We start from the raw sequence: 122,993 nt of genomic DNA, 5'->3' as shown, positions 1-122,993 counted from the left end.
ACCGGTCTATAGTTGTTCGTGGAGTGACTATCGCCCTTCTTGAAGATAGGACTCACATAAGCCACTTTCCATTCACTGGGGACCATTTGTTCATCCAGGCATTTACAAAACAGGATCTTCAGGGGCTCTGCAAGCTCGTTGCACAGCTCTCTTAGCACTCTAGGATGCACCATGTCAGGTCCGGGACTCTTATGGACCTTTAGCCTGGACAGTTTATTTCTAATACCCTCTTCTGTGAACACAATGTGGGTCAGTGCTGTGTTGAACCGTCTGTCCTCAAACGCAGGAAGGTTAGTTGCATCCTCTCTTGTAACTATCATCTTCAAGCCTCAGGTCTGATACTCCTATTCGCGTTTTCAATTTCGACTTTGCATAGCGGTAAAACGCCTTTGGGTTTGACTTGACCTCGCGTGCAACCAGCCTCTGGAACTCCTTTTCAGCCCTCCTACTCTTTGCTTGGTTTCTGGCTCTTGCATACATCCTCCTGTCTTGCTCATCGTTTGACCCAACCCACGTCTTGAATTTCTGGGTTTTCTTCTTAATTTTGTCGACCGCCGCATGGTTCATGTGTAGTGATCCCCTCGTATTCTTAGAAGCACTGGGTTTAGTCTTGGGTATATATTTATCGATCAAATGGGTCATTTTACTAGTTATGTTATTCAGCGTAGTGTCTGCGTTCTTGTACCATAATAAGTCAGGCCAGTTGATACCCCTCATCGCTTCCCTCATCCCATTGTAATTTCCCTTGTAATATTTGCACCTTGGCCTGGCCTTATCTTGAACTAGGCAACAGTTAAATCTGGATGACAACAGCTGTATGGTGACTGGTGCCAGGTGTTCCAGTTTGGCCACCATACCCTCCTCGTTTGTTATGATGAGGTCAAGTGGTTTGGGTGTTTGCTCCCCTCTGTAATGTGTCGGGTCTCTCACATGTTGGAACAGAAAATTATCTCTCAGAGTTTCTACAAAAAGAGTAGCAGGGTTATTCAAGTCATTCGGGGTGGACTCGTTTCTCCAGTCTATGTCGCCATAGTTAAAGTCCCCCATGATAAGGAGGTGGCTAGGGTTGAGCATCGCCGCATTGTTTATTAAGATTCTTAAGTTCCTTTGATTTAGTGGGCCACAGTTTGGGGATCTGTAGATACACTCAACGATAAGTAAGTCCTCTCCCTTTAATTTAATTTTACACCACTTGGACTCTTCAAAAACATCCTCTCCCTGTACCCTCGCCTGGCTGGCTCTAAGGTCTTGCCTAGCATAGATAACCACACCCCTCCTGCAGGATTCTTGAGTTAGGTTCGTAAGTGAGTCATATCCAGCAATACTGAACTCACATTCCTCTGGGTCGATTCTCCTGTTCTTGTACAACAGTTCTACAACTCCTACAATATCTGGTTGGTGTACTCTTAGTAGAGTCCAGGACATGCAGTTTCCTGTACAGTACTCTTATTTTTATCTTTCAGCACCCTATTTTCTTCCTTTTCATATGTTTTGAGTGAATCATTTAAGCCATAATTAAAATTCCAATAATTACACAAGCACAGAACCTATAAAATAATTAAAAAGTATCGGGTTTACAGAGGCATTTTTCTGGTTAAGGCAATACTGTATTTACGAGTACAGTCAACCCTCACTTTACGCGGTCCTACATTCCACGTTTACGCGGTGCCCTGCCAGAACCCAGGATGCTCACATTCCGCGGTGGGTGTACCCCTTTACACGGGTGAAGTATAATTTTTTTTAATTTAGCTCATAAAATTCATACAAATTATCCGGCCAGAATATAATTTACATTGCTGGAATTCTTACAATTTGATGATCATTTTGAATATAAACATCATAGATTTTGCATTAGACATACAAATTTTAGATATAATGTTTACTCTTGAGTAAATATGTTATCTTTTGTGCAAAATATATGATATTTATATTCAAAATATTCCTGGTCTTACAAGGAATCCAGCAATGTCAATTATATTATCCTAACTTTAGTCTGATTTATTATTTATTACTAAAAAGGTAAACAGTCTGGTATTCCCACACATTTATCTAGTAGGGACGTTGCTAGGGGGTGGGGGGGAGGGAGGGAGGGACCGGCGACCGACCATCTGTTACCGTGTGAAGAATTTTTTTTTTATTAACTGAAGATTTTTATTTTAGCTCATAAAATTCATACAAATTACCCGGCCAGAATATAATTTACATTGCTGGAATTCTTACAATTTGATGATCATTTTGAATATAAACATCATATTTTGCATTAGACATAAAATTTTTAGATATAATGTTTACTCTTGAGTAAATATGTTATCTTTTGTGCAAAATATATGACATTTATATTCAAAATATTCCTGGTCTTACAAGGAATCCAGCAATGTCAATTATATTATCCTAACTTTAATCTGAGGTATTATTTAATACAAAATGTTAAAATTTATTTTTTTCACCCACTCTTTCTCTTGGTGGGAGGTGGGGGGGAGGGTTGGGACTGACCGCGCGGTTGGAAGAGGGGGGGAGGCAAGGTGGGGTACTTTGATTGACAGATAGTGTCGTGAAGAATATTTTTTTTTTATTAACTGAAGATATTTGTTTTAGCTCATAAAATTCATACAAATTACCCGGCCAGAATATAATTTACATTGCTGGAATTCTTACAATTTGGTGATCATTTTGAATATAAACATCATATATTTTGCATTAGACATACAAATTTTAGATGTAATGTTTAATCTGAGTAAATATGTTATCTTTTGTGAAAAATATATGACATTTATATTCAAAATATTCCTGGTCTTACAAGGAATCCAGCAATGTCAATTATATTATCCTAACTTTAGTTTGAGGTATTATTTATTACTATACCTGGTTTTCCCCCCAAAATTTCTCAGAGGGAAGAGCCAGCAGTGTAGTGTGAGAAGAGGGGGAGGGAGTCGTGTCCATTATTTGAATGGACATTAACTTGGCGACTGTATTTCTCTTAAGTCTTAATTGTGTGCATGTACCATCATAAAATTAAGATGTTATTTTTACTACAACATAGTTATGCGTCGTCAAAAAGTGGAGTTTGGGGATCGGCCTGGACTCCATTTCAATTAATCCCATATGTTATGTTATTCACTTTACGCGTTTCTCGCTTTCCGCGGTACCCTCCGGGTTACATTAACCGCGTAAAGTGAGGGTTAACTGTACTGCAACTGGAATTTTCCCTTATTCAAACTGGTAGTTCACCAATACATTAAGAAAGATTTTCTTGTACAATATTTGGTTTTCATGACAGGTTTAATCCTAACCACCAGCAGGTTTAAGAGCAGACAGCCTCAGCCCCACAACCAGAGCAATAAATACTGCAGCAATTTACCTAACAAAGCTAACATCTGAAACTGGCTATGAGAAATATATCTCACCGGAGTAATGGTAAGGAAGACAGTTCATCATCCCCAGAATTTTCCGGGTAACTGGATAATGCTCTTATGTTCCAGAATGATGCATTCATCTCTCAACGCAGGAAAATACCCTCTATCCCCGAAATTTTTCAGGTACTGGGAAATTTTTCTCGTAATTTCCGGAAAAGTCCCGATTTTCATCTCTCAAACCAAGAATATAAATTCCCCATCCCCAGAATTTTCTGGGTACCGGGAAAATTTTCTTGGAATTTTTAAGAAAATGTGCCCCAAGGAAAATTTCATTTCCGGCTATCGGAGAGTTCCGGGTTTGAGGGATTCCGGCTGAGATATTACTACTGCACAATGATAAAAACAACACAGTAGTGTGTGTGTGTGGAAATGTTGATGAGAAGTGATTATGGCAGGTGGTTAAGTAGCGGCAGGTGGTGAAGTAGCAGCAGCTGGCACTGACACTGACAAATGTACAAGAATTTAGCAATTGGCTGAAATAACCAGTAACTCTGGAAATTTTGACTTTCTAATGATTACCGGTTTTCAAATCCTTTGTTTGAATCAGTTTCACAGTAGAACTTGAATAGGGTCCTTCAAATCATTGATACTGTAATGGGTTGTTCAAATTCTACATTCATGCAAAAAAAATTTACAGTCTCACCTGCATCCAGTCACTGCAATAGTTTTATGTTTATTGTTATCAAACCCTTGTTCTTTTCGAGTAGATGATGCTGAAGATGATATGGACAACCAATGATCATTTTTTGGATGCCATAGGTAACAAGGGGACAATTCTAGTCCATAAAAAATGAGTAATGCAATAAAACACTTTACACCAAGCTGGTCTAAAGACAACGGATGATATTTTTGTCCAGTTAAAGTAGCCTAAGTCGGAGATTTCTGAGGTTTGGATACATGGATAATCGATACACTATCTGTGTTTATTTTGTTTCACTTTTACATATCAATGGTGGTAGTTAAATCAACCTCCAGGGGCCAGTAAAGGTAAGACATCCTGTGTATACACATTGGATTTGCAAATTAGATTATGTACTGTACTTACTTTGAATTGATACGTGTTCATTATCTATGGAGCCTTCGGAAAAAAGTATGACAAAATGAAACTATTATTAGAACCTGAGAAACACATAAGACTTGAATATGCCCAATTAATTCATATCTAAATCATCAAATGACAAGAATTATTAAGTATATTGTAAATGAGTTGCTGCAGACTGGATAAAATCAAGGATTGTATTGAAAATACCATTCTGCACCTGCAAAAGAATTTCAAAATACTTATTTAAATAAACTGTCCTGCTTCATATCTGGGGAATAGTAACATTGGATCTGTGAAAGGAAACAAAAGGGTCAGACAATATTATTTGTAGAAGAAATACATTGTGATCCATAGGAAGTGAGCTATGGAGAAGGTTTTGAAGAAAAACCCTGCATAACACAAAAGAAAAAGTTAAAAAACATTGTAAATCAAATCCACATTGTAAGGAGGTGTCCCTATACTGTACTGTACTGTATATCACATTATGCATGTGTATACCTTTGGTAGCCTCTCTTATATTGTACAGTAATCTAAACCTAAGTTTATAACATCGGGCATCAAAACTGTATTGTTGAATTAAAATTTTTATGTTTTAATGTGGGGTTCATTTACAAATTTGGTAGATATTCGTAAAACTGGGAATCCTTCCAACAATAAAAATAAATAAAACAATGACCATACCTTGCAATTTTCTTTTTTTCATGGAGACAAATGAATGCATTATCACCGAAGGTTTCTGAATTATGAGAAATATGAAGATTGACCATAAAATTCCATATACTACATGTATAGGCAAGACCATAGCTTGTGTAATGTGCTCACTATATCATCAGTTTACACCCACAAGACCTGACAAGAATGATTAGGAATGGGATTAGTCTTTCTTTTCCTATTTCAAAATTTTCCCTAAAAAGGAGAGTAGAAATATAAGAATAATGGGTCATTATCTAAATCTGGCTAAAAAAACAAATAAATTGTGATTTTCAGTGAAGAATTGAATGTACCCATAATGATATCTGCTGAGAGATCTCTGAACAGTATATCCATATTACAGTGGTCCCTCGGTTAACGAGCACAATCCGTTCTAGAAGGTTGCTCGTTAACCGAAAAACTCGTTAACCGAAACCATTGTTTCAATGGGTTTTTGGGTAATTGGTTCCAGCTCACCGAAAATTGCCTAAATTCAACAAAAAAGGTAGAAAAGTATACTTACTTTGAGGTGTGTATGTAGAAGGCTCCTGGATGATGATGATGATGATGATGGGAAATAGAATGGGGGTGGAGGAGAAGGGAGAAGAGAAGGCATTGGGGTGGAAGAGAAGTCACCCCATGGCGCCATTTCACCCATAAAATTTTAGTTCTCTTGGTGTAATTCAAGATTATTTTCTTTAAATCAACACTGCACTGCATTATATATTGTCATTATGTAAAATAAATTTCAAAATGACCAATAATTTGCTTGCAAACACAGAAAAAAAGCGTTTAGTTGAAGAGAGTCTCAAGCAAGATGTTACCTCCACTGAAAAGACACAAAGACTGACGCCTGTATGCTGGATGGCGTGCCACAAACTAGTGACCCTACCTTCAATTATGTTCAATAATTGTTAAAATGACTAAAAAATGTAATATTAAACTTTTAAAATAATTGAATAGTATAAACTTCTTGATATTTACTAAAAGGGCAAAGAATTTAAGCCCTAGAACCGATTACTGTATTGGCGGACTAATACTACAGCTGGTGGACCGCCAAATGCAAGCTAAAACATGTGGAGGTTGGCTCGTAAGAAACTCGTTAATCGAGGGATTGCTCGTTAACCGAAGTTAAGAATCTTATAGAAGGTAACTCGTTAACCGAAATCTCATTAACCGAGGCGCTCGTTAACCAAGGGACTACTGTATACTACTTAAATAGAACATAGAACACCTAACATTCTTTGAAAAGAAAATATTTCATGTAAATCAGCTAACTCTTCAAGCAAAAATCTCACTGAGCCCCCCAACCATCACTTGAATAGAAACTCCAGAAAATTTCCACCCTACTCTAGGCCTGATCCATGGTCAGCCAGAAACACTTACCCCTGTGTGTTTCTCATTGTGAAAAAAAAGGTGATACCTTGAACCAGAGCAAGGAGTGCCTACTTACCTTAATTGACTAGCCATTTGAATCTAAACAATATCATAAACAAAACTAAACTAATGCTTGTGACAAAAACATATAGATTAAATCAAAATTGACCTTCTCTTAATTACCTAATGTCCACCCACTAGACTGTGTGGCCAAAACACCTAGTACCAGTAAATGTGGTAAAATAAAGGTATGAAGCACTTATCTGCAGAAATGTAAAGCAAGCAAGGTGACTAATTGTTCAGTCTGAGGATGTGATTGGGAATGATTGGAAGTTGACTCTCAAACATCATTTTGGTTACCCACAATTTCAAGAAGAAGAAAGAGGTGTGCATATGTTCGGCAGCCCACTCCTCTATTAATTTAACAGAGAAAAAAAAATTGTGCTTCTCTTCCTTTCAGGGAGACAGTTGCAGTAATGGAGGAGACTAACTTGAAGAAAATTCTTAGCCAATATTATCAGGTCTTCTGGGCTTACATTGATGAATTATTTATCCCATTATACAACCCATATTGCAAAGGGTAACTAATCACATTCTTGTAATGCCTACTGTAGAAATTAAATGTAATGAATGATGCTTAATAATTCCAGTAGTTGTAACACCTAAAAAAGCAATAGAAGCACGTTATACATAAGGGCAATATAAAATACATCCCTTAAAATATAAAAATTATTATTTCATGAAAATATTGTATTTGAAGATTAATCAAAACATTAATAATAAGCCTGGGCAGGAGTGGTAGGTGGCTATGAAATAAATTCTGCAATGACATAGTATTAAACATAAATTACCCTGATAAACTAGGGAGAAAAAATATGATTGCTTATGTATCAGATATCATATAAAAGTAACTACATATAAAAATATTACAGTACATACTTGCATTCAACCCCTTCCTTACCATACGGACGAGCTGACATATGACAGCAATAGTATAAGTAAAAAAATACAAGTTTAAGTGGTAAAGAAGGAGTTATACACAAAACATGATGCTCCTTTATTCTCAAACTTCACTTGAAAAGACTTAATATACCGCAAGCTACTCTGCTATTACTTTTAATGCAAATTCCTCAACAAAGTATTGTACTGTACCTTCAAAATAACATAAAAAAAATTAGGCATCTGGTCCTGTACTGAATCCAAGAACTGCTGTCATACTAAATAGGAAATCTTTGCATTTCTTGAAAGATTTTCAGACATATTCATTCTTCTGTTTTAACAGTACAGTAAATTAAAAGTACTGTATACATATGAAAACATTAGTTGAATCTACACAATTGAACTAAAGTTGTTTACACAAAAAATAAATAAAAATTGGCACTTCTGTACAAAATGGTTGGAAATTACCTGAGAATCTGATAGGTAGGCTATACTTTCCATAATAAAATTATGATACCATGCTCTTTTGGGATTTTCTTAAGAGCATTTCATTATTTGATTATGAAGAGAGGAGAAGACAATGGTTAAAAACAGGAATCTTCAACATATGTTCTGACATTGTTATTGGATCTCATGAGGAGAGGTACAGTGAATAAGGTACTGTATTGGCTAAGGTTCTGAAAGATCTATCTTTACTTTCTGCACCCAAGGGATTACAGTACAGTACTTAACAAAGACAAACAGGACAGCTCACTATCCACCGAGGTCAAAATAAAGTACACTGGATAGTGTTGTGGGCATCAGTGGAGAAAGTCTCTGCCCTATCCCCTTTTCAGTTTGTAGATATACATACAGTATCCATATTCAAACACTGTACTGTATACTGTACTGGACTAAATTTGTTAGAAATATGAAAATATGGAATGCCTAGTTTATACAACTCTCTCTCTCTCTATATATATATATATATATATATATATATATATATATATATATATATATATATATATATATATATATATATATATATATATATATATATATATATATATATATATATATATACATATTTCATGTAGATCCACAATGAAAACGTGGATAAGATAAATCTTGATAATATCACACGGGAAAAGGGAAACAAGGGAGCACCTTAGCTTTCGTCTTTATTCAAGACATCTTCAGAGGCAACTGGATTACATGGACAGAGAGAGGCTTAAATATACAGGGTGACCTTAAAAACATGAGGTCAGGTCATAATGATGTCATCCACTAATCCCCACACCAACACACATGTAGAGGAGCTTAAGAGAAGGGGGGTGACGTGACTAGTCAGGTCAGGTCAAAAATAAGGGACCCACTAAATAACTATCATACATCTAGATCAAAGGTTTTCAAAGCATTTTTAACCTTGGGCCACTGACAAATAAATTTATGTAACATATTATCAGTTTTGAACTGACCATCACTAAGGTTTATTGATTTTAATTCCTTAATCAAACTAGCTTCAACCAGAAGTCTTTCTGTGACACAAGATGATTTAAATACTTCTAAGCTTTTTTCCAAGCAATGGGGTGATTATTATTCCTAACATGAACGAACAGGGCACTGCTTTCAGATGCTGTTCTGATATTATACTTAAGTTGTTTGATTCTGAGCTGCAGTGTTTTTCCTGTCTGTCCTACATAATTACAATTACATTTGCTACATGGAATACAATAAACACTTCCATTTACATTCAAACTTGGGCTATTTCTTATTAACATATTGGTAATGGTTGAGTCATACTTGAAAACAACATTAATATTTAGTAGCTTGAGGGACCGAACTAACGGGACAAATTCATTACGATAGGGCAGAGTCAAAATATTCTTAAGTGTAGGAATTTGCCTGGTTTGAGAGGAATGAAAGGATTTTTTTAGCCCTTTTAAAACAACGATCAACAAACACAGAAGGGTACCCGAGTTTTTGTGCAATGGAACGAATGTGTTTCAATTCATCGTCAATAAATTCAGAGTCACAAATACGCAGACATCTTAAAAACATAGCAGAAAAAACTGACATTTTGGTAGACTCCAGGTGATTCGATAAAAAGTGTATGAAACTATCTACCTGTGTGGGCTTTCTGTATACCTAAAATTTGTAGTTTTGGCCATTTCTCATGATAAGCATATCAAGGAATGGAAGGGATCCATTTATTTCTCTTTCAATTTTGAATGTGATACTTGGGACAATATCATTAAGCGTGTCTAAAAATTCCAATGGGACTACTTTTCCCGTGTGATTTTATCAAGATTTATCTTATCCACGTTTTCATTGTGGATCTACATGAAATATATATATATATATATATATATATATATATATATATATATATATATATATATATATATATATATATATACAGTCGACCCTCGTTAATTCGGACTAATAGGGGGGGAAGGGTGTCCGTTTTAGCTGAGTGTCCTAATTATCCGATTTCGGGGTTAATATTGCATTATATTTCAAAGTCATTGTTTTCGTCACGATTTTATCCCACTTTCCACTGTAATACGTATGTAATTTCAGCAAAAATATTACATTTCCGTGAATGTATTATATCATGCACAGTATGAATAGAATATCATTGTAATATAACAGCATTTTAACCAAAAACTATTAAAAAAACGAGTAACTTCTCTTGAACATCGGAAGGTTAGGTAAAATCTTTTGTTTTTGTCATGTATTTTATCCTATTTTACATTAAAATACATCACGTTTCAGCAAAACTACTATTTATTTCCGAGAATATATTCATTCAGGCACAGTTAAGGTAAAATGTACATGTGATGTAACAGTTTTTTAACTGAAAACGATTCGAAAAACACGTGTGCCGTCTAGCTGATACTCAACAGCTGGTGGTGCGTCATGCGTCGTTGTAAACAATAGGAGGTTGAAGTAGATTACCGGGTATTATATTAAGTGTGAAATATCAAAAAGGTTTTTATTACCGGTATTTTTTGTAGATCAATGAGAACTGTTATACCGTATATGATATGATAAGTTAGCCTGTGCTAAGAACTTCAACATAGACTACTGAAAACACATTGTAAGGTAATTTAGCCTATTGTAAGTTGGTGAGCTTCATTTGCTGAAGAAATTGCACAACTTTTCATTACTAATTGGTACATATTTTACGTTTCCATTGTTTACTGGCAGTAAATGGTAAATATTTTTCATGTCTGAAGCTAAAAGTTGCATCCCCTCCCCACACTAGTGGTGGAGATGTTACATTTAACCAAAAAGACGCTGGTGTTTTATCCCAGCAGTGGGTGGACCAGCATTTTAGCTTAAGGTCCGCGTAGGTAATATTCCTACAAATCTATATAAAAAAAAAATAAATAAAAAATAAAAGTTCGTTCAGATTTTGTCCGAATTATCCAAAATCCGGATTAAAGGGGTCCGAATTAACTGTATCTGTAAGAGAGAGACATCAGTACTATAATGAAAGGCTCCAATGAGATACGGTATGTAATATAATAGTCAAGTTCCCCCAAAGGCACCTTGGCTGCAAAAGAGAAATTGTGTAAGTGATACACAGAAACAGAAAGAAAACTGAATGTTATTTAAAAATTAAAATTAAAAAATAAATTAATTATACCAGCGATGGATATTTCAAGACATATAATGTTATTGTCGAATTAACTAGACAATAACTGAAGGTGATGCATTTCCAAGCTACAACTCTAGTAAATAAAGCTGGAAAATTATGATTATTGCATTCAATTTAAATAATCTTTATATGAAGCTGCATTCCAAGTTTCAAATCAATCTGCAAGGTTTTCCTCAAATCAATGAACAAATATGCTTTTCATATGGATAGACGGACAGAGGTAACACTACAGTATACATACAGTACAGTACTGTATGCTGCACTATGATGGCTTATACTGATAACACAGATCAACATGCCACATACAGGGTAGCTAAGGAAAATGTACACACACTGCCTTCAAGACTATTAAGGTGATCGTGTGAATGCTTGTACTGTATTACAATAGCAATGTTGTCCTCACTTCTTGATGTGCAAGGTCTCCCACAATTCCTCTAAGAGACCCTGCACTTCAACAAGCATTCACATGATCAACAAAAAAATTTGTAAAGGCAGTGCATAAATTTTTTGGAGACACCTAGTATAAACCAAATTTACCAGAGGGATACTTTATAACTTCTTGTCATAGGAAGCACAAACCTAGTCCCTGTCACAAAAAAAAAATAAAATAATAAATAAATTAACCAAAGACTGTTTACCTGGAATGACAAAGGTTACTTAACAAATTACCGTATATAGTATTAAATGGACTCTTACATTATATATTAAAGTTATACAGTGTGATAAATGCTCCAGAGACCATTCTTGTATGAGGTCGGTGAAATATAATAGAAGAATGTACTGTAAAGTTTTGAAGTTTCACTAATTCAGGCTATATTTTCAAATATCTTCTAAGTCTATCTGAAAATTGGGACTTTGTTATCTTATCACCTCATGAAATATATTTGCAGTATCATTCATATTTGTATATACCTGTAGAAAGTACTGTACTGTACAGTATTATACAACAGTGACTGACAGTACAATACAGTACTGTATATATGAAAATAATAATTCCCAATATACAACACAAGATGCACCTTGCTTATAGTCAACACAAAATAATTGTAGGTCAGGATTTTACTAAATATTTATGATAAAAATCAAACAAATAAAAACATTCCATTCCCAGCACATGAGGAAAGGATTCACCAAACTGCCTTGTAATGACAAGATTAAATTTTGATCTCACCTATTTGATTTAAAAATCATCTGCTATGGATTAAAAAAAATTATTTCATAACGGGAAATATTACCAGAATTTCAAAAGCAGTAAATCACTCCTAAAAGTACAGGGCATTCCAAAACTTTGGCTCCAGAGGGTTTTAACATTAAGACAATAAATGTTTAAGCATTATACAATGCACTGTAATGGTGGACAAATCGATTCTGTCAAACAATATGGGATAACTTTGATGAGCATTAATTTGGGAGATTTGGGTACAATAAAGATGACCTGGTTTTGTAAGTCATGAAATGTTTTACTGAGGCTCAAATTTCCAAGGAAGTGTTCACTTATGTTTATAAAGTAGTGTACCTCATTATGGGGTTGAACCAAAATCTACCAGGGCAGTCATGGAGATGTGGCAATATAAGCCTGAGGTGTTTAAAGCAGTTGACCAAGTTCTGCCTGAGAACCAAAAAAATTGTAAGAATATTATGTCACTGAAGTTTATGCTTGGGATACATTATCATTTGCTCATATTATGACCACAAGTAATCATTTATAATAAAGGCATTATCACAAGCCTTCTCTGCTTTTTTGCAAGAGAAATTATAGTCATTTTTTTTTATCCATCCATCACCATTTTACAATTTTTTTCTTACCATTTAGTAGATCTCATCAAGAAACCAAAGAATATACTTGAATTTAGCAGTGCATTCCAAAAATAAACGCGATACTCGCGATTTATTAGTTGTAAAAATCAAGAATTTTTCTAAGTCACAATTTGATGTTGTGGTGACACGCAGCATCGCTCTTGTTCGTTCGTTAGCGTGTTAGCATGCCTTGATGCATGGGTGGATGGAAAATACATAACTCTGCGCATCCGTTGCTTCTAATTTGAAAACAATGAACCAATTATGGTTGACCTTTCATATCTGCTTCCGGGTTGACCAATCAGAGACGGTTTTCTACACTCTAGGAATTCTCGCACAGTTTGAATTTGAAGTAAGTCACTTGAGCAATGGCAGTGTATGTGTTGGTTGCAGAGAGGCTCATTGGAACTTTATCAAGCGCTTTTACGAGGAAAATTCCAAAGCATTGGCGTTTATCCAAACTCATGGGAGTTTTGCCAACTAATGTCCGTTGCCCCAAGTGCAATTCAGTGTCATTGTCGAGAGGATAGGCATCAGTGGCTATGTACACACAGAATTCATGTTCCTAAGAAAGGAAGGAAAAGCTGGCCAGGTGGATTTTTGGTTACAGATTATTAGGTAATTCTAAAAGTTTATGTTATGGTTAGGTTAGGTTAGAAAACTAGCAAAACGACATGTTTTTCATGTGAAAAAAGGAGATGGGTGGATAACGAAAAATGACCGAGAAATTTAAATTGTCAATGACCATGAATGACTTTTGAAGAGCAAAATACTTTAATTACTCAATAGTATATTTTAGAAGAGGATGTGAAGCACTTTACTAGTATGGGTACCCTCCAAAATTATCTCTCTTGCATTCAATTAAATATATTTCAACAAGTTAAGTTAAATTGAGGGTCAAAGCCACAAGTACCTTCTAGTTACTAATGCCTGCCTCTACAAGGAACTGACCTGGATGTAAACCATGAGTTATAACACACAAGCCAACATTGACATGGATGATGAGGGTAGCAGGATAGCTTCCTCCTTCCACTACACAAGCAAGCAAAGAAATGCACTGTTATATATTGTACTGCATCTAGTGGATATTAAAAAAATAAATAAAATGATATCTTCCATTAGTCAGATACAGAGAGATGTTATTAAATACAAACATGAATGATATATTTGTTGCTATTGATGTACAGTAATAGCTAATGGTTCAGTTCCTTCTCCTCTATTAAGAAAAAATAATCATTCTAATATAAATATCTGAAAATAGGAAGATTATAACTTATGACCAAGACAATGAAAATGGCTTAAAACAGACAAGTTACACATGAAATAGAAGTGAAGTGTCATATGTAATATTTGGTAAGCATATATAACAATATAAATATTTCTAGTCATTGAAAACCACACACAGACATTATTTTATGCAGACAACTACTAGAGCCATGAAGTATATTGTTAGCATATTCACCAAGTTTTTAAGATTCATACTGAAAAGCATGATTTGTTTTGGTGTACGTATTGTACATTTTATATATATTTTTTTCTTTTGCCACTAATCAGCTTACTAGCTGTTTGGGTGGTTGATCTATCCACTGATAGTATAGGGGGAAACTGGGTGCTGGGAAACTGTGAAGTTTGGTAGGTCAACCCTCGAAATATTGGTCCAATACGCACATTACCACTGTACCACCAACACCCCTATTTTAATAACTGGCACACTACTAAAACTGAGGCAATGCTCTATGTAAGTCACTTGATCCACTGAAAAAAAATAATTACATAAACTAAAATGAATACATTGTTCCTATTCAATATAGAACAAAGTACAAGCAGAATCCTCTCCAAATTCAATTGAAAATAATGTTCACAATAAAATTATTTATTTTTGTGTTGCACTCTCACTTTTAACTTGTCTGGGTATAAAGAGATATTCAAGGAGTTATTTTACAAAAGATAAGAGAATAAATTGCTAAAAGTTAATTTTCACATTAAATTGTGAATCAATTGCCATGTTGTTACTCAATAGTGCAAACTTAACAACATTAAACTGAACTGTGGATGCTAGTTTATTTCTTGTGATAAGTTCCCCCTTTGTGGGCCTGACAAGACCCAGACAACTTGAACAAAACTCCAAAATATATGCACAGTACCACATGAATATGTTAAGTTAATCTATAAGCAGCATTGCCCAAACACTGAATACCACTCTTAAAAACATACACTGTACAGTATAACCATGTTGTATATTAGCCCTTTTTTTATATAGTGTACTATACCCAAATAGTACTCACCCAATATTTTAACATGCCTTCTATATATAATTTTTCACAGGGTAATATTAAAGACAAAAAAAAAAGTGGACAGCCACAATACTAAATTTGACATTTTGCATATATTGTACCTTTGTCATGCCCAACGCAATACTGAATGATGAAGTGGATTCAAGTCATACATCATATTTGAATAGATGTCATATGAGCTATCTACTTCAATACTACAGTATTACCATCTTGAGCAGAACATTTTTTTGGCCATATTCATCAGGTGTTCACCAAACTACCCTTTCATCAGTACAGTACAACCCTTTCAAAAATTACTGTGCATACATTCACTCTTCCTCCAAATACCTTACACTAATATTTGGCTCTTATTAGTACATCATCATCAAACTAAAGTTTCTAGGAATGTAACTATCACTGTTAGCTGCACCAGCCAGCGCGAGTGAGAATACAAAATCCTGACTGAATATGAAAACATTTTGCCAGGCCAGCACTGACCAGTCCAACCTAAAGAAGCTCTTGCTCATCCACACTTCTCTTCTATATACAATACTGTATCATCCATAAGGTGTAATCCCTCCATATACACCCATTTTGTTATAACAGTATTTACATTCTATCATTTCTCTTAATTTCATTATTGACTTTCTGAACTTGGGGGCATGTAGCCCCACTATCATATATGACTACACTGAGCACTCTGCTGGCTTCCTAGACACTTTGGAATCTCCCTTCTTTAAAATCATCATGCACTTCCCTTCTCAATTTCACCCTTTGTATACAGTATAGATGTACTTTTAAATCATGGTGTTCATACATGCCATTTACGAATTGCTTAATCTACTTCTCTCAAAGTTTCCCACATTCACACTTCATCTGAAACTTTTATGTACATGTAATAAATTGTATCCAAAACTTTAACAAGGAACACACCTATAAAACTTTATCTAAATACGGATTCATCTGTAAACCTTCTACTTATTTAATTAAAGCCTTGTTTTATATAACTCTCTACCTACCTAGCACTCTAGTGCCAGCATTAAATATAAGCTGTCTGTCTGTTTGACAATGCATGATAAAGTATACCTACAGTATGTACAATAATGACTTCAAGCCATTAAATATAAAGCAATATCATTCTACACCCTCTTTTCAGTTTGTCTGCACAACACTGTCTTCTTAATGCTCACTTGTCTAAACCCATTTCAACCCTTGTTTGGGGCACCTCGGACAGTACAGTAATCTTTTTATTCAAAGTAAGTAATCTCTCTATTCACACTTTTACCCCTACTTTCAAAAACTTCAATATTTTTTATAGGAGTATTTCTTCTTTTGTGATGACAAACCTTTGCTCATAAAAGATAAGATGGAAGGACACAAACGGAAAAGGATGAATCACATATGACAGCCAATATGGATTAATCCAAGAAGGTATGTAAAAGCTGCCCTCTGTGGGTATGAATGTACTGTACTTGAATCACCATGTAATAAGAGGAAATTGTGTATTGGATATACAGGGTTATAATAATTATTACAGTAATCAACTTAAAAATTTTCATGGTGTGTGTGTGTGTATATATATACAGTATATATATATATATATACAGTATATATATATATATATATATATATATATATATATATATATATATATATATATATATATATATATATATATATATATATATATATATATATATATATATATATATATATATATATATATATATATATATATAGCAACCAGCAAACTTTATATATTTACAGTCTAAGGCACTGGAAGGGAAGGCAAGTAATGTCACTTGGGAAAGGTCAAGTAAGAAGGCACGAAGAAAGAAGGTCCTGGATTTCCAGTGTTGAAACCTTGATTGAGAATGGGAGAGAAAGGGAAGGTCAGGATTACCTTAATTTTTGACAGGTCTGTAAAAAATCTCTTAATTTCCATATACTATAGTCATTACACTTCAAATGATACTACGCATGAAATTATTCAGCATTATCATTGACACCTCATTTTGGGCTAACTTTGTATTTGAATGTATTCATATGATACAGTAAACATGATGATGAAAGAACCACCCTATTACATCTTTTTCCAAGAAAATTAAACCTGCAATAACAGAAGTTAAAAATGTATGATTTAGAGGCGGATGGTATAAAAGAGAGGAAAATCAAAGGAGGATAGGGAAGAATGGGGTGAAGGGTGCACTAAAAACATAAGGAAATGTGTGTACTGTAGATATATAAGTAGCTAATAGTGAGGAATAGTAGAACTAGTAGTGAGGAATAGTAGTACTAAGATGAAAGTGAGAAAATATAGAGGAATAGGTACAGTATGGTCAAGTGAAAACAGCATAAAGAGACTGATAGCAAGTGTCTACCTGCATATTAGTTATTTTGTGTTCTTGAGTGATGGCAAAAGAGGAGTGAGAAGGTACAGCCATAGAGGCACTCTGATGGTAGCACAGTGAGAAGAAATACAAGTCTGTGGAAGAGGGTCATGAAGTACACTAATGAAGGTTCCAAAATAACCAATCTACTGTACAACTATAAAGAGCATAAAGTAACTTAAATACATAGCACTTTCAATATGTTCTACATCCTCTGATATAGAAAAAGTTTCTTATATGTTTCAAAATTACTTAACATGAAATAACTCATTTCAACATCGACTCAAAAAATCAAATTTAGACCTTTCAATACGATAGCTCTTTTGTGTCTGAACTTCATAACACTTTGAACTTTAAGTTTTTCATATACTGTCCTGTATTTCTTTAATTGGCAATCTTTTCTATATTTACAGGTGTCTTTACATGCTGCATCTTTAACTCTTATTAGCAATTTTTTTCATTCATATTTTTTTAAGGTTTTTGTCTCATTTACATCATCATCTATTACTTTACCTAATCACATAAAAATAATATAATTCTCATTTCTCTCTCATTTAGGAAACTGTTAGCTCAGCTAGTCTTAATTTGGGTTTCATGTTATTTAGAATAATTTCATATTTCTAACTTCACTTCCACAATAAGCTTTGATTTTTCTTGTTTAACTAGTCATTAGCCTGATTTTGATCTTGTTTACATAATAATTGTTATTATGCAATCTAAATCTCATTAAAACTCCCAAATGTACTATTATATACAGATAACTTAATTTTACAACAAAATTATCTAATTGTCAAGCATAAAACTAAACATACACAAATTAGTTCTTGGGCACAAGTAAGTCATAGTAAAGTATGATACTCATGTCAAGGTAAGCTGCCAAGTCTATATTTAAAAGAGATTGTATCAGCTACATTTTAAGTGCCAATCTTAAGTTTGGAGAAGTTGTGAGATATACTTCCTTAAGTACCAAACCTATATTTAGAACAGCTATTCCTGTATTAGTTTGGTTCTGAGCCTAAATTTGGACAAAGGTTAATTCTACAAAATATAACTTAAGGGCTTAGCTTAAATATGGACAAGCTGTATTACATTATAGTTTCAAACCTAAATTCAGAGAAGCTAGTGGCATCTTTCTAACCACCTCCAGACATGGAGGAAGGGAGGAGCATGTATTTTTCATTATATTTTTTGATTATGTATATTCTGGACTGTGGCTTCTATGCCTGTATTGCCAGAGCTTTAACTGTTTCTAATATGGACTACTGGTATTCCCATGGATACAGAGCTAGTACAGGAAAAAAGGGACTATATCCATGGGTCCAGTGTTAGTACAGAAAGAAACCAGACTACTTGAAGTAAACCTGGAATGTTCAATTGGGTCCCAGGGAAAAAACACTTTTCAGTTATGATCCAAGCTTGAATTGTACCCGTGTTGTGGTGAGAAGTATATTACTGCATACCATCAACATCTTGTATAACTATTATATTTTCCAGATAACAAAACATGCAATGATATGTTTAAGCACCAAGTCAGCCATACGAATTGGCTACTACAAACTTAGAAATAAATAGAAAACAGTTCACCGTCATACTCAAAATTGGAAAATGATGAAAGCAACAAGAGTAATACATAATTATCAATTATGTATTGGTTAATTATCTTTTGTTTGTATGCATAGTGGCATTTAAATGGGTGCACTATGCCCAGACCCCATGGGGAAGAAGAGTGACATTAGAAGTATGCCATATGTATATTTTCTATGTGTTGAACCTAAACTTGGATAAGGTGTGTGATATCTTGTTGAGGTGCCGAGTCTTATATTTGGACAAGCTGTGAGATAGGCTAATTTAGGTGCCCAGCTTAAATGTGAATAAGCAGTATGACATGTCTTGCATGTCAAACAATAATTCGGACCAGTTGCTTAGAATATTTTCAAAGTGCTCAGACTTCATTTAAACAAGCGGCTTGATGTACTTTCCGAAACCTAAATCCAAATGGGAAAAAGTTAAACTAACCTTCTTTCTAACTGTTAATTTAGAATCTGCATTATTTGTTTTGATCAATGGGTTCCTGAATTTCAATATCAACATTCAGATTAGGAGAGATTACCTGAGTAACTATTGATGTGCCTATCATCTTATGCCTGGTGACTGTAGTCTATCCACCCAATACTTCAACACTGGCTCTCAAATCCCAAAGTCTCCCTGATGGTATTTAATATGCAGTATCTCATGAAGGCTCTCCTTGATACACCATTTCAGGGAGCTCCCATCTAATTACTATATGACATTCTGATTATGTTACATAATAAATTTGCCAAGTTAAGCCATTTTCTGTTATCTGTCATCTCCTTTACTTACACTAGATAGTGGGATTAAATGGTCATTGAAATGCCATATATGCATTATTATAATTGAAGAAAGACAAGATTATAATACATATAACTATTCATAAAACTATCACATAGTCTTGTATTCTTAAAATTATAGCATCACTGATATAGTATATGTGATAGATAAAGAGTGCAATTATGGTGGTGGTGTTCTGCACTTCTAATTCCACAACCAAAGTTTACACAGGAGTCCAGAATCTCAGAGGCTTATACATTATATATTTCCCTTTATCAAAGGTTTAAAATGATAGCTAACTGGTTCATTTAAGCTGGTGACCAAAATGTCATTTAATGTACACAGACTACAGTATAGTAATTAGATGCTGAGTATGATTCCCCTATTGTCACACTGAAGAGAAATTGAATGAATGAATCTTTGAGATTTTAGACCCTGGATGCTAGGCAGAAGTGATAAGTATTCATAATCTTGATGTGCTCACAGGTGCTCACATGTACTTGCTCATAACCATGATGCACTCAAAGTTGCTCACATGTACTTGCTCATAACCAGGATGCACTCAAAGTTGCTCACATGTTTGCTCATAACCATGATGCACTCAAAGCTGCCCAAAAGTACTAGCTCTTCTCCCTTGCCAGAGAAGACAGAGCTTTACAAAAAGGAAAGTTCAGAAACCAAAGTTGATTTTCTTTCCATCTGAAAAGTACAGCATATGAATAACAATTCTCTATTCACTCACTATTTCACTCTCCACTCAACTCAATATACGTACTAATAAAAAAAAATATAGTACCCTATAACACAATAATGGACAAATAATATTAAAGCTAAAATGTCTACATTTTATAAAAAATTAAATGCATTTTCAACCTTCATACTCATATAAACTGCTGACACACAGAGGGTTAGGGAATGCCATTCATTGTAGCCATTACACGAATAAGTCCCTTTATCCAACCATAAACAAAAAAGACGTGCTAGCTTAGCTATCTTAAATCATACATTTTGTCTAATTTTTTGTTTACATAAATTTTTTTTCTCCAAATATTCATTAACAGAAGGAAAATCTTGGGGCGATATTTATTGGGGTATATGAATGGAAGTCAGGGCTAAACAAAGGTGATAAAACAAAGGTACTCAAACTATCACACAAGGAGCAAACTCGTAGCAATGGTTTTAAATTAGACAAATTTAGATTTAGGGGCAAGATAGGTAAACATTGGTTTGGAAATAGAGTAGTGGATGAGTGGAACAAGTTACCAAACATCATCATTAACTCGAATACGCTGGATAGCTTCAAACATAGGTTGGATGGACATATAAGCGATAGGGGTTGGGTGTAAACGGGACTGCCCAGTATGGGCCAATAGGCCTGCTGCAGTTTCCTCCATTCTTATGTTCTTCAGGCAACTAGACAGAATATATGATTACCAATGAGAAAAAACTGCATTGCTCCTTATTCTAACCACCTTGAACCATTGCTGAAAAGGGGCTTTCAAGTGAGAAAAAGGCAGATGATAATACAGTGCAAGTAACAATACAAACACAACAATATAGATGGAGGTAAAGTACTGTATTTCAGATGCTATTGAGCATTTTTTATCACTCATTTGTTTGAGATTGATGAATCCTCACAAGCAACACCAAGATAATCCAGCTTGTGTATTTAGTTGATTATAGGAATACATACGTACTGTATTATGCAGAATAAAGTGTTCATACTTCAGTATAGATGAATGAAATACTATAAAACCATTCTATTGTGGTTATTTTAGAGTTACAGTACTCAAAAAATTTGAAATGAAAAAAACATATTCAATAGTTAAAAAGATATCAAATTATTGAAACATGATGAAGATAACTATTCTGTAATTTTTTTAATTTAATTGAAAAGAAGTCTGAGCTAATTTTCAACAATATAACCTAAAATAAGTAAATATGAATGAATACTTTTGAACATATTAAACAATAGAAAAATATTCATTTAGTGCATAAAGGGCTCAAAAGCGGATATATCAGATAATTCTTTTATACTGACACCCCAGCTTGGCACAAAGTTAAATGAATAAGTGAAGTTCTAGTGTGTCCACAGGATATGTCTGTGATCATAATGTGTAACTAATACACACATTCCACAATACGTTAAATCACAGCCATTCAATACAACAATCACTTCCAATTCAACATAACTTGTCAAACTGCCCATACATTCATGCTCTAAGCAACAGACATCTAATGGAATGAACTATGATGGGCCATGTTATTCATGTCAAAAAATTTTAAAGTAACTTCATAAAAAGGCATTGTCACTTTGCATATATTTTAAGTTACTTTTTTTTTCAATAATTAAAAATTAAACTCACTCTGCCTCACCTCTTTGTACACATTACTTCTAAAAACCTTGACTGAACCTCAACTTTTGTCAATGTTAAGTGGGACTAAGTCCCCTTTATTTAACTCACTAGCTATATCGTAGATTAAAATGTTACATGAATAATGCTATTATTTGATATTAACTCATTTATTTTACCCATCACAAATCCTGTAGACCATACACAGATAATGCATTCTTGTCAGATGCGTAACATTAAGGCCAGAAAATTTAAAACTAAATGAAATGAGTTAAAAGAACTGCACACGCATCTATCTCTCATTACAATTTATTCTTGAGAAATTTATCAGTGTAAAAATAAAACATGCATTAAGAGTTAGAAAGGCTTGAGTACATGAGCTGTGTATGACATTAGTATTCCACCATTAGAGAGGATTAAAAGGCTGACCTTCTGTACCTTTCGCCCAACATTAGTGCTCCTTGCCCTTTGATGTAGTTTACCATTCACACAATAACAAATTATGTATCAACCTAAAGACTTGAAAACACCTTACAATGACTATTGTAAAGCCCATATTCTCAAGATGCATTTGAGTGCACTGATACCCTGTAATGCATTCTTGTAAAGTCACAGCACATAGATTTATTTGCCAACTTTTGGCAAGACACACCACACATGCTGTAAGAACTGTCAATATCAAATGAGCAGTATCTTACATAAATTCTCTTTGATATTAATTTGCATCAGTGTATTCAAATCCTTAGAATTACTACCTAAAGATGAGCCTGGTTACATTAATAGAAGCAGCTCAAGGTAAGAATGTATATAATATCTCCGACACAAATTTCTTCCTGTCACCACATAATCTCAATAACAACTTCACTAACAAGATGAAAATACAGTACCATGGTTTGAAATATCCAGACAATTGCTACTGGTCCATCCCTTACATAATTTAACCATCACATGCCAGAGCAAGCGTGTATCCTTTGTCTTGTATCAAACCAAAACACTGCTGGATGGTCCGGTGTCGTGCGATCCACTGTATTTGACACTGACCTGTTGATAAACCTAGGCAACTTGTGATGGTTGACACAACCTCTTCATCAACAATTTCTGAAAAAATTATGATCCATTTTACAAGGAACGTAATACACTACAGAAAAATAATACTGTGCTACACTCTAATACCCCCAAGTTTATATACATATACAGTCAACCCTCACTTTACGCGGTCCCACATTCCGCGTTTCCACGTTTATGCGGTGCCCTGCCAGAACCCAGGATGCTCACATTCCGCGGTGGGTGTACCCCTTTACACGGTGAAGTATAATTTTTTTATTTAGCTCATAAAATTCATACAAATTATCCGGCCAGAATATAATTTACATTGCTGGAATTCTTACAATTTGATGATCATTTTGAATATAAACATCATAGATTTTGCATTAGACATACAAATTTTAGATATAATGTTTACTCTTGAGTAAATATGTTATCTTTTGTGCAAAATATATGATATTTATATTCAAAATATTCCTGGTCTTACAAGGAATCCAGCAATGTCAATTATATTATCCTAACTTTAGTCTGATTTATTATTTATTACTAAAAAGGTAAACAGTCTGGTATTCCCACACATTTATCTAGTAGGGACATTGGTGGGGGGTGGGGGGGAGGGAGGGACCGGCGACCGACCATCTGTTACCGTGTGAAGAATATTTTTTTTTTATTAACTTAAGATTTTTATTTTAGCTCATAAAATTCATACAAATTACCCGGCCAGAATATAATTTACATTGCTGGAATTCTTACAATTTGATGATCATTTTGAATATAAACATCATATATTTTGCATTAGACATAAAATTTTTAGATAAAATGTTCATTCTGAGTAAGTATGTTATCTTTTGTGCAAAATATATGACGTTTATATTCAAAATATTCCTGGTCTTACAAGGAATCCAGCAATGTCAATTATATTATCCTAACTTTAATCTGAGGTATTATTTAATACAAAATGTTAAAATTTATTTTTTTCACCCAACCTTTCTCTTGAAAGGAGGATTGGTGGGGGGTGGGGGGGAGGGTTGGGACTGACCGTGCGGTTGGAAGAGGGGGGGAGGCAAGGTGGGGTACTTTGATTGACAGATAGTGTCGTGAAGAATATTTTTTTTTTATTAACTGAAGATATTTGTTTTAGCTCACAAAATTCATACAAATTACCCGGCCAGAATATAATTTACATTGCTGGAATTCTTACAATTTGGTGATCATTTTGAATATAAACATCATATATTTTGCATTAGACATACAAATTTTAGATAAAATGTTTAATCTGAGTAAATATGTTATCTTTTGTGAAAAATATATGACATTTATATTCAAAATATTCCTGGTCTTACAAGGAATCCAGCAATGTCAATTATATTATCCTAACTTTAGTTTGAGGTATTATTTATTACTATACCTGGTTTTCCCCCCAAAATTTCTCAGAGGGAAGAGCCAGCAGTGTAGTGTGAGAAGAGGGGGAGGGAGTCGTGTCCATTATTTGAATGGACATTAACTTGGCGACTGTATTTCTCTATTTCTCTTAAGTATTAATTGTGTGCATGTACCATCATAAAATTAAGATGTTATTTTTACTAGAACATAGGTATTGTGTTGGAAAAAGTGGAGTTTGGGGGTCAGCTGGTCTCTATTTCATTTAATCCCATATGTTATGTTATTCACTTTACGCGTTTCTCACTTTCCGCGGTACCCTGTGGGTTACATTAACCGCGTAAAGTGAGGGTTGACTGTATATAAAAAAAAATAAAATTGCATCTACAATTATGACAAAACCATCTTTTCGTATATAGTTTTATGACCAAGGAATGCCTCTTTCCCAATATAGCACACCCTTAAAATTCGCGAACTGTTAAAACCGCTAATATCATTTGCTGACTAGGGAGGGAGGGGGGGGTGTTGCTGTTATTTTTTTACCCATGTGCAAAGAAATGTATACTGTACAGTATTCCCTTTATGTGTTTGCCCTTAGGACAATTATTTATTTTTACATGTACCCTGTACTGTGTAGGTGTAGCCACACACACACCCATACAAATAAATAATAAAGGGAAAATCCTCTCACAAATACCTTAATCAGAAACAAGGAAACAAAATGTATAAAAATTTAGAAAAAATGAGTCTACCCTCAAGTCAACTCCATGCTTTGTTATTAAAGTTGGGTTGGTTGGGTTGCCATACAGCTATCTTTTCTTCGTAAAAATTACTGTCTCTAGAATGAATGGCATCTGAGCGCCAGCTGGGGTTGATACGGAGACCAAACTTAAAAAATTTGGTAATTGTGGTGTAATACTGTACTTTTTTCACAATATGTATGTAGGATAGAGTGTGCATATAAATGAGTAAAGATAAATGAAGACAGTTACGTATACAGTATCTACCCGAAAATACGAGTTGAAAAACAACCATAACTCCTCACAGCCAAAGTTTTCTTAAAATAATATATACAGTACCAGGAAATGTGAGGAATTAATAAAAATGATACCAATAAGTAAAAAAAAAAAAAAACCTATTGCCAAACCAGTAAATAAAAGCCAAATGAAAGTTTAACACAGTCACCATTTGCATACACTAACTGCTCCACCATAGTAACAAAGATCAGATCAGCTGGGATGCCAATTCTCTAGCAACACTCCCCACCAGCTCTCCTCCTGTTACATGTTTGCCCTTAGGACAATTATGTCTTTCATCTTTTTTCATAATATGTATTTAGGATGGTGTGTACATGTAACCGAGTAAAAATAAATGAAGAAACTTACGTATATCTACCCAAAAATACGAGTTGAAAAAACCATAACACCTCACAGCTTGACCCAGTAGCCTGGTGGTTACAATGCCATGACTAATCACTATTAAACACTATTCTATCAGTAAACACCAATAATAACAGTAACTCCAGGGAAATATGGCAGTGGGGAGAGTTACAACTGCAAACGACTCACTAACTAGCAGTCACTCACTCTCCTTGCCAGACACAGCCAGGCATACATATGGAAGAAATACAGTACATGACTTTCTTTTCTCTCTTCACTTGTTTGGGAGCCATCACAAGCACAAGGAGCACAGTTGTTAAGAGAGCAGAGTAGCACATGCGCAAAATGAACAAGTGTCTAACCCAGACTGTCACTGTGCCGGAGTGAGTTCACATGGCCCAGCCACCTGGGACAAGAGAGACACTTTGCGGGATGCCATAAAATTTGCAGGCTCCCCGTCCCGGCCGTGAAAATGCCACCAACTTTAAAACTACCTGTAAGGGGATGCTGTACAGTACCTGCAACCTATTCACCACTAATCTTGGTAAGATAATGTATAAAAATAAAACATTTGAAGAGAAGTATAAAAATAAAACATTTGAAGAGAAAATACGAAGTTACACATGCTTTCTAACTATTCTTTTCATACCCCAGGAGGAAGGAGGAAACCAGAGTCATTCACTCTGTCTGTAATAATGTACAGGTATTTTCCTAGTGTGAATTATAATAACAAAAAGCCATGACAGATAGAAAAATTACATGATAATCAACTACTCTGTACAGGTGGACCATAATTTTTGGTGCCCAAGATCAAATCCATTAAGAGGATGCAACTTCATTTTTGCAACCATTTTCAAATGAAGACATTGCCTGGTGAAAACTGTATTCACCACAATGTTGCTACATTTAGAGACAGTGGCACATTGCATAAACAAAACAAAAGGTTATCAGGTTGGAAAAAGACTCTGCATAATGAGAACACTGAACCAATCAGAGAATCAGTCACCCAGAGTCCTAGGAAATATGCTCACCAGCACTCTCAAGAAATGGGTTTTTTGAAGTCTAGTGCAGTGATAATTTTAAAGTAATACCTGAAACTATACCCAGATACAGTAATGTGAAAATCTAACACCAACTTACAGATGCAGAGAAGATGTTTAGTGAAATGATGGAGGCTGACGAGGACTGGATAAACCAAATCTGGTTTTCTGATGTGGCCCACTTCCATTTGAATGGGGTGATAAGCATTCAAAACTATCACTTCTGGGGTAGCAAATTTCTGAATGACCAAGTCACTCAAAAACCACTTCAGTGTTAAATGCAATGCTTTGGTTACTATGAATGCTAATACAGGCATAACAATTTTGTTTTAAACACCCTGTACAGTAACCTGGCAAGAAGAACATAAGAATACCACCACATCTCCATAAATATCCAACTTCCAGAGAAATAAAGGTCATATTCATTTATAACAGAAAAAATGCATAAAAAAGCTATTTTAGTACAGGCTGGACCTCGACAATCCGAGAAGCTTGTGACCAGACAGGTTCCGGATTAACGAAAATTCTGAATCATCGAAGCCGAGGTTAAAAACGGCAAAATAATACATAAAATATACTATTACTGTCTAATTTCTTCAGTATTGACACATTTTCTAAAATATTTTATATCACATGTTTGTTTCACTGCATTACAACCACTTCCACTGCTTACTGGTCTCTTAGGAGGCATATTTAAGGGTAAATTATAAGTATTTAAAGGTAAAATAGTGGCAACAGCCACTAGTGAGCTATGACACCGTTCCGAACCATCGAAGCTGCCAGACTATCGGGTCCCAGATTAGCTGGGTCCAACCTATATTCAATTTCCTGCTATGGCATAAAACGAATCTTTACCACTGGTTGCCCCTAATGGTAAAAGACCGGTGACCATTAAGCTACCTTGATGGGCGTCCATTAAAAAGGTAGGAGATACAACTAATGCCATACACCATATTCTGAGGGAACTGCATAATCTGGTGTATGGTACAGGGAGAGTACAAGAAAACTGGAAAATGGGTACAATAAATAATGCACATGAACTTCAATGCACAAAAGTGACTCTCCCTGGACCACACTCCTGAGTTATGGTTATGGCCTATTGGATACAGCTAGACAGATTGTACAGTCATAGATAATTAAATTTTTCATTTAAGCTTACATAAGGTAGAGTATTTACCTGCAGGGTCATTGTGGGTCAGCACCTGAATATCATGCTGTTGAGCAAAAGTTGATAACTCTTGGGGCACAATGCAGCAAGAAGAAAGATTCACCTGCATTGTCGTGGGTTTAACCTGCAAAAAAATATTGGACTGGTTGTTTTACCTCTGAGACAAAATGAAATTACTGTAGATGTTTTAAATGAAAGATCATACGTATAAGAAAAAAATTTGTCCAGCAGTTTTACCTTAGAGATAAAATAAGACAAGTACTGTAGTTTTATTTATAAGACAAAATAATCCTGGTTGGTTAATCTGTATGACAAAACAGAACTGGTTGTTATACTTGTAAGGCAAATAAACTTGGTTGGTTTAGTATTGGATAATGTCACTATTAAAGTACAGGTACAACTGTATTAAGAAACTATAAGATTTGGTAATACAGTCTATGTCTATACTGCTACCTGTTTATTACTGCATCTTTACTCCTCTACCACTTTATGTGAGGTTGATTATATGGATACAAAACCCTCAAGCAAGAGGAGAACCGTAAAAAGAGTGCTACAAGTATAGCATAGAAAGTGAAAAGAAAAAATTTAAAGAACAATAAAATTACTCTGAAAACAAACCTTATCACAAACCTGTACTTTATACCAATTCACTAAGTTTGTTATACCAAGATGTTAGTGTCATTCATGCTAACACAATCTTGTACAAACTGACTCTACTGTACAGTATACAGTGGTCCCTCGGTTAACGAACACAATTCGTTCCACAGAGTCGTTCGTTAACCAAAAAATTTTGCTAACCGAATCTATTATTTCAATGGGATATTGGGTAATTGGGTCCAACTTACAGGAAAAGTATACATATAAAGTACTGTATACCGGTAATAAAATTAACAAAACATTAAATATAAACTAAACACAGTACTGTACTGTACAATATACTGTATAATAATAAATAAAAAAACAATAGAATACTGTATTTTAATTTACTTTGAGGTGCGTACGTCGTATTCCCGGCAGCTTTGTTTACATATCAAACAGCTGATTGTAGAGGCAGTCAATGATGACATGCCATATTCTTTACGGAGTGCATTGGTTCTAATGCTGTTTTTCTGTTTCATAATAATTTCTGCACTGTATATTTTAATGTAAAAATGCAAAAATATTCAAGAGACCAACAAAATCAATGTTCACTCCACTGTAAACAAAGTTAAATTGAGATGCGTTGTTGGGTGATTCAATCAGCTGATGGGCGCACAAAAACTGTTCCCTGTACTGTATATATTATCAATATGTTAACTAAATTAGAATGACCAATAATTTTAATAAAAAAATGCCAAAATATTCAAGAAACCAACTTTCTTAATATTTACTTCACTGGAAACGAATGTAAACATAGAACCAATTAGTGTATTAGCGGACTAGCCCATCAGCTGATCAGCTGATGCGCACAACAAGACGTGTTTGTCGTAAGGATTTCGTTAATCGAACTGAAAATCTTTATGGGAGCTAATTCATTCACCAAAATTTTGTTAATCGAACCGTTCGTTAACCGAGGGACCACTGTATAATCTACAATCATTTGGTGTAAGTAAAAGTGCATCTCGTAGATCTGAAGGCATATAATGGTCAGCGTGGATATGGCACTCTGAGGACTATGCCTTCAGTAAACAAGGAGACAACATGGCTGGAGTTGCACCCTCCTGCCTTTCACTTCCCAACTATAAAGTAAGCTATGCATTCAGCAGCTCGGTAGACTGGAGGTGCCTCACTCTGTTACCAGCCACAGAACTTGAACCAGTAAGGCAGGTAGAAATGAGGAACAAATTACAGGCTATTTTAAATCTTTTAAGATGATTACCGGGTAGGTACAGTATGTTTAAATTGTTCATATTACACAAAAAGATATCCAAATTGTTTACTTTCAAGATTTTTCCTTCTTTAATATCTACTTCTAGATCCAATATCTCGTGATTTTAATACAGTACATCACGTGTACCCTATGATATTAATTATACATAGTAACAAAAGCTGGTGCGGTAGATTAAAAGTCCCTGGGATATTAGATTCCTCTAATTTCATGTTGCCTGAGCACTTTTTGTACAGAGTAGAACAGATGTTACACCCCATGAGGATTTAGGGAAATACAGTATTACAGTACTGAACTTTTCCTTGTGGGGGGCATTTGAAGTCAGTTGTCTATATTCAACATTCAAGAACCATCACTGAACTGAAAAAGAGTTTTCAAAATCCATGTCAGAGTGTTAAGACAAGTTCAGGCATCTTTATTTAATTGATTTGAAAGGTGCTATGAAGTACATAGCCAATAATTTGAACCTCAATTGGGAGTTGATGCAATTCCTTTTTTCCTTTTTTTTTAGAATATACAGGATAGTAAACACAATATATTTATTTTTCATCATTAATACCATTGTTACAAAATCCTTGTACAATTTCATCATGCACTTTTTCTGCTACCTGCCAAATTCTCGTATACAGTACATGTACTAATATTTTTCTACCATATTTCCATTTGTCATCAATCTTTCCTCAACTTCCTAATAATATAAAGCTTGAGCCCTCACGTTCATGTAGGAGTGCACCAGATATCAGATTTTGCTATCCGGCTGCATGCCAGAAAACCAGAACTTCAAAAAATATTTAGCCATATAGTACCAGATTATTAAAAATGCTTATAATTTCTCCCAACATTTGATCTTCACTACTATACTTGAGGCAGCATTTCTTCATTCTTCTCTGAAAGCATCACAAACTAGTCAGTTACCTACTCGCAAGTACATATCATGTGCAGTACACCTTTTGAAAAAAAAAAAATTGGCAGTCACATTAGGATTGAAAATAAATCAAACTTTTCTTTTCACATCAACCGCTAAGTTAGCTCTTCATTACGAGCTGCAACCTAGTGCTCATGTACAGGTGTGTACAGTAGTTTGATTAAATTACTAAAAGTGCATTACAGTATAACTGACAATACTTTATATGCTAATTAATCATTCTAAAAAACTACCAACTCTATTGATTATAAGATCTAGCTCAGGCAAATATAATAATGGTTTGAAGTTGCAACATTCTTCATATAAATATGAAATTGATCCATAATCAACAGAACACACCAAACCAACACTTGCTAAGCTAACTCATGCATCAAAATTCACCAAATGTTTCTGTATTTAATTTTTTTAAGTAATGTTTTAATTCACTTAAAATATCACATGTACTGTAAGTAGTGGCACCAGTGATTGATCCTCCCTTTAAACTGCAGTTTTTCTGCATGGATAACAGAGAGCAAGGAAGAAGTAGAGAGCAGTCTGAGTAAACAGCTTGAGATGACAAAAGGAATGGGAAAAAATAGCAGTGACAGTGAAAAGCTCTGTACTCTGTATGCCCATCACCAAGTTTAAAAAGCCAGGGAAGAAGGTCTACAGGGCTCGCATCGTGTAAATAGCAGGTGCAGCTACAAACACATCAAGTGAGAGAGGGTAAAGTGGAAGTAAGACATCTATAAAAGTCAGTGTCCTTTGTTGAGCCTGTGAAAGTTAACCACTATGTGAAACTTCCCCTCTTGAAAGACAAGAAATACCCCCTGGAGTACTGGAGTGAAGAAAATAAATTCACAATGCTGAAGCAACTCACTGTGACAATACCATATCTTTAGAGTACCTAACCTAACCTAACCTAACCTACCTGTCACCCACCAAGCTAACATTGCTCTGAGGGTGCCTCAGGCCAATCACAGTGACCTGTGAGTGTGACGTCATGGGCACAAGGGATTGACTGGCCAAAAACTAGCGTCACCTATCCAGCCACAAGTGTGCCTAATTTTCAAACGAGAGTCTGTGTTTGGTGGTTACATATTTTATGGCATACAAGATGCACCCCCCCATTTTAGCAGGGAGTATTTACCAAAAAACTTTTGTGTGTATTTTCCTCCTGTAGCCATAGTTTTCCTAAAATAATATACTGTATACAGTACCAGTATATGTGAGGAATAAATAAAAATAATACCAATAAATAAGGTACAACAAAAAATACTGTACTGTATTGCCAAACCGGTAATTAAAGCCAAATGAAGTTTAACACAATTACCATTTGCATAATTAGTCCCTGGCTCACCATAGCAATGCAGACGCCACCTCTGCCAACTCCCTAGCAACGCGCCGCCCCCCTCCCACGTCCCACCTCCACCCGCTCCCCCACTGAGCTAGCCAGCTAACTCAGGTGTACAGACATGTATATTCCCTTTCCATGTTTCCCCTTAGGACAATTATTTCTTTTACTTTTTCACAATATGTATGTAGGATGGTGTGTGCATGTATAACCGAGTATAAATAAATGAAGAAAGCTAAGTAAATCTATCCGAAAATACAAGATGAAAAACAGCCATAACACCAGTAGCCTGGTGGCTATAGTGCCGAGTCTAACCTGGCTACAATGCTGCCAGCAATGTTAACAGATGCAAATGTGAAGAGAAAGTTATATGTAAATCTTTATTTGTATCAGGTATTTGTAGTTTTAAAAATAAATGTTGCAGGTATGGCATGAGTAGACTGTAATGCTTGTAGGAGTTAAGAAATGGTTACTGCTTAGCTACCTCTGAAGAATTGGGTGTCTGCCATATGGATGTTAATCGTCTCAGGTTATTGTCATCAGTACAGTATTGTACTGTAGTTATAAATCAAGCTTTTATAATGACAATAATTATTTTTTAATTAATTAAAAATAATAATAGTGTTTAAGTAAGCAATAACATATTTTTAATTCTGGAATTGGGTTAGGTAGAATTTGGCCAACTGGAGACAGCAACTGGGGGATTCATTAGCTTACAGGAGACCTCAACTTCACATACAATACGCAGGCTGATTTTTTTAGCTTTTTTCAGACATAAAAGTGCGTATTATATGCTGTAAAATACGGTAAGTGTAGACCAGTATGTGGGTAGGTGGATTCAACATGGCAAAATTTATTTAAGTAAGTGTACCCTGTGATAAACTCCCTTTATGCGAGGTTATATTGTGAAGCTACCTAGGAGTGCAAACTATTGTTTGAAGTGTATTCAACAAACTTAATAGAAAGTGTTCAATAAATACAGTAACTGGTAAGAAGAGTCATAATTCATCCTTCCCTTACTGAGTGAAGTTGTGTTGTGTCTTTGTGTTATACAGTGTAACAGTGAACTATGAGTGACTACACAACTATCACATATTTCCTGTGTGTTTACGGTATGTTATTGTGTTAGCCCTATTCCCCAGTTATCATCCTTTTCCTCCATCTCCCCTCCTCTTGGTTACCAGGCCGACCCTCTGGAGGAGTGACCACAGGCAACTACCCACCTCCCTCTCCTACATTCCTCCCTACCTCCACCACCTCACCCCCTAAGACTATAAAAAAAGAAGGATTATATTAAGAAAAGAGAGGTAAAAAATTATAAGTAAATAATAGAAAATAAAGGCTAAAGACAAATAGAGTAAAAGTAAGTAAATAGAAATAAGAAATAAAATAAAGGAAATAATATCACATTTTATTACATATTTCAATTTACTGTATACAGTCGGCCCTTCATATACGCGGGTTTAGCATTCACGGATTCGCAAATACGCGGATTGCCCCGCCAGAGGAATATTCTGTACATTGAAGTAATTGAAGTACATTCAAATCGCGCGCCATTCAACTCGCGCGCGGCACCGAACAAGGGACACCGCCCGCTCCCGCAACCTCACACACACACGCATAGCTCTCCCTCACTCAGTCAAGTCTCGCTGTAACCACGCTTGTGTTGACATCAGCATTGTAGTTGCAAAAATATTACATTTCCGTGAATGTATTATATCAAGCACAGTATGAATAGAATATCACTAATATAAGAGTATTTTAACCGAAAACTACTAAAAAAACGAGTAACATATCTTGAACATCGGAAGGCTAGGTAAAGTCTTTTGTTTTCATGTAGTTTATCCTAATTTACATTGAAATGCATTACGTTTCAGCAAAACTACTATTTATTTCTGAGAATATGGAAATGTAATATTTTGCTGAAATGACGTACGTATTACAGTGGAAAGTGACGAAAGCAATGACTCGCTTTCTTTCGTTCAAAAGATGTTACCGTAATCGCTTTTCGAATGGTTTTCAGTTAAAAAACTGTTGTATTACAATAATATTCTATCCTAATTCACTTGTGATGCAACAGTTTTTTAACTGAAAACCATTCGAAAAGCGATTACGGTAACATCTTTTGAACGAAAGAAAGCGAAAGTCATTGTTTTCGTCACTTTCCACTGTAATACGTACGTCATTTCAGCAAAAATATTACATTTCCGTGAATGTAGTATATCAAGCACAGTATGAATATAATATCATTGTAATATAACAGTATTTTAACCGAAAACTATTAAAAAAACGAGTAACATCTCTTGAACATTGGAAGGTTAGGTAAAGTCTTTTGTTTTCGTCATGTATTTTATCCTATTTTACATTGAAATACATCACGTTTCAGCAAAACTACTATTTATTTCTGAGAATATATTCATTCAGGCACAGTTTAGGTAAAATATACATGTGCTGTAACATTTTTTTAATTGAAAACGATTCGAAAAACACGTACCCTCTAGCCCTGTTCAAGGAGAAGACTGGGAGGAGCTGTTTGGTGCTTAAGACGATGACAAGGAAAATGATTTTGATGGATTTTAATGAAAATATTCAGAAAGACCCTGGCACTGTCAAGGAAAGTGGCTGCTGAAGGCTTCCGGGACATGGCAGAGGACGAGATTAGGGAGCTAATTGAAGAGCACGACACTGAGCTGACCGAGGAGGATCTACAGGAGTTAGTAGACTCAGGCAAGGAAGAGGAAGCGAAAGGGAAAGAGGATGAGGAAGAGCACCAAGAAATAACGTTGGAGAAGTTGGGGGAGATGACCAGGAATATTGAGGCACTGAAAAACCTGGCCTATAGTATGGGCCCCTCCATGGTGCGTGCCCTGAAATTCATGCGAGGGATGGATGACGTTTTCGCTCCATACAAAAACATCATGGAAGAAATGAAAGAAAGAGACAACAACTCCCCATCACCATGTTCTTTGATCACCGAAGGAGAGATTTAACACCATCAATCACTGGCGACAGTGAGGAAGCAGCTGAATCCACAGTCGCCCCCACTTCACCACCTGTTATGGAATTGAATGACCATGAGCCCGATGATCCCCGCCTTGTCGCCGAGGAGAGGTACGGTACAGTAAAGTTAAATTCTTATCTCTTTTTTTTTAATAGCTTTTCTTGCCATGTTTATTGTTTGTAAAAATGCACAGCACAGTGCAGTTCAGTACAAGTACTGTACATAGGAAGTGGAGGTGCAGTTATTCACAAAGCATTTGTGTTTGTTGTCGGCAGTAGTGACGGTGCGGAGGGAGGGGAGGGAGCGAGTTGGGAGGAGTGGTGAGGTGACCTTGGATGCAGGAGCAGGGACGAGTGGAGATGCCAGCCAGTATATTTCGGGTGTATTAATTGTTTTTATAGCTATTTTTGCATTTTAATATTAAATACTGTACATTACGTTTCAACAAAACTACCATTTATTTCTGAGAACATAGAAATGTAATATTTTTGCTGAAATGATGTACGTATTACAGTGGAAAGTGGGATAAAATTGTGACGCAAGCAATGACTCTCTTTCTTTCGTTCAAAAGATGTTGCCGTAATCGCTTTTCGAATGGTTTTCAGTTGTGGGATTATAAGGCTAATGATAGGATAGAATATTATTGTAATACAGTACGAGTACAGTACAACAGTTTTTTAACTGAAAACCATTCGAAAAGCAATTACGGTAAAATCTATTGAACAACGAAAGAAAGCGAAAGTCATTGTTTTCATAATTTTATCCCACTTTCCACTGTACAGTAATATGTACGTCATTTCAGCCAAAATATTACATTTCCATATTTATTTCTGAGAATATATTCATTCAGTCAGTTAAGGTAAAATATACTTGTGATGTAATATTTTAATGAAAATACGGTATCGTAGTTTTCTTTTGTATCAAATTTAATTAACAAAGATTGATGTTTCAAATGTAATGAACAAAAATTTATGTACAGTACCACACCATGCATTTGGCTACTTTGGGCTAGCTATGATGACGCAAGAGATCTGCCCTGGCGACTATACCAACACTCACAGCTGGTGGTGCGTTGGTGCATCGTTTCCATTGTTTACTGGTAGTTACTGGTAAATATTTTTCAACCTAACGAAACTATTACCCTTATAGAGGTCGACCCCTAATTTTTTGCAAAATAATTTGGTCTTAAAAACTCGAACTACACACAGGTATATGGTAAATAAGGACATGGGGGGCCAGGGGTTTTTTAGGGGGGCAGCAAAAGTACACGGATTTTTAACATTCACGGGTATCTCTGTTACCTAACCCCCGCGTATGTTAAGGGCCAACTGTACTTACTTTTACTCCATTTCTCTTTACCCTTTTGTCACCACCAGCATTATCTGTTTCCTCTGAGAGAATGTATTTTCAGTATGGGAACATGTATGAAGAAAAATGTTCTTGATTGCTGCCTCATCAAAGTGAAATGTTACTCTTCATTCACCATAATGGTTTCAAGTTGGATTTGGTTATTATAATTTTAAGCACCAAGATATTTTCATATTTTACAATGTGTCAGTGTGAAGTAAAAGAATAATTTTCATTTAAAACTAAATATAATTCACTATCCTTTAGTATTGTCAGTTCATAACGGTTACAATATCTATTATGATAATATAGCTTTAAATACCGGGATTTTTTTTTTGTGTGTGAGTACTGTATATCAGCTTGAAGTGGAATATTTTAATTTAAAAATAAAATTAGATAATTTTTTTAACCACCCCCTTCTTTTTTGCTATGGGCACCTCTTTGGATTTTGTTGTAGATAAGGCCAAAAGGAAAACCCCTAGCAACCAAATACCTAACACCTTATTTTCCGGCCAGATACTGAATACCGCATGCAGTATTTGCCTTGATCCAGCAGGATACCTTATCTGGTGAACCATTAATGTTAAGCCACTCATGGGAAATACCTCTGATCTCTTTGATGTAGAAGTGTGTGCTGTATGTTAGGATGCTATAACCAACCTACCTGTGGGAGCTGTTGTCTGTGCCTCCAAAAAATTAAAGTTTCTTATTCCTTCTGATATAATTTTCAATACAGAATAAGAGATTGTATCCAAGTTATTAAAGGTGTTATTTACCCTAAAAAGGTCATAAAATCAACTAAAAAGAAATACTGTACAGTCATCGTACCTTGGCCCATTCATACAGTTCAGTAAAGAGACGAGTGGAGACATCTGCCAAACCAATACCAGTCACAACGCCCCTGTTAACTGCATCTTCTAGAGCCTGCCACATTGGTTCCAAGCTCTCAAGTGTTGCATCATCACTAACATCAGGAGGAGTTACAATAACCGAGTCGATGTGAGGTAAATCCAGGCCTGTAGTTACTGTCCGAAGAAGAGAAGTCAAAGAGAGATATAATGGGTACTGTTCTCACCAAAGCATAAACACTTGTATCAACTGCACAATGTTTTTTTCAAGGATGCAGTAATGGAACATCAGATTAGGTTATATCATTACATTAATGATGAGTGAGGGTATAAACAAAAGAATGACCAAAGATATGAAAGGAAGGATACACTGAGGGTACATAGGTGCAAGTGGAACCTCAAATTTTTGTCGCAAACCTCTAAATTACTACTACTGAACTGTACATTAAACAACAATGAATGTTTAAAAGGGTGATAATTAGATGTAAAAAATCAAACAAAATATACAGTTTACAGATGGTACAATGGGCCATTAAATACAAATTCAGCAATCTAATAGTAAAGAGACCATGATGTGAATCTAAAAGAGAAATGTGAACTCAAGAGATTAAACTAATACCTGTACTATTGTATTTACATATTGTATATGGTAAATACAACAAGCTGTAACAACACTGACATTTCAGTAGACAGTATTTACCAGTTTTGATGGCATCCTCAACCTGCGAGGAATCAGTATTACTGAGGAAAAGCTTCACAGTGGTCTTGGTGCCAGAGTTTTCTTTAGGAGGTACGTTGTTTAAACTTCGCTGGATGGTGAGCACATCACCATTCTGAGCTTCTGCTTTACGCCCTTCCCAATTATTCAAAGTTTTTTTTATACTGCCTCGTAGCTGAAAGTTCAAATTTCTGATTAATACAGTGGATGAGCAACACTTTCACATCTGGAAGAAAAACGAGGGACTGATCCTGAACTCCCATATTAGAATAAAGAATGGTCATAAGATTCATTAAAACTTCCCTAAGGAAAATTCCTTAGTCTAGGTGAGAAAGCCTCCTAACCTAACATGTATGTGCCAGAATACTGCTAGAAAATTAACTAATCAACCAAAATATTAACATCCGAGAGCTTAAATTCTACTAACCTCAAAGCTAAAGAAAAGATCAGATCTTATCTAGCCATGGGGAAGCCATACCATAACTTGGAGCTCTCCAATCATTAGGGATAAAACAGGCTGAAATGCATCATCTACAGACTGTCACCTATGATACCTGTAATTGGTGTTGTGGATCTAACCTGGTTGCATTCAGGATGAATGCAAATGCAGCCTGCCTATCTGAAAACAATTACTAAATTCCTTGATACAGCTCATAATCAACAATGTGTTCAACGCAATAAAATTAACTTCATTATATTACATATTCAAATGATGAAAGAAATAATAAAAAAAAAATGTAAGCAAACAATTCATTGTAATTCAAAAGGACAAATGAAAAGTAATGGGGCATACCACTAAAATCTCTCCTAAGGGATCTTGATATTGGGCCTTGGAATTAGTACAACTCACATCTCAAAATTTCTTAAACTGCAAATGTTGAATAACTTAGTTCCTATTGGCTGATGTCCACATCCTATGAGAGAATCCAATATGTTCAATATATCCTCTGAACAAAAAGGAGCATGTAATATATACAAAAGAGCATACGGTATTACAAGCAGATCTTTTTTACTTTTATCCTCTTCACCACGGATCGGCCCATTAGCCGCTTGGGCGATCGGTCACATCTCTGTTACTTTTCCTTTTCTTTTATCCTCTTCACCAAATGATCGGCTCGTTAGCCATTTGGGCAATCGGTCACGTCTCTGTTGCGTACTGTTGGCAAGTACTGGGCATGCACCGGCACCTGAATGTACCTGAACCTGCTCCAGTGTTGGTCAAGTCTGGTCTTGAAAGAGCTCACACACGGTGCCGTCACAACACTTTCTGGTAGATTGTTCCACGAGTTCGCAGCTCACTCCGAAAAAGTTTTCCTTCACAGTTTTCTGGACTTGCGACTTCTTCAATCTTGAGCTGTGACCCCTTGTGGGGTGAGCGTCCGCAAGCTCCAAGTAAGGACAGATCTGATAACCCCTGAGTTGGGATACCCAGCATAAGTACAGTACAGTACAGGTACTTATATCTGTCAATGACCTTAACCATGATATGATATGATAAATTCTATGAATAATTCTTTTTTTATAATGGCTAACTTTGAATGTCATTCCAAATATCATTGAACTTCTTTTGTGGCTAACAGAATGAGATTGACTGTTTGTGCTTCTTGAAGAGTAATTTCATGAACAACTTTTCATGTGTGCGTGACTGTGGCTTGTGTGCACAAATGATTTTATACTATTATTTTTTTCACAGGTCATTCAAGTGTTCGCTTTAGGTTTTTGTTGAATGTGGCTTCCAAATGGCATTAAATATAGAATTCTTATTTTTTATAATAGCTAACTTTGAATGCCATTCCAAATGTCTGAGAGTTTCTTTTATGGCTAACGGAATAAGATTAATTAAAATTTTGCTTGTTTAATCATATTATGTACCTATTTTTACACCAGTATGCAAGTTAATAAAGAGAACTTTGCTTCAATGTAATATAATTTATCAAATCAATTGCCTATCAAATAATCTACAGATACTACACTAATGAAGTATGTAGGGTTAGCATATAGCATTAGTTAGTACAAATATCACCTGATGTGGGAAATCCCGGGATCCCAGGAAATATCCTGGTTTGTCCCAGAATCCCGGGATGCTAAGAAATCCCCAAAACAGGAAACCCTATCTCACATCCACAAAAAATGTAATATTACACCATGACACTTTAACAAAGTGCTTTCATTGGTATAAGACATCGAAATAAGTACTTTCTGTTTAATATGGCAGGAAGTACGGGGGGGGGGCAGAGCCTCCCGGATAAGAAGATAGGTAAGGTTAGATAGGATTCTTTGGTTTGTTAGGTCAGGTTCTATTAGGATCTAGTATATGTCTCCTCTTTTAAAATACTCACTATAATGATGAACACATTTGTGGAAAAAACGTTCAAACTTGAATAACTCCTGGTGGTACAGTAGTGGTTTTCAGACATTACCCTTATAATTTGTAATTCATTGTTGATGACCTAATAATCAACATATTAGTTCACTGTCTATGTCACATGTGCATCATATCAAAATAAAGTATCAAAGAACGAGTTGATATAGACCTAACCTGTAAAAACTACCCAAATACCAACTTCAATGCCACCAGTGTATCTAACTCGGCCTCTACTGAGCTGATATAGATTTTTACCATCGTGACATTCCTCACTTGTAAAAAAGGAACCCACTTGAAACTATAATACTGTACCTGGATGTACAGTTTTACAAGTATTTCTTGCCCTTGAATTGAAAGTCAATGCATTTACATGTAAATCATTGGTTTTATTATATTTCCAAGGAACTGTGGGTTAAGATTCGTTTTATGCCAACTTTGACCTATTTTCAGCCATTTTAAATTGGATGAAAGGGATACACCACCTTTATCATCCAGTAACAATGTACCCAAGTGAAGCTCCTCTATAACATCTTACAACTTCTAAGTAAAATAAAGATAAAATCGCACTTCCTCTGTCTTCTTTGAATAACTGGCATAAATAAAACAAAAATACTGCTAAATTTTAAGTGAAAACTTAATACTATACAATACATCACCATATTCTGTAATACAGTGATTACCTCCAAATTATAAAGACACTGTTATATTTTATTGCTATTAATCTATTGTCATGGTACAAAATCACCAAAAATACTTAATTTAATATTTTGAGTAGAAAACAGGACAAGAATTTAAATATATCATGGCTAAGACTAGTAAAAGGGTATTGATCGAGTAATACCTCTTCATTAGTGGTCTGTCCAGCTTTACGTATCAAGTCTTCCATCTCGAGGATATTGCCTGTGCTCAGGATAACTTTCCGGACCCGTGGCTGGGCAGACATGGTGACACTGACACACGCACGCCCTGGCTGTTACTGGCCCTCACTAATGCTGCCGCTAGTACCGCTCCTGCCAGCACCCAACACTACACTCACCTACTCCTCTTGGCACAGGCGCACTGGCCAGTCCGTGACCCCCATCACAGGCTCACAGCTGGTCGCCTTGTTCACCTACCCTATGGTATTGTGAATTTCGGTAGCTTATTGAGTGTTTCTTCTTATATATATGGGTTAAGGCCATATTTTTATAATGAAGGTATCACATGGAAATTATAGAGGCTGTATTCTGTAGCTGACACCTCAATATGGATTGATATTTCTGAATAAAATATCTGAATACCTCTACTCAGCGTGACTCAGCGTCACCGACCACCATGACAATAGGGCAGATTATTCTCGGCTAAAGCCTTTACCCTTATACATGCCCAACTTACATCATAGGGAACATTACAGCATTAGTTGCTATTAATACTTCTTATTCAATAATGTTGCCAAGCTTAGTGACCAATTTGGTTCAACATCGGAGAATATCTAGAATCTGAAATGATTACTCGTTTTTCTTTAACTCTGATGTATTGAAATTTTGTAAAATTTGTCTTTTTATAGATATAATAAAATTGCGAAAAAATTGCGTTTTGTAAACTACATTTTCTCATTTCTATCGCCATAATTTATCCCGATTGACTATGGAAAGAAAATGGGAAAGTCTCAACGAGTTCATTTGTTTACATCATCCCAGCATGTTCGGTTTACTTTACCGGGTTCATTGCTTTTAGTATTTATCTTCCCCTCTTAACTTTTTCAATACTTTACAATTTATATAATTTTGTCAGTTCAATGAAGTGAAAATAAAGAAACTATTACTTTACGATAGACGCATTTATTTCACTAAAGAAATAATCAGTTTATTCCCAAGTCACTGCCATTACATCCGGACTCCAGACACCAAGACAAATGCAGCCTCCTTGAGTTGTTTATTGTTGTGTAAGGTTTTCCTATTTCACGCTAACTTAAGCTACTTGATAAAATGGGATTCACAAATGGGATTTATTATGCAAACAAAATTTTATTTGCATATAAATATAATGCTTTATTATAAGGTTATTGTGGTTTAGTGTCGAGAGGAAAATTAACTGAAGGTGTTGCACTTACTTTTGCGTCCAGTATTCTTTGTTTTGTTGTTTCTTAATGAAAATACATCGGTGCAGTGAAATTTGTGAGCGCTACATCATTCTTTGTAGGTTTAGAGATGAAATTTTACATTAAGGTTCATTACCATGTTCTACATCTTTATATGTGGGACACATTTCCAGTTCCTCCGGGGTAAAGGCCAAAGGGCGTGATTTGGCAATGCAGCCCAAGTCTTGAGACAAGATGACCCATAATTAAAAGTAAAATGGTAGAATATTTGTTTAAATGCACGTTCAGTGGAAAAGGCAGGAATAAACTAGGGTAATATATGCAAATTTGAACATCATAGATGGGTAAATATTTAGAAGCTGTCATGCACGGATATTACTATGGAAAATAGGATTTTATAGTTATTTCATCTTGTTTCATACGAATTTTACCTGTATTTCCATTGGAAATGAGTAGTCCCCCCATTAGCTACCAACAATATAGGTTGTACAAAGTGAGAAGGCTTTGAAGTAGAGGGAAATTGTGGGGTAAAAAAAATGATGAATATGAAGCTTATAAAATCTCCTAATCAGGAAAACCAGAAGAACCTGACCTAACCTAGCTAGGGGTGCCGTTCCCCTGGACCTCCCATTGTGTAAAGAACTTAATTAACAAATACAGGAGGATAAAGTGATGCCACTTGATTAAGGAAGTGGATCAGTGTGGTGTTCAGACACCTTAAACCAACAATTACATGATCTCTTCATCTTGGGGAGTGTGTTTCTTACTGCATTACCAAGTGTGCCGATCTTCACAATACTGACTCTGAATTACACCGTGGATACTTGAAAGGAGAACACCAGGAACTCTGAAGATGTCAACAGCTATGGCTTTGTTCTCAAAAACTCACTGAATTGCATGCCAATCAGCCAAGAAGCAACCTTCATAGAGTGATGCCATCTTGCAATTATGCAATTCAATTTTCAGATCTTGCCCACAAGTCTCCCTCTGATTGGCTCACAAGAATCAAGTGACATCCAAACTCCCAGTGATTGGCTGAGTAATAAGTAAACAATGGATTCCCCAGTTTTTTTTTACTATAAGTGAAATATTAAAGTCATAAAAACTCAAAAACTTAATTTTTGGCTGAAATGCTATAAAGTATTCTTAATTATTTTTGCTCTATCTTCCTATATAAGAAGAGGCTTCCATTCATGGCAGCTTCTAAATATTAATGCACAGATGATGTAGACTATCAAAACCTAACCTAACCTAACCAAATCTGTAAGTTGTATGTTCTAAAACCAGTTCTTTGGGGGAATGTTGTAATATGAATTGCAGACTTTATGATTATGATTGTAGACAGTGTAAATTGATTACTGTAATGGCATAAAATCATTGTGTACCAGTGACAAATGGTGTGCCACAAGGTAGTATGCCTGTACTGATGTTACTCAATTATTTCATAAATTACATGCCAATTGCTGTTCAATCCCCCATATAAATTTTTGAAGGTGATGCCATGTTATTTAGAGAAATTAAAAATCTAATTGACTGTGAAGCATCACAAGATGATCAATACAGTACCCTTTACTGTTATTGGCTTCAGGCTTGGTCAGAGGAATGGCTGTTGAGATTCATCATTGCAAAATGCACAGGGTGTACTGTACTTTGCTCAAACCAATAGTAAGGAGATGTATCACATGTAAGAAAGATCTGGGTGTTTTATATTGATAACAGATGGAAATTCTCGGATCATCATTAAAAAAATGAATCTTGCTACCTAATAAACTGGTGGGACTATTATAAAGAACCTACACATAAATTACTGTACTATACTTAGATGATCCATCTTTCATAAGACTTCTCAAAGTGTAGTTCTACCTCACTTAAAGTACTGTACAGAATTGTAATTCTGTTTGGTCTCCAAGATACACTAAAGAATGCCAACTGATTGAGAATGTTTAAAGCAAGGCCGCTAAAGTGGTGCTGGCACTCAAACACCACACTAAGAGAGATTAGGGTAATCATGTATCTAATCCCTGGGTTTCGGGCTATGGTTGGCATATTCAGAAACATTTAAAAAAACAAATAAAGTGCAATTCTGGTCTTACAAACTGGTCATGCATAATATAAACAGGATATAAATACTTGTATACGTATATGTCCTTACCACAGGTTGGCAACATGGACTAGGAAGAGTCAAGAATGTTCGTAAAGTGGCCTGTGTATGACGCAATAGTATGAGGTAATTAACCCTAATTTGTAGGCAGTTTGAAGTATAGGACACTTGTTTTACTGTGTTATTACTACTTACACTATGAACAATCATTATTACTGCTCCAGTAATTGATCACAATACTAGACCTGTGCTTGGGGGTTGGGGGTGTAGAAACACATGGTAAAGTGAATCAAGACCAAGGATGCAATTCCTACATCACAAAAGCAGAGAAGAGACTGGCAAGTTTCCATATACGAGTGAAAGATAAATACCTACTTGGCAACATAATCTAGCCAGGCCCACCCTTTTTATTCAAATAGGCATGGGAAAGATCAAAATGCCATGTGACATGACCCGAAGCTCTACAGACACACACATCACAGGACGTGACCCGAACCCTAGGGGTTAATGGGTTTAGAATCATGAGTGCCCTAGTTTACATTCAGCAAGTTTAGGATTTTCCCAAAGTACCAGATACCACTACATTATATAATTAATTTATAAAATGAAACAAACAAACCTATCTAACTTAGGCTAACTTAACCTAAAATCTATGACAACTACCTCATGCCTTGTGAACTTATGATACATGAAAGTCTCTCCAGAAGATAGTGAACTGGAAAGTCATAATGTGCTGACATGCAATATTTCAGGACAACAATTCCAACAATGGTGTAGTGTCCCTAAACTTATATGCCTGTAACTTAGGTGATTATTAAAAATACTGTATGAACATTTGTAAAGTGTAATATTTTTCTTTTTGAAATCTATATGCTGTACAGTATATGGTTAAGTGTTTTGGGCTCTAGTACTGTAACAAGGGATAATTCTGCATGAAAACTTGAGATTATCCCCGACACGGTCATTTTTGTTCTTGTGTTAGTAACCGACAGATACTTTAGATATGCTGTACAATGTGGAAATGTTATTATCTCTTTATTAATATATTTCCTTTTTTGGCAGGGAGGGTATATTAAATTACGCCAAAATAAGTCGTCGGAGCAAACGGGTTGTGAGTGTGCGATTCTCCCACACTCGAAGATGGTGGTGTGGACTATTGCTTGGAGTGGTCCTGGGGTGTGCAGTGGCAGCCACCATATTAACCAGGCTCGATGGTAGGTACCAGTACTCTGCGATGTTGAGATGTGGTTGTAATTATATTAACTTGATGGTAGGTACCAATACTGTGTGGCTCTAAGGTGTACTGTACTGATAGCCAGTGGTTATATAGTATGGTGAATGATATTTGATGTAAAGTAAATTATTGTAATTTTCAAATTCACATGGAATGTAACACCATGGATATGAACACCTTCCTCCCTCTTTGTCTTTTTTTCTTCGTACAGTTGCGTCAATGTGTTCCTACACTCCCTGTGGTAACCAGTGTCTCCAAATGGCACCGTCGCAGAAGTAGTATCCCTATTTATGAATGAATGGTTATTGGTCATGTAACGATGGATGTGATTGGTGGACAGGTTTGCTGAAGGTTGGCTGTTTGGAGACACGGGTCACAACGGGGTGTAGAAACACATTTCCGCAACTGTACCTAACACACATAGCTTTTCATCCATGTATCACTGCAGATACCTCCTCATATCATCATACATACTGTATATTCTAAGTAAATTTCTTAATTTTTCCTCCTTGTTGATTTCTTTTACTTCCAGTTTCCAAATTTATTTCAGCCTTTTGTCAATCTCTTTTTTCAGTCTTAATATACCACATTTCCATTGTATCAAAATTCTTGCATGCATGGAGGAGAAATGTTTAAACCAACATTTCTTGCATATTTTTTTTTTTATTAATTGCACACAAATCAAACATTTGTTAAAGAATAAACCACCAACGCACCAGATATAGCTGCCGTAAGTGTCACATGACCAAGAGCCTTTCACATCTGGCTTTCTAAAGGACACCTTCCCTGTCTTAGCCTGTCTAGACTCTAGACAGAAAATCCTCTAAGTCTCAAAATCCCCCCCAAAAATTGCCTTTCAAAATTGAACTAAATTTCTTATCGGGGAAATCTAAGCTCTTCCCAATACAAGCTGATATCCTATGGTGGCTCTATGACATCATTGTTTTCTATACCCACTGGATATCATTCTTAACCCACCCACTTGAGATGTTCTTGCACTTGAAGATATAGTAACTAAAAAGGACCTAGGGCATGTTTAGGTTGAGGGGCCTGACCACACATACACATCCTGTGTTTTGAAAATTCCCAAATATGATATTCATTCTGCAATTTTATTTTTCTCTGGTTAAGATATCCCAGGCTCCATTACAATTTGTGCATCCATGATCAACCCAGTCTCTAGTTACTGTAGATAGGGTTGATCATGGATTTAGAGTCTAGTATATCAATACCTTGTACTGTATTTTTCATGCTTCCAAGACACTAAGTAACCTTTGCTCGAGATTTTGACAAGAATTTGAGAGGAAACATCATGCTGAATATTTCCCAAGCATTTCAACCACTGGCCATATCAAAACCTTCAAGTTTTTACAGCAATACTAGCTACTTCTGTTACTGTATAATGTTCTACATCCATGAAGTAAATGCTCTTGCATATAGGGAAAAAATATTACAACACCTACTTTTTGGCTAGTTATAAGCTCTGTTTCTCCAGGTTCAGATCCCACAAATGTATTAGGACTTACGCCACGAGAAGTGCGCCTAGCGGAGCGAGTAAGGGAGATGGAACAGCAGAACCAGCTGTTGAGAAGACAGCTGAGCATCTCCCAAAACCAGCTGATCCAAGCCTGGGGAGCTGAGGGGGAAGAGAACACAGACAAGCTAGGGGATGGAACAGGGAATGGGGAGCAAAGTGCTACTAAGTGCAAAGAAAAGGTCAGATAATAGTATGCCTTGTAAACCTCCATACAGTACAGTACAGTATTTAAATTATCAATCCCATGTTTAATAGATTGTTTATTTGGTAGACAGGTTAGTTTTAGTCACTCCAAGAAACATTGGATTGCATGAAGATTAGACACCCCAGCTTATTTCACCTGGAGATTAACCACCCGAATGGTATAATACAGTTTAACCTAACGTAATCCCCCAGGTAGTATTATGGTGTTCAACCACTAGGTGAAATATGCTGCGGTGCCTAGTTTTTACTTGATTAAAAACAATGACTTCATTCCTTCAGTCTACAAATATTCAGAGTTGTGAAGAAAAGAAATACTGTATTGAGAGGTTAGCAAGTTGTTTATACGTTAAATTTTTTGAAAGTTAAAGTTATTAGCTTTTATATGTGACAGAAGTTAATGGCTAATATAGTCCAGTCTTTTCTAATTATAAATGAAATAATGGGGTGTTGATAAGAGCATGGTGGAGATAGTGAGCTACTAAAAGTTTATTTCATGACTGTTGAATGTGGAGTAGGAAGAGATGATTACAGTTAGAGATATAAAAAAATATGTTTTAGTGATTAATAGAAGTGTCTTAAAGAGTGAGTGATAGAGCAAAGGGTATTTGTTCTAGTGAATTAGGCATGAGTAGAGAATGGTTTATAAGAGTGTGTTTAGAGTGGCAAATAAAAGGAAGTTTAGGGGAAGTCCATAGGAAAGTGGTGGGATAGTGTTAGGAGTTTATGGGTGAGAGGATGTAAGAACAGAATGACAAGGAGGCTGGGATAGGGCACATTAGGTGTTGAAATTTATCCATATCCATGTTTAGCTGGATCTCTTAATTTGTAACTACGCTGAAAATACTGTAAGTTTAATGACTAAACTGTGTATTTTACATTATAGAACAGTATATATTTTCATATGTTTTGAATAGGATGTAACTTTAAATTTATATATATATATATATATATATATATATATATATATATATATATATATATATATATATATATATATATATATATATATATATATATATATATATATATATATATATATATATATATAATACAGTAGTTGTAAAGGCTATTGCACTTTACTGATGTATGCTGAAAATCTTAAATATTATTTTTACTGTAATTTTTAATCAGTGTGTTCTTTTTTTAACAGGAATTTGGTGTGCCAAAATGTGAGGTGCTTCAAATAGCTATAGTGTGTGCAGGATACAATTCCTCTCGATCAGTGGTGACTCTCCTCAAGTCACTCTTGTTCAACCGACGTAATCCTCTACACTTCCATATGATTGCTGATGCCAAAGCTCAAGTTGTACTTCATACACTTTTTTCATCTTGGAATGTCCCTCATGGTAATGTAATCTTTTAGTATAAAACTATTTCATTTTAAATATTAAATGATCCATATTACGCATATTTTCTCTATAAACAGTATATGCTGTAATTCAGCATGTTGCCGCACACACTCTTACAATTCTTTGTAAACTTTGATAGTCTTGTGATAATTATTCCCTCAATGAACTATACAGTACATTCTTATGAAACTATGATCTTTCTTTAATATACAGTACTTGTAAAAATTTTATTCATTGGAATGTAATGGTAATTATTGATAGAAAAATTTGAAGAGAAATAGGAATATGGAAAGGCTTAAGGAAAAAGTAAGTAAAAGAGAAGGTACTTTAGATAATAGGGGTATGGGCAGTGCTCATCACCTTATGTAGACTTTTGAATGTGTTTCAAGAGTGTTTAATAATTATAATAAAAGCCAGTTTTTCTAAAGAATTCACTCGCACTCAAAACAATACAAAGTCAAAGACTTGAATATAAAAGGAAATACTGTACTACAACAGGGGATCACAAAAAGTGACAGTTCGGCTTTTATTATTCATATACCCTTAAGTTTTAATACTTCCTAAACCCTGTAATTCTCCATCACTACACTGTTCAGGATCATAAACTTTAAAAAAGAGAAAGGTCTTCACTTGTTTCTTAAAGACCTCCACTGAGGTCAGCTGCTTCATGGATGCAGGCAACCAATTGTACAGTCTGGGTGCTGTATAAGAAAAGACTCAGGCATCAAAAGAAAATTCCCATACTGCTCTAGGCTCCTCAAGGTGTGAAGGATCATCGCTACTATGCAAAATCATTTCAGAATGTATAGTCAGTGGAATCAGAAGGTTAGCCATATACTTAGGTTCACCAAACATTGGTGTCTTAAAAGTCATTAGACAGAGTTTGAACTCCATCCTACCTTTAATTGGAAGCCAATGCAATTCAGTCAAGAATGAGGGTATTGGGAGTCCTCGCTGTGAGAGCAAAAATAAGCTTGGCAACCCTATTCGTCACTGTTTCCTCTCTCAATGGTTCAAGTGTTTGCCTAGCTTGCAGATTGGTGTCAGCGACCAGGACAATGGGTACTGAAACAAAAATCCTGGTCAAAGATCGGCATTTCTTTCATAAATAAATTGTGTACAAGATTAGGATTCGGGTCATAGTTACTAAGCGAATTTTCTGGCATGATTTTGGCATGAAATCTCAGGAAGGCTGTCTCAAATATTTATACAGTAGAATCCCAGTTATTCAGCATCTTCGGGGATTGAGAGGTGCTGGATAAAGAGTTTTTCCGGTTAGGTGAAACTCACTCTTAGGATCCCCTAATGAGTTCTACAGTGCACAGTGCTAAATTTAGGCTGACCTCTCAAATTCATGACTCAGAAAAACGGACTTTTTTAACACTTATTCCACTATATAAAGGATGTGGTTTAGAAATAAAGAATGAAATTTTAAAATAAGAAAATGAAGAGTATGGGTGTGTATGTGGTGGGCTAAAACTGCGTCGCCGACTCACCAGCCCAGCCATTTCTTTTAATGTTACAGTAATGAAACTATAAAAGTTGTGGAAAATTCATTACAATACTGTAATGTGGCTTCAAATATTAAAACAAGAAAAATGAAGAGCATGGGTGGGTATGTGTGTATAGGTGGTGGGCTATAACTACGGTATGTCGCCGACTCACTAGCCAGGCTGCCACATTTATTGTTACTTGTAACAAAACAATAAAAGTTGTGGAAAAATCATTACAATACAGTACAGTACAGTACAGGTATACCATGATAGCCGATGCATATGCGGACTGTGAAAAGTCTTTGGTTAGTGAATCATAGGTTATTGAAGCAATTAATCCCATAAGAATATAACAAATTTGGGAGGTTAGGGACTGGCCACCCCCCAAAACCTCCCATCTACCCTTGATATATCTCTGTGGTGCACACTGTCAAGCAAGAAAATATAGCAGACATATAAAGCAAGCATAATAAGCCTTAAATAAGGAATGTAAGCATAAATTGAGACTTATTTACCTGTGTTGAGGATGGTACAGGGGTAGAGAAAATATATAAAACTATAAAATAACATATTCTTCTCCAATGCTTGCTTTTAGACCTATTTTCCAGGTATTGCACCCCTTAAGAGGGAACATAGGATTTCATCCCACAATTTTAGTTGCTCTTTTTGACTTGCAATAAAATTAAAAATGTCATATTTTTCTATACTAATATATTCATCAAATGAAAACAATGTTTTGTCCCTTACAGTTGAGGTGAGCTTTTATTTAACGGATAATTTGGCTGCTGATATCTCATGGGTTCCAAATAAACACTACTCTGGAGTGTTTGGACTCATGAAACTTACTCTCAACAAAGCTCTTCCATCAACACTCAAGAAAGTGATTGTCTTAGACACAGATATTACAGTGGCCACAGACATTGCAGAACTGTGGAATCTATTTTCAAAATTTGGACCAAAACAGGTGAGCTAAGTTTTGAGTAGATTAATGACAACCAAACTGGGATGTATAAATTTTTAGCAAGTGTTGTGAATGTTCCTTCTAATATGTTAAATGCTAAAAAATGACTGAAATGTTTGAGAGTGATTCTGCATGGGGTCATCTTCTCAAATAAGAGTTGTTCCAGAGGAAACAATGGAGTGGGGGAAGATACAGTCCAGGGTAAATCAGCACTGATACATAATTAAGTACAGGTACTGTATATTCAAGAGCTGTGTGTACCCATTACTTGCTGACAGTGAAAATACAGTACTCTGTACCTGGTAAAGTGACAAGTGATAGGAATATAAAGAGTAGGAGAAGAGTACAGACATGAAGTTGCTACTATTCCTGTGGCTTTACTGACTTTCTTGCAAGTTTTTCATGTATAATAATCAGTTAAAGCCTGTGGTTATATGAGTAATAGTCAAGCATAGTTAAAACCTAATTGATGTGAGTTAGTAGACAGTTGTAAGGGAAGAGGAGATGTATAGCAGGAGGTAACTGGACATATGAGTGTATCATGAATTTGATAAAGATCCAGGTAGCATTTTGATCAGAATATAGATAATGAAAAAACATCCAAAATTTGTTTTATGTAATAGTCAAAAGAGCAGAGATGAAAACTGGGAGAGTAAACTGATAGAGTATTTTAGAAAACATTCAAGGTATTAAGATTTACAGTTGTTTATTTGAAATAGGAGAGAAAATTGGATCATGCAACAGATGAATTAAGTCCATGATTGAGCTAAGACTAAAGTTGTTCAGATCTGGTTATATACATATCAGTAGGTAAGTAAATCCCTTACTGAGGTGAATAGGACCCGGTATAAAGAAGAAGCAAATGAAGTGGTTGCATGTTGACTCTTGTTCAGGGTGTGTATGGATGAGTGTTAGCTCTACAACTCATCTAAAATGTAACAAGATTATATACAATGATAAAGATTATAATTATATGAACCACTGCAGGAAACTGAGTACAGTATTGTGTGACCAGTTTATAAAAGAATATTCACAGCTGGGTTTACAATCAATAATACAAATGTTCTAAATTTCCATAGCTGAAAATGGTGTAAGATAATTTAATTTCTATATTTTCGAACCAAATTTTTACTAGCATGCATTTTCTATTCTTGGAACAGTATATAGGCTTGGTGGAAAATCAGAGTGACTGGTACTTGGGTAAACTTTGGAAATCTCATCGTCCGTGGCCAGCTCTTGGAAGAGGGTAAGTTTTCCATCTGTTGCTTAATTACACCTTTACAATTCTGTACTGTAGTATACTATACTGTACAAATAACAGTGTCTAAGAAAATTTCTTTCAACAAATTGGAGAGGTCAGCACCTCTGTGAACATCCATACACTGTCATTCATAGAAGCACCATCATCAGGGAATCAACTGGATTGTTCATTTCTTCCATTGATGGCAGCTTTTCAGCTTGATAATACTGTATATACACCTCAGTAAAGTACCTCATCATCAGGGATAGATTAACTTTACTTTCCTTGCAGCCTGAGACTTACTGTACTTTATTTTGGGGTCCTTTTCTATGGATTTTTATGAACAATACTGTACATATAAACTGTAGTACATAGTGTATTTTACTGTTTGCTGAAACAAAGCAGAATTAGACAAATTTAACTTTAAGGCAGACTGCGTTTGGAGTCCTCTTATCACCATATTCCAGTGAACTGTATGAAATTTTACTTTTTAATCCTAAAGGTGCTGATCCGAACACTTTCAGGTATAAATCACACTAACTCTCTCATTTCACTAATGGTCAGGATATACCAAACACAACGAAAATTTATATACATATACCCCTGTACTACTGTATTAACGAAACTCCCAAACACCTTACATAACAGTAAGTACTGCAGTGCTAATACAGTTCAGATAGTGAATTACAGTACTGTACTGTACTGTATAGTGAATGCAATAAAAATTTTATAATAAAAATGATAATACGTACAGAGAATTTTTTGGTACTCAGCTTGGAACCGGCTGTGGTGTGGTCTGCCAATGAACGCCACTGTCTGGAGTTGCATTGTCCTCCTCCACAAATTACAACGCGGGAGCAATCCACAAAGACACCAACTCCAGACCATGAGCACAGACCCTGGGTGTATATAATAATCACTCAGATCTCAGCCACAACTATTCAGCAACACAGACAGGGCTCTGGGCAAAGGACTCAGGCACCACATCGGTCAGCACAAGCACCAGAACGAATCTGCTCTCCCCACTCTTCCCTGTGGGGTAAACTTTACACTAATTCAGAGACACATATTCAAAGCCCCATGAAGCTCCAAACCCTCTGAACCTGGCTAAGAAAAGCATTCCCAGCTTCTTTTATAGTAAAACATTACAAATTACAAGATTTTTATTGAACTTAAATTATATAGTGAAACCGTAAGGGCACAAAAAGTATTTATACGTGTAAAAATAGGAAAGATCCCCTTTATATTTGTGAAACACATAAAACCCTTCCCCCAAATGGTCAATATCCCAATTAGGCAATTGTCAAAATATGACACCCCTCAAGCACAGGTCCCAAGGCTTGAGCCTCAATTGCCTTGGTGATTAACTATCACTGCCCATCATTAACTTTCATACATACTATTTTTTTCCAAAAATTTGCAAGCATTCTCCCACTGTACTGCATGTTGTTTATAACCAAAATCAAACACAGTTTATTTGTTGTCATCCATTCATTTTTATTATTGTAATATCTCCATTTTTTACTCACAGCATCCATCTGGACTATTTCTTAATCAAAATGTTTCCACAGTTATAACACGGGCGTTATTCTCATCCGGCTGGATGTCATGAGACGAAGCAAATGGTCCCAAAAATGGAAACTCATTGCTGAAAGGGACTTGACGACTCTTTTCTCCACCCAGCTTGCTGACCAGGATATTATAAATGCAGTAATTAAGGTACTGTACTGTGTATGTAAAGAAATTATAACACTTGCACAAAAAACAAAGCCCAGATGGCAACACCAAAACTAACATTTACATATAATAATTAACTGTGAAAACAACTCTCATTCTGTCAAGATAATCCTCTAGAGCAGAGTTTCTCAACCTTTTTTTGCCCAAGGCCCCTTTCTCATCCTCATTTACCTCTGTGCCCCCCCCCCCTCATACTTGGGGGGGGGGGGAGAGCTTAATAAGAACATAAGAATGGAGGAAACTGCTCCGAGCCTATTGGCCCATACTGGGCAGTCCCATTTACACCAGCCCCTATTGCTCATCATCTGCACTGTATATTAATCTGAGCTGTATCATATAGAATTATAAAGACAAAGTGTTTGTAGTACCTAACAAAAACTATCAATTCTATAGACATAATTGTGTGCAAGCAAACAAGCTTCCATAAAGACATAAAATGTAAAATGCATTGAAGCAGCATAAGGCCTGCTAACAAAAATTATTGCAATTGGTAGGTACTTAATTCAATGTGATCCTTGTGGCTGATGCAAACTTACCAATTTCTCAGTATCTGGCTACATCGTTGTTAGTGACAAACGAAGATCACCTCTCCCCACAATATCAAAGGAAATTTCATAAATTTTGTCTACTTGCTAGACTTTACTAGAGTAATTTTCAATATACAGTATAAGCTACTAAACTTAGGACGAAGAATGAGATGTGACAATGATGACAAATTGATTATATGCCTGGCAGTTAAGTTTGGGGTGGCCCCCTAATGTTTTGTTTGATCCATGTGGCCCCCTAGGGAGCCATGGCCCACGTTGAGCAGCAGAGGGGTATCTAAGAAGCATACATGATCTGATTGCAGACAGTAAATATGGATTAAAGTATGGAATCCCTGTTTATAACTACAAGGGTTCCAAGAAGTGGAAGTCTTGAGGGACAAAGAGGCAATTGAAAATGTAGACAGATAAATAAAAGCCACTGCAGGGTTTTCATTACAAACTAGCCACCACCCACTCGGTAAACTGATAAATTTCACCTGACTTTTATCTGTTTCATGTCATCTTGGAATCTGCTTAAATATTTAGAGAATATCCTGGCTAATATTATTAATGTAGATGAAAGGAAGGAATATGAGTGGAGAAAAGGATAATCCCCTTACATTTACTGCAGTTATACTTTTATGGGAACTCTAAGATCAATGAACATTAAAAGCTAATAACTGTAATGTTTCTTTTCAGCAACATTCAGAGATTGTGTACAACCTCCCATGTCAGTGGAATGTGCAGTTATCAGATAATACTCGTTCAGAGTTGTGTTACCTGGAAGTGATGGACTTGAAGGTATGTTAATTTAATTTTTTCATTTTTATTCACAATTAAAATGAGTAAAGCTCACAGTGCTATCATCCACAATTCTGTATGATGGTATCCTTTATGCAAGAAGGGCTATCTCAGCCTTGGTTGTAACTCTTGCTATGATGAGATGGCTGACTCTGTGTACAATGAAAGACAAAAGTCGCGTCGTGAAATTTGGTGAAAACATATGCCGAAGGGCTATACTTTTGGTGCACTCTGCCTTGTCGTAGGGCTCTCATAATGTTTCACGAGTTATATTTAATCTTCGGACAAAACCGCGACACGACTTTTGTCTTTGATTGTACATCAGAGAAAATAACATCCTACTGACACTGCCTGGCCATGGAATTGAAATAATGTCTTGTTGGTTAAGAGTCCAGAGCACTGGTATCTGAGCCTTGGCACACCATCCATATTATTTACTCTAGTTTTAATATTTTATAGGTTATCCATAATATCTGAATTTGTATGAATAAAAGTTTTAAAGAACTTCTGAAAAAGTTTGGCTTAAATAATAAAAAGATTAATACAGCCAGTTAAGTCTACAAATTAAAAACCCATATTACCCATTAAGATAATAGCTAGGTGTTGTTTAGGATTAAATCAGGATCTCTTTTCTCATATAACTGGAGACTCAAAAAGCTTTTCTCAATGATAGTTGTCATTCACAACAGAAGGGCTAATGAGTGAGTCATATTAGTGCTGAACATTACCTTGCTTCTTTGTCTCAGTCACAGCACCAGGAAAATGGATCGACAGTAATCTTGAGGCATGAAAATTTAATTTTGAAGTAGTAGAATATTTAGAAGAACTCAGTCACTCAAATTTTCTTTTACAGGCAATTCACTGGAACTCACCAAAGAAATTAAAGGTAAAAAATAAACATGTTGAATTTTTTCGAAATTTGCACCTCACCTTCCTGGAGTATGATGGCAATCTACTTCGCCGCGAACTGTTTGGCTGCAACAATTCAAGATCTATCACCTCATCCAACTCACTGGCACAGGTACTTATGATGAGAGTGAATTTAAGAATATATATATATTTTTTTTTATTAAAAGGAAATTTAGAAATGATAGCCACTAAGATGTGTAGGAAAGTTTGTGCAGGAGCTGCTGCATTGATTGTGAGAATTAGGGTATAGTGGATCATCCTCTGTATATACAGTAAAGTACAGTGCTATTAATCACTTCTTTCTTTGTTTACTGTCAGTCCACAGATGTATATGACTTTCTATTGATTATTTTTATTGATAAAGCAAGATACATCCTGTATTGTGCAGCCTGGAGAGCTGTCATATAAACATGGAGAATAGCCATAAAACAAAGGTGATGTTCATAAGAATTATCACCTATATTTAAATTTGCTTGAAAGTAGTTCATATCTTTGCTGTAGTGTAGCAGTGTACTGTATACAACTACTGTACCAGTATTAAGTATTAAAGGAGACTTGCTTTCTCCTTGACCTATGATGACAACTGCTACATACACAACTGACAGAGCTTTCCTGTCATATGTGATTTGTTCTTCCCATTTATCCACAGTTAAACGAAGAAGATGAATGCTATGAGTTCCGCCGTGCCCGCCAGACGAACTATCGTACGCACTTATTCTTCCTGGACTATGAATATGATCCCACAACAGATGGTTATGATGTAACACTTGTTGCTACACTTTCCATGGATCGTTTACAGATGGTAGAACAGCTGCTAACCCACTGGGATGGTAAGTGATCACATGAAAAATTAAAATTTGTTGTCAATAAAAGTCATAAGTACCCCTCCAATGCACAGGCTAGTTGTGAGCTTCTTGCATGGAAGAACCACGCCATATTTATTTTTTCTTTGGATAGAGTTTTTGGGAACCGGTTCATTTAAAGAAAAATTTAAACAACTATATTTCACATGAACCAAGAAAAAGAAAAAAAGGAGAAATACTTTTGATGATGTGAAGTCATGCATTACAGTTTTTGACACAATCAACTTGTATTTTAGTCAACAAGCCAACAACAACCAAGTACAGTATAGACAAAAAAGTGGACATCTTTATGCTTTATATTGTTGAAATAAAAAAATGTATATGAGTAATAATGAGGCTGGTAAATGGAAAAACCGGAGCTGTATTTATTTATGCAGACACCACTGTGCGCATACAATATGTTCTTAATACTGTAAACAAAATAATATACTGTATACTTCAGTACTACAATACTATAAATACTGTACGTACTGTACTCTTGAATCTACAGTAGAGTAGGCAGACACTGTCCACTCAGTTGAATGTAATAGGTAACTCTAATCAAGTCTTAACACTTTGATGGAGGTGGGGTGGGGTATTAGAGGTTGTGTTTTTGACCTGACTGATGCAATGTTAGGTCACCGATTGTCGGGATGGAGATTAGTGGATCTCATGACGTGAAGATGTCTTGAATAAATACGAAAGCGAAGGTGCTCCAGTGTTTCCCACTTACTGAATATACAGTACAGTACAGGTATACTGTACTGTATGTAAATGTAATAACTTTTTACGTTCTTAAGAATGTATTCTTGGCTGATTTTGTTTTGATACAGGAATGTACAGCATTGCACAACACAAATTGTATGCAAAAACAGCAGCTAGCATGGGAACAGCCTTCTACAATGACAGCAGAATATGAACTAAGTGATTCAAGCAGCTAGGCCACCCATGCATCTGACACGTGGGGGGTGCGTTGGAGCACGATGCAATCTCTCGGAACTCTGGGAAAATTTATTCCCAGGCCCAGAACGGAGAGTTTCTGGAATTTTTCTCGGAACTTTCCAGAAAATACACCTGATTTTTAACCTCAGAAAATCGTTCCCAAACCCAGATTTGAGGAAATTTTCCGTTAAAATACCGAGCAAATTTCAATTCTGTACATATACTACGTATATGTACCTAAATCTTTCTAGTATTATACTGATATTATAAAACAATCTTACCTTTCAGTGTGATGGTAGATGCTTGATGGAGATGCAGTTAGGGTGGAGGGGTGAAGGTTATGCCTTGAGTTTTTCACCGTATGATATACGGCGAAGCAGTCTTACAAGTTTGAACAAGTGAAATATTGTAAAATAAACAAATACTTGTAAACTCATTAAAAACACTCATATGGACACTTATAAAACATTTCACAACACTTTTCATCACTTTTACAGATAGCTCAGATGTTTATCTGTATCTACAGAAGGACATTATGGCACATTTACACACATGAAGGTTACAAATTTGAATACTGTAAGTAAAATATTGTAAAAAATAAATAAATGAATGCTTTGTGAACACTTATAAACACTTTATAGGCTAATATTACTGCACAATGGATAGCACAAGTGTGTGGTGTGGATATTAAGATAAGTTAAAAGGGCTCACTCACTTTGCCTTCTAACTTAATGTCAGTGTGCTATGGACTGTTGCCAAGTAACCAATTAGTGATGAATTACCACGAGAGAGAGGGCCTACCAGAATGACTTGCCAAAATCTCAAGCGTCAATCGGAATTACTTTATAGTAATGTAATCGATTTAAAATAATAATAATCTGTTGAATGACGCCTTGGGGCATCAGTGCCTTTTTTCTTCTTTTTTTTCCCTGGGAATAGCCCACCCGGGCACAGGTCATTGACCCACATCGGGGCCTAGGTGGCGAAAAAATAACAATGAAAAGAAATTAAAAATATCTTTGACGCCTACTTTTTTCACGGTGCGTGAGAGCGTTAAGTGAACTAAGAAAAGTTATTTTTAACAAAATCACCTCAAGGAATAACATTATCTATATTAAAATAGCATTTACACCTAGAAACTCAGGTAGCAAGATTGTGTAGCTAAAATAAGTTAATAATCTGTACATGTTACTAAACATTCAATTGCTTTGGGTTGATCACTGTCTTCATACTAGCTTATGTACAGTAACTTCTCATGGAAATTTTCTAAGGAATTCAAATAGAAATTTTGCACTTTTTTATTACCAAATGCCATTTGACTTGTCAGTTATTGTAATAATGTGACAATTGTCCTTGTGAGGCAGGAGATATAATCAGAACATTACCTCATTATTGGTATGCACATCACTCTCAGTTGACAGGGTTAGTCTCTAATTTCAGGTTCATCCTTCCATTTCACTCATTGTTTAGTTCCCAGCCAAACCCTCATCATGAATACATTCAGTAATAATCCAATTTTTAGTTAGACTAAGAACCACACTTTGTGTATTTTCCCTTGCTATAGTACCACCATTATGCCACTATGCTGGAGCTTAAAAAAGGACCTTTGGTTGACCTCTGTTGACCTAAAGGATGCCCACTGGTACATGCATAATTATAAATGCAGTACAGTACTGTACAGTGTATATTGTCATATCACATTTCAAGTATTTAATCCCATGGATTTTGTTTGAACTAACAGCATGAGGCTTTTTCATTTACTACAGTTCTTCCAAAACAGCTTTGAATGCCTATGGGTACCATTTCCAGAACATTTTAAAATGACCCAATCTGTCATCCACTACAAAACCTAGTCCTCTCGCCTCCCTATTTCCCCAGGAAAGGAATTAGAAGAGGGGCCCTTTTTAAAAGTTTTATATGTTTTATTATACTTGGGCATAAGAGGGAAGTTATCTGGCAAGGAGGAAACCAGTGAGTCCTGTTGCCTCAAAATACATCAGATTGAGATCAGACACCCAAGTTTTTTTTAGCTAGTTTTTTCAATAAATATTAAACATTAATGAGTGGTAATGTCTAATGAATTTGATGAAATTTTCACTAAACAGATGCATAGTACATCCCTTTTTCTTAGTACAGTACTGTACTGTACATGTCACTCAAAAACTATCTCTAGTTAGGAGCTGATGAATTTCAGAATGAACACTGCATCCTTCATCTGTTGTGTCATATTTTTTCTACGCAATTTTGTATAGATAGATTGATTGTGCTTTGATCCCTGAAAAATATATTGTTTTATACATACAGTACAGTACAGTAATTTAATGATGAAATACAAATGGTTGTTACACGTACTGTACTGTACTACATTTCATCATCAGGTCCCGTGAGCCTAACGTTATACATGTCAGATGCAGAAGCTCAGCAGTTCCTATCCTACACTCAGAGCTCAGAGATCATTGCCACCAGGAAGAATGTGGCATATCATGTAGTCTACAAGGAAGGGGTAAGTTACTGGCCTGGACGATATTGTTTTCAGTTTAAGATTGTGTGAATATAGTACAGTATAGGAAAGTTACTCAATGTACATAACTTAACCTGACCAAACTGAGGTTCCATCTTAGACCCAGACAAAGCTGATAAGGTATTCCTTGAAATTTAAAAGTTGCCATTATTTTTCTTGTCATAAAGGGTCTTTGACTGTGTATAATAGCTTTTCTTTTTCATAATACAGTATAACTTTACAAAATGTACGGTATGCACTGTAGGCTTAAAATGAGTAGTAAAGTACAGTATAGTACAGTATTAAGTTTTTATTGTGTTAAGTCTATTCTTTTACAGAGCTTTTCTTTTTTTAATGATTTCAGAGGTAAGATCTAATAGTTAATTGTTACCTGTATTAATTACTGTATACATTCATTGTCGTTTTTTTATAATCCTATTCATTTGAATTTTTCCCCAATATACTAATTTTAAATTTATTTTCAGAATTTTTATCCTGTCAATTTCCTTCGTAATGTCGGCGTGCAACATGTAAACACACCATATGTCTTCCTCACTGACATTGACTTCCTGCCCATGTTTGGCCTGTACGTCTACCTACGAAAAACACTTCAAAACATACATCCTGATGACAGCAAAAAGGTGAAGAATTGCAGTTCAGTATTTGTATAGATACAGTAGTCATTCCTTATATTGGAATAAATTATGCGGGCCAATTCCGCTAAATCAAATACAGTGGTCCCTCGGTTAACGAATACAATCCGTTCCAGCAGGTTGTTCGTTAACCGAAAAATTCGTAAACCGAAACCATTGTTTCAATGGGTTTTTGGGTAATTGGTTCCAGCTCACCGAAAATTGCCTAAATTCAACAAAAATGGTAGAAAAGTTCACTTACTTTGAGGTGTGCATGTAGAAGGCTCCTGGATGATGATGGGAATTAGAATGGGGGTGGAGGAGAAGGAAGAAGAGAAGGCATTGGGGTGGAAGAGAAGTCACCCCATGGCACCATTTCACCCATAAAATTTGAGTTCTCTTGGTGTATTTCAAGATTATTTTCTTTAAATCAACACTGCACTGCATTATATATTGTCAATATGTAAAATATATTTCAAAATGACCAATAATTTGCTTGGAAACACAGAAAAAAAGCGTTTAGTTGAAGAGAGTCTCAAGCAAGATGTTACCTCCAGTGAAAACAGAGAGAGACTAACGCCTGTTTGCTGTGTTAAGAGGCTGGATGCCGCGCATTAAACTAGTCACTTTACCTTCAATTATGTTCAATAATTGTTAAAATGACTAAAAAATTGAATATTAAACTTTTAAAATTATTGAATAGTATAAACTTCTTGATATTTACTAAAATAGTAAGAAATTTAAGCCCTAGAACCAATTAATGTATTGGCGAACTAATACTAAAGCTGGTTGACTGGCCAGTGCAAGTGAAAATTTGTTGAGGTCGGTTTGTAAGAAATTCGTTAACCGAATTTAAGAATCTTATGGGAGGCAGTTCGTTAACCGAAATTTCGTTAACCGAGGCGTTCGTTAACCAAGGGACCACTGTACAGTTATACAGTCTCTCCTCGACTTACGACAACCCGGACATACGACGGCCCTGTCTCCTCCTCTGCTTCATCCAATTAATGTAGTCTCCATGCTTAATTTAAAAAAAATATTGAGGCACCGTGTGCATTCAGCTGACTACATTAAAGGTAAATGCACAGTAACACTTAATTCATTTTTCATTATTGATTACTTTTACTGTACTGTATTTCATTTCATAATTTTTATGTATTATTTTCGCCTTTTTGGCTTACGACCTGGTCGTCGGGACGGAACCCTGTCGTAAGTCGAGGAGAGACTGTACTTCTGGCAAAGAAATTGACATGTTCACGGAATCCACTTCATCCTTGGAAACATTATTCTCAGAGTTAGATTTAAGTGGGAATAGGTTTCAGTCCTTTCTAAATCTGTATTTTACTTATGCCAGAAATTTTTAAAAAAATGCTCCCAGTAAAAATAAACAACAAATGATACATGGCATATCATAAAATACAATAGCACATATTTTATGTACAAAAAATATCTGGGTGATGCCAAGTGTGAGCCACAGTAAGGTGCGTGTGGCTACTGCATTGCGCTGTGTGTATGCTGGGACGTCACATTGGGCCCCGGGGGAGGGACCACGGTGTCGGCTGAGCTAACGACATACTTTCAACAGCGAACAGTCTCCACACATACACACCCATGGTCTTCTTTTTTCTTTTTTATATTTTTATATTATACAGTATTTTCTTTATTTCTAAGTCACAATTTGAGTATTGAAATAATTTATCCACAGCTTTTATATACAGTACAGGTATTCATTATACGTACTATGTAAATGGCAAACTGCATAACCTCTCACAGCTATTATTACTTATAATGGTTACTTTACATGATATTAGATACTCTTCACACTATGCATACATTATTCATGGGTACTGAATGGTTAAGCAGTAAGTAGGCTGTGGGAACTACTCGTAAAAATACTGAGAGTGGGTTGTCAGCCATCTGTCAACAGAACTCGCAAAAATGCCCGAGGAGGCTACGAACCCAATGTTAACATTTTCAACCATCCAAATGTACACATCTTATGATTTTGCACATACATGCACAAACATTTACAGTACTGTATACACAAGAGATTAGCAAAATACTAATAAAAATGTCTAGTTTCTGTAAAATTTAGATGCATTGTCTTACCCTTCTCTTTGCTGGATTTAGCACTCACTTTAGGTATGGTGCAAATATATACAGCACACACTGAGCGAATATGAAGAAACCTAGGTGACCACAGGTGTGTGTGTGTGTGTGTGTGGGGTGGGTCTTGATTCATTGTGCCAAAATAATGATGCAAGCTTACATGGGCATTACTGGACAATCCTTTCATCTAGTAGAAGGCTCCGTTAGATTGAGAAGCAAATACTGTACTGGCACAAATTTGTTCCGATAAATTGAACTTCTGCAAAAAGAAATTGTTACAAGGAATAATTACTGTATTCAGTTTTGCCATTAAAATTTTAAGAGATTACAAAAGCAGGGAGTGAACATATAGCACTGTATTGTGATCATAGTGTGAGAGGTTTAGGTTACATTATATATACTGAGCAGGTTAATAGTGGTTTTTATATTGTACAGTACAGTTTAATTTTATGTTAAAATTGGTCTCTTGTCAAGTTAAGACAGAAGAACAAATAATTCCACTTAGATGGGATGCCACATCACCCCAACTGCCATAGTGTGTACAAATCTAAATACAATAAACAAAATGATTTTAAGATACTAGTGTGCTGATGTCATCGGTTCAAATGATAAACTAGCTCTCATTTTTCTCTTGACAGGCATGGGTTGTACCAGCCTTTGAAACACAGCGTTACCGCCTATCATTCCCGCGCAGCAAGGCAGAACTCCTGAACAGACTTGACATGGGAGAACTGTTTACTTTTAGGTTGGTTAAAGTTATTGCTTTTAAATCTTTATGTTGGTCACATGATTGTACATTGATGAAGTTTTCATTGTGCTAAGTCTATTCTTTTATAGAGCTTTCTTTTTTTAATAATTTCAGATGTAAGATCTACTAGTTAATTGTTACCCGTATTTGAGGTGTTCACTGTCTTTTAACATCAACTTCATCCTTGTTTATACCGAATAGTATTATTCTCCCATTTAATATTTTTGTAAACTCTTTTATGTATTTTTACCTTGATCATTCTTTTGAAGGTTAGCTCCTATGATTTTATGATGCTCTGCAAAGACCAATTATTTGCCTTGTTTATTTGTTTACCCCACAATTAATGTCTTCTTGATAACTTTTGAAGTACAGTACCGTACCTTTTTACTCAGTAACCTCATAACTTTCATCACTATTGGCGGTACAAGAAACTAAACTTGAGGCAAATTTCTCTATCTACTGTACGTATATATATTCACAGATATCATGTTTGGACAAAGGGTCATGCACCAACCAACTTTGCCAAGTGGAGAACTGCTACCACTCCTTACAAGGTATACAGTATACAGACTTCATTCTAAATGTGTCTTGGCTTTTCACCATAATTTATATTTCTTCCAATTTGTATAAACTGACCTTTTTATGTAATAAGTTCTATAAATATTATATTCAATTAAAAAATACAGAATATTTCATATCAAAGATGTTCTACATATACATTTAATTGTATTAGGAATTATTTATCGGTGTATAACATTGATCTGTATAGCAGTTTCTCCAAATACCAGTCATACAACACCCCCATACAGTATTCTCCTGTGCACAAATTTCCATATTTGTTCCTCTTCTGCAGTCATACGCTCTTACTCATTTTTTCCAATTCAGTTATACAGTAAAAATAGAAAGTCTGTTTATTACTGCTTCCTTGTACAGTACACTTTACTAGGGCTGATCATAAGGTCAGTCCCAGCCACAAATAGCAGGTCATATGAGTTCATACCAAAATCTTAGGGTTGTGTTCATACTGTATTGAGTTTCTTGATTCCAGGTTTAACTGTAATGAGATTTCAAGATCATTCTTTCATTTTTTTTCCACCAGGTTCCATGGGAACAGGATTTTGAACCATATATTGTAGTGCGGAAGGATGTTCCAGAATATGACACACGTTTTGTTGGTTTTGGATGGAATAAGGTGATATATGAACTGGTTCTTTATCGAGTCCTCCAGTTTTTGCATGTCATTAAATATAAGTGAACTGGTTGTTATTTATATACCAATACATAAATTTACTCTAAGTTTATTTCATTGTTTTATGATTAAGCAGTAATACCTCATCATTCACCAAAGCTTTAAGGATTTAAGTTGAGGAAATTTAGTTCAAATTATTGTTTGGAGACAGTTAAAGTTAAAGAATATCAGACCTCAGAAGGACATTGCTGCTCATTTATATTAATACACTACTGTATAGTTATTTTAAGTTTCATATAAAAATTAGTTCATGTCATATTCAACTTAATTCCAACATAAAACATCTGGTTATTTGACAGGTCTCACACATAATGGAACTTCATGTGATGGGCTTTGAATTCATTGTTCTACCCAATGCCTTCATCATTCACATGCCACATGCACCTAGTCTTGACATTGCTAAATTTCGCACATCACCTCAATATAAGCGGTGAGTACCTTACATTATCCTAAAAACCTAGAAAAGATAATATACGTTCCAAATGTTTGTATAATTACTTGTTTATGTGCTTTCGAGGGGACTTGGAGTAAATAGTAATAGAGGACGGATGAGTGAGTGGATGAATCTGTGAGTAGATAAATATGAGAGAATTCAGAAGTGTGTTGCGTTGTGGTTGTTTGGGTGAGATGGTTTCTTAATGAAGACGAATGCTTCTTTTCAAGTGGATAAAATTCTGTTCTTTTAAGTTGTAAGAAATTTAAGTGTAAATTTTATTTGTACAGTACTTAGATGTGATACTGTACATATAAGAAGTTTTATTTGACATTCGGTTCTATAAATACCAATCGTAATTGACAGAACTTATGACTAAACTGTACAGGTATCCCCCAATTTATGATATCCCTATCTACGATATTTTGCTTGAACAATGGTGATATATTAAGACTACTCCCCATATTTTCGATAAAAAAATTTCACATAAACGATGGTCATCGTCTGGCCAATGCAGAATATGGAACGCATCACTCATTGCACTTGTCAGCTGCGGTCTACCTGTGTGCCACCCGGTGAGTAACAGTCCCAAGCTTTGTTCCATTGTGATAGTACATGCCTGTGATCATGTAGCTCAATGATTATATCGTTCAGTATCCGTGTTGTTACTTTTTTTCTCTCTCTCTCTCTAGTGAGGGGACATAACTAATGTTCACATTGTACTCTGTTTTTGTGACTGTAAAGTGATTTGCCTCTGTTGTGAACATGATGTGAGCAGTGTCGGCCACTATCATTGTTTTTACGTTAGCATCATCGTCTACTCTGTTTTTGTGACAAGTGCCTTTGCTCTCTTTACGTGACTGTGAAGTGAACAGTGTAACTATGAAAATATCTGGGAAGGCCAAGGCACCCAAGAAAACTGTGTCTCTGGAAGTGAAGCCTGACATTGCAAAGCTGTGTGGGAGCCTGAGTGACATCTCCACTCCACCTTCAAGAGTTCCCTTAGCCTCGAAGGGGACATGTGATGACGACCAGGCTTGCTCTCAATGATGTGTTGAGTGTTGTTTAATTGTGTTTTATGTATGTATATTATTGTAGAAATTTTATTTTCAGCAATACATATGGGTGTCAGACTGGATGGGAACTTGGGCTGTTGAACCCCATTTTATAATGATTCCAATTTATGATATTTCGACCTGCGATGAGTTTTTCAGGAATGTAATCCCATCATAAGTAAGGGGGTACCTGTAATGACACAGTTATGATAAGTTCTTGGTTACTGTACTCATACATATTGTATTCCAGATTGCCGAATTTCTGCTTGTTATACTATCTTTGTACCTATTAGATGCATTATTGTTAAATATGTGTAACTCTACTTTCCAGATGTGTGAAAATTCTGAAGAGGGAGTTTGTTGATGACGTTAATCAGAAACACAATAGTGACATTGCTCTCCAGTAAGTGTTGATAATGAAATGTTCTCACATCTCAAAAATTTTACACCATTTGTCAAAAAAATTTCCAAGTGATACCAATTTATAGTGAGGAATTAGTAGATTCATTATGAAAATTTTTACCCAATAGAAGTGCACAGGAAAAAATATCATTCAAATGAATAATTATTTTGTGATGAGTTGAAGATTTTTTTATTCTGGACACAAATGACTTTAGTGCAGCGTATGGTTATTCATTGGTCATAGTATCTCTCCTATAATGTATTCATTTTGTTCAATTAACAAACGACTTTTCGAATGCATATTATATAGTACATACCATTTGCCACAAAGTAGTACAGCATTTCTTATGTTATCCTTGTTTAACCAAAACTTCTGTAACAAGTATTGTCTTCAAAAATTTATGCCACAGAGATGCTGCTGCTTATGGTATTTGTGCATTATTAATCCTTAACAGTAAACATATCTGTAAAAGCTTGGATGTGCAAAGACTTCACACCAACCGTTATATGGTCTCAAAAGTGCCAACAGTTAGGAGGTTAGAAGATATCTTATAGGAATATTTGCTTCACTGTGTGTAAGCATTTCATACAACTTCTTAAGTTATTGATTTTGCATGACAACGAACAAACAAAACTGTTTCAAGGTTATGTGATACAGTAAATGTGGCCAAAGACACTCTTTTTTGTATTTAAGAGTTATTTTCTTGATGTATTTCAGCTTCATGTCCACTTTGAATGTTTGACTTGGGTTCATCACTTCAGTAGTCTCATTACAGCATCTACCATATATGGTTGCACAACCAAGAAATTGAGATTATTTAAACTAACAATTATTTATTTAGAAAAAAAAGTTTTTAGTTAACTTCATATGAAGCGTTCCACATGACAGGGAGTTTCATTTTTTTTTTTTTTTTTACTGTAAATACTGTAGCCATAATTTTGCCAAATATTAACCTATTAAGAAGACCAAGGTCTCATTTGAAGGGTTTTCTATCGAAGAATTCATCAATATTGATGCACGAAGTATGTGGTGTCTTTAATTATTAAAAAAAAAATTATAAGTAACCTATCATACCTTACTACCCCTAATATCATGAATTATTATCCCATTTCATTGAACATGGTCTCATTTTAAGGTAACTTTTTTTACCGAATACTGTACATCCATAATAAGGAAAGTATTAGGGGGTCCATAAATGCATAAAAAAAGAGGAATAAAGTACTTTTATCACATTGTGTATATAGGATGGTGTGTGCATGTAACCGAGTAAAAATAAATGAAGAAAGTTACGTATATCTACCCGAAAATAAGAAATAAAAAAACAACCATAGCACCAGTAGCCTGGTGGTTATAATGACGAGTCTAACCTGGCTACAATTTTGCCAGTGATATTAACAGATGCAAATGTGAAAAGAAAGTTATTTGTATCAGGTATTTGTAGATTTAAAAATAAATGCTGCAGGTATGGCATTAAAAGATTGTAATGCTTATAAGAGTTCAGAAATAGTAATTGCTTGGCTACCTCTGAAGAGTTGGGTTTCTGCCTTACGGACGATAATCATCTCAGATCATCATCATCAGTATAGTAGTTATAAATCGAGCTTTATATTTACATTAATTTGTTTTTAGTATTATTATTTAAAAATAATAATAATGTGTTTAAGTAAGCAATAACATATTTTTAATTCTGGAGTTAGGTTAGGTAGAATTTAGCCTACTGGACACAGCAACTGAGGGATTCATTAGCTTACGAGAGACCTCAACTTCACATATAGGATGCAGACTGATTTTATTAGCCATTTCTCAGAGAAAAAAGTGCGTCTTATATGCCGTAAAATATGGTATAAAAAATCACTTGGATTTTGTTGATACCCAAGGCAGCAAAGCACCCACAAGCACATGGCTGGCCCACAACATGAGCAGCAATAGGTTGTGATGTTCTCACACAAACATAGGCTTGACCAGTGATCCTTTTCCTCTTTACTTCCACACTTCTTTGACACTTCCGTGAGTAACCAGACACTCCAGGCTGATTATCACCATCACTGCTACTCATTATGAGGGCAATAATACATCAAAAAGTATAAAATATTAGAGTACATAAGTGAAACATGCATTCACTGCTGCTTGAATGATGAAACTGAGGCTGTGTAAGAGACGCTCATTGGCTGGCCAAGCGTCAAGTGACACCAATTGGACGGCAGCAAATATAGTCTTCTTTCGCCCAGTCACATGGTCTCAAAAGCCTTGTATACAAGGTGGATTTTCGAATTAATAGGTGCGAGCCCACCATACGATGTCAAGTCTTGTACAGTACTATAGAGCATGAACTGAGCTATCTGGAGACAAAATACGAATTTTTCGACCCTTGTCATGCGGAGCGCCTCATTTAAGGGCTGATGCTGTAATGTATTATTCACTGGATTTTTTTTTATACAATGTATCCTTTGAAGAAAAATTACCAAAGATTATCACAATTGCTTCAATATTTTGGCTCACTAAAGCACTCACTGTAGACCCAAGATTTTTTATTTCAAGATTCTTGCATTTAACTTCAGGTAGCTAATAATAGCTAGTGAATATGGATATAACATATGAATCTTCAGTAAACTTATTTTTTATATTCTGAAAAATATGTAAGTTTTGGGTAACTTATTAGAATTAGGTATGTGTATAGGGTTTAATAGGCAAAGGTTTACAAGCTTTCTTGTATTCACTTCAGGGTTTTATCATACACCAGCATTTATATGATTTATAATATTTTTGTAAGTAATCTGTACTTGCCATGTGCAGACACCAATTTAAAATATTCTGCATAGACCTTCCAGTCCACAGAATGTAATGGTTGTAATAGATCTCTTTTATACATGTCTTCCATTTTAATGGAATGAATGATGAGATCAGTACAAAATTGTGCAGCCGAAGTGTTGGTTTTACAACACCATCAACTTGTGCTAAAAGGTCACCATCAATTACTGAATCTCTTGTATGGATGTAAAAGTTTTCTTTTGCAGTACTATATAGGACTATTATCTTTACTGTACAGTATGTATTTATCTTTCTTCATGAAGTAATTTTTCTGTTAAAATCTTGATGATCCTTCTCATTGCTTCTTATTTCATATGAGTAAACAAAATTTGTTCATTGTATCTACAGTATTTATTGTTTTGTAAGTACACATGTAAAATTTTCTCATTTCTTTTGCACAATTTATATATAAATTGGCAATGATAGACCAGAAATGGAATTATCTTAAGCATTTTGTAATGTGGGCAGTTAATGGATTTCACGAAGTAAGAGCTTATTGAGATGTATCAAGTTTTCTTAGAGGACAGCTAGCTGCTTTTATGGTATTCCTTTGTAATTATTGGTTCACTTGTAACAGTACAGTTCTTTGGAACTGTGTTGCAGAATCTTGAATGTTGTATGCTATGAAACATACGAAATTATGAGAGTTGATAAAAATCAAATTTTATCAGATGTATTGCTCTGGAGGGGTCTGCAAAAATTACAGGGGAAGCCTTTGTGGAGTTGTGAACATATGGATAGAATGAGTATTTATTATACTGTACTGCAGGGGAAGATTGTAGAGGGGAGGGGTGGCTGGTTACTGTGGTGGTATGGGGTAGTATTTACTGTTTCTGTAAACACTGCTGTAACAGGAAATGTCATTTATGACTGAAAGTGTTAGACTGAAATGCCTCCTTCAGTTTACATTTATAATATAGTTTGCAAGCTTCGTTTATAAATAATGCCCTTCCAAGTAATTTTAAACCAAAGTTATTGTTATGCAGATCTTTAACTATAGTGTACAGTATTTATTTCTGACAGACATTTTATACATTTTCATCCAAGTTATATTATTGCAAGACTTTCAATGTTTATAAAACATCACAGTAATATTTCATTACAATGATTAAACCTATTGTACTGTACCCAGATCTTCTGATTCTCTAACACAAGACAGTATTACAACAAGTGGGTTAGTGGGTTTACAGTATAGAATTTAGAACCCTATACTGTAGTTGAACATGACATCTTGGTAGCCCCAATACTAGTCCACTATTTTCCATAATGAGTCATTGAATATGTCTAGAAGATTCTGAAGTATTTAAGTTGGATAATGCTAAATATTTTGAAGGCCAAAATAAAACAGGGATTGATTCCAGTCAAGTAGATAGGGGAAATATTTTGTGGTCTAATCAGTTACAAAGGAAACTCATGTTACATTATTTGTTTTCCAGGCTTATGGAAAGCATTGTAAATGTTATTTCCAACTGAAAAGCACAAATATTTCCATAATTTCAGTGAAGTTCCAGTTATGACAGTGAATGTTCCCTATTTTTTCTTAATACTGTACTTGTACACCAGATAACACTGTCAAGTAGGGCTATGCTTATTTACTGACGTTTTACGTTCACAGGTTCATTTTTATGCAGTAATACATATTTGCATCTGTACTGCTCGGTGGATTTTCATCACTGTCCTATTCATACATGATCTTTATATTTTGAACTTTTAATTTACAAATATTTTTTGTCCATACTGTATGTACTGCATCTTGAAAATGAAATTTTGAGTGGATCTCCTGTGTTTTAGTACTGGCTGGTGACTAGTAACAATTTAACTGGACCAAAGGCTGTGCCGAGGATCACTGTTATATTTTACTTGTCAATACAGTGGCCCCTCCATTAACGAACTCAATCCGTTCCAGAAGGTCGTTCGTTAACCGAAACCATTGTTTCAATGGGTTTTTGGGTAATTGGTTCCAGCTCACCGAAAATTTCCTAACTTCAACAAAAATGGCGGAAAAATTTACTTACTTTGAGGTGTGTATGTAGAAGGCTCCTGGATGATGGTGATGATGTGCATTTGAAGTGGGAGGTGCAGGAGGAGAAGGGAGAAGAGAAGGAAGTGGAGGTGGAGGAGAAGCATTTTACTGCTTCTTGGAAGGTGAGTCACCTTCCATGAAAATGTCAGGAACCTCTGGACTGACAGATTCTCCACCATGAACATCCTCTCTCCTTCTTGAAGTGGAAGGCTGAGGGCTAGCATCTTGTTCCCTCTGCCTTTTACTGAAGAAAGTGTCAATTGTGGTCTGTGGGGCATCTGTCCTCCTCACCATTAACTTATGTTTAAAGAAGGAGACCACTGAGTCCTCAACATGACACAAAGTTAGTTCAGTTTTTTCCACTTCTGGGTGCTTTGAAGCCAGTTCCCTGAACTTCTCCCAGTGGTAAATCACATCTTTCAACTGTTTAGCTGACATATGGTCATCACTTTCAATTTCCTCCTCACCACTGTCAGCCTCTACCCGTAACATCTCATCCAGTTCCTTCAAGTCATCAGGAGTAAGTTCCTCCTCATGAGACATCACAAGCTCTTCTACATCCTTCTCCTCCACTTCAAGACCCAATGACTGACCAATGGACACAATCTCCTGGTCCAACTCTGTGTCATCCTCAAATCCCTCAAAATCATGGACTACTGATGGCCACAGTGCTTTCCATGAAGAATGAGGGTTCTATTGGAGACTTCTTGCCATGATGACACAATCAATTTTACAGCCTCCAGGACGTTGAATTGTGTCTTCCAGAACTGTTTCAGTGTTAGTTCAGGATCAGCGGAAGTTGCCTGCCTGATGACACCTCCTAAACATTTTCTTCATGTACAACTTCTTGAAGTTGCTGATTACATTCTGGTCCATTGGCTGTATGAGTGATGTAGTGTTTGGAGGCAAAAACAACACTTTCACAAAGTCAAATTGATACTCCAAATTTCTGGCAAGGTCAGGGTCATGACCAGGAGCATTATCCATGAGGAGAAGAGCCTTTAAAGGAAGTTTATTGGTGGTTAGGTAGCTCTTGACAGAGGGGCAAAACACATCAACAGCCCATTCATTAAAGAACTGTCTTGTCACCCATGCCTTACGGTTGGACTTCCAATAAACTCCAAGCATTGTTCTTACCACTTTCTGTTGCTTGAACACCCTGGGGTTTTCAGAGTGGTAGACAAGCATAGGCTTCAGTCGGAAATCCCCTGAAGCATTGGCACCAAGCAGTAGAGTGAGATGGTCTTTCATGGGTTTATGCCCAGGTAAAGAGGCTTCATCTTTGGTGATGAATGTTCTTTTGGGCATCTTTTTCCAGAACAGCCCAGTTTCGTCCACATTGAACACTTGCTGTGGAAGATAATTTTCTTCTTCCATCAGTTTTTTAAATTCAACTAAAAACTTTGCTGCCCCTTCTTTATCAGCACTAGCAGCTTCACCATGCCTAACAACACTTAAAATGTCACTTCTTTTCTTAAATTTTTCGAACCAGCCTTTGCTAGCCCGAAAATCTTCAAATTCTGTTCCTGAAGAACCAGGTTGATCTGCCTTTAAATGTTCATAAATCTCCCTGGCTCTTTCACAAATGAAATCACCAGAAACTGAATCACCTTTCATCTGTTTTTCCCTAATCCAGATGATAAGTAACCTCTCAGTTTCTACGATTAGGGATCTACTTTTAAACACTCTTGTAGATTTGTCTCTCACATTCACTTCCTTAAATTTGTCTTTTTGTGCAAGAATTGTCGACACAGTTGATGCCGACATGCCATATTCTTTGCATAGCGCATTTGATTTAATACCTTGTTCGTGTTTTTTTATTATTTCCTGCTTTATTTGGATTGAAATCGCTTTTCTTGATCTCTTAGGCCCCATGCTGGATTCAAACAATGGCAACACGTATTTTTCAAAGTTAAACTAGCTGTAAATAAAGAATATTTTCTTTAAAATAACACTGCACTGCACTATATATTGTCAATATGTAAAATAATTTTCAAAATGACCAATAATTTGCTTGGAAACACAGAAAAAAAGCATTTAGTTGAAGAGAGTCTCAAGCAAGATGTTACCTCCAGTGAAAACAGAGAGAGACTGACGCCTGTTTGCTGTGTTAAGAGGCTGGATGCCGCGCATTAAACTAATCACTTTACCTTCAATTTTGCTCAATAATTGTTAAAATGACTAAAAAATTGAATATTAAACTTTTAAAATTATTGAATAGTATAAACTTCTTGATATTTACTAAAATAGTAAGGAATTTAAGCCCTAGAACCGATTAATGTATTGGCGGACTGATACTAAAGCTGGTTGCCCGGTCAGTGCAAGAGAAAACATGTTGAGGTCGGTTCGTAAGAAGTTCGTTAAGCAAAATTTTTTTCGTTAACCGAATTGAAGATCCCTATGGAAGGCAGTTCGTTAATCGAAATTACGTTAACCGAGGTGTTCGTTAAACGAGGGGTCACTGTATATACATCATATATACAGTACAGATTCATCCTGCAACGAACTGACATGTTAATTCTCTAGTGTGGCCAAAAATAACCGTCCAGTCATTTAACTCTAGTATATTCTTCCTCTCTTCTACGCAAGATGTTTATTAATCATTATGGAAAAATTTACCTACCTATCATTTGATCACTCGTCAATTCCACCTTCAACTGGGACCTGGATGTGGAACTGATGATGATTTTTTTTTTTTTTTTTGCACCAAGTTATACAGGAAATCCCAATGATCCAATTACATAAACAAGCAAAAATAAATCATTTGAAAAGGAAGTTTAGCATACAATTTATGCACGATTTTTGTTTTTGTCAGTTGAAAAAAAAATTCCAAACATTGGTTTAAAGTAGACTGTAGATTTTATCCTTTTTCTAAATGCTAAATTGATTGTGGCTTGGTTTGAAAAAAATAATTATCCCCTTCCATACAACTGACAATTTTTTTATTCATCCAATGGACAGGATTTTTTCCTCTCCTTACTGTGGCCAAATTTAAACAACTCTAGTTTGCCACAGCCATGTCATCATAAAACTGTATACAGTATAGGAAGTCACAAGTCTCTCCGAATGTCCAACTTACAAACACCTGGACATAGGAATGAATCTCAATATCAGCCATTTGGGTGGTTGATCTATCCAGTGTTAGTACAGGAGGGTAACCAGAATCTGTGATGTTTGGTAGGGGTCACTGGATAACACCTTTCTCACATGTGTCTGGGCCACATCTTGACATATTGGTGAGATACAAGCATTACTGCTGTACCACCAAGGTAGAAACTCCCATTTTTTCTTACCCAATTGAAATAAATTAATAAATCTAGAATATATTTTTAAAAAACTGTAAACTTAATATTTATATTTGAAGTACAGTATTGTGATGAATAATAACATTAGTCTACATTTTAAAGATTTTATATTTTTTGTGCCATAAACATGGCTGATAAGTGTAAGAGTGGTGCTTGTGATATGTCTATAATGTTTGTATTAAAGAAAAGATAAGCAATAATAGTAGACATGAAAATGGACACAATAAAAAATTCAAAGAAAGGAGAAATGCCAACACCGATTAGCTCCATGTTTGGTATGAATCAATTGAGAATCAGAACAATAATCAAAGATAAAGTAAATGATGATTTTTAATTAGGTTTATTGTTTTGTTATACAGTATTAATTATATTACAGTATTATTAATTATTTATTGCAATTTTACAGTATTTTAGCATAATTGTGACTTTTGTGGGCTGGCTTGGGAGCCTAACCATTTATAACATCACGTCTCTGAGATATAGTCCTGGAACAAACAATGTATGAACAAAATTTGGGAATACAACCCATTTGTAACCTGAGGACTTCCTGTACTGTATACATCGCTTTAGTCCAGTGTTTGTCTTTGCTTTACCTTAACACCTCCTGAAATTACTCAGGGATCATCACAAAAAATTAAAGCTGGAGACACCTGATGAGGCAAAGACATCATGTAAACAAGGTTACACAATCAATCTAACTCATTCACTACTGTGAATGGTAGGTGAAACGTGAGAGGACTGGCATAATAAAAGAAATTAAATATTGTAATCACTAACAATCTGCAATATACAATACTGTACACTTAAAATTTTTGAAATTTGTAAGCAAGGTGGACAAGACTTTTACAATGGTGCTTAATACTCAAATGTGGTGGGATAAAGATTAAGCTGAGTGGATTCACACACTGAACCTTTTGTGATGGTCTCTGGTTACTGTTAGGAGATTCTGGGAACTCCCTCTGACATGGAGTGAATTTCACTATCATTTTTTTATTATTAATCTGTTCACGGTATCCGGGACCCCTATGATTTTCCTGTCGGTGAATACATACGGTACTATTATATGGCTTCCAGTAGTTGTAACATAGATAATGCAAAAGATCTATTGGCAAGATGTATTTTGTAAATAGGTGGGTGCTAATTTGTAAATGCATTTAAATACTGTACTGTGTATGAATTTATAGTTCAGGTTATTGCTGCATATGAATTTTACTTCAAAACATACTAAGCTGCCTAAATATGTGTGCTTCCAAGTATTTTTTATCCTGCTGTATTTACCCTTTTTCCTCATACAGTACTACTTCACATAAAAAAATTATCATACTATACAGTAGTAGTAGTAATTTAATTTAGCCCATGAAATTTTTCATACTAGAGTACTCCTCCACACCCTGATCTCTACAGTACATATTCTTGTGAACTCAATTAAACACTTACTTCTTATCCTTCCTTCCTTGAACTTGCCTCTACATCTGCCCTCGTGTACCTAACTTCTCTACAGTCTTCCTGTTATTATCTTTGTAATTTATCAATCCTGGACCTTATTATTCACTTTGTTTCCTCTACTTTGCACCACTTCAATCTTTACTACCAGTATTGTACTTGCAAATGCATATTAGAACTTCCATTTCATTATTTTACAGAAGTAGATATTTCATTATTCCTATCAAAATTTCATACCTATTTCCATCCATAACTTACTCCCCTAAGTGCCCTTGCAATAAAATTCCACCTGGCATCACTAATTCAAGTCATGTTGATTATTTTTCCAATTTTATGTAAACGCTAATATATGCTGGTCCAATTATATTTTACATTCCATTTATTCACTTGAATTTGACCTAAAATAACTGTGTAAAAAGATGATTGTTCTGTCAAGGGAACAAAAGTAGCTCATGTGCATGATAATTAATTACTAAGTCAAAATGGTGGTATTTTTATGACATTAATTTGGGTGCATTTTACTCAAGAAATGTACTTACATTTTTGGAAGAAAAGTTAACAAGGTACTGCAGAATAAAGCTAAACGGGAAGACATTTCTTTTATTGTCTATGGTATTACAAGGAAAGGGTTTTGAAAAAATTATATATACTGTACATAACCCCTGTATATACTGTACACGACTTACGACCGCCGCAGTCTTCTAAAATATTTTTCAAATTACGTATTTTCGAGTCCCGACGTTAGTGATCGCGCTGTGTACTGACAAAATTTTCGTTTGTAATTCCCTTTAAAATGGCTGGCAAGCATAAAAGTGAGATTCCTCGTGGTGCTGAGAAGAAAGAGAGACACCCATCTTATATTTTCTATGTATTATTTTTTACTTACGACCTGGTTGTCGGTCCCTAACCCCGTCGTAAGTCGAGGACTGACTGTATATGCAATGATGAAAAAGTACCTTGTAATTTTAAATATGCTGTGTACTAAGGGGGTCTTCGGTCACAAAATGCAGTGATACTCATTATTTCACCCATTGTATAATTATTTTTTAATAATAAACAACATTATAAACTTTGATAACTTACACCTTCATGAATCGTGTAACCCGGTTAAACTTGCATTCTCAGAACAAATACAAGCATTCTTCATTATACAAAAGGGATGCCATCTGTGACGATGTTGTATGTGAAAATTTTTGTATAGTGAAGGCAATTTTCCCATAGACAAACTGTAGCATTATAAAATGAGGATGCATTCCTGAGGCTGATTGTCAAACACCACGTGTAATCAAAACTAACAACTAAATACTATACAAAAGACGTGACTCCATAAATCAGCACAGAATATCACTAAATGCATGACAAAATGAATACAATATTCACTATACAGTAGTCCCACACCAACCACGGCATTGAATTTCGAGTATCCCTGGTTTAGCACAGAGGCTTGGGATACTGCTGCCATCTTCATGGACTGATACAACAGCTGTTTTGTGTGTGAGGTTGAGCGGTATCTTGCCCAAAAAATCTGGGTTTAAAGAGTGTTGCTCATCATCAACAATGCACCCGGTTACCCTGAAGCACTCCAGACCACCCATCTCGGTATAGAAGTGGCATTTCTCCTTCCAAACACCACTTTACTTCTTCAGTATATGTACCAGTGTGTAATAGTCACCTTTAAAAGTTATTACACTCACCATATCTTCAGCAGTATCTTTCATCCCGTGGAGGTGGGCAGCACCTTAACTGTTTCTGACTACTAGAAGAATTTTAACATCTCAGTGATTGCATCAGGATAATAAAAGAATCAGTGGATGAAGTGAAGCAGTCAACACTGAATGTGTGTGGGGGGGAATATTTGGCTGAGGTGGTGCACAACTTCCATGGTTTCCCTTCAGTTGATGCCGAGGGGCATCATGAAGATTGCACAATTCTTGCCAGGCGAGGGGATATGCAACATGAAGACCAATGAGACAGAGGAGCTGATACGGTCCTCTAGTGATGACAAGGATGAGGATAAGCAATTTATGGAAATTTATCCTTTCATGGAGCACAACCTTGAAATTAAACATGCAAGGAGGTATACAGGGATCTAAAAAAAAAAAAGGGCAGCCATCCATCCTCAGCTTTTTTAGCAAGACCGCCGCTGCTACAACTGCCTCAATCACCAAATCAAAACCCTCCACCAAGTAGCTAAACTTCAATTACAGTACCACCAGTCAAGATGTCCTTGCATCAACCACCTCATCAGACATTGATGAACCAGAAGAGGCACAGGAAGAGAATGGGGCCCCGTTCCTCTCTTCCTTATAACCACGTCTTCCTCTAAACCATGGGGCCCCGTTTCTCTCTTCCTTATAACCACGTCTTCCTCTAAACCATATCATCCTTATCCACCATCCTCCTCAGTAAAGGTAAATACCCCTTATACTGTTAAATTTATAGTACTACTGCATTTAATTTTTACCATGCTATTTATATGTAATTACAATGCAGGTACAGTATTGTTTTGCGAAGAAACAGGCAACTTAGTTCGGCTTTAACAAGTGCTATTGGTGGCCCGGGAACCTAAACCCTGATTTCCCATAAGCCTTTAGTCTCACCAACAGGGTTTTCCAGGAACCTAACGCTGCGGTTGGCGAGGGACTATTGTAATGTAAATACTGTGCATGATTTTGACTCATTTGCAAGAGTACAGTAATTATTTCAAGTCCACAAATTTCTAAAGATTCCACTTGCAGAAGTTTAGATACAGGTGCAGAAACTTGCTGTACCTCATCACAGAGGAGGGAGGGTTAGACAGACACTGGTGTAGCCCCTATGTGTACCTCATCTCTGAACTATCCACAACCGAGACCACTGACCAATTGATAGATGGATGCTCCCAGATGCCTGTGTCAGTAGCTTTCAATGATACAATAAAAAAAAGATTAACTTCTGGTTTTTCATTCACATAAAGCACATGATAAAAATTACCAACAGAAGCAGTCACATAATATGAAGGACAAGTCCCTTACCTGATAGCTTGACCCCTTTAATTTAAAATAACAGTAAGTGCAATGATTTCATTGGACCAATGCATTTATATTATAAAGTAATGCTTCTTTTATGATGTTAGATTTAAATACTATTACCATAATCAGTTCTCATTATTTTACTTCCCTTCAGTGAAGTGAAATTGTTACGAGATATGATTTACTATCCATTCTTGTATAGCATTTACTATTTTTGCAGTTTTTTTATATAGTTGTATATACATACAGTATACTGTACTTACATTACTAGGTCAAAATAATAATTCAAGGTAAAAATATAACGTAGTTTTTTTTTTTAGGTTTTATGATAGAAATGTTTTGGGAATTACTTTTGGAAATTCAAGTTAATCCTTCATATTCTTTTGCTAAGTACCCTAAATGGGATAAGTAGGCTTGGTTTCTATCAAATAAACTTGATATTTTAATATTTGTTTTGTTTATATTTTCCTACTGGGAGGAACCTGCAAAAACATACATCCACAACAGACAAAAAAGTACAGTATACGTAAATAGAAAATAACCAGACATGACCCTTATCCACGATTCCTCCAAAACATTAATAGGTATACAGTACTGTAAACTAAACTATCCACTTCTTGTTAGAGGAGCAGAGTTCAGAAGACTCATTTTGACAGATGCTAGAGAATCAATTCCTACAATGATTAGTAAGGTACAGGATATCCTTTTGTGTAACTAGCAAAGATATAGGAGTACAGTAGTTAGCACATACAGGGAATTAGGTATGCCAACACTCAAACCAGATCATTTCAATGCACATGGGACATTTGTACTGCAAAGCTCTGTAGCACCATTATTGTACAGGTAAAAGTAATTAAGTACCTGTACAATACAATACTGTACAACCACAAAGATTTATTAATTGCAAAATACCTATAACTGTACTGGTACTTTCACAGTAGTTGTAGCAGAAATTGCTTGTAATATATTGAATGGTACATGGTGCTTTAACAAGTACACCTGTAACTGAGTGATAGATGGTGCAATTATGTTCAATGGATGATGGTACTGTACGCGGTCAGGATATCAAAATCTTTGCACCAATAGACAATCATAATCTTTTTCATCTTTGACGGGTAAAACATATTATACACACTTAAATACAGATATAAAAACAAGGAGAGAGATAGGAACTATAGGAACTTAATAAAGGCCCTCAGACACTTTGTATGTACAAAACAAGTTTATTTTATAAATACAACTTTATACAGTTATAATATATATCTATATGCATATAGTGTAGTAAAGAACATGTGAGGTGTATAGTTTGTAATCTTGGTTTTCTAAAAACATGTAAAAATCATAAGTGATCAATTGATTGAAAGACAAAAATCACATAACACATGAAGTCTACACATATCTCTGGGGAAGTGGTCGGCACGGGACGGGAGCGCTTCTATTGATATCTGGCAATTTTACTTCCCAATGGTGGCCAAGGACCTTCACACCCATTCTCTGGGAGAATAACGTTTAAAGTCCTGGCCAATCTACCGACATGCACACTGTTGCTTGAATAACCAAGCCTACGTTGAGTTTGGAATGGTGGTATATCACAATAGCAATGAGAGAAGGTGACACTACATACAATATTGTACGTTATACAAGCCAGGTACTGTACATTCAAGAAGCTCCAGCCCCAAGGGAGCCCAAATCTTGCTCCATCCTCGTGCTCGGCGCACACCAAAGAGAAGATGCCAGAGTGCCAATGATATCAACACTACTGGACAAAATCTTACAGCTTAGATGCCTTTGTACATGTGGGGAGTTGAATGGCAGTTAGACTGAGTTCTAGCCTGGAGTTTAGGATTTAAAGAGGGAGTGTACATCTGTTATCACAGCAAGCCACAGTGTAGGCAGCGAGCAGACAGTGAAGGTGCCATTGCAGCTCTCACCAATCTGCCCACCTGAGCAAGGCACGGAGCTGGTGGCCAGCAGCCCTTCTCTTGAGAGGGCGGCCACCCTCAGTGGTCTCAGAGCGCTACATTTCGCCATAAGATGACCAAGCTCCACCAATGCCCTGGGTGATGCATTTGCACCACCCTCACAGCCACAACAGCCCAGTACCACCACCACCAGAGCCACCCTCACAGCAGCAACGGCAGGTGGGAGGCATGGGCCGAGGGCAGCAGACCTGACCCTACGCCTCATGGCAGGAGTGACCCATCATGGTAGCATCGAGTTAGGTCAGGTTGGGCAGGTCAAGTAGGACCAAGAATTTCTAGTATTGGGCGGTTATTCATAGCTATGTTCCAGGTACTCTTCGGTCTTGACTGTGACAGACAGGTTGTGGGGCTCACAATTTAAGTTTTGGGGATGGGTGTCCATGGGAGCAGGTGCAGGGGCATGATACTGATGATGAATGGATGACATGGAGAGATCTGTGGGGCCTTCCTCCTCCTCCATTGGAGCAGGTTGTACAGGAGCTGGGGTATCCTTGGAGCGTGGGGACTGAAGAGGAGTAGAACGCAACATACTGATATTCTTGATACTCTTCAGTTCTGAGGGGTTACGGAGGAACTGGTAACAATGACGCTCACCCTGAACCTTGCGGAGAATATTGACACGGTAGTAATACCGCAGAGCACGGGACATCTTGTCATAATTCATGCTCAAGTGATTTTTCTGTATTCCCCATAGACGTGCCAATCCTGGTGGGTCCACAATTTTGAATACCCCAGTATCACGGTTTTTCCACGCAATGTAACGAGAATACCGCTGTTGTGGATCGTTCAACAGTTGCTGTAGGAAATCCCAAAGAAGGCGCCCATTAGTGCCAGTCTCAACAGGCTCTTCACTCGGTCCAGTTTGGCCCTGAGGTTGTAGTGGTGGTAATGGTGGCTGTGAATGATGTTGATGCTGATGATGAAGCTGATGTGAATGTTGATGTTGCTGTAGCCCCTCCTGGTGTGAGTTAACAACGGAGTTAACGGCTGCAGCAGCAGCAACAGCTCGCCGACACTCAGTGAGGTGCTTAAGAGAGGCTAGAGCATGGGCAGGGAATGCCGACACAGCAGTGGCATTATTTGGTGGCAGGGGAGACCGCTGGGGCGATGAAGAATCTCGTGTCGAGTCTTCGGAGTCTGACTGACTGCCAGAATGAGCAGACCCTGTGGAGGCAGCAGAGGAATGGTGGTAGGCTGCTGTAGAGGTAGAGGAGGTTGAAGAGGCTGTGTCAGGATGGCGGGGCGACCCTCCACTCTGCTCTGATGGTGCAGGACTTAGTGTAACAGAGCCACCCTGGTGCAGCAAGTGGGTAAAGCTGTGGATGTCCGGGCTCATTAAAGACCATGGCTGTACAGGTGAAGAAGTGAGGGGAGAAGGGGAGAGTAGTGGGTGATGAGGCGTGATCGGGGATTGAGGCACCTGTGGGGCATCACGCAAGAGGAACTGAAGAGTGTTGTGCAGGATATCCCCAGCTCCTGGTGCACGGTCTGCCAAGTCTGATTTTGTCAGCATGCATAATGCCTTTCCTGAAACAAAAGAAAATGTTGATTAAGACTCACTATGAAAACCATTTTACATACAGTTAAATAAATATGGAACAAAGAACTTCTGTCAATTTCTAAATACTTTCTCAAAAATAAAAATTAAATTACTTACAGTATCTTATATCTGGGAATTTTTATCAATTAGGTCCAGCTAAGAACTCCAGTCTTATACAGGGTACAGGCCTGATATATGCTTCATGTGCAACCAACAAACGTTCATAATATCCCTCTGCTTCCTTTTATTTTCCTTAACTATGGTGGTCACAACAGACTACTCACCATTCATGCAGAACTTGGAGAGATCGATGGTTGGCAGTTCAAACTCACGCTCAAACCACCGAAGGAATGATGTCACATCATCACGGGACCACATGCGTGGGTCCACAGCTGTTGAAGAAGCACAGTTTACATTAGTAACCCAAGTGTGAGAAATACACAGTAAGATTTCAAAGATTCAAAACAAAAACCTGACCTCCTATACTATAGCTCCTTGTGCCTGTCAGTGTATGCTCCTCTATCATTGTTATTTCACAAAAAAAAATTACTTTCATTTCTTACAATTGTTGCTGCTCGTATGACAATTCTATTTAAAGCAGCTGTAGTACTCGTCAGTTAAAATCACTGCAGCCTTAGTTTAATTTATTTTTAATGATTTCAGTCCCCTATATGCTTGTAAATTGGGCCCTCAATGCCTCGTGTAGGAGTCACTAGTGACCTCTATAAAAATCTGTCAAGTCATTTAAAATAACTATCTGGCTCTGAATAATTTGTACTAAACACTAAAGTTCTATATTTTGAATCGGTAACTTATATTTCAAATCTATCACAACAAACAATTTCGGTCTTGTACACTCCTTCCTCACTTAAAATTTAATAACTTCACACTAGAGACAGAGACGTTTACTTTTAAAGGCACAGTAATTCAATAAATCCTCCAAAATAAGCAAATATTACTGCACAAGTTCACTATCTTAACCTTCACTTCTTAAGATCACTGCCTTACAGAGTTGAAGTCACCAAGACCACATGTAAACACCAGATCAAAGTGCCACATTCATAACTCACCACAACAGTTGAAGTAATTCAGCATTTTGTTCGATACACTGTTCTCTTCAAGGTATTATAAAACTGACTATAAACGTCTATTCTCAAGTAAACACCTAAGTCCACAAATGCGTCACGTTTTCAAGTATTTAAAACACCCAAAAGCTAAAATAAACACAAGTCAAGCTTCAAATAATATGAACCGCTTTGTACACAAGTCCCGACTGGTGTTTCGTGGAATATTATCGGTATTAAGTCCCAACTTGGCGGTGAAGGAGAGAGGTGTAGTGCGTCACTCACCGAGGTGTGTGGGCATCTGGTTCTTGACGTCGAGCATCGGGGACGAAGGCGACGCGGACTGAGGCAGTGACAGTGGGTACCGCCACAGCAAGTCAGGACTGAACGGCAGCGCCATTCCCACACGGTTTATATCTGGAGTCAAGTTCAGCGGTGGCACCTTCATACTCTACAGAAAACGGCGCCTGTAACCTGCAAATGGAAGAAAACGAGAGTTAACAATAGAGAATGGGAAGGTAATTGTGGGAATATAATTATCAGGCCATAACCCTAGTTCACACACTTAACCCCGCATTGCCGAAAATAAATGCCCACACAATAAGTGAAAACTCCAATACTTTCAAGAAAAATATTTTTCAACAAGAAAACTAAAAGAGCAGTTGATGGGGTTACAAAGAATAAACACATCTGAAGGAGTTGGCGGACACTGACCAAAATAGTTCATGAGGGGTAGTGAATGGTAAAGTTACTCAACGCTATTGACTCGGATGTGTCAGCACACTTGTACCAACACTCCACCAAGCTGTCCTTGAGCACTTTACGTCCACACCTTCACATCTTGTCTTCCACAATACCCAACACGACCAAAAACAAAATTAACGTATTGTAAAAGCGCCATAGCAAATCTTTGTGTAACAATGCCCTTTTAATAAATACACGTTGAGATTGTAACCCTCCGACATGGCAATACCGACCCTTGTAGCGCCTGGTAAATAGCAGTCCCGGATGTGAGCCAGTGACTCCTTCCGCGGAGTACAATGCAGATGGTGGGGGACGGCAGGCAGAATCTGGTGTGTTCATCTGAGAGGAGGGCACCAGGGTGTGTGGCGTAGCGTGGCCACAACAGGTGCGGGAAACAGAGCGTGTGTCCTTCCCTTCTCGACACACACGTCAACATCAACCCTCCTCCAAATCTTAATGGTCCTCTGACATCGTATTCAACACTCGAGAAGCTTAAAGGTATTACGACTACTCAACATCGCTCAAATCAGAGATACTGAACACTAACTCCTAACTACCACTGTTGATATTTTAGTTTTCACTAGTGGTATACAAGTGGTAGTTAGGAAGCCATATCTAAACAATTACTGTGACCTCGGCTTTAGTGGTATCCTTGAGTGCTCATGCCAAGCTTTGTTCAATAAACACTAAATACGACAAAACACTGGTCTTAATCACGCTTAGTTTTGCGCCATACTTAATATCAATCACTTGTTCTATTTATGTATTACCATGTTTGAAGAAATGACCAACAACAAAATTATGAGCAAGAAAAAACAAAGCAATAACCATTTGTCACGGAAAAGATAGGAGCAGCCAAAAAGTACAGAGCGATGACGTAAAAAACAGTTCGTAGACAGCGATGATAGTCACCAGTTACTCGAGAGGAACGACGCAGTAACCGGTTACTAGATGGTGTTGAAACAACGAGAGGCGACACTTCCGCCCATTCATGCTGGAGGATCTTGGGAGGTTTTGGAAAAAACCTTCAGACTGGCTAATCAGAAGAAAATCTCAGATAAGACGCTGATAAAAAAGGGAAGAGCTTCCTGGTGAGCAACTGAGGTGGGAGAGACAGGAGGCGAAGGAAAAATGGAAGAATTGGAGATAGTGAATGGGCACGATAAGAAAGGACAATAGTTTTAGGAGTGAGAAGCGCGAAAATGGAGATCAAGAGAAAGGAATAGAAAGAAAAATGAAAAGGTATTGAGACCTGTAAACACATTAGAGATGGCGACCGACACAACACAATAAACTTTGAAATCTCCGCCGCAACAGAGTAGCCAGGGAGGTAAATCAGAGAAGGTTGGAGGAGGCAAGGGAAGAGGAGGAGGGGGAGGATGCCGATGGGTGAACAAAGAGAGCTTCCTGTCTCTCTCAGCTCCGGGACTCACGCCGCGAAACGGGTGAAATGCCGTCATGTGGAAAGATTTCGTTTCCTACCTCAATATTCTGTGTGGTTGTTTTTAATTGCCGCACCTGGACTGGGGACTCACGCGCGCTACTGAAACAAACCATACAACGGCAGAGATATTTTGGACCACCTGAAGATCCGCTCCCCTCCCCCATAGGTTATTGGACAATCTACCTTAATGCTGCCTGGGGTAGATTAGGTTAGGAAGTGGGGTAATGAGGCAGCCATAAGACAGGGCGCGGGGTAATGTGTATTGATGTGCCCCTACTACATTTTCTTCAGCCAGCATCAACAGGTGAACAGGATCTTATGGGTCGTCTTCCACCTTGTTTATCCCCTCTTGATCCTTGAACCACCCGTCTGCCCTCCTGATAACAAAAATATCTCGCACTTTAGTAATAACTCTGACGCTGTACGTGTAATGTCTTCATAAATAATGCCATGCACACACTCCCATTACGAATAAAATGCTTCGTATATGTCGTGTCTTTACTTCAGTATAACTGATGAACACTTCATCATTATATCTTTTGCCTTATTTGTAAAAGCAAAATGTTAAATGTACACTCATCACGAACACAGGTTGTCTAAACAAGTCCATTTTCTCTCTCCTCTTAGAACTCGACGAGCTAAACCTAATCAACTCTTTATCACAATATATTAATTTTCCTACTGCGAGTGATGCTTTACTGAAATTGCTGCCCCCCCACCCTTCCCTCCACAGAATCTTCTCGTCAGCTGTGCCCGAGGCCCGGATGCTGACCTCCCCCACCCCCCCTCCCTGAGGAGAACACGCCGGAGATGACCCCCTCCCAGCCCACCCCTCACCTAACCACTCACAATTTACATTTCCCTCTCCTACCAGCGTTTATTCTAGATACAAACCTGGCCATTTAAATAAGGTGTATAGGTTTATGTATCAACCTGCGATAAGACTGGTGTATGGTAGTGGTGTGTGTGTGGGTGTGTGTGTGTGTCGGGCGGGGAGGATCAGTATGGGGGCAGGCAGGGAGAACCAAGGCGGGGCGGGTCAAGTTAGTCATTACCACCCTGGACACAACGTGGCCAGAAAAACATGCGAATCTCCAGTGTAGCCCGGAGCCAGGCGTCGCCAGAGCCGCTCCTCCACTCTCTCACTCACCATTCCGGCCCTTAGCGACCCGTCTTACCTGCGGCTAAGGTGTAGGTATGTAAGAGAATAATGACGCACATCCGGTCTCTACCAATCTCAATCTCATCTCCTGCCACCTGAATACAAAGCCCCATCCCCTCCAACAAACACCAACGCGAAATGACCCTTAGGAGACCCGTCATTAAGGGCGAGAGTGTGGGTGATGCGGGAGTGGGTGAGGAGCCCCGCAGGCCTTCGCCCAATACCCCGAAGATGACAGTCAGGTGGGGCATATGCCCGCCAAAACACCCTCGCAACTTTCGCCTTTATGGCCTCACGTCCCAAGGTTCATCCCTAACCTGGCCTGGCCATCCACCTGTGACCCTTCCCAGTACAAAAGGAAGGGTGGAAAAGGCTTGAAGGAAGAGGGTGCACCGCAGGGCATTGGAGGGGGTGGGGGAAGGGGTAGGAGGTTGGTGTGGGGGGTAGCGGACAGGTGAACAGGGTGTGGGAAAACTTGGTGGAGGAGAGTGGTGAACCTTAAACCTGGTCATTGTCACCCACCCACTCGGGGCCGCCCCACCCACCTGTAATTAAGATGGTATTTGGCCTCTTGCAGGACTCTCCTCTGTCTGGTCACAACAATCATGTACCCAGAGGCGGCCACACTTATACCTCCTGCTCTCATAGCACTACACCCAACAATTTTCCCAAAACATTAATGTGATTACAAAACTTTTACATTCACCATAACATGCGTCCCTGTGTACTCGCTTGGCCAGATTTCCCGACGTACACAATTACAGACTTCATTAAGCACACTCGTAGACTTTCAGACATACATCCATATTTACATTCATTCGTGCAAGAGCCAAACAGATTTTCAGGCATGAGCTTTCGTACATACAAACAGTCAGACTCAACACGAACACAAAGACACACACACCCCACACAGGCAATATTCAGATAACAGTGTACTGTAGATGTGGCTTGCGTTGTGTAAGGTGTAGAAGCAGGCGGGTGGTCGGGGCGGGGCGATGACAAACAAGGCAGATGACAGTGGGAGGAGAGAGATGGCCAACACGTATTGAGGAGTTGGGTAGCAGCGTGTGAGTCACGAACATGGTAACTGGATCCCTGCTGACCCGCACCCTACCACGGGGCCACATCCGGGGCTCTGTTTCACGCCCACCCCGCCCCGACCTACACTTGTTGAGGGCACCACGGGGGACCACCGCCCCTGCACCCTCTCAGGGGTCACGACACAAGGGGTTACTGCCGAGAGGGGAGGACGGGTTGGAGCGGCGAGGGGAGAAGCGATTTGTTGGGGTGAGGGGAGGGCGGAGGAAGCAACGAAGTGTTGGGATGGGGATGGACAGGTTGGAGGGTCGACAGGAAGACGGGCTGAAGGGGCGAGGGGAGATGAAGGTTGAGAGAACAGAGATAAAGAGGGAATAGAAGGGGGCGAGTTAAGTGATTAAGGGCAAGAGGGGCGGATAAAGAAAACAGACCAAATTGTGACTAGGGCCAGCTGGAGACATGGGATGACTCAAGCTCTCAACCAAGACCAAAGGAAAAGAATCGACTCAAACAGCAAAATAAAAGAGAGAGAGAGAGAGAGATATGGGCACAATGAGGAGCAAGGGAGGGAGGGGCAAGGGAGGGGGGGAGAGTTGAAGGGTACAAGCGTTTATAGTTTAGTTAATGTGATAGTCTCCCAAACGCTATGCACTTGTTACAACCTTGTACCTATTAATGCTTGTACATTACTGTGCTCAACACCAACTTGTATACTACCACTGAATACAACGACATCACTATCACCAGTGGTAGCGAGGGAGGGAGATGACACACAGTGACGTGAGGGAATCAAGTGACGTGAGGGAATCAAGTGGGGTGAAGGAGGTGATGAGGGATGGGGGTGGTGGCAGGTTGTTGCCGCGTAGGACAGACTCTCCCACACCCTCCACAAAGACACAAGATGATGACACAGTACTGTGGGGAGCATGAAGATAAGGAGAGGTCTTCCCCCCGATACACGAGGGGAGACGGGCTGGGTTCAAGGGGTGGCCCGCCTGCCATTGACACCACCCAAGGGTAACCAGTGCACCATCATACTGTGCCTCACTTCACACATCCTCCCTCGCCTCACCTGAGGCTTAACAGTGCCACACACGCCCACATCACGTACTGACGGGGACGAAATCCACACTTATCGTCTTGTGTAACTTGGCTGTTTTTCCCTGGTCAGGACTCTGCCACACCCTGTGTCTCCCCAACATTCTTTCTCATCCTCCCACACGTCCTCCCCCTCACTGGTTGTTGTCAATCCCACATTTCCTGGCGCAGGTCCGGCTGGGTGAGGGGCCGCTCGTCTAGGCCACCGTTAAAAGCACACACTCATTAGCGCTGCGCCAAGTTAGAAGGTCCCTCAGCCCGCCTGCCACCTTCCCTATTCTCACAGTCATTTCCGCGTTTGGTCTGTAGCCTTGAACGACGCTCAATAAATCCTGACAAGCTGGACAGAAGAAAAAACTCGAGTAAAACAAGAAATACCCGCTTTAACCTCAGTGACTAATAAACACACCAAAGGAAAGATACCCCTTACTTTGGCCTTTATGATGACATTATATATTACCAAACAGTTGAGAAATAACTTGACTTTCAAAATAATGATCTGAAATGCAATTAAAGAGAGAGGTTTAAGGAGTCGGGCAGCGAGCGACAATAACTCAAGACGTATAATGGAGGGCAGGACAGACCTCACCCAGGCCACCAGAGATAAATGACCCACACACAACACACTTTTGAAATCGATCTCCTCAGCTTCCCAGAAAGTACAACCACGATCACTGGCACCTCACGCTGTATGTATGATTAAATGCAAGTGTGTGTGTATGTCCCATTATCAGGGGGAAAGTGTCTGAAAATAGTACTTAAACTTTTGAGACAAAGCTGCCCGTTACGAGGCAACAACACTTAGCGGCCCCGTGTTGTCAGTCACACCTTCATCTCCCTCACCAGCGATACCGACTTGATTTATAGCCCATCATAATACTTAAGCCCCACTGTGTATGACCCGACCCACAAATACCTCCACTAAAAATAATTTTCCACTAACACTGGATTACAAGATATAAATGTTCCATGAAAAAGTGAGAATAATATTTAGAGCATTAGTTGATTACGTGTCATGGGAAACTAAAGAGCCAGGGGGGTTCGGAGGCAGACGTCACCAGTCCGCAGAGTTTATCACCCCATGACCGACACGTGTAAACAAAACCCACAACTGCCGTCTTGGCCACACTCACCCAGCAGCACCCCAACTGCTGTCAACATTTAATCCACGCAGTTTACATACTGAACTTAATCAGTCACAGATAACGCTTTAAACAAGGAAAACAAAAGACGATAAGCATAACACGTAGGCGGACACCTGCGCCCCGGACAGTATCAGTAACAAACAGGCTGGAACGCGCATTCGTGTATTCCCACACTCCCAAGGAACAGCAAGTAACGTAATAAATACCAAGAATGTAACAGGGTAGATTAATCCACTATAGTACACATAACGTAAACACAACATTTAGTTACATACGTTTTCAAAAAGTTGCCCGTTAGGTGAAACTAGTGCTGTATCTTATCTATGTTCGCAGTGAAATTCTCATTAAAACGCTGAAGATAAAGCCAACTTACAAGTAACTTCCTCTGTGACGGGAAGTGACACATTCTTGTTTACAAAAAAAAAGAAGTGAATATATAACTATGAGCTTCACAAAATACACCACAAACGTCTCTGAACCATTAACAATCACCCTAGGGACAATAACATTAAATCTAAAAATAACTTGCATAATATACACGTCATCTAACCTAACCTTTAAATCACCATGAACTATTCTAAAAACACATTAAAACGACACGGAAGAACACGTGAAGACTAGCCTGATACGAGTACGCGGAGGATATCAACGTTAAAAGAACGGGTAAACACGGCTATCAAAACCCTAAAAGAGTGCCCGAGGAAAGTAAGCCACGGCGGATGGTATCGGTGGCCAGCGGTGGTAGTCCGTCACCAACATAATCAGACCATTACGACAAATGGCTGGTGATAAGCGTTATCTCCCACATGGGGAAGCACGCAACATATCTCCACCCCGGCAGGAAATGGAGATAAAAGGTCCAATCAACAGGTTAACACATTTTTCTGAGTAAGTTGCGACATTAACTTATTATCGAGGTCTCGTAACTTTTGTTTATATTTACTGTTACTCTGGCCAAGTCGATAACATGACTTCTTGTATTTATCATTTACAAACAAAAACAAACTTAAGTGAACTTCTAAACTTGTTCAAAATATCAATCCATTACAGTATTGTATTCGCCAGAAAAACTAATGAACCTTAACAATACACATGATCAATTAAGCTGCCCAAAACACTCGGCTCACGTGACACCTATGTTGAAAATGACATCTTCAAGGCCACAACAGTCACAGCTGTAGTTAATAGCATAATATATTAAAAATATGCCTCCTAGAAAATAATATAAATCGACCGGAAATCGCCCGAGTGTGCGTCATATCCAAGTCTCGGAGGAGCGGCAGCGTGGCTTGCCCTGTGACATATCAACTGTGATAGGCTGTATCAGTGGCGATGGGGATAAACATTCCCAGATTATAACAATTAGGGCGACATGTCTGGTCCTTCGTGTGTCGTTCTGTTGCGTCAGATATATGTTGACACAGCTACTGTTGTTGACACTTTAAACGGTAAACATTCTGACAGACAGAGTACTTGTTTTATTAGATAAATATCACGTTTATCCTTCACTGTCTACTCATAACAGATTCTGTCCTCAAAAGAATAACAAAGTCACTGTTCAACACTTGAGTTTCTTGGTTATAACGCCTGGTCTTGTTTGCATGTTGGTGCACTTAATAAAATAAAAATCCACAGGCTGACAGGTACATGGTGTGACACTTGAGCATAACATCACTTCACCTTCCGTAGCCAGTTTTCACAAGTTCAGAATCACCACAAAAATCAGAGTCCAAATTTTCTGTTAAGTTCTTCAATGAATACCACATATTTCCAACAAATACATACACTGGTTATGACAATATATCCCCATACACACAATCCCCATAGTAGTAGAATAGAGAGAAAAGATGTGCATATCGACCTTACTTACAACGCTATAACAACAAACACCTGTTCGCCACAAATGCAACACACTCCAACACACACCTCAAAGAGCGGCTCGTAAGGCTGCCTGTAGCTATGAGGGTACAACGCAGACTAAAGCATTAGGCAGACTTTCAGGGGAGACTCAGCCTTCCGGGGGGAGGAGGGGGTACACCAGCTCACCTGCCAACAACCGCCATCCACTGTAATTGCTTATCCGTTAGTTTGCTTATATCTTGCTCTTTTTCTCGCGTTGAATGTCATTTATGTTTATATAATCACCAGTTGACGGTACAGAACATCTTAACAAACTAATAACATCAAGTTTTCATAGAGAAATATCAATTTTCACTTTACTTCCCGCCTGTAGGTGATGCTGCCAACACACTCACGTCATTTATTAAACTGTCCTATGGCTTTATATTCTTCATTCTAGGGTAAATTATGTACTTCAAATTACTCAATGTGTTTACCTTAACGTGAAGCAACTTTCATTGTAGAGCGAGTTTGTGATTAAGAGAGAGTTAGGAGGCGGAGATGAAGCAGAGATACACAAGATGCGTTCTTCCGCCCACTGTACGATGCTGACACCCAAGACTGATCCCCACCACGCTGCCAGGCGCACGAGTACACACTTCCAGGTTGGTAGCATGTACAAAAACGTGTGTCTACGATGAAAAGTAAGGCCAAAGATTTATTTAACTGGCATACTACATCCCTACAACTGCACACTTCAGAGGGACCACAATATTCTTGGAATTCATAAAACAACAACAACTAGACTGCTTCCTGTTTCAGTTTTCAACTTAATAAAGTACTCTGCCAGCATATAATACTTTGTTTACATGTTTAACAAATAAAGACCAGCTCGTTACTTCATGTAAACATCACTAAATGCGCACTATAAGATATAAACAAATATACAATATCTTTCCCAGAGCGAGCGAGCGAGCGAGGTGGAGAAATGGACAACGACGACAACAAGAGCGAGGAAAACGGGGGAGGAGGAGGAAGGAGGGAGGTGACGGGAAGAGGAGGAGGGGTGGTGCGGAGGGGGGGTAGGGGTGACGGAGGATGAGGAGGCTGTGTCTGGCCACCTGAATGACGCGCACTCCTTCCCTCAACCTCCCTTCCTAGCTATCTCCCTCCCTCTCCCCTCCCTGCCTCCTCCCCCCCCTTTCTCTCTCAACCCCATCCTCCCTCCCCCTCTCTCTTCCAACCTTCTTTATTCCTTCCCACCACCCCCTCTCTCTCTCAACCTCCCTTCATTTCCCCTCTCTCTTTCTCAATCCTCCCTTCCTCTCCCTCTCACCCCGCTTCCTCCTCTCTTTCTCAGCTTCCCTCACTTCCATCCTATTAGTTTCAACGCCCTCTTCTACCTCCTTTCCTTATCTATATACCCCTCTCCTTCACTCCTCCCTTCCTTCTCTCCCCATCTCTCCCTCCTGTTTTACCTCCCTACCATCTCTATCCACCCCTTTCCTTCACTCCTCCATCCCACCTGTCTCCCCTCTATCCACCACTCGCCCACGCGGGTTTTATGCTCAGCCGTATGAAATGATAAAGTGAATTTCATGATTAAGATACGACACAACAAGCCCCAGAACATGACAGATGCTTGAGAAACGGACCAAATAATAATAATAGTAACAGCAACAATAATAATTATAGTAATAGTTAAAACAACAATAATAATAGTAATACCTAAACAGTTACACTTAAAAGATAACATAATATTAGTAGTAATAATAACACCCTGAGCCATCATTAACAAGAGCTTGAGATCATCACTACTTCAGAATATAACAAGTTCCAAACTAGCACAGGTGAAGGAAACAGGTAAACAAACAAAAACAATACGGGTCACCTGAAGATTAACCACGCAATTACTAACTTAACCTAACGCTAAATTAACACTGACCTACTTAACCTAACGCTAATATAACCTAACGCTAATCTAACCTAACGCTAATCTAACCTAACGCTAATCTAACCTAAACGTTGACTTAACCACCCTAACGCTAACCTAACTTACAGCTTAATTTAACGTAACCGAACCTAATCTAATCTAAAGCAAACCTAACCCAGACCCCAGGTAGCTTTAGGGCGATTAATCAACTGGTGAAGGGCTAATCTTCAGGTGATCCACAAACACTTACCTGTGGAAGGTGTAGTAGCGGACTTGTCTGGTAGAGTTGTGTTGGTAGGAGGGGTGGGGAGGGGGGGGGAGGATAGGAGAAGAAGGGAGGGGGGGAAGAAAGGGAGGAAGGAAGAAGAGGGAGGAGGGGAGGGGGAGGAAAGGGGAGGGGTGGGGAAAGAGGAGCAGTGGAGAGTGGAAGAGAGAGGGAGTGGAGGGGAAAATAAGGATGGAGAGGGGAGAGAGAGGAGGGAGGGGAAAGAGGATGCGAGGATGGGGAAGGAGGGAAAATAGGGGGCAGGAGGGGAGAGGAGGGGTGAGAGTACAGGGAGAGTGGAGGGTGAGAGTACAGGGAGAGTGAGGGTGAGAGTAGGGAGAGTGAGGGTAAGAAAGTACAAGGGAGAGTGAGGGTGAGAGTACAGGGGAGAGTGAGGGTGAGAGTACAGGGGAGAGTAAGGGTGAGAGTACAGGGGAGAGTGAGGGTAAGAAAGTACAAGGGAGAGTGAGGGTGAGAGTACAGGGGAGAGTGAGGGTGAGAGTACAGGGGAGAGTAAGGGTGAGAGTACAGGGGAGAGTGAGGGTAAGAAAGTACAAGGGAGAGTGAGGGTAAGAAAGTACAAGGGAGAGTGAAAGTACTACAGAGTGAGTGAGTACCTGGAAGAATAAGAATGAGAGAGAAGGGTGAAAGCACAAGACAGATCATGTACTCGGTAAAAGTACAAAAGAGAATAAACACAAGAGTACAAAAAAATCACGAGTCCGTAAAAATCAAAAACAAATTCACCTGTAAAAAAATCACACAAGTATCAACAAAAACTAAATAAAATACTACACGAAACATTAAAAAAAATGAACACTACATAGAGAAATTTCACAGGTAGATTAATTTACACGTGGTCACCGATACTGTCAGGTGATGAGCGATGCTAATAGGTAAACAGAAGACGATATACTCTGAAACTGATCTTAGCGATATACTCTGAAAAAACAGACATACCTACGATATACCCTGAATAAAAATGAATAATATAATGATGATATATTGTCCTCTGAAATAGACCAATAATATATGTACACAGAGCTTATAAAAAATTACATAAGAAATTTTACTCAAAATTTATAAAACTTTACACAGAACTTCACACAAATTATAAAACTTTATATGAACATTACACAAAAGTTTTAAACTTTACATAAGAAATTTTACACAAAATTTATAAAACTTTACACAGAACTTCACACTTTACACAACTTATAAAACTTTATATGAACATTACACAAAAGTTTTAAACTTTACATAAGAAATTTTACACAAAATTTATAAAACTTTACATGAACTTTACATAAAACTTTTTAACTTTACACAAAATGTATAAACTTTACATTTTTTAAACTTTACACAAGAAACTTTATAAAGAACGTCTAAAACTTTACATTGCACAAGAAGCTTTACAAAAAACTTTACACAAAACTTATAAAACTTTCCATAATACTTATAAACCCCTGTCCCACTTTCTTTCCCCTGAGCCACTTTCTTTCCCCTGAGCCACTTTCTTTCCCCTGGTCCACTTTCTTTCCCCTGGCCCACTTTCTTTCCCCTGACCCACTTTCTTTCCCCTGGCTCACTTTCTTTCCCCTGGTCCACTTTCTACCCCCTACTCCACTTTCCATTTGGGGCCAACTATTAGAGATTGATAAGGAAAAAGACGATGGAGAAAAAGAGAAAATGAAAGAAAGATAGAATAAACAAAGAGAAGGGGGAAGAAAGAAAAGAAATATAAAGAGAAAAACAAAGAGAAAGAGAAAAACAAAGAGAGAGAGAGAGAGAGAGAGAGAGAGAGAGAGAGAGAGAGAGAGAGAGAGAGAGCATTATGTAAGGAAGGTTGAAGGAAGTGTAGACACAAGGACACAAGCTCCTTCAGAAGGGGGTTTTTACCTTCCGTCACCAGCAGCGGTCCTCGCCAAGTTGGGAGTTACTGAAGCAGGTGTACAGCGTGGAGGAGGAAGACAGAGTGGAGGAGGAAGAAAAGGTGGTGGAGGAAGACCATGAGAAAGAAGAGGAGGAAGACAAGGAGAAGGAAGAGGAGGAGGAGAAGAAGAGGAGGAGGAGAAGAAGAAGAAGGAAGATGAAGAGGAAGGCAAGAAGGAAGAGGACCACCAAGGAAAAGGAAGACTGTGAAGGAGGAGGAGAAAGACTGGAGGAGGAGGAGGAAGAAGAATGAGAAAGAGGAGGAATGAGCGACGGATAAAATGATGGTGGCGGACAGGTGAGAAGGGGGGGGCAGGGGGAGAAAAGGAAAAGGGGAGAAGAGGGGGAGAAAATGAGGAGGTGAAAAGGGAGGTCGAGGAGGAATGAGGGAGAAGGAAAGGGGGGGGGGCGAAGGGAAAAGGGGAGACGAGTTGGAAAGTGGGAGGAGGAAGACTGGCAGGAGGAGACAGGTAAAATGCACAAGAAACGAGGAAGTGGTCCTGAACTGTAATTGGTGGGGAAAAAACGTAGTCCTGGCCTCTGATTGGACACAACAATATTCTGAGGTACGATTCAGGGTACTAATTTTTAAACTGAATATTGGAATTTCAATACGTGAACAATAACAACGGCGCCATAATAACTTTGTGCTGGGGTAACAAGCTGGTACAGGTTTGTTATAATTATATGACCTGACATTGACCCAAGACTCAACTTAGTCGTGTCAGCGCTGGAGACTGGTTAGACCCCAATCATTCTGTGGACGTGGGCAAAGACTGCGTTCGGACTTTTTGATGACCCGAGTGACATTGCCGTGTCCATATCCAAGATGCCCCCCCCCCCCTTACGGACGCCCATGAAGGAAAGAGAGGGAAGCTGAGGAGAAGGTAAGGAGGAGGGGAGAGGAGAAAAAGGGGTAGAAGGATGGAGAGGTGGAGGAGGAAGGGAGGGAAACAAGGAGAACCAGGTAGAGGTAAGGTAGTGTGGGAGGGGGCGGAGCAACAGATGGGTGTGGTACTAGGACAGGTACCAGGAAGGGCAGGAGTGGACCAGAGAGCCTGAAGGTGGTCAACAGAGGGGCGGCGACACACACACACACACACACACACACACACACACACACACACACACACACAGATGGAGGGACAAAGGGTTGAAAAGACCAAGGCAACAGTTTATAATCAAGGAGGCGACGTGAATCCCACAACAGGATATAAATCAGCTGAAGATTCGCCCCCCCTAGATTACTTTACCTTTAGATTAATCATCCAAACGCTATCTGTGGGCTAAGGTTAGGTTATGGATTGCGTTGATTCACATGAAGATTAACCACCTTATCGTTACAAGTGGGGGGGGAGGGAGAGTTTAGCGTTTGGGTGGTCAATTTCAGGTGATAGATGCGAAGTTGCATAATGTTCAGATAATCCCACAAACTATACCGGAAGATAAGTCTACCAGAAAACTGCACGCACTTACGCTAACCTAACTCACGAGGTAGAGTTAGGAAGGTTAATCTCCAGGTGATCCAACGCCAGACCTAACATTACGATGCCATTTAAAAGTTTTCAATAGCATTTGAAATTCATAAAGAGAAAGATGACATTCTCAAGTTAAAATCGCTGTAAAACTAAGATTAAACTATTTTACTGCAAACCAAATGTCTGGGTAAACTTTGTTGGTCCTGACAGTTGAGCCTGACACACACACACACACACACACACACACACACACACACACACACACACACACACACACACACACTAAGAACAATGTGGTGAAAGATGAATTGTTATTATGGTTACTATAATAAATTCAAGTATGTACAGTATAAATATTAACTAAAATACAATTAAATCATTATACTTTGGGTTCGAATTGTTTATTATTCATTACTGGTTATTAATTAGTCGTATACTTCTGGCTAGTTATTCATCTGTTAATCATTAGGTCACGATTAGGTCATCTCAGGTCACCAATCATTAAAAGGTCAAATGGGTGGAATTTGCCGTTGTCGGAAGTAGAATTAGCAAGTGACCTGACCCGTAGTGACCTCCCTATACCGCCACGTCACCACCCATTGACCTCTGTGTGACCTTTGACCTCTAGCTGACCTGCTGAACTGAAATGAAAAATAAAGGTATGGGAGGTTGGATGGTCAGGTGTGGAAGGGTAGACAGCCAGGTGTGGAAAGTTGGATGGTCAGGTGTGGAAGGTTGGATGGCCAGGTGTGGAAGGTCGGATGGCCAGGTGTGGAAGATTAGACAGCCAGGTGTGTTCGCAACTAAACCCACACTACGGGCACTTAACAACACAATGAAGAAACTATAGGGGGCTCTATACTGAACAGCCTTGTTTACACCCAACCCTCATTACCCATTAATCTTCAGAACCTATATTTGAAGCTTCCCCAATGAGTTCCAGTTAATGACGGTGTTAAGTAATTTGTTGGTCCACTCGTCCATAACTATTTTCAAACTAATAATCATTTTAAGTTGGATAAGTTTAGGTTTAGGAGGGAGATAGGAAGGAACTGGTTCACAAATAGGGTGGTGGACGAGTGGAACAAGCTTAGCAACTTTGTAGTAAGTGCTGGAACTCTGGAAAGTTTCAAAAGGAGGCTAGATAGATTCATGGATGATAGAGAGTGGTAGTAACTCTCGACAGGAGCTGCCATGCACAGGCCAATCGGCCTATTGCAGACTCCTTATTTTCTTATGTTCTTATGTAACTTCACCCCACACACCTTAAGACCATTTACCTGATGCAAGCTGTCCAGTAATTCATATTTATTGTATGTAAATATTCTTCTCAAGTCTTCCCTTTATTTCTCAAACTTTGTGTTCCCATTACGTCTTCCCAACACTCCCTCTCTCCACACACCTGCACAAACCAAAAATTCCCTATCTGCACACTACACCTGTACACAATTACACACCTGTGCATTACAATCAATGTTTTCAAGACACCATTTTTTCTCTTTAGGTGATCGCTCTGCTAAACACTATAGTACTAGCTGATTACGCGAACATTTGACTTAGAGACAACAGACAGAGGTCGATCACTCCTTATATCCCTTCTCGACCAAGGGAACATTTCCTATGTCTTGCAGCCTCCTGACCCTACCACCAGTCTGATCCTGTGACCTTCACCTGAGGTCATTACTTCCGAGGGACAGGTAATGGGAAGGTCGGGTAGAGTACAGGTCACCCCACCTTCCCGTGATGACCTCCCATGACCTATCACCTGTAATGAGTCCACTATGGGATCACCTGAAGATTAGACACCCCATTATACAGTATTTGCTGCCCTATCTCTACTTAGGTTAGGTTAATCTTAGGTGAAATAAGCTGGGGGGGCTAGGCCAGCTGTAGTTTACACACACACACACACACACACACACACACACACACACACACACACACACACACACACACACACACACAATGGTTAGGACGGGGAGGAGAGAGATAAGGAAAAAAAGAGGAGGACCCAATGGAAGGGACAAACAGGTGGTGGGGAACGAAGATGGGATAGGAGAGGAGGGAGTGGGGGAGGAGAGGAGGGAGTGGGAAAGGAGGGAGAGAGGGGAAGAGACACAAGGAACTAAAGGAACTATAAATGATGAATAGACGCAGAGAAAATTGAAATGGAAACTTGAGAATGATTCAGAAGAGAAGGACAGAGGGGGAGAGAGAGAGGGGGTGTAAGGTGAGAGTGTGTGTGTATGAGGAACTGTCACGGTAAAGGGACAGACAGACAGACAGACACTAGATATGTATGAGTGTTACTGGAGCCGTTCCATTATGATGAGTGAATGTGAGCTGAATGTGTATATATACCCTTTGTTAAGTTATTGAAGTAATCATAATAATGTTTTATACTCGCTGGTAATGTTTTTTTTCTCTCTCTCTCTACAACACTTGTCAATATTTATCAACTTATTATTTATTTATATTTGGTAACTGTATCTATTGTATGTACGTCAATAATAATATAAAATAACGTAAAATTAGTTTCAATATATAATTACTAAATAATATCGTGGTAATGACTACAACAACAACAACAACAATAATAATAATAATAATAATAATAACAATAATAATAATAATAATAAATGTAATACCTAAATAAATAGCTACCCGTATATAAATAAATACACCAAGAAACAACAAGAACAAGAGACGGACAAACCAACAAGTGTAGGAAAAATTGGAAACTTTTAACGAGAATATAAGCAGAAAAAAATGTTAGCAGGGCAGTAAATAGAAAACCTTTCAGAGGTAGACAATGGGCACAGGTAAGGCCAGGGGAACCCCTCTCAGCACCAGCCAAGATTTAATTAGGGGTTACAAACAAGGCGTTCAAAAATGTCCGCCAGATCAATTTTAGGTTCCTAGGACTGGCAAGAGGAGGAGGAGGTATTGGGGGAGTAGGAGGAGGAGGGGGAGGGAAGGTAGCAGGTACAGGTGTAAATTATTCTTCGCCACTGTTATACTGATGACCCACACGTGAAGACACTAAATGGGGGGCGGGGTTGATTTGAAATAGTAAAGGTACCTGGTTTATTTCTGTAGTGAAGGATGGAACACCTTTAGAGTACACATTAGCATTAACCACCCTTACGTTAACCTCCTCCATTTAATTTTAGTGCATTAATCAGTTGGTGAAATAATCTGGGTCGGTTATTTTCACACGATCCCAAAGTGTTTAACATTTAATTTAAAACATATACAAACTGACTAAACACTGAACATGAGCCACCAGGAAGTAAACTCTTAAAATCGATTAATGGAAAAAAAATAGAGGTAAAAGCAGGCGGCAGGAATGGGAGGGGGGGGGGCAGCAGGAGAGGCAGCAGGAGAGGCAGCAGGGGGGCAGCAGGAGAGGCAACAGGAGCAGCCTAGCCACTCGCTTATAATTACGGGTTCCACACGGTCGTGGCCCCCGACTCTTGTTAGCGCCAATTAAAACTCCTTTAAGACGGTTTTGGCGTGTTAGTACCAGACTGATGGCCGCTACACGACACTGACCCGTGATCTCTTTTGTTTGTGAATACTCTAGTGTGTGTGTGTGTGTGTGTGTGTGTGTGTGTGTGTATGTGTGTGTATCATACGCACACACACTTCTTTCCTGCTGCCTCCTCTCTCTCACCTACACACACCCTAACACACACTTTGCCTCTCCCTCACCCGTACACTCCCTCCCTCCCTCCCTCCCTCCCTCCCTCACACACACTCTTTTTAATTACTCCACCACTACACACTACTCCCCAGGGACCTCAACTCCTCCTTAACAGCCGCCTCTTCTGTGCTCAAGAAGGTTTTCCAAACTTATAATAATAATAAAGTCAATTCTTACTTATTTCACCTTAAGACTAATCATCCTAACGCTGCCTGGGATCTAGGTGAGGTAAGGTGGTTTTAGGTTAGGATGGGTAATCAGGTGAAATAATCTAGGGTGTGTAATCTTCAGGTGATCTAAGTGTATATCAGCTTATCTTAAAATGGTAGAGCATAAGAACATAAGAATGGAGGAAACTGACAAATTCTCCCTATACCATAAGACTTCCTCCCATCGGTAAACTGTCCACAAATCCTGAGAAACCAACAAGACTTATTACTTAACCTGACCTGACCTTATCTAACCCACCCACCGACTGTGTTTACCATCAATACGAGGGACTGACTGATTGATTAATTGGTTTATTGGTTGATTGAGTGGCTGGGTGATTGATTGAATTGAGTGTAAGATTGACTGATAACCGAGTGATTTAATGTTATACTTGTATTAATAAGGAATTCTGGCGAGGTCGTTGGTAAGCGAGAGGAATATCATCACTACTCCTCCTGCTCAAAGGAACACTAACCCATGACGTCACTCCAATCTCAGAGGAATGTTCATCACATGCTTGGACGACGCCGGCCAATCACATGCTTGAACGACGCCGGCCAATCATGTCTCATAGAACACACCTTGTGACCCATCCTACACCAATATTAATATGTATATACAGTAATTTTACGCACACATAAGCACTGAAAACCTTCAATTATAAGTGCTGGTATATTAATCACCCTAACGCTACCTGGGGATGTTAGGTTAGGTGATTCATTTTCACACACATACACACGTTCGTACAAACCTTAATCTACACAAACAAACACCTATCTGTACTTAATCACCACAAGCATAACCATTAATTTCAAGCAATTAATATCACGTATGGGCACACACACACACACACACACACACACACACACACACACACACACACACACAAACTCTTATAATCGAGTCATCTACCAACAAGTCACCGTACACATTTAAGGTCTTGTCATATTACATAAAAAATTACCTGAAGTGTGTGTTAGTGTTGGTTCTTGACTGTAGCCTCGCCAAGCTCCAATTTCGTCATGTTTTTATTTAATTTTCTTTCCCCCGGTGCACCCAAACTTCCGCCACTGTCTGGGTACGAAACTATGGTAACTGCCCTTGACATTTTGTACATCACGCCAAACACATTAAAACATTATGTTATTTACAGTGAGGGAGGGAGGGAAATATAAGCGGATGTTGCGATATTTTGTACACTCTTGACACGTTTTTCAACCTCGAGTCAACCTCAAAGAGTCCTCAAGTCAACCTCAAGTGTTAACCTTAAGCGTCAATGTCAAGCGTCAATCTAAGCGTCAACATTAAGAGTCAACCTCAAGAGTCATCCTAAAGCGGCATCCGACGAGTCAACCTCAAGCGTCAACCCCAAGAAAATACCCCCCCCCCCCAAATCCACCTGTGTTTCCTTTCCCGTACAAACATAAGAATATAAGAACATAAGAAAATAGGGAGTCTGCAATAGGCCGGTTGACCTGTGCAATTGTGCATGGCAGCTCCTGTCGAGAGTTACTACCACTCTCTATCATCCATGAATCTATCCAGCCTCCTTTTGAAACTTTCCAGCGTTCCAGCACTTACTACAAAGTTGCTAAGCTTGTTCCACTCGTCCACCACCCTATTTGTGAACCAGTTTCTTCCTATCTCCCTCCTAAACCTAAACTTATCCAACTTGAATCCGTTGCTCCGAGTCCTATCCTGCTCGGATATTATAAGAACTTTATCTATATCCTCTTTATTGATTCCTTTCACCCACTTAAATACTTCTATCATATCTCCCCGCACTCTTCGTCTTATTCATTAATTACAACACCCACCAACACGTTCCTAACCCTCACGACTTTCCACTATCAACAAAAACAATGTGAAGATCATATAAACAAAACACTAACTCTCTCTCAACGCAGCCTCCAGACATACACAGATTATAACCCATTTAAGTTAATTCGCGGTGTGGAGCAAGTAACGTCACGATACACCTTAGTACAGTGTCAAGATGTATCCGGCCTCCAGTATGTGTATGTAGGCAAGGAACTACTGTATTTATTTATGTAGGTAAGTAATAAGGGATGTACTGTACGTATTTAAGTATGCAGATAAGTACGGACATAAGTAACTAATTAAGCGGGAAAGTAATCATGCACAGGTAAACAGTATGTATGTAGGCGATTAAGTAATTACGTAGACAAATATACCCGTAATTAAGTAAATAACCAAGTGAATAAGTATATTGACAACTAAATAAGTAAATAATTAATAGAAGTAAGCAAGAAGGCAGGCGAGTCACTAAAACCTAACCTAACCTAAATACTCAATAGCTTGCCATTGTGTACTACAGGAAGAGGAGGAGGACAGAGGAGGAAGACTACAGAAAGAGGACTACAGAAAGAGGAGGAGGGGGACAGAGGAGGAAGACTACAGGAAGAGGAGGAAACTGTTGTGCATCACGTTCAGGTCAATGTGTACGTTAGGAGGCGTGCACAGTTACGTACATATGGTCCCTTTCCCTCCACGTACAGGTAGGGTAGGGTAGGGTAGGGTAGGGTAGGGTAAGGTAAGGTAAGGTGAGATGAGGTAGGGTAGGGTAAGGTAGGGTAAGGTAAGGTGAGGTGAGGTAGGGTAAGGTAAGGTAAGGTGAGGTGAGGTGAGGTGAGGTGAGGTGAGGTGAGGTAGGGTAGGGTAGGGTAGGGTAAGGTAAGGTAAGGTAAGGAGAATAACAAGAACACAAAGTAAAAAATCACGTAACATGACTAATAACTCCACAGGTGTCAGGGTTCCACAGTACAGGTAAGTGCCCTAATGACCCTAACAGCACAGGTGTTAAGATGACACAGTCCAGGTGTCAGTGCCACAGTCCAGGTAAGTGCCCTAATGACCCATAACAGCACAGATGACATTGCCCAGATGTCAGGGTGTCACAGTCCAGTGCCCTAATGACCCTAACAGCACAGGTGTCGGGGTGCCAGTATCAAGCTACACCTGTACTGTACGTGTTAATGATGCAAATTGTAACGATGGTGAATGTATAAATATTTCCTCCTCTAATGATGAATGTGTACTTGTGATGAATGTGTACATGTTGTTGTGATGAATGTGTACATGTTGTTGTGATGAATGTGTACATGTTGTTGTGATGAAAGTGTACTTGTTGTTGTGATGAATGTGTACATGTTGTGATGAATGTGTACATGTTGTTGTGATGAATGTGTACTTCTTGTTGTGATGAATGTGTACATGTTGTTGTGATGAATGTGTACTTCTTGTTGTGATGAATGTGTACATGTTGTTGTGATGAATGTGTACATGTTATGTTGAATGTGTACAATCATGTAGTTTTAAATTGAAATGTGTATGTTTTTTAATGTTGAATGTAGTGTATATGCGGTGGTTTTGTCGACTGTCAAAATTTTTTCTCTCTCTCTCTCTCTCGAAGATAGAGAGAGAGAGAGAGAGAGAGAAAGACAGAAGACAGAAAAAGAGAAGATAAAGAAAAAGCGAGAGATATAGAGAAGATGAGAATATATAGAGGAATATAGAGAAAAGAGAAGATGAAAAAGAAGCTAGAGAGAGAAGATAGAGAGAATATAGAGAGAAGATAGAGAGAATATAGAGAGAAGATAGAGAGAATATAGAGAGAAGATAGAGAGAATATAGAGAGAATATAGAAAAAAAGAGAAGATAGAGAAAGAAGCTAGAGAGAGAGAGAGAGAGAGAACATAAGAGAGAAAGAGAGAAGATAGAGAGAGAATATAGAGAAAAAGAGAAGATAGAGAGAGAGAACAGTACCAGGGAGGGCCACACTTCCCCTCGCGGCACCACCAAGGGGTCACATCCGGCGAGCTGTGAAGGGGCAGCCATGGTGGTCTCGCTTCCCACACACACACACACCTACACACTACACATGCACATCTACCCATACATTCTCTAACACACACATACACAGCTACACATTCTTACACACACAAGAACACATTCTTACACAGCTACACATTCTCTCACACACACACCTACATACAAATCTACATATACATTCTCACGTGCACAAACACTCACATATACATTCACATACACATTATACACGCACACATACACTTAAGTACTATCCTCTCTTCACGCTCGACAGCCCCCACTTTCGTTCCTACCTCCCCTGGTCCCTAAAATATCGCCCAGGTCCCTAAAATATCTCCCAGGTCCCTAAAATATCTCTCAGGTCCCTAAAATATCTTTCAGGTCCCTAAAATATCTCCCCATGTCCCTAAAATATCGCCCAGGTCCCTAAAATATCACACTGGTCCCTAAAATATCTCCCTGGTCCCTAAGACATCTCCCTAGACCCTAAAATCTCCGTTTTCAAAATTCTCTCCTTGGTCGAACACACATACACGCACCAACGGGTTCCCACGCACGTACACGCACCAAGGAGTTCCCACACACGTACACGCACCAAGGATGTTCCCACACACGTACACGTACCAAGGAGTTCCCACACACGTACACGTACCAAGGATGTTCCCCACACGTACACGCAAGGATGTTCCCACACAAGTACACGTACCAAGGAGTTCCCACACACATGCCGTACCAGGATGTTCCTGATACACGTACCAAGGGAGTTCCACGTACACGTACCAAGGAGTTCCCCACACACACGTACACGCACCAAGGATGTTCCCCACACGTACGTACCAAGGGTTCCCACACACGTACACGTACCAGGAGTTCCCACACACGTACACACTGAGATGTTCCCACGTACACACGTACCAGGTTCCCACACAAGTACACATGCAAAGGTTCCCTACCACGTACACGCACCAGGATGTTCCCCACACAACGTACACGTACCAGGAGTTCCCACACACGTACACGTACCAAGGGTTCCCCACGTACACACGGGATGTTCCACACGTACACGTACCAGGAGTTCCACACGTACCAAGGAGTTCCCACACGTACACGTACCAAGGGAGTTCCACGTACACGTACCAAGGGTTCCCACACACACGTACACGCACAAGGATGTTCCCACACACGTACACGTACCAAGGAGTTCCCACACACGTACACGCACCAAGGATGTTCCCACACACGTACACGCACCAAGGAGTTCCCACACACGTACACGTACCAAGGAGTTCCCACACACGTACACGTACCAAGGAGTTCCCACACACGTACACGTACCAAGGAGTTCCCACACACAGCCGGGTAGTCCTCGTATGCCCCAAAAGGTGACAGAGTATAGCCAGAAACACCATGACGTCACCGAAACCCTATAAGGATGACTGGAAAAACTTGATCTTAATTTCTGACCTTTGACCTTGGGCATGAGGTCAATGGGTATGTTGTGGGGAGTTTGACCTTGGGCATGAGGTCATTGGGTGTGTTGTGAGGAGTTTGACCTTGGGCATGAGGTCACTGGGTGTGTTGTGGGGAGTTTGACGCCAGGCATGAGGTCACTAGTTATGTTGTGGGGAGTTTGACAACAGGCATGGGAGTCGTGGGTGTGTTGTGGGGGAGTTTGACCTTGGAGCTTGAGGGTCACTGGTTATGTTGTGGGGGTTTGACCTTGGGCATGAAGTCATTGGGTGTGTTGTGGGGGAGTTTTGACCTTGGACATGTGAGGTCACTGGGTGTGTTGTGGGGGAGTTTGACCTTGGGCATGAGGTCACTGGGTGTGTTGTGGGGAGTTTGACCTTGGGCATGAGGTCACTGGGTGTGTTGTGAGGAGTTTGACCTTGGGCATGAGGTCACTGGGTGTGTTGTGGGGAGTTTGACCTTGGGCATGAGGTCACTGGGTGTGTTGTGGGGAGTTTGACCTTGGGCATGAGGTCACTGGGTGTGTTGTGGGGAGTTTGACCTTGGGCAGAAGGTCACTGGGTGTGTTGTGAGGAGTTTGACCTTGGGCAGAAGGTCACTGGGTGTGTTGTGAGGAGTTTGACCTTGGGCAGAAGGTCACTGGGTGTGTTGTGAGGAGTTTGACCTTGGGCATAAGGTCACTGGGTGTGTTGCGAGGAGTTGTATTTCCATAATTTGACTCGCTGTAAAGTGTAGAGGGATCACTAACCTTACTTAACCCAACCCAACATAACAAAGCGAAACTTAACCTAACCTAACCTACATCCCCATCAAGGTAGCGTTTGGGTAGTTAACCATTAAGTGATATAAGCTGGGGTGCTTAATCTTCACGTGATCTGTTAAGCGTGCGCACAAAATTACCGATGGACAAAGACAGACGTAAACACAAGATTACTTATATCAAGATGCACCAAAATCAATAAATAATAAATGTATAAACAAATACTAGACATACATACACTCAAAACTCATGTAATACTTAACTAAATTATAGTAATGTTTTAAAATTACACCGAGATGCAGTGAGGCAACGTTGTAGATATTCTTATGGTTCCGATTGGTCAAATATTCTTAGTTAAGTTGTTGATTTATAAATATCGAGGTCTACACACACACACACACACACACACACACACACACACACACTAATCAAACCCACTCTTTAGCACAAGCTCGTATATGACATAACAAAGAGAGAGAGAGAGAGAGAGAGAGAGAGAGAGAGTGTGTGTAAATAACGAGGGAGAAAATACATGACATGGTATTCGTACAAGAACATAGATGCGTAGGTTTAGGGTAGCGAGGAGTGAAGGTGGAAGTAGGGAGAGAGAGTGCCAGCTCCCTCACCCCTGCACAGCTCGGCTACTTCCCGTGCGCCCGGAAGTGCCGGAAGGAGCAGAGCCACACGCTGCCAGATGTACCACCACTCTCGCTACCGTACGATAACTTCACCCTCGTTATCATTTTATCAGTACAGAGGCACCAGTACAGACACAAACGCTTACAAACCCTCATTATAACACCATCTAAGTCATTAACACAATAATACATCTCTCACAACCTCAACACTTACATAATCTTTAAGAAACATCAAAACAACAACAGGTGCAGACATCTAAACCTACAATAACTCAAAATACAACTAAATAACAACCATAAAAATAACAACACATGAAATTAAATAACAAACTTATAACAAGACAAAGACTAACCATCATTACGTCACATTATCTCAGGAACAGCCTCTATGACTCAGCATCAACGAACTATTATTACCCTTAACGATAACTTATACACAGTGTAAAGAAACTGGTTATCCTCGAGAACATCTTGAAGAACGAAGCAGATAATGATATAATGAGAGAGAGAGAGAGAGAGCATACTTGTGCACACAAACACGCGCACTAACCCCCCACCTCCTCTCATCCCCCACCTCCTCTCCATCACCCCCACCTCCTCTCCATCACCCCCCACCTCCTCTCCATCACCCCCCACCTCCTCTCCATCACCCCCACCTCCTCTCCATCACCCCACCTCCTCTCCATCACCCCCCCACCTCCTCTCCATCACCCCCACCTCCTCTCCCTCACCCCCACCTCTCCATCACCCCCCACCTCCTCTCCATCACCCCCCACCTCCTCTCCATCACCCCCACCTCCTCTCCATCACCCCCCACCTCCTCTCCATCACCCCCTCCCTCTCCATCACCCCCCACCTCCTCTCCATCACCCCCACCTCCCCTCTCCATCCCCCCCCACCTCCTCTCCATCACCCCCCACCTCCTCTCCCACCCCCCACCTCCTCTCCATCACCCCCCACCTCCTCCATCACCCCCACCTCCTCTCCATCACCCCCCTCCTCCATCACCCCCCACCTCCTCTCCATCACCCCCACCTCCTCTCCATCACCCCCACCTCCCTCTCCATCACCCCCCACCTCCTCTCCATCCTCCCCCACCTCCTCTCCACCTCCTCCACCCCCATCACCCCCACCTCCTCTCCATCACCCCCCACCTCCTCTCCATCACCCCCCTCTCCATCACCCCCACCTCCTCTCACCCCCACCTCCTCTCCATCACCCCCCTCCTCTCCATCACCCCCCTCCTCTCCTCCTCTCCATCACCCCCCCCCTCCATCCTCCTCACCCCCACCTCCTCTCCATCACCCCCACCTCCTCTCCATCACCCCCACCTCCTCTCCTCACACCTCATCACCCCCCACCTCCTCTCCATCACCCCCACCTCCTCTCCATCACCCCCACCTCCTCTCCATCACCCCCCACCTCCTCTCCATCACCCCCCACCTCCTCTCCATCACCCCCACCTCTACACTAAACACAACACAACACCACCACGCAGGTCGCTGGCACCCCAACAATATTCACGGCCATTCATCTCTATCCGGCACACAGGAATAATACACAACCTAACCTGGAATAGTCTCCCCTCTAGCCCCTGCCCCTAGTCTCCTACCCCATCCACCCCCTACCTCCTCTTTTACCCCCATCCCTCCTCAACCCCCATCCCTTCTCTTACCCCGTCCCCTCTCCTACCCCCATGTCCCCTCTCCTACCCCTACCCCTGTCCCCTCTCTCCCCGTCCCTCTCTCCCACCCCCTACCCCTCGTCCCTCTCTACCCCCCCGTCCCCTCTCCCTACCCCGTCCCCTCCCCTACCCCCGTCCCCTCTCCTACCCCCCACCCCTCCCCCAAATATACCTAAATACCAAGCTAAAAGAAGATAGCTGGCCTGACCCCACCGTAAATACCACCCGCTGTACCTAAACCGCAAGCGGATATCCTGAAATAACTTAACCTTAAATCAAGACTTTAACTTAAAATACCCAAAAATTCGCCCTAACATACCTAAAGATGAAGAAAATACTTTATCAGAACTTAACCTTAACTCATTTACCTAAAATACCTAAAAAATCACACCGACATAAATAAATATTACATTACGATGACATTTACAAACTTAAAATCTTTACTTTTACCCCAAAATACCTAAATACTACAATGTAAAAAAAAAAACTTAACCGATACAAACCTCTAAGATTAAACCAGAACTTTTATCTCTCATTTTTAGCTTGGGTTAGTTATAGCTATTTCTTCTATTTCAACATGCATCAGTCAGCTGTAGGTATACCAAACCTGACTGACTGACTGGGTAGCGCGAACGCAGCTTATGTGGTTTGCCTTTATAAATTCTTCAATGTCTCTTTCACCAGTGTTTAATGTGTACAAAAATACCACACTAACTTAACCCACCCCAAGCTTACTTTACCTTACATTACCTTACCTTACTTGACTTGACCTGACCTGACCTGACCTGACCTGACCTGACCCAACCCTACCTTACCCAACCTCTTGAATTTTTACACAAGCATAAAATTATCTTCTACAATCTATCTATTTTTCTTAATCCTGAATTTTTAACAAACTTTTCATTTTATATAATATCAAATTTCCTGAGAGAGATTTAATCACAAACTTTTATCACTCAAGGATCAAATCTTTGTTTTTATCACCTGTAAAATTCCTGGAGGGGGGGGGGGTGGTGATACATGACGCCCTTTATTTACTATAGTGGCGGAGGTGTATAATGTTATGCTTTGTGTTATGGTTCATGTTGATAAATTGACACGAGGGGGAGATGGGCCATTCCTACCTGGACGTGGTATTGATTAGGTCAGCTGCACTGGGACCCTTCAACACCACCACCACCAACTTTATTTACACCCACACCATCTTCACCCACACACATCAGTATACCTCCTACGCCCACGCCCATATAACGTCCAGTATTCTCTCACATTAATACCCACACATATACCCACCTCACCCACACGACTCCTACCTATACACCCACACACTAACCAATATTACACCCACACATACCACTTACACAACACAGTACCCTTTACCACCACCACCACCGCCCACACATCACCACTCTCTCCCCCACCCACACCACCTACATTTCCCACCACCCAACACCACCACCACTACCGTAAATCATGCTACCCAAACACTACCACCCCACTATCCCCACCACCACCACTACCGTAAAATCATAACTACCCAAACACTACCACCCCACTATCCCCCACCACTACCACTACCCCCCACCACTACGTAAATCATGCTACCCAAACACTACCACCCCACTATCCCCACCACTACCCCCACCACTACCGTAAATCATGCTACCCAAACACTACCACCCCACTATCCCCACCACTACCGTAAATCATGCTACCCAAACACTACCACCCCACTATCCCCACCACTACCACTACCGTAAATCATGCTTCCCAAACTCCTTCCCTACGTCATAACCAGGATATAAATACCAGCACACTTAATATTTCATGACCACGGTTACTAGCAGCAGGGAAGGACGTGAACACAATCTTCAATTATTAACATTAACTTCATTATTACAACACCTTTTAACACTGACCACTAGAGGGCGTGACAAGTGTCTTCCTTTGTTTTGAGGGCGAAGTGATAGACATACATACATACATACATACATACATACATACATACATACATACATACATACATACACAACTATACATAACCATACATACATATCAAGCTGTGGGTAAGAATGGATAATGATGATGATGATGATGATGATGATGATGATGATGATGATGATGGTGGTCCTTACTATTATGTTCCCTTCACCCATCCCGTTCCCCCCATCTTCCCTCCCTCTCAACTACCCTCATCCGTCACATCCTCTCCCCTCCCCTCCACCCCAACACTTTCCCTCCTCCCCTACACACCCTACCTCCCTCCCTCCCACCTCCTCTCCCTCACCCCCTTCCACCTCTCCCTCACCCCTTCCCCCTCTCCCTCACCCCCTTCCTCCTCTCCCTCACCCCCTTCCCTCTCCTCCACCCCTTCCACCCCCTCCCTCTCCCTCACCCCCTTCCACCTCTCCCTCACCCCTTCACCTCCTTGCCCCTTCCTCACCCCTTCCTCCCCCCCACCTCACCTTCCACCTCTCCCTCACCCCTTCCACCCTCCCTCCACCCCTTCCTCCTCTCCCTCACCCCTTCCTCCTCTCCCTCACCCCCTTCCACCTCCCTCCCCCTTCCACCTCTCCCTCACCCCCTTCCACCTCTCCCTCACCCCCTTCCACCTCTCCCTCACCCCCTTCCTCCTCTCCCTCACCCCTTCCTCCTCTCCTCACTCCCCTTCCACCTCTCCCCTCACCCCTTCCACCTCTCCCTCACGGCTTACATCAACACAACACAGGTGGTCCCTCCACTCAACACCAGACACCACATCGCCTTCCCTGTATCCACTCTCAGTAGCACCACTAAGGGTGGAGGGAGGGAGGGGGGAGAGGGAGGGGGGAAGCGGGGAGGGAGAGGGAGAGAGAGAGAGAGGATCGTAAACAGTGTATAGTAAACACAATCTTACAGTCTGTTTACGATAGATTGTTTATATAATAACATTTGTTCTTGTATTGTTACGATGTATTGTTTTATCGTAGGTTATTTTCACCTTTATTTACCGTACTGAACGTGGGTTCGTCTTTTGTTGTTTTATTTTACTGCCTACGTTAATTAACTTTTTGTTGTAGGTGTTAATTAATCTTGTATTTCACGTTACATTCAACGTTTCATTACTCGTTAAATCCAACTTTTATTGTTTATGTGTAAGTAATCTTTTTATTGTTTCGGTTTATTTAACTTATATGTTAAATTCACTCTTTTACAGTTGTCTAAGTCTTGTTATATTTAAACGTCTATATATACTCAGTGCCCAAGACATGTGATCCCTTAGCGTGAATCATAATTCCTAAGGTCATGAATATTTAAAATCCTTTAAACGGTTATTAAACAAACCTTTGCGATACTCTCCCGCCCTCCACCACCTCACCAAGTTAGCGGCACAATAATATCCATAAATAAAGATATAATATATTTGCGCAAAAATGGAAAGAATTCCATTTGAGGCAAGTACGTTTTTTTTAGCCCTTCTTGCAAATTGCAAACCTGTGACCAAAAATATCCCGAGCTTCAAGGCCAACACGGCTGGATGACGTCACTATTGATTGTCTCGTCATTGGTGCGTCATGGTGGTGGGCGGGGCTTAGCTAGTGCTGCCTACGCGGCCACCACACCTGAGTTTATGTTATGCCCCCCCTCACCTGCCTGCCTGGGTCACGACACCTGGCTGTTTTTAGCTTTCCACCACACGCGCAAACACACACACACACACACACAATGTGCAGTATATCAATAGTTACACATACTATAATACACACATCAATATTTACACACACACCAACAATTAAATATACAAGAATTTCTTGTTACGTGAACACGCGAAGATTCGACTCCACTCGAGCTTAATCTAACCTAACCAAACCAGGCCTAACAAAACTACACAACCAATCTAACCTAACATCCCCAGGTATCCAAGCGTTACTGATCGCTCGTGCTGGCAAACGCATACAAACGAAACAGTAACCAGAGAAAATATCACAGCAGATAGTTAACAAATATATCAACAAAAGCAGACTTGAAACTAACACGAGAAAGAATACAACGTAATTTTCCAACACAACACAGGAAGACAATGTTTCTGGCAGACCAACTATAACCGTGTACAAGACGTCTTCACACAACTCAAACAACTTTGTCACTCAGATTTTATTTCTCCCCCCCAAAAAAACTCACGACGAAAACATGAATAAACAAACATACAGACAAACCTCTATATAACGGACATCAAAATCTAATGGGTATAATCCGTTATATAGAGGTTTCACATAACGGACATCAAAATCTAATGGGTATAATCCGTTATATAGAGGTTTCACATAACGGACATCAAAATCTAATGGGTATAATCCGTTATATAGAGGTTTCACATAACGGACATCAAAATCTAATGGGTATAATCCGTTATATAGAGACTTCACATATAGCGGACTGTACTCGTGTTCCGTTATATCGAGGTTTCACATATAACAAACCCCGAAAATACGGACTACACTCTTCTATATAATCCGTTAATTAGAGGTCTAATTGTACAAGATTTTAACGGACTGGGAAAGAAATCTAGTTAGTTCAGCAAGAGTAGAGAGAGTCACACACGCACTCAACACAACGCACTACACGCACTCACTCCACCCCCGCACTCACTCCACCCCCACACGCACTCCACCCCCACACGCACTCCACACACTTAAACCAATTTCCCACAGGTAATAGAGAGAGAGCGAGAGCATGGAGACCTGAATCACTATACTGGATCAATGCTCAAGTACTCGTGTTAACTTCACCTCCTCGGCTCTAGACACTGACTGATAGACACTTTTTCCTTGTGAGTCAATTGATGTGTGGTGTGAGGGACATGACACAGGGTATAAGTAAATGGGATCAGTATTAGGGTGGGTTAGGGTGGGTGGGTGGTGGTGGGGTGGGGTGGAGTTAGGTGGAGTTAGGGTGGGTTATTGGGGTTGGGTTGTGGTTGGGTTGGGTTGTGGGGTTGGGTTGGGTTGTGGGGTTGGGTTGGGGTTGGTTAGGCTGGTAGGTTTGAAAATATACAAAAAGAAGAGAAAGACCAGAAAAATGAGAGAGAGAGAGAGAGAGAGAGAGAGAGAGAGAGAGAGAGAGTTACACTAAATAAGATCCAATGCTAAAGAACTTTGTATGTTACCACGGCAACCTCTCACCACCACCATTCCTTCTACCACCACTACGACTACTAATACACCACAACCACCACAATCACTGCTATTACCACCCCAACCTTATCTGACCCTCACAGGATGCTGCCACATATAAACAAACGGGAAGACATGAATATAAAATAAACAGAAGGTAGACGATAACGGAACAACGGAATTGTGGGGGAAAATGTCTATATTAGGTTAGAAGTGTACAGTGCGTGATATGGCGAGCTAACTGATAACGACGGGCAAATGAGCAATAATCTGAATAAATATTTTTCAACAGTTTTCACCACCGAAAATTTAAACATGATACCCGAGGCACCGACTCTATACAGAGACAGTGAGGAAAACAAATTAAGCGAGATAGTAGTGACTAGTAACGATGTTAGTAAGCAAATAGACAAACTAAAGCCTAACAAGTCACCAGGTCCCGACGAGATATTTGCCAGAGTATTAAAGGAATGTAATAATAATAATAATAATAATAATAATAATAATAATAATAATAATAATAATAATAATAATAATAATAATAATAATAATAATAATAGTAATAATAATAAACGGTTTATTGAAAAAGTTTGCAGCCCGAAGGCTGAATATATACATTGGACATAAATGACTTATTACATACATTGGTGGTTTAACAAAAGCCTTCATTAGAGAAAGGTGAAGGAACATACAGTGAACATACAGGTTAATGTTTACACACGTAGATCATGTGAGCTGAGGTGTTGAACAGCAGACACGTAGTGTAGTAACTCCCTCACAGATGGCGTTATGAGGGGCATCACGTGGAGTACTAGTTCCCTCACAGGTGTTACGAGGGGCCTGATGATGTAGTATTCCCTCACAGATGGTGTTACGAGGGGCCTGATGATGTAGTATTCCCTCACAGATGGTGTTACGAGGGGCTTGATGATGTAGTAGTTCCCTCACAGTTTTCGAATCGGTGGACGAGGGGCACAATTATGATGTGGTATATCTCGACTTTAGCAAAGCCTTCGACAGAGTCCCCCCACGAAAGACTAATAAGCACACAGCATTAAAGGTGATATTTTAAAATGGATTTGGGCGTGGTTACAGGACAGGAAACAGCGAGTGATCATTAACGGCACTAAATCCCATTGGAGCAACGTCACTAGTGGAGTTCCGCAAGGCTCAGTACTTGGACCATTATTATTTATTATATACATAAACGACATAGATATCGGCATAGACAGCAACATCAGTAAATTTGTTGATGACACTAAAATAGTACGTGTTATTAAATCTGACGAGGACTCCGCAAACCTACAGGAAGATCTAAAAAAAAATTTCGAATGCTCTGAAAAATGGCAGATGAAATTCAATGTGGACAAATGTAAAGTGCTCAGTATAGGAGATATAAACAGGGAAACCAGATACCAGATGAACAACGATGCCATAGAGAAATCCAACTGCGAGAGAGATTTAGGAGTAATGATAAGTAGGAATCTTAGGCCAAGTAAACAATGTGTATTTGCTCGAAACAAGGCTAATTAAGTACTTGGGTTCATACAAAGGAGTGTTAGTTACAAGACTAACGAGGTCATCTTAAGACTATCTTGCGCTTGTGAGACCTCACTTGGATTACGCAGTTCAATTCTGGTCACCGTATTACAGAATGGATATAGAATCCTTGGAAAGAATTCAGAGGAGAATGACAAGACTAATCCCGGGGGCAGGGGGTGAGGAAGGAGGGTGAGGCAGGAGGAGAGGTGAGGGCAGAGGAGAGGTGAGGAGGAGGAGAGGTGAGGCAGGAGAGAGGAGGGTGAGGCAGGAGGGAGGAGGTGGAGGCTGTACTGTACTGCGGTGTCTCTCAGGACTCATTTTATTTAAAACTTGGGTTGAAACACGACGACCCTCTTCAAGAGAAGATGTTGTTTCATAATACAGGCGTAAGACGATTGATGGTAACGACACGGGGCGGAGGGAAGGGACACATGAGGAGGGGGGGGGGGGCCAACACGCTCCCGGCTCTCTATAAAAGAGTAATTAAGTCGCCTCAGGCCTTGTTGGCGTGTGGCCCTTTACACCTGACGCTATTAATATAACTAAACCAACCTACATGACACGCCTTAAAACAATCAAAGTATTGTTATGTTTATTTGAATTATATCTAGAGGTTTATTTATGATAAGGATGATGATGATGAATTCGAAGATGATAACATGATGAGGGGCCAGACAAGAGCTCATCCCTGGCTCTACACTACAGTGCCTCCCCGGCGTGATGCATCGTCTTCCACTACTACTGCTGTACATCTTTCAGTTTGGACATGTTAAGTGGTCTTCATCCCATTGTCAAAAGTCAATTAAAATCATTCCTCGTATCTAATACCCAAATGCCTTGCCCACCAAACATTAATAATGGTTGCCCCTCGTGTAACGATGATGGCCAGCCCAAGGGCCACCGAGGAGTGAATTTGTTTAAGATGTAAAAAGCTGTTGCCAACACAACAACCACACCCTAAGTTAACGAGCTGCATGACACAGTGTCAAGGTATAGTCCGAGAAGACCGGACAACTCGCCAACTGCACTGGTTAACCTTTACCCCGGAATACGATCCGCAAATCAATTAACATCAAGGTTCCCAATTACTGCTGGGTAGACAGAGGCAAATGGCGAAAAGAAACTTGCCCATAGTTTCACCCTGCCAGTGGATCGAACCCGGGTCAACTCGCTTGCGAGGCGAGCATGCTGACCATTACACCACAGGTCAAATCACGTTGACACACACACACACACACCAAGGTGGACCTTCAGCCTCTGAGACACCCTACAGACTACACCCCGGGGGACCTAGAACGTGTAGTGTCCTTAGCGCATCTGTCTGGCAGGAGGTAAATATAAGGCTGTTACTGATGATAATATATCGTAAACATTATTTTATATAAAGATAAAATTGAAATTATGTCCAATTTAATATTTAATTGTTTTTGTTTTTTTACTTTTTAACTCAATTCTGTGATAATACCGTAAATTGTTGCCAGAATGTGCAGAGGATTGTGAGTTACATTAATGAGTCGTGATGAATATACGGTTTAGTCTGTCTCGTTATATTATTAAATCATGTAGTCTTCATCTCATTTACTATATTATATAATTACTCGGGTTAAGAGAGAGTTCCAGAGGGCGTCGATAGCTCCCTAATCGTCCCCTTTCATCCCTGAGCCGATAATGTTTAATAGATCATTTCCTCGTTATTTTCACCGCCTCCTGATGAATCGCTGGGCACCTTGGCAACACTTGACGTCACGAGGGGCACGTGACCTGGCACTGGTGGCGTCAAGGAGCGAAGCATCGTTACCACTGTCGTCACACCGCCAGACTCAGCCTTCTGTTGCCCGGTTACACCTGCCGACACTTCCAGGTACAGCTAACAATGACGCTCTACACGCTCGCTCTCGGCAACAACCTGTCTGCTCATGGTGTAGTGTAGTGCGTAAACACGGTACACCCTGGCCACTGCCTACACCTCCAATATCTTCTCTTTCCCCTTTTCAGCTATAAATTCTAATGCTTAATTTCCCTTCATTTCTCAGCTTCTTGCTTCTTCAAGAAATAAACATCGTGTGTGTGTGTGTGTGTGTGTGTGTGTGTGAGAGAGAGAGAGAGAGAGAGATATGAGGCTCTCCACACAACCACTCTCTTGCTCTACCTGTACTCTAGCGTGACCACCAGCTAATGTACTGCAATTTTGAACGCTTTAATAATCTAATCAAACATCATAGACAAAGTGATCTGTGACGAGTTTTCTGATATAAACACTGATTATTATTATTATTACTTTTTATTTAACGCAATTTTTCTTGTCTCCTCGAATCCATTCTAATCCTCAGTTACTCGTCTACTTCAGATCCCCAATCTGTAAACAACAGACTAAGCTCCTCCCACTATTGACTTCCTTAGCAACCACTATGATTCTTAGACACTGATTGGTCACAGTCTCTACGTCACAACGACAAATGTTCCGGGTGATAAAAGGTGTTCTAGATATCAAAATTTTGTTCACGTTCACATGACCTACAGAGAGGCTAGTATTATGTTATTGGTCTAGGTTATACTTTGTAAAGTCATTCGTCAAACTAAAGCCACGAGTATAAAGGTTTAGGTTATTTATTGTTTATTTAATGCAATGGTTCCCACATGCTTGCAAGATAACAGGTAACCTCGTATTGATAATCCCTTCAAGTGAGAAAAATAATGTCAAGCAGGTCAATATGGGGGAAAAAACAAACTCCTTTTGACAATGGCCTAAATAATAATAATAATAATAATAATAATAATAATAATAATAATAATAATAATAATAATAATAATAATAATAATAATAGACCAAGAGTAAATATTTTAAAACTTTGAAAAAAAATCGCCAAAAAATAAACTGACAAAAAAAAAAAAAAAAAAAAAAAAAACCCTCGGTGTTGTGTCCCAGCAGAAGTTAACCACACTAATTAGATCCCGTACACGATGGTACACCAACTCGTACTCAAGCAGGGTGTGTGAATACTGCCTCCCGGACCCCCATGACCCATAATGCCCCAGTGCCACTCAAACGGTTACCCCTCCCTCCCGACCCTCACACCTTGACCACGACTCCGGCTTGCTAAAACACCATCTAATTCCCCTTATGTTATTGTCCTATGTCTTATTTCAAAACTCAACAATAATATTAAAAACTCTTATTATAATCGAGTAGTTTATGTTGTAGTTTGATTACAAAATTATGTGGAATAAATACTTGGTAATTTGACTGGTTGGGGAGGTTAAGACGAAGGCAGCGCATGGCAGCCATTCCAGCGAGTCAAATGACGGTAAAGTTTTAAGGATTCATTAAGGGAGGTTGTGGTGGCGGGTGAGAGTAGCCACTCCTCTCCCTGGCCACTCTCACCCCCTGACCACTCTCACAACAGTGTCGCTCTTGTCATCACCACCAGGATGTACAAGGCTGGAAAGTTGTTCAAACAGGTTCTCCCTCCAACACTATACTTGATAAAAAGTTTGGGTCTGGGAAGATCTTTAATTTCACCATGTTTAATGTGTGTACTAAGTGGCCCCACACACACCAGGGCCCGTCTCTAGTTCAGCCATACCTTGTGTACATAACAGATACGCATGTGTAGTTAGCCCAGAAGAACAATAATTACTGTCAACTGTCGTAAAATTAATACACTGCTTTAGGCTGTACTTCAATATCCCCCCCACAAGGAAAGGTGAAAATTGGGAGACTAAACTCTGCCCCAAATTAAGGACTCGCCAGACACGGGTTGGTGGCAACAGCTTAATTGTTTAACTTTCAAACATCCTCAGGTGTTGTTTACCTGTGTGAGGCACTGTACCTGACCCTGAGGTAATCTAAACTGTTACTCACACCACTGTTCATTTCAGCTAACACAAATAACTATCAGTGAGTTGTATTATGAAACAATTACAACATTATTAACAGTACAAAATAATAACTTCACAATTTTCCTTATAATAGATACCTGTATGACGTAATGCGTTTGTGTTTCAACTTAAAACTATAAACACAATGAAATCGATCCAGAAAAAACACTAAACATTCTAAACCCTACTTACTGGGTTACATATTGGACAATTAAAGATCAGTTCGATCATAGTGAACCTCTAACACATAAATGAAGTCGGTATATGACTCGTGTGTATGGGAGGCTGTTAATAAATAAATTACACAAATGGTGATTGAGACCAGCAGTGTCGAGGGTTTCTCATTAACATTAGACTACCAACACAGCATCCTCACAATGTTAAAGTAAAGCTCCCTGGGTACACTTGAATCTGGGAGCTATGGTTTATACGGCGTCCAGTTTTTTCCAGCCCACCCTGTATAACGGTGACACACACACACACTACAGCTATGGTGACACTGTAGTGAAGATTATCCAGTGTTCGTCAGGATAATAATTCCTATATCTTTCCTGTAATACCGGAGATGTGACAACCATAGAAATTAATTAAGATGTTTCACTTACCTTGAATCCCGGGGACGCCATCCTTGAGTCTCGCCTTACCTGCTGAAGACAAAAACAAACAAATAAACAAACAAGCATACAAATAAATAACTAAACAAATAAATAAATAATAAATAAAAACACGACTGCTTTTTGTTACGAGTTAATTTATATCTTAATCGAATTAGTCATTTATAGGTTCAAGAAATGATTTTTACCTGGGAGTGTCTTAGGGCGTGAGCAACTGACTGTAATAGTGAGGACAATCAAAATACAGATATACCGGTTTACGTGTATAGGCACCTCAAGCTTATTTCACCTGTATATTAATCACCCTAACTCTACCTGGGGGGGGGGGTTAGGTTAGGATGGGTTAGGTATGAAGGTTAAGTCAGGTTACGATGGGTTAAGTTAGGATTGACTAATTTAAAGTTTAATTAAGTTAGGTTAGGATGGGTCAAGTCAAGTTAGGTTACAATGAGTTAGGTTA

At 38.6% G+C, this 122,993-nt stretch overlaps 3 protein-coding genes across 12 annotated transcripts; 1 reads left to right on the top strand and 2 right to left on the bottom strand.

Moving 5' to 3' along the window:
• Positions 1–21,202: 21,202 nt before the first annotated feature.
• On the bottom strand, positions 21,203–41,760 carry LOC121861623 (glutamate--cysteine ligase regulatory subunit-like). Its single transcript, XM_042359500.1, has 5 exons — positions 41,530–41,760; positions 38,306–38,498; positions 37,586–37,782; positions 28,294–28,408; positions 21,203–23,371 (listed from the first exon to the last, which is right to left on the bottom strand). Exons 1-5 carry the CDS (start codon positions 41,629–41,631, stop codon positions 23,211–23,213), a joined length of 768 nt encoding a protein of 255 aa, XP_042215434.1. The 5' UTR covers positions 41,632–41,760; the 3' UTR covers positions 21,203–23,210.
• An 808-nt stretch (positions 41,761–42,568) lies between these two features.
• Positions 42,569–72,358, top strand: LOC121861622 (LARGE xylosyl- and glucuronyltransferase 1-like). Of its 8 annotated transcripts, XM_042359493.1 has the most exons (19): positions 42,661–42,865; positions 43,341–43,814; positions 44,926–44,995; positions 45,932–46,083; positions 47,599–47,819; positions 48,995–49,190; positions 51,436–51,650; positions 52,808–52,893; positions 54,459–54,606; positions 55,851–55,952; positions 56,806–56,973; positions 57,511–57,691; positions 61,024–61,148; positions 61,631–61,786; positions 64,525–64,631; positions 65,116–65,188; positions 65,734–65,826; positions 66,183–66,313; positions 67,703–72,358. In XM_042359493.1, exons 3-19 carry the CDS (start codon positions 44,991–44,993, stop codon positions 67,776–67,778), a joined length of 2,235 nt encoding a protein of 744 aa, XP_042215427.1. In that variant the 5' UTR covers positions 42,661–42,865; positions 43,341–43,814; positions 44,926–44,990; the 3' UTR covers positions 67,779–72,358. The 8 variants fall into 8 exon arrangements, with proteins under 8 accessions (XP_042215431.1, XP_042215426.1, XP_042215425.1 ...); XM_042359497.1 differs by lacking the exons at positions 42,661–42,865; positions 43,341–43,814 and adding an exon at positions 42,569–42,612; XM_042359492.1 differs by lacking the exon at positions 44,926–44,995 and having other exon boundaries at positions 42,660–42,844.
• Positions 72,359–81,562: 9,204 nt separating this feature from the next.
• On the bottom strand, positions 81,563–93,593 carry LOC121861620 (ets DNA-binding protein pokkuri-like). 3 transcript variants are annotated; one of them, XM_042359488.1, is made up of 4 exons: positions 93,508–93,593; positions 85,236–85,424; positions 84,171–84,278; positions 81,563–83,873 (listed from the first exon to the last, which is right to left on the bottom strand). In XM_042359488.1, exons 2-4 carry the CDS (start codon positions 85,396–85,398, stop codon positions 82,636–82,638), a joined length of 1,509 nt encoding a protein of 502 aa, XP_042215422.1. In that variant the 5' UTR covers positions 85,399–85,424; positions 93,508–93,593; the 3' UTR covers positions 81,563–82,635. The 3 variants fall into 3 exon arrangements, with proteins under 3 accessions (XP_042215422.1, XP_042215423.1, XP_042215424.1); XM_042359489.1 differs by having other exon boundaries at positions 93,452–93,551; XM_042359490.1 differs by lacking the exons at positions 85,236–85,424; positions 93,508–93,593 and adding an exon at positions 84,957–85,183.
• Between the last annotated feature and the right edge of the window lie 29,400 nt (positions 93,594–122,993).

This window comes from Homarus americanus, unplaced genomic scaffold (assembly GCF_018991925.1).
Source record: "Homarus americanus isolate GMGI-L3 unplaced genomic scaffold, GMGI_Hamer_2.0 scaffold9847, whole genome shotgun sequence".
Lineage (NCBI taxonomy): Eukaryota > Metazoa > Arthropoda > Malacostraca > Decapoda > Nephropidae > Homarus > Homarus americanus.
This window is presented reverse-complemented; position numbering and strand designations above follow the sequence as displayed.

Bases quoted from the DNA above. Each gene is read 5' to 3' on its own strand.
- LOC121861623 (XM_042359500.1), bottom strand. From the start codon at position 41,631: ATGTCTGCCCAGCCACGGGTCCGGAAAGTTATCCTGAGCACAGGCAAT. The intron at 37,783-38,305 runs GTAAATACTGTC...TTCTTCGGACAG, and splicing joins TGAGGATGCCATCAAAACTG to TAACTACAGGCCTGGATTTA. The intron at 23,372-28,293 runs GTAAATACTCTA...TAATTTTTTCAG, and splicing joins GACCCACAATGACCCTGCAG to AAATTGTTGATGAAGAGGTT.
- LOC121861622 (XM_042359492.1), top strand. From the start codon at position 43,717: ATGCAATTCAATTTTCAGATCTTGCCCACAAGTCTCCCTCTGATTGGC. The intron at 57,692-61,023 runs GTAAGTGATCAC...TTTCATCATCAG, and splicing joins GCTGCTAACCCACTGGGATG to GTCCCGTGAGCCTAACGTTA. The intron at 65,189-65,733 runs GTATACAGTATA...TTTTTCCACCAG, and splicing joins CTGCTACCACTCCTTACAAG to GTTCCATGGGAACAGGATTT.
- LOC121861620 (XM_042359488.1), bottom strand. From the start codon at position 85,398: ATGAAGGTGCCACCGCTGAACTTGACTCCAGATATAAACCGTGTGGGA. The intron at 84,279-85,235 runs GTGAGTGACGCA...CTTCTTCAACAG, and splicing joins CCAGATGCCCACACACCTCG to CTGTGGACCCACGCATGTGG. The intron at 83,874-84,170 runs GTGAGTAGTCTG...CTTTTGTTTCAG, and splicing joins CTCCAAGTTCTGCATGAATG to GAAAGGCATTATGCATGCTG.